The 112,817-nt window shown below is 39.6% G+C and overlaps 2 protein-coding genes across 5 annotated transcripts; both read left to right on the forward strand.

The window, feature by feature from the left end:
• Positions 1 to 40,535: 40,535 nt before the first annotated feature.
• Positions 40,536 to 109,171, forward strand: LOC130917509 (ATP-binding cassette sub-family G member 4-like). Of its 4 annotated transcripts, XM_057838984.1 has the most exons (16): positions 69,995 to 70,076; positions 75,732 to 75,851; positions 84,280 to 84,530; positions 86,066 to 86,183; positions 86,307 to 86,439; positions 86,521 to 86,571; positions 87,891 to 88,036; positions 88,502 to 88,625; positions 91,318 to 91,432; positions 94,651 to 94,790; positions 94,919 to 95,017; positions 101,102 to 101,270; positions 101,370 to 101,470; positions 106,295 to 106,453; positions 106,684 to 106,802; positions 108,135 to 109,171. In XM_057838984.1, exons 2-16 carry the CDS (start codon positions 75,781 to 75,783, stop codon positions 108,358 to 108,360), a joined length of 2,022 nt encoding a protein of 673 aa, XP_057694967.1. In that variant the 5' UTR covers positions 69,995 to 70,076; positions 75,732 to 75,780; the 3' UTR covers positions 108,361 to 109,171. The 4 variants fall into 4 exon arrangements, with proteins under 4 accessions (XP_057694968.1, XP_057694966.1, XP_057694967.1 ...); XM_057838985.1 differs by lacking the exons at positions 69,995 to 70,076; positions 75,732 to 75,851 and adding an exon at positions 40,536 to 40,598; XM_057838983.1 differs by lacking the exon at positions 75,732 to 75,851 and having other exon boundaries at positions 69,949 to 70,076.
• On the forward strand, positions 61,705 to 64,476 carry LOC130917510 (uncharacterized). The gene has a single exon (XM_057838987.1). The coding sequence runs from the start codon at positions 61,959 to 61,961 to the stop codon at positions 62,835 to 62,837; it is 879 nt and encodes a 292-aa protein (XP_057694970.1). The 5' UTR covers positions 61,705 to 61,958; the 3' UTR covers positions 62,838 to 64,476.
• Positions 109,172 to 112,817: the final 3,646 nt, after the last annotated feature.

Below are 112,817 nucleotides of genomic sequence, written 5' to 3' on the forward strand. Positions count from 1 at the left end.
TCACTCTGTGCAGCTTCTTGCTAACATTTTTCTGGTTCAATAGTTTCCAGTAGAGTTACATTTCTCACAGTTTAATTAACGTTAACAGTATAAAACACAACAGTACCACACTTCTCTCTAAGCAGCTTCCTACTCAAGTTTTGCAGGCTAGCAAGTTCACACAGTTTAATGTTATGCTATCTCTGATGCAGGTCGGACTTTCAGTAGCAAAATTAGTGGTGTTTCCCACCTCCACAGCATTGGTGTCTTTTTAAATTACTTACAGTGGTTGCTGCTGGCCAGAAAAAAACAAAAAACAAAACTAATGTCTCTCCTCTTCAAAGGGGGCGGAGGAGGCGGCATGTTGTCGACATGTATTTCTGTCGGGGCTGTGTGAGTTTGAGTGTGCGTGTGTGTGTCGGGGTGGGTCAAGTCATCAGCCAAACAAACGTGCGTTTGATAGGGGGAATAAATGGATTGGCAGATTCAGCAAGTGAAAAGGGGTGCATGTCAGTTTGAATATAATGAAAATAAATGATTAAATAATAATGGCAGGGTCAATTCTATCCTGACAACATATGGGAAGACAATCTAAATTACTTGTATAACTGGACTAATTATAAAATGCATATAAGATTGCTTTAAGGTTGGTGGGGACAATTTTGAGCATCCTGAAAAGTTGGTAGTGTTATGTCCCTACCGTCCCTATGCAAACCTACGCCCTTGATTCGCTCATTTAGCAGAGATAGTTTTACAATTAAAACATTATATTACAGCTCCGTGCATCATCTTATCTTTCTGTTTGACTCTCCCCTCACACAACCGTGCCCACCTTACGCCCGTAAAACGTGGCCCCAAGAGGCCTAGGTGAGACCCGGGTGAGGTCATACCCTGCTAAGCCCTGCACCTGTCCTGGGCCAACTAACTGGACGTTTAACCATCACAAATGGATATTTCAATTTAGTTGGATTTAAAGTCTTTATGAACGTGAGGGCGTGGAAAGTTAACGACACAATTTTTTCTTAAATTCAAATACAGTGGATTTTTGCAAGTAAAAAAAGAAAAAATATATATGGTTTTCTTATCTACACTGTAAAAAATTGCTGTAAATTTACGGCCAATTTTGAACACTAAAATACCGTTTTTGTGTTAAACCAGTGCTTCTCAATTATTTTCTGTCACGCCCCCCCAAGGAAGACGTAAATGTTTCGCGCCCCCCCCAAACTCTCTGCCACCACTGTAAATAGTATCATTCGTCTATAAAATTACTATTATAAATAAGCATCTGCCTAACATTGTGTCCTTTTCTTCTAATAAAGAAAAAAAGTAACATAGATCAACTTATAATAAAGTATAACCAGGCCCGGATCTAGGATTACCCACCAGAGTGGGCACTAAGAAATCTTGAGGGGGCACCCCAATGCAGGCTTTTTTTTACCTTCTGTATTTCTCCGGGCATGGGACTGGCACAAGTAGGACACTGGCTTGTGTCACATTGAGGCTGCATTAATTTTTGGGGGGTTTATTTGTTTTTTTTCATTCATCTATCTACTTATTCTCGCGGTCAGCTTAATGTCACAATGACGTCATCTCGCATAGCAAAGTGTCGCCATTTTGAGATGGGGGCACGCACAGGTAAACATCCGTAGACAAACGTCTGAAATTCATATATTTCAGCTGTGTTTTGCGTCTTTTTTTCATAAAGACGTCTTAAACATGACTTATTATTATCACGAGTCACTGCCGACAGACGCGAGGAGGCGATGCAACTTAAAATAAGCGTGTATTGGCCTGCAAATCTGCCCGTACAAAGTCGCAGCTGATAGCTGGATAAACAATCCAAAGGAATTGCCTGCAGTGGAGTTCGGAAACATCTACAACTACCTCATAAAGTCACCCAGTAAGTTGACCTTCATCAATTACGTGGAATATGTACTGTGTGGAACTAAGAAAACTGGTAGTATATACGGAGTGATTATTTCTGCCGTAACCGGTAATTCGCCTCCAAGCATTACTGTATTTATGCAAAATAACCAATTCCCACCAGGCCAATAATATACCGATTGACCGATCAGAGCAGCAGTTGGCTGCAAATGTAATTGTGCCTGGATTTAGGTTCCCACTGGCGAGAATGGTCCACGGAACAGTCTTCTTTTACTGTTCCTCGATTAATTGCTTTCATCCATTTGCTTGTCCTTTTTTTCTCACGAGGAAGAATGAAGAATTTCAAATGCGGCTCCAAACTCTTCCTTGTGTTACAACCCGCAACACGGCAACTTTTAGTCATTCTGACGGGAAAAAAAAGACCGCAAATAAGACAAAAGTTCAACGCGTTTGTACTACAATGCAGGACAGAGCAACTGCTTGTGACTCGTGTTTTTGCCCCCATATCAATATGGCGACGCTTTGTTGTGGCTGGTGACGTCATTAATGCCCGGATGTCCGACTGCGAGAATGTGTCTGGAGGAGTGAGAGGAAGCGCGCGGATAACAAACGAGGTTGGAAAAACAGCTTGTTTTGGTGAATGCTTGTTCGATGTGTGTGAGGATTTGGGGGTCGGTGAAAACATTGCCGGCTGAATATAATTGACCTAATCCTCCGGTCAGAGAAGATGCAGCAACTTCAGTTGGTTTGATGAAATTAAATTACAGTTTTTTCATTCCTTTGAGCCGTTTAAATGCATTTGGACATTAATTTGAAAGTGTGTGGTTTGTGTATCAAAAAGAAATAAAGAAAAACATCAATAAACGTATTATACTGGACTGTCTCAGAAAATTAGAATACACAATATTCTAATTTTCTGAGACAGTCCTGTACATTAATCCACCATTTAAAGCAGGGGTGTCCAAACTTTTTGCAAAGGGGACCAGATTTGGCGTGGTAAAAATGTGGGGGCCCAACCTTGGCTGACGTCCTTTACATAGAACAATATACAGGACTGTCTCAGAAAATTAGAATATTGTGTATTCTAATTTTCTGAGACAGTCCAGTAGTGAAATAACATGTACAATTCACAATAAAATGAATGAATGAATTCCAGCCTAAACCGAACTAGGCGTTATCCAAAAAATCACCACTAGATGTCCACATTGGACAAGCAATTAACCATCAATAATAAATGGCAATTCCCACAAACAAGAGGCCTGCTATAGCTGCAAGCTAAGCACTAGGTAGCTAAATGAATCAGAAAACTACCATCACAATGGACAGCGATCTCAAATCTGAACATTGAATGGGATTAATTTCGGGATGTACCCTTAGCGATCCAATACAGTGCAACTTGTACATATATTATCACGCTCTAGGCACTACGTTAGCAATAGAATGCTACGAGCGGAGCTAACGTGCTACGAACTACAAACAATAATAAAGAGTACTGATATAAGCACAAGCATCACATATATGATTGCAGTATACTGGACTGTCTCAGGAAATTAGAATATTGTGTATTGTAATTTTATGAGACAGTCCTGTATGTTGGTGCTATCGTCAACTGGATGTACAGTATATATATATATATATATATATATATATATATATATATATATATATATATATATATATATATATATATATATATATATATATATATATATATATATATATATATATATATATATGTACAGGACTGTCTCATAAAATTAGAATACACAATATTCTAATTTCCTGAGACAGTCCAGTATATGGAGAACATTATAACTTACTTATCGGCCGAGGACGAACTTTTTTTCCTCAACCGCGGTCTTTTTAGAATACTCTGCGCATGTGCAACAACGCAGTAGTGGTGTATCGGTCGCGAACGATTCGTTCTTTTTGAACGAATTGTTTGGGTGAACGAGACCGAACTAATCACCATCTGCACTGATTCGTTCTATGAAGTTGGTGGCGCTTGTTCGCTGCGTGGGAGGGCGTTGAGCAAGCGGCAGCGTCTTCTGACATCGCACACGACCAATCAGACGCCAGCCTCATCGCGGGCAGGGGAGGGAGCGGAAACAGAATCATGGCGTATGTCACTCATTTCCACGTGTGGCCAATAAGCAGCCAGCGTGCAGGCAGGGGGGAAAGACTGAGTTTTGTCACTTCCCGTTCAGTGATTCGGTCCTCCGGTTCCTGACCTAGCTTGCTGCTAACTTGACTTTCCAGTAATGACTATGCGGTGAACGAGTCATAAAATGAAAGGAAACGACTTTGTCACATATTTGTTAACGTGGAGCCTATCAAATGCTGCTCAAAAAGACAAAAACACCACACAAATCTAGCGAGCATGGTTTAGTGTTCTACTTTTCTCAACAGACTCGGGACTGTGCCTATGACGATATACTATCAAATTTACAGTAATTTAAAACACACGTAGCTACGAGGCAAGCAAAACCTGAGCTGCGGTCGCGTGACGGCAGTGAAGCGGGCAGAGAACTGTCACTATATGGAGGCTTCATGGCAGCGATATGTACCTCATATGTGCACAGAAAAAAAATAATATTTAGTATGATCACCATAATACTGATTTGCAATGAAACTGTATATACATGTCAATTTTTTCCGAGTGTTTTTTTTTTTTTTCGTGTCAGAGGGTGTCGGTTGGTTTGACAAATTATGTCAATCCGTCCATCATGTGCTACTCAAGCGCCCCAAAAACAAAGCGCGCGGACACGGGAGATGTCGCAATATGTCTACATTTTTCTTAACAGACTAATAAGAGTAGAAAGGCGAAATCATAAAGCAAACAATTATTTCTCGTCAGCATTTGACGATCTGAGATGCGGGGACGACAGGGGAGCTGACCGGATTATTTTATTTATTAATACCAGTGCAAAAATTCAAAACGATCATCTTAATAATAAAAAACAAAAATACAACAGAGCGAGAGGTTAATATGATGTGTTGGCCGTTCCATAATTAGAAATTAAACTTTCGATTTATTTTTATTTTCGTGACAGCAAGCATGCCGCGTTGGCTGTTAGCAGCAGCATTGTATATGTGAGCAAGATCATGCTAAAGAAAGTCCGTGCGCCCCCGACCCCAAACCCCGACTTCCCCCTCAAAAGGAAAATGTTTAACCGTGCCCCCTTATTCGAAATGCAAGCACGAGCCATGACTTTGAGCCCATAGAACTAGGACAGACGACGCGGAAGTCCTCCCTCGCTTTTGCAGCAGCGGGAGGGAGACGAGGCTGTCTCTGAGAGCAGAATGATATCGCCTGTCACTCATTTCTGAAACTACGACGAGTGGTCAATGTGCAAGAGAGGGAGGGACCAAGCAATGTCACTTCCCGTTCAGTTATACTGCGAAAAGCGGTCTTTGGTGATTCGTTCGGCAACGTCACTTCCCGTTCACTAACCGAACGATTCATTTGGGTGGGGAGGGAGATGAGGGGGGCGAACGATTCGTTGAACGATTCGTTTGAACGAATCTTTTTACTGAACGAACCGGAATGGATTCGTTTACTCAAGTGAACGACAGATCCCGTCACTACAACGCAGTTGTCCCAAAGCGAGGCAGTTCGCTGTCCAGCCCTCACAGCAGGGAATTCACAACAGCGTGGTTGCGGCCAACAGTAACCGTTAATTGTGCAATAAAAAAGTAGGTGAGACCAACTCTCCGTGCGTTCTCTATATCCAATGTGACGCTACAATAGATATTCCCGACATTTTTATTGGGTGGGCATGGGCACGACTCACGTCTGGGTGGGCTGTGCCCACCCTGGCCCACCCATACATCCGGCCCCGAGTATAACTTTATTAACATTGTTTTGTTTGTAACAGAGAAGACTTGACGTGCATCAATTTGCCTGAATTAAAAAAAAAAAAAATTCACATCCAAACTAAAAAATACACTCAAGGTACATTTTTGACCATTTGATACAGAAAAATAAAATGTAATAAAATCAGTAAATAATAACAAATTAAAATTGATTAGGAACATTCACTCATGAGGACAATGTACCAAAAAATTTGACCGAAAAAACAAATCTGAATAAAAGAAGAAAAAAAAAAGGGTCCTTGGACAGGACAGTTTTTATTTTTGCTGCTCACAGTATTTACCTCCTTTGCAATGGTGTGGAATTATTTTGCAATGAGCATGCTAACAATGCTCACTGGCTTACTGATATAACACTGACAAAGCAGGACGATTGTTGGCAATATTCGGCACGTTTTCACTGAAAAAAATCAAGCGGCTTAACAATGAGATTGGGGTCTAATGTCTTTAAGTGGTGTCTTAATTGATTTGGCTTCTGGCTGTCTGCTATAATTATTTTTAGACACAGTAAACAGTGGTCTTTCATCATCACCCACTGTATTAAAAGTCAAAGCTAAAAGGCAAACGGCACGAAAAAAGCGCATTCACGGCGGCAGAGGTACAACCGTTGGTGTGGGCGGTCGTCGTGACGATCCCAAGCCGAAAATGGCACTTCTCGGGCAGCGACGTGAGAACCGGACAAGACAGTGGGTCGCTGCGTGAGTGAGTTCGGTCGGAAAACGGCTTTCAAAAACAGCGGTGGCACACTGCTCTTCATATTATCTGTTGTCCGTGTGTGCTGAGTGCTCTTCCTTAGTTCAAAAATACTGCGTGCACTCTGAAAATGAGAGCGCCACTGCCACCTACTGAGTGGATGTGCAAGTACACTTTATTCCAGTACGGCAAAAAAAAAAAAAAAAAAAACATGTTCCCCGAGGTCGAGAGAGAGAGAGAGAGAGAGAGAGAGAGATTGGGAGAGGGAGAGAGGGAGAGTGGGGGAGAGGACATGAGGACAACAACTCCCGCCCTCCTCCTGCTACAGCATGACCGCAACTCATCATTTCCACACACGTGTATAGCTTCCAGAAATTCACTCACACATTGACACTTCAGGTAAAATAAAAATTATATTATATTTAATTATATTATATATATAATATATATGGCGGAAAACACTCAGGTGATTTGAAGTTCCGCTCTGAGACCCACAATTTGGCCAATTTTCAAAATTGTCCGATATGCATGTGTGATACATCATTGGAAAGTCAAAACCCCCAATTTTCTGCGGGAAGAAAAAATCTGAACAGGAGGGTACTTACAAAAAAAAAAAAAAAAAAAAATTAACTGTGAAATCCTATCTGGAGGTGAGAAAGAGCAAGATTAAAGACGCTATGACTTTAACGAGATGTTATCGCGTACTTACCTTGTTTCGATCCAAAAACTCCTTGTAGCATGTATCATTGAGTGTCAAGACACAGCTGTGAATGGCCACAGCTTTATTTTTTGGGGATTTTATGGGTGAAACATGGTAATATAACAAATGTCGCGATGCAGAAATTGCAGACATCAAGGAGTGGTCGAGATGCTCTTTTTCATTATATTTACCCTTTTAAACGTCTTTTTTTTTATCTCAATTTTTCTTTGTTTGGATCAATGATTTATCATCTTACATATCAGAGAAAATGCAACAGTAACAAAAAAATACAATTAAGCGATAGTTATGAGGTAGATATCTGTGACCATTTTACAGACACCATTTTTTTTATTGTGATGTAATTTGTTTAAGAGTTTAAAATATGCGTGTGAATCTTTTTTTTTTTTTTTAACTATTGTTAAAACTATTGTCCAAGGTGCAGTGGTGGACTTGGCAATTTTGGGGCCTAAGGCGAACATATCCAGGGGCCCTCTTCATGGGTCAGGGGTTAAAAAGGTGAGAAGGGTGTGGAGGAAATATGTTCTGGTGCCCTAAGGCTGTCCTAAAAGACAAATTTTCTCCTGATTATTCAGCCAACTAGTTTTACGATTAGTCGACTAAATTTTTGTTGACGCTTATTAATTCACAAAACCATTTTGGAACCCTTAAATTCTTTATTAAAGTACAAAACACACAACAATATTTAATCACAAATAAACAATGAGATTAAATGCTGATAGCATTTGCTAGTGCAAAAGAATAGAAAGTAAACGGATTCCGAACACTGATTTTGCCTTTCCAACATTATTCAAAACAGTTCTTTTTAAAAATTCTAGCACTATATTATCGTATATTACTATATATAATAGTAGTATAATAATTATAATAATTATTCATTGCCAATCATATTTGTCATAAAGAGTGTCATTTGAAAGCTATTCTTAGTGTAGAATCTGTAATCTGTAGTATTTAACATATTATAATATTAATTCTGAAGTATGTGGGATTAACTCCAGAAATCGTTTTTTGTATGACAAACATGACATGCTTTTTTAAAAATGTTCACCGGAGGTAAGCTTTACACTCCGTAAAAAACATATTCTTTGTCATTGCTTGTGGTTTTTTTCCGTTAGCAAATGCTGTTAACCAGCTGTTGAGTGTTTTTGTATGAATGATTGGAACTGTCCTGCATTGTTTCGCCACAGGGTGTGCTGTCGTGTATTTTATGTTCAGTGTGAAGCAGAAGAAGAAAGTTTAACGAGGCATTAGCGGCCTGTTCTCAACTTCTCCCTCACTGCACTTTGGCTTTCATGGAGAGCACTTTCGCTCATGTGTTCGAAATAAACGATAGCCGACGTGCAAAGCAGCAAGTGAGCTGTAAAAATAGCAAGCTTAGTGGCGTGAAAAATGTGGGAGAGCTAAGTGAAGCTAACGAACAGCTAAACGGAGCTAAGCGATGCTAAACGGAACTAAGCTAAAGGGCGCTATATGAAGCTAAGCGACTGATATTCAGTCGTCGTCGTGGAACAGTCCATTGTAGTGTGTGTGTGGGGGGGGGGAATATAATATAAATGCAGCATTCAAATGGCTTTCTTTTCTGTTTTGTTATTTGTTTGTTCAGTATGCTGACATAATTATATATGACGAATAGTTGGGGGTGCTGCTGGCTCTGGAGGCCCAAGCCCTTGCTCGTTGTGGCAAGGGCAAGTTGGGGGGCCCCCTTCTGGTTGGGGGCCTAAGGCGATTGCCCACTTAGCCTCGATAGTAGATCCGCCTATGCCAAGGTGACCCTGAACGTCCCATGAAATATGAGAGGGAAAGTGTTCAAGTTGAGAGGACAAACTTCTCCAAGGTTATTCTTTTAAAAAATGACTGTTTTTGTCACAGAGGAATGACAGCAAAAATCGCTAAGGAATAAAATAATTCCTTAAAATTGTGACGTGAGCAGTGAGGATGCTTTTCAGCAAGCTATATAGACCTTACTCACCAACGTCACAGAATGACGTGTCGCTGTATCCGGCCGCCATATTGTCCGTCAATGTTTACCCGTATTCTCAATGGTTTCAATTCGTCGTGCAATTTACAGTGCAATTCATGGAAGCCCCGGTGCTTTCAGACGCTGTAAACTCATTGGATGCGTTGCATAAAAGGCGTTATGTGGAAAAGCTTCAGTCTATCCATTCGCCAGATCCATATTTGATGGCTAAATCGATATTTTTTGACCCGCTGTCTTCGCCCTCTCTGCCTGACATCTGCTACCCTGATATCTACAACTATCTTGTCCACACAAAATCAGCCTATTCTCACGAAAGTTTGAAAAACTTTAAGAGCAGCACTCTAAGCAACATTACCCTGTGTGACCCTTTACTTCCAATTTTCTAAAATGGCGACAATCAATTAAAAAAAAGTTGACTGCGATGGCTGACGCTTCAAGGATAGGTGGATATTGAACTATTTCTACAATAAAACACGCAACAACTGTGTCTGCCTCATTTGCAAAGAGACAGTCGCTGTTTTCAAAGAGTTCGATGTGACACGATAATGATATTACCGAACAAGACACGCTGACATGTACGACAACATTACAGGGAAGATACGCAGCGAGAAATATAGCAACTTGAAGCTAGTTTAATTTCACAGCAGCAGTATTTCGCAAGAGCCCGAGTGTCGAAAGAGAACGCCACAAAGACGAGATTGTTGAAATTATTAATTAAAAAAATTATAAAGCAAATGTGACACACAGAAGGGCTTGCTAAAATTTGTTTAAATATATTGTTTAATGTAAATCAGCCAAGGTAGCTCCCCGCATGTTTACCACACCAAATCTGGCCCCCTTTGCAAAAGGTTTGGACACACCTGTATAACTTCTTTCACTTGGTACCAGCTAAATATTATTCAAAAAATAATGATGGTGGAAGAAATAAGCATCTTGAATTTGAAACTGTATGTTGTCGGCGATTAGCCTTGCAATGATCTTAATGGTGGTTGTCAGCCCAAAACCCTCTAAATATATATTAAATGCATCTTACCAGATATAAAATGACTACTACATAATCTGTAGTGATCGTTTGGTGCCCAGTTTTCTTGTCGAATTGCAGCAGTCCATCTCGCTCTCCTCTCAGGGCCTCTCGGAATACGGTAGAACTTCAAGTCTCTCCGTCTATCTTCTCTGTTATTGCAACCAACCACCACACACGCCTTCACCATTTTGATTATTAATGTTAAAGTGATCCTCTAGTTTTAAGACAAGTAATTCTTAAAAGATACATCTTAGTATGAGTTATAATAATTTGACATTAAATCCCTCTTAATGTTTTCGTTTTAATAAAATTTGTAAAATTATTTTAACTGATTGTTCGCCATGGTTGTTGACGTCGCAGTGCTGTGACGTCACAAATCCCGCTGCCGGACTTCAGCATGTCATTCATTGGCAACATCTCGTCAGTTCGTCCCTTCCAATTTGAACCAGAGCGGAAAAGTGAAGAGCAGGACAGCACTGTCGGTCGTTCACAAGACGAGCAGCAAAGGCGAAATGCAGAGCAAGAAATACCTGATGAGGCAAGAGTTGGGCTAAAATTCTGGTGTACTTGTGGCAAGTGCATCTCGATGACAACGGAGCGAGAGAGCGTATGTTGTCGAGAACTCAGGTTTTTGTCAGCAGATCTTCAAGGTGAGTTATTGCGTCATCAAACTCATTCCAATATAATTGTGTAGATTGTTAGCATCCAGAGCTGTCGTATGCTTTACATACAGTACAGGCCAAAACACATTGGCATTCGTGCCTTTTTATTTTCTTGACCATTGACATTATAAACTCTCACTGAAGGCAATAAAACTATGAATGTGTGGCGAGCTAGGGAAGGATGCGGAGTATCAAACCACGGAGCTAATCCGCGTTGTTTTATTGACATTTAGGCTGCAAGAAATAGCAATGTCTGTCTGGCATGCGACCCGCGGAAGGTAACAGTTATTTCCAGCTGTTCCCTTCACAAAGTACCCCCCCCCCCCCAACCACACAACGTGCCAACATAATTTCCGCCGGTGAATTCTGTTAGAACTTGCTACAAATGCACACGTGTGTATTGTGTACTTAGAAAAAAGGTGAAATAACTAAAAACGTGTGATATTCTAGTGTCTTCAAAGTAGCCACCCTTTTCTCTGATTATTGTTTGGCACTCTTGCCATTCTCGCGATGAGCTTTCAGAGGGAGTCCCCTAAAATGGATTTTGACTTCACATGTATGCCATTCCGGCGATGAGAATTTATTGCTTTATCAATGGGGTTGGGACATTTGTGTTGCATTGAATAAATTGCATTGGACGTGCTTTGATCAGTTTGAGTGGCAGCATCACTCATATTAGCTGAATACTGAACACACACTGCCTGATGAACTGACAGTAGAGGTGAATTATTAGCTTCCTCTGTGACTAGCGGTACGCCCGAAGGTTCGCCTCCCGCTGTAGCGACAGGAGCGGCTTGGGTGCTTAAGAGGGCGGCCAGTGTCTCGTCCGTCTCGCTTCATTGCGCGCATTTCACTCGATATCCGAGCAGGCTGAGGCTTCTTGTGCGGGAAAATAGTTGCAACAGCATTTGGTTTTAGTCTGCGCTTATATCTAGCCGCTCCGGTGAGATCTTTCATTAGTTGTCATCTACTAAAATCCTCAAACGCGGTAGGAGAAAAATGGCGACAACAAAGCCTTGGTTGTTTGGGAAGATTTGCTTGTCTACAGGCATTTTCCCAAACCTTTCTCCTCTTCTTGTCAACAGGAAATTTGTGGAGACTCGCATCACTCTCCTTGTTTCCATTTGACTCGAAATTGCATCCATAAGCAGCACATCGTGGCATTTTACTTCGCGAGTTAAGCCAGTAATACACAGTTGTTGTACACACGCTACACGATTGGAAAAATATCATCTACGTCATCACTCCGCGCCCGCAGAACATGGCGCCAACTATCGGTCAAAATATGCACTAAATATTATAAAATATTTCCATTGATTTAACATTTTATGTGTTTCTAACGACATATTTTAATACAAGAGAACAATTGTGATTTATTAGAGCCTACATGTCTTTAAAATCGAGGATCACTTTAACGAGCAGAAAAACACGCCATAATAGGAGGAATTTACGTAGCGGTAATGCTTAAACCCAACGAGCTGACGGACAATATGGCGCGGAGGCGTGGTTGTGACGTCATGCGAGTAGGGTATATTGGATACACGTGACTTTTGAGTGAACAGGTAAGGTACAGTATTTGGGCGTTTTTTGTTTGCTTTTTTTTTTACTTCGGGCCCCACTCGCATAACGTAGAACAATACAAATATGCTGACATAATTGATGCTTGATAAGAAATACTTGTGTCTACTTTGGTTCTTTCATGCATGCTATTTGTTAAGAGTGGGGAAAATATTCGTTTTATCGCCTAAAATCATAGTTCCAAAGTGATTTGCAGTTGCATGTGTAGTTTACCTCCACTGCGACGGTGGCACCATCGTAGCATAATACTTGCTAGTTGACAGACAAGCATGAAGTAGGAGGCGGGCTGGATGAGTTCACGAGTCTTTGGCAAAGGCAAACATCAGTCAAACAGTTCGACTGCATTTCCCCCACAAAATGATAAAAATGAAGCTAGTTTGTGCATCATAGACAAAATAGCTTGTCGTTTTCTGTGATTGTTCATGATTATTTTGTCACTGTGAGTCTATTAATACACAACTATTGAACCGAGGTGGATGTTTCTTTTACATTATTAGGGTGAAAAGGAGCACTCTTGCAATTGTTCAATAGAATTATGTAATGTGTGTGTATTAATGATAAAATATATCTGGTGGGTTAGTTTTGTTGTCAAGGAAGTTTTAAAATGGATAACTCGGTGATGATTATTGCTGCTTTCCTATTGGACCAGCGTAGATCACGTGACACACAAAACCTCGCAGGTCCCAAGCATTTATTATATTTACTGATGTATAAAAACAACTTAGTTTTTCCTGTTATCATACAGTAATTGGGGAGTTGTAGCTGATGGTGTATGTGTGTTGCTTTTGTTATTTTACATATGTTACCATTACTTTAGATCGTATTAGCTGGATTGAATTTGTTGATGTGGTAACTTAAGTAAAGCATACAACTCTCTCTCTCTCTCTCTCTCTCTCTCTCTCTCTCTCTCTCTCTCTCTCTCTCTCTCTCTCTCTCTCTCTCTCTCTCTCTCTCTCTCTCTCTCTCTCTCTCTCTCTCTCTCTCTCTATTAGTGACGGGAAAAGTCGTTCACTTGAGGAAACGAATCAATTCTGGTTCGTTCAGTTAAAAGATTCGTTCAAACAAATCGTTCAACGAATCGTTCGCCCTCCTCATCTCCACAACCGCCCAAATGAATCGTTCGGTCAGTGAATGGGAAGTGACGTTGCCAAACGAATCACCAAAAGACTGCTTATAACTGAACAGGAAAGCTTGGTTCCTCCCCCTCTTGCACAGTACACAGGCTTTTCATTGGCCGCTCTCTTCGTAGATTCAGAAGTGAGTGACAGACTGTGTTTTTCTTTCTTATTTTTTCACTGCCTCGTCTTTGCAGCCCAGCCGCTTCAGCAATGAGAATTTCCGCGTCTATCATATTTCTATGGGATCAAAGCCATGGCTTGTGCTTGCTTCACTTTGATATAGGAAACGGTTAAACATTTCCCCTTTTTTTAAGCACAAACTTTTTCAATCACGCTAAATTACGTGTACGCTCCCTTCCGTATTCGTAGTTTAAATGCGTGTTTACGTGAGCTGGCTGCTCGTGAAAGCCATTTGATATACCACCAAATCATTTCGGCTGAAGAACAAATAAATGTGGAATTTAAATAAACTGTCTTCGGCTATTTTTTCCGGTTGAGTGGGATTTATTGCACACAAATAAGAAAATATAAAAAATATTAATAAATAATCAATTTATTATGTATATTAATAAATATTAAATCAGCGTTATAAATAAAATGTATTATTATTATTATTATTATTATTATTATTATTATTTGGCTTCTCTGACACGAAAACAAATAAATAAAACAACACCCGAAAAAATATTACCTAAAAATCGTGTTGAAATGTCATTTTTGCACTGGTATTAATATATAAATAATCCCATCAACTCCACGCAGTCATCCCCTCCCGATCTCAGATCACCAAATGCTGACGAAAAGAGAATCGTTTGCTCTTTACAATGTAACCATTCCACTCTCATTGGTATGTTAAGAAAGTGGAGACATACATGTATATATACATCCTACGTCCCCGCGTTTAATTTTTGGACGCTTTAGTCGCACAGGATGGACTGATGGACTCAACGTTAATTAATTTGCGCCCCAACCCGACAAGCTGTGACACGGGGGGGAAAAAAGAAACTCGGAAAAATGTCATGAAACTACCGTTTCATAGCAAATCAGTATTATGGTGATCATACTAAATAGTCATTTTCCATGGGCACAGATTAGATAAATTTAGCTGCCATGAAGTCCAGCTTGTCTCTTGACAGCTTTCTCGCCCGCCCCCGCGACGTATCCATAGCTCAGCCTTATCGCCTTGTAGCTACTGGCGAAAGTTTTAACGTACTGTAAAGTGGATACAATGCCGTCATATGTAGTCTCGAGTCTGTCGAGAAAAGCACAGTAAACTTTGCTCACTGTGTTTATGTGGGGATTTTTGTGCATTTGAGTAGCATATGATAGGCTCAACATGAAAGAATATGTGATAAAGCCCTTTCCTTTCAGTCCTTGGCTCGTTCACTGCCGCAGCGCTGCTGCGTGACTGCCGGTGTAGGCTGACTATAAATTAGCGTAGCAGTCTAGCAGAACGAATCATCTAAGCATTCTCGGTAGGACGGAGAGTCAGTGAACGGGAAGTGACATAACTCAGTCTTGCCCCCTGCCTGCATGCTGGCTGCTTATTGGCCACACGTGGAAGTGAGTGACAGACCCCCTGATTCTGTTTCCGCTCCCTCCCCTGCCCGCGATGAGGCTGGCGTCTGATTGGTCGTGTGCTATGTCAGTAGACGCTGCCGCTTGCTCAACGCCCTCCCACGCAGATAACAAGGGACCCAACCACTGGACCCAACTTCATAGAACAAATCAGTGCAGAAGATGATTAGTTCGGTCTCGTTCACCCAAACAATTCGTTCAAAAAGAACGAATCGTTCACGACCGATACAACACTACTATATATATCTCTATCTCTCTCTCTATCTATATTTATCTATCTATATATATATATATGAGAAATTCATGCAATAAATATGCTTGGAGATAGAATGTAAATTATTGCAGCTAATATGTTTTCCAGTAAGAGAGTTAGAGTCAACCTTCATGTGCAGTTCTTATAGTTTTGGGAAGGAATGGGCGGTACCAGTGACTCTGGATTTGATCCGATACCAAATAATACCAAGGCCAAATATTGCGATCCCGATCCGATATGATGTTTATATTTTATACTTATAACCACCCTGCAGAGTTGTCAGCCATTCTGATGATATCTAAAGTACCACTACAGCAAGCACTCAAAAACTATTAAAAGTCTCTTTGTGTCAAATATGCATTGCAATGGAAAACTGCTGCTTTTAATAACTAACAAAGCAGTTTCCCTCAAACTCACAAACCAATCCATCAACAACAAAATCTGATTAATCAGTCTCACTGTTTAACCATGACCCTTAAACTCATATGCACAGAACATTTCTCTGCTACACGTTGTATTTGATCAAATTATAATCTACCTAAATTAAATATTTTTGATCTAATTAAAGAACGAATTAATAGTAGCATGGTACCGCCCTCTAATCGTAGATAATTTAAAAAGAAATCCAATAATTAATAATCGCTTGCCGTTTTTGAATTTTATTTTACTAACACAATTTTCAAGCAGATTTTGAACAAAAAAAAAATAAATTAAAAAATACATTTAAAAAAACATTGAAATAATTGAAACAGACCTTTAACAAAATAAAAATAAGTAGCAAGAAAACATAAGAAATCAAGCATTTAATTGTAACATAAAAAAATATGGAAAAACATATTTCATAGAAAAATAAATAAAATATTAAACAAAATAAATATTAAACATAAATGAATAAGAAATAATAATAAGGTTAAGTAAGAAATTAGGCGTGAGAGGGGCGGAGGAAAAGCATGCTGATCGACACGGGATGGGGACGTGAATGGGGGCGGGAGCACACTCTTGTGCACTGCTTATGTGTGTGTACTGCTTACGTGCGTGTAGAATGCCAAAGGGAAAAGTAGTACAAAAAATGTGCACAAAAATATACCCAAAAAATAGACAAAGAAAATATAATATATTAATTCCAAATATCGATACTTTTGCTTGGAGATCGATACCTAAAACTTAACGCGCTGGATCGAAATATCGATATTTTGGTATCGATTCGCCCATCCCTAATTTTGGGGTTTGATTTCAACAGTCTATCTGCTGATAAATCATGACCGTTGTTGACCAGGTCTTTAAGTTAACCTTCGCATAATTTCGAAGCATCTTGATCTTTCAGTAGCGCATGCGCATTGACACTGACTGGTGGACTACTGACCGAATTGAGTATTAAAATTGCGAAGACAATTGTTTAGGATTATGCTAAATGCACATATATTAGATTTGCTTCACCCGATGTCAGAACAATTAGTCAACTCAGTGGATCATTGCCTGGTACACCAGACTCACCGCTGTTCCAGCTATAGACCTTACTCACCAACGTCACAGAATGACGTATCGCTGTATCCGGCCGCCATATTGTCCGTCTGTGTTTATCCGTATTCTCAATGGTTTCAATTTGTCGTGCAATTTATAGTGCAATTCATGGAAGCCCCGGTGCTTTCAGACGCGGTAAACTCATTGGATGCGTTGCATAAAATGTGGAAAAGCTTCAGTCTATCCATTCGCCAGATCCATATTTGATGCCTAAATCGATATTTTTCGACCCGCTGTCTTCACCCTCTCTGCCTGACATCTGCTACCCTGATATCTACAACTATCTTGTCCACACAAAATCAGCCTATTCTCACGAAAGTTTGACAAACTTTAAAAGCAGCACTCTAAGCAACATTACCCTGCGTGACTTCCAATTTCTAAAGTGGCGACAATCAATAAAAAAAAAAGTTGACTGCGATGGCCGACGCTTCAAGGATAGGTAGATATTGGACTACTTCTTCAATAAAACACGCAACAACTGTGTCTGCCTCATTTGCAAAGAGACAGTCGCTGTTTTCAAAGAGTTCGATGTGACGCAATATTACTAAACAAGACACGCTGACAGGTCTGACAACATTACAGGGAAGATACGCAGCGAGAAATTATAGCAACTTGAAGCTAGTTTAATTTCACAGCAGCAGTATTTCGCAAGAGCCCGAGTGTCGAAAGAGAACGCCACAAAGACGAGATTGTTGAAATTATGAATAAAAAAAAATATAAAGCAAATGTGACACACAGAAGGGCTTGCTAAAATTTGTTTAAATATATTGTTCTATGTAAATCAGCCAAGGTAGCCCCCCGCATTTTTACCGCACCAAATCTGGCCCCCTTTGCAAAAGGTATGGACACACCTGTTTAACGTCACTTGGTACCAGCTAAATATTATTCAAAAAATAATGATGGTGGAAGAAATAAGCATCTTGAATTTGAAACTGTATGTTGTCGGCGATTAGCTTAGCAATGATCTTAATTGTGGTTGTCAGCCCAAAACCCTCTAAATATATATTAAATGCATCTTACCAGATATAAAATGACTACTACATAATCTGTGGTAATTGTTTGGAGCCCAGTTTTCTCGTCGAATTGCAGCAGTCCATCTCGCTCTCCTCTCCAGGTCTCTCGGAATACGGTAGAACTTCAAGTCTCTCCGTCTATCTTCTCTGTTATTGCAACCAACCGCCACACACGCCTTCACCATTTTGATTATTAATGTTAACGAGCAGAAAAACACGCCATAATAGGAGGAATTTACGTAGCGGTAATGCTAAAACCCGACGAGTAGACGGACAACATGGCGCGGAGGCGTGGTTGTGATGTCATGTGAGTAGGGTCTATTGAGTCTGGCCACCATTCAGCGGATACAATTTCCAGGGCGGAGCAAGCTACAGCAAACAGACAGTGGAGTGGACCAATCAGCGACAGGCAGACGTGACGTTAGTAAAACGACGAGGGCAGGACGAGGGACTTGCGCGTGGAAGTAAACATACGAGCAGAGCGGAGTTTATTCAACATGGCAAGCGCGAGACAGACTGTTGTCAATGACTCGTGTCGATGTGTTTTTGGTAATTTAAAACTGATTTTACCGCGGATTGGAACATATTCTCGGCTATCCCGTTCGCCATCCGTGTTGTTGTGGAGACGACTTTCGGCGCGCGAGAGTGACATTGCTCGTGAAGAACACGTCACGCAAATAAACGAATCTGATTTGTCGATTGATTTTGTACCTGCTCGAAAGGCCCTTAATGGGATGGTTCCCAGACTTTTCTCTCAGTGTTTGAACATTACAGGGAGAACAGTCAGGCCATGCCAGGCAAAGTGGATCATGCAAGGTGAGTGATCACTGTGTAAACAGTCTTCTAACCCGAAGGCATGGTACAGTGCTACTATGACATTAGCGATGTTTATGATCAACTGTAATTACTTACTAACATGACTAGAGACTTCAGAGGTCACACCACCTTGGATAGGTGTCTAGATACCGTCAGTAACATACTTGGTTACTAATTCTTTCATCTGACTAGGCGTTGATGATGTGTGGTAAGAGAACACAGATCTAATAACATTGACAACCACCACTTACAGTCGTGGTTGCCCCGACTCCCATAACGTAATTCGGCGGACCACATAAGAATCGCTACACTATATTCACACCACATAAATTGTAAATGATCTAATCAGTTCACAAACGGCAAATCAAGGGCTGAAGAAAGCGTGCAACCGTGGACTGCAGACATGTATTTACGGCGGAAAATCCGACGCGTCCGTTGGCCAAAATGTAGACTCCTCCTTCTTTCGGCCGCAGCCAATCGTCTCTCCTCGCTTAGAACTGTGGACTCTACGACGCGCCTGTGATTGGCCCAAAAGGCACAATCGGCGAAAAGACCCACGCTCTCTATCGACAAGCTGAAAAGGTGTCTAAAATTCGCCAAAAATGATGCAAACGAATTTCAATTACCGAAAGTTCCTGCGAGCAAACACTAGGCTAGTTAGTGTGTAGATACGCTGTCGTTGTGTGCGTTGCGCAGCGCTAATAATAACGTTACATGTGTGCCTGCACATAGGCAATTAACATTCAATGACTCCTTGTGCTATTATTTGACTTGTGTTCAATGCATTTTTGTTGTGATGTAATCCTCCCCAGCAGAGAGAGCTGTGTGGAACTTCAAGACACGCAGTCCTGAATCATTTCCACCACGCACTGACGAGAGGTTGCCACCACTATACGTAAACTTACAAACATTAGAAATATGATGCCCATACTGTAAATGCTCCCTTTTTGGAGTGCATACTGAAAAAAAAAAAAAAAAAAAACCTACTGCATAGACTTCATCATTTTGTCAACAGGCCAATTTTGCATTTTCCCCAATAACTTCATTTTTTTGGGGGGAGGGAATTAGTTGAACTCAAAATGTTGAGAGAGAGAGGTGTCTTAACATCTTTAAACATTTTTCTTTTCTAATTGCCAGCTAAGAATGAAGGCATCCTCTTCACAACCAACAAAAAAGCAATTTTATTATTACTATCATTTTTATAATTTTTACTCTGTGTTTTGCCCTGCTTTTGTGCTGACACTTGCCGTGGTGTTTCTCAGTGTACTTCAGAAGCGATGACCAGACGCCATGCTTTGCTGCCTAAACTGCACATCCTTGATGCCACTGAAAGGGAACAGCGCATCGTTGCATGATCGGACCTTCGTTCTAGGAAGGGTTCGAGGCAAAAAGAGGAGGAGGGCTCAAAGCCAAAGAGAGCCCGAGGAGTACATTACAAACAAGGTATTGTTCTGGATGCCTTTTTTTAAAAACATCATTTAAAAAATGAACTAAATGATTACTTCTTGTTTGATGTATTTTTACGCCTAACAGCTAGGAAAAACTGCCTTGCCGTCACCGCAGCTCCAACAGACCGGCAGTTCCACGGCCAGCTCACGGTGACCTTTGGGAAATACAAAGGCAAGACCTTCATGTGGCAGGGCCGCTTCCGGTCCTTCATGTTCGAGGAGATGTCACGATGATATGACCTCTCCAATCTCTTCGTAACGATCCCCAGGCCGGAAGCGTGGAAGAAGGCCCAGGAAGCCTTCTGATCTGTGCGTCAGTGGCTACTGATAAAGAGCAGGACATCAATGTCACGTCGCTTAAGCGATTTCGACTGTACATCCTCACAAAGGAGGAGGAGGAGGTCAGTTGGTCGATAAAAAAATAACATTGTTTTCTTTGCCAGCGTTTTAATGCGTTTTAGGGCTTACCCGTGATATTTATTTTTTGTTCTGTAGCAAACTAAAGGCAATGTTGCACCAGCTACGCCCTCCAGCGTGTGCATCAGCAGCATTATCAACATCACCTGCTGTAGCAAATACAGCATCACTAGCAACAGCAGCAGCACAACAACAAGCACCACAACCACAAGGTGATGATGAAGACTGACAGTGTAAAATACTTCGCCTGTGTAAAAAGTATTTAAAAAAAAAAAGACATACTGCGACACGGCCAAGGCTTCCACATCCAAAGGACTTTCTGACAGCTCTATTGAAAACTATGTAAATTTTAAAGAGGCGGTCGATGACCGTGTAAAATAAAACACATTGATATGTACTTCATGTCTCAGCTACTTCTTTTAACAAACACGCTCACAAATATGCAGTATGCTCCGTACAGCATATAGGCCTGTATACTGTGCACTTTCCCAATGAGTGCAGAAGGAAAATTTCAAACCTAGTCCATATTTCTCAATACTTCAATATCTACAAAACACTTGCTTATCATTAAACTTATTTAAGACTCAATACTTAACTCTAACTGCTTAACTCTTACTGTGTACTATATCTTCTTGATTTAAATCCTCTCTCCAGTTTCCATGTCACCTGTGCCTTTTATTGACCAGGGTCATTACTTTGTCCCGCCCCTGTCGGCCTCCCATTGGTTTAGTCCTCAGTCTATAGACCCTACCCACCGACGTCACAAAATCACGTGATCGCTGTATTGTTCCGCCCCCTTGTCCGTCATTTTGTGTCTGTATTATCAATGGTCTCAATTGATCGAGCAATTTATAATGCATTTCATGGAAGACCCGGTGCTTTCGGATGCCGTAAACTCACTGGATGCGTTGCATAAAAGGCGTTATGTGGAAAAGCTTCAGTTTATCCATTCGCCAGATCCATATTTGATGCCTAAATCGATGTTTTTCGACCCGCTGTCTCCGCCGTCTCTGCCTGACCTCTGCCCTGATATTTACAACTATCTTGTCCACACAAAATCAGCCTATTCTCACGAAAGTTTGAAAAACTTTAAGAGCTTGGAGGCTTATCAATACTTCGTTGCTGGTTGGGTGAAACAGGTCCTCGTCCACGAAAATTCGGCAGGAATCTATCTTGTGTTTGGAAAGGTGAGTTACGAAATTTTCAATTCAAAATCTTTTGTTCTTGCTAACATCCACTGTCAAGTCTAATGTATTTCATGTCATTTGTCAATGGAGCTAGGGCTTTTAATGTTTATATGGTTTAGCGATAGCACTCTCACTACATACATACGTGTATGTTGTCGGCGCTTGGCCTAGCAATGATCTTAATTGTGGTTGTCAGCCCAAAACCCTCTAATTATATATTAAATGCATCTTACCAGATATAAAATGACTACTACATAATCTGTGGTAATCGTTTGGAGCCTAGTTTTCTCGTCGAATTGCAGGAGCCCATCTCGCTCTCTCCTCTCCGGGTCTCTCGGAATCCGGTAGAACTTCAAGTCTCTCCGTCTATATTCTCTGTTATTGCAACCAACCGCCACACACGCCTTCACCATTTTGATTATTAATGTTAACGAGCAGAAAAACACGCCGTAAATAGGAGGAATGTACGTAGCCGTAACAGGTTAACACGATGTGTTGACGGACAATTGGGCGGCACCAGTCAGGAGGGCGGAGTTGTGACGTCACGTAGGTAGGGGATTTTCAGGTCTCTGATTGGGTTTCCATCCACTGCAATTAAAGGGCAGCTGAAGAGTTTTTCTGATGAGCGTTTTACTCGGTTAAATTGGCCTGAATGCATCATTTGCTGTCTCAACTCACATTACCCCATTTTTTTTTAATTGACTGCGTAGTTTTTGAGTTACTGCCATAGCAACACCTTAGCAACGAGGGACGTGCCTCGCTGCCAGCTGTTACCTGATGACATCATTTCCCCAAGACCTCGCCAGCACTTCATACGAATACCACGCTATCCCTGCCATATATTGCAATCATTTTCTGGGTTTTATTCGCAAGATTGGCCAAGCCATCTCGATGGGTAGCGATGAATTGCTCACACAAAGGCACGAGACTCTATGGCTACGTTCATACTACAGGTCTTAATGCACGAATCCGATTTTTTCGTGTTTTTCCGACTCGAGTGAGGCATTAACTTGACGGTCTGAACGTGACAAGTCGCATAGAACTGGACCATTTCAAATCCGATCTGGGTCACTTTCGTATGTGGTTCAAATCCGATCTGGGCCACATTTTTCCAGACTGTCGCAGCGGTCTGTACTGTCCACTCTCCCAAATCGGATTTAATGCAGCAATTACGTCATCAAATAGCGAGAGAGACGCTTACCGTAGCGGTGCCGCTGTGCGTTATTAGCGCCTAGCATGCAGTGAACGCGGCTTTTGGGGAAGGGCTGGGCTTGACAACAGTCATAAAAAATAAAAATGGGTTGAGGATAAGCCTGAGAATGCTCAGTTTTCTCTCTGCTCCAAGTGAGCAATATTTCAACATTGCCTACACGGCCGAGGTCGGGGCAAACTGCCCGTATGTGTGTGTGACGTGCACGGACCGTGCGTGCATGCTATCGATTCATATAAACTTTGAATATAAGCCTAAACGGGGAATATTTATGTCTGTTATTTGTGTCCTCCTTTTGAAAAGCAAAATATGATATCCCTGGAATGACGGATGACGTGTGTCATTTGTTTTGATGCTTTTGCGCATGCGGGTCGTCTTGCTCAGCGCGTGTCGGACTGCGAATTAGTGCGCATGCGTAATACTTGAATGGTCTCAATGGACAAAGGTAGTCTGAACTAGTGTTGTATCGGTCGTGAACGATTCGTTCTTTTTGAACGAATTGTTTGGGTGAACGAGACCGAACTAATCATCTTCTGCACTGATTCGTTCTATGAAGTTGGGTCCCTTGTTATCTGCGTGGGAGGGCGTTGAGCAAGCGGCAGCGTCTACTGACATAGCACACGACCAATCAGACGCCAGCCTCATCGCGGGCAGGGGATGGAGCGGAAATAGAATCAGGGGGTCTGTCACTCACTTCCACGTGTGGCCAATAAGCAGCCAGCATGCAGGCAGGGGGCAAGACTGAGTTATGTCACTTCCCGTTCACTGACTCCGTCCTACCGAGAATGCTTAGATGATTCGTTCTGCTAGACTGCTACGCTAATTTATAGTCAGCCTACACCGGCAGTCATGCAGCAGCGCTGCGGCAGTGAACGAGCCAAGGACTGAAAGGAAAGGGCTTTATCACATATTCTTTCATGTTGAGCCTATCATATGCTACACAAATGCACAAAAATCCCCACATAAACACAGTGAGCAAAGTTTACTGTGCTTTTCTCGACAGACTCGAGACTACATATGACGACATTGTATCCACTTTACAGTACGTTAAAACTTTCGCCAGTAGCTACAAGGCGATAAGGCTGAGCTATGGATACGTCGCGGGGGCGGGCGAGAAAGCTGTCAAGAGACTAGCTGGACTTCATGGCAGCTAAATTTATCTAATCTATGCCCATGGAAAATGACTATTTAGTATGATCACCATAATACTGATTTGCTATGAAACGGTAGTTTCATGACATTTTTCCGAGTTTCTTTTTTTCCCCCCGTGTCACAGCTTGTCGGGTTGGGGCGCAAATTAATTAACGTTGAGTCCATCAGTCCATCCTGTGCGACTAAAGCGTCCAAAAATTAAACGCGGGGACGTAGGATGTATAAATACATGTATGTCTCCACTTTCTTAACATACCAATGAGAGTGGAATGGTTACATTGTAAAGAGCAAACGATTCTCTTTTCGTCAGCATTTGGTGATCTGAGATCGGGAGGGGATGACTGCGTGGAGTTGATGGGATTATTTATATATTAATACCAGTGCAAAAATGACATTTCAACACGATTTTTAGGTAATATTTTTTCGAGTGTTGTTTTATTTATTTATTTTCGTGTCAGAGAAGCCAAATAATAATAATAATAATAATACATTTTATTTATAACGCTGATTTAATATTTATTAATATACATAATAAATTGATTATTTATTAATATTTTCATATTTTCTTATTTGTGTGCAATAAATCCCACTCAACCGGAAAAAATAGCCGAAGACAGTTTATTCAAATTCCACATTTATTTGTTCTTCAGCCGAAATGATTTGGTGGTATATCAAATGGCTTTCACGAGCAGCCAGCTCACGTAAACACGCATTTAAACTACGAATACGGAAGGGAGCGTACACGTAATTTAGCGTGATTGAAAAAGTTTGTGCTTAAAAAAAGGGGAAATGTTTAACCGTTTCCTATATCAAAGTGAAGCAAGCACAAGCCATGGCTTTGATCCCATAGAAATATGATGGACGCGGAAATTCTCATTGCTGAAGCGGCTGGGCTGCAAAGACGAGGCAGTGAAAAAAAAGAAAGAAAAACACAGTCTGTCACTCACTTCTGAATCTACGAAGAGAGCGGCCAATGAAAAGCCTGTGTACTGTGCAAGAGGGGGAGGAACCAAGCTTTCCTGTTCAGTTATAAGCAGTCTTTTGGTGATTCGTTTGGCAACGTCACTTCCCGTTCACTGACCGAACGATTCATTTGGGCGGTTGTGGGTGGGGGGGATGAGGAGGGCGAACGATTCGTTGAACGATTCGTTGAACGATTTGTTTGAACGAATCTTTTTACTGAACGAACCGGAACTGATTCGTTTCCTCAGGTGAACGACTTTTCCCGTCACTAGTCTGAACGGGCACGCCAAAAAAACAGATATGACAAAAAATCGGATTCGTGCATTAAGACCTGTAGTATGAACGTAGCCTATGAGTGGCCAAAAAAAACCCTTCTTCTGCATGGATTGTGACAATTTTTGTGAGAGTCAAGCGGAAGAACTACTCCCCGGATGCTCGATCGCGTCTTTGTTTACAACAATTCAGTGGCGGTGTTAGTGGGCGCTGGGAAGTGGACCTCAAAACAGACAAAGAGAATAACTGTGCTAGTATGCAACGTTTATTTAATTTCGCACGAGGCTCGGAGCAGCGCACGTGCACGCCGAATTGTAGCTGTCAAAAGTTGACAGGTGGTCAATCAGGTGAAGGTATAGTTTGGGATCAGGCACTGGGAATTCTGGGAAGGAAAAAGAAGTAAAATTAGCCAGGTGTGATACAATATGAGAAATACCTGAATGCTGGACGTGACTGACGAGTATGCAGAAAGTGTCTGGCGACAAGCAGCAATGACAATTTCTCCCAGAAAATAATTCCAATTACAAATAATTTGATAGTAATATCTTCATTGATTTTGCTTGCAATGACAAAACACAAAAGAGAATGTGAAAAAAAAATCATTTTACACAAAACTCAAAAAATGGGCCGGACAAAAGTATTGGCACCCTTTGAAAAATCATGTGATGCTTCTCTAATTTGTGTAATTAACAGCACCTGTTACTTACCAGTGGCACATAACAAGTGGTGGCAATAACTAAATCGTACTTGCAGCCAGTTAAAATGGATTAAAGTTGACTCAACCTCTGTCCTTGTGTGTACCACATTGTGCACGGAGAAAAGAAGACCAAAGAACTGTCTGAGGACTTGATAAGCAAAATTGTGAGGAAGCATAGGCAATCTCAAGGCTACAAGTCCATCTCCAAAGACCTGAATGTTCCTGTGTCTACTGTGCGTAGTGTCATCAATAAGTGTAAAGCCCATGGTACTGTGGCTAACCTCCCTAGATGTGGACAGAAAAGAAAAATTGACGAGAGAGTTCAATGAAAGATTGTGGGAATGGTGGATAAAGAACCTCGACAAACATCCAAACAAGTTCAAGCTGTCCTGCAGTCCGAGGTTACAACAGTGTCAACATGTACTATCCGTCGGTGTCTGAATGAAAAGGGACTCTATGGTAAGATGACCAGTAAGACCCCACTTCTGACCCAGAGACATAAAAAAGCTAGGCTGGGGCTTGCCAAAACTTACCTGAGAAGGTCAAAAACGTTCTGGAAGAATGTTCTCTGGTCAGATGATACAAAAGTAGACCTTTTTGGGAAAAGGCATCAACATAGAATTTACAGGGAAAAATATGTGGCCTTCAAAGAAAGCAACACGGTCCCCACAGTCAAACATGGCGTAGGTTCGCTCATGGGTTCATAGGGTTGCTTTCCTGCCTCTGGCACTGGACTGCTTGACCGTGTGCATGTCATTATGAAGTCTGAAGACTACCAATAAATGTTGCAGTATAATGTAGGGCCCAGTGTCAGAAAGCTGGGTCTCCCTCAGAGGTCATGGGTCTTCCAGCAGGACAATGACCCATAACACACTTCAAAAAGCACTAGAAAATGGCTTTAGAGAAAGCACTGGACATTTTTAAAGTGGCCAGCAATAGGTCCAGACCTGAATCCCATAGAAAACCTGTGGAGAGAACTGAAAATGGCAGTTTGGAGAAGGCACACTTCAAATCTCAGCGACCTGGAGCAGTTGGCCAAAAAAGAATGGTCTAAAATTCCAGCAGAGCATTGTAAGAAAATCATGGATACAGGAAGCGGTTGTTCAGTTATTATGTCTAAAGGTTGTGCTACCAAGTATTAGGCTGATGGCGCCAATACTTTTGTCCAGCCCATTTTTGGAGTTTTGTGTAAAATGATTATAATCTTTTTTTTCATTTCTTTTGTATTTTTTCTTTGCAAGCAAAATAAATGAAGATATTACTACCAAAGTATTTGTAATTGCAAGCATTTTCTGGGAGAAATTGAGCATTATTTGACAGAAATGCAGGGGTGCCAATACTTTTGGCCAGCAGTGTAGTAGACCCTTAATGACAATTTGATACGTTTATTACTTAATCGCGACCTGTTTTTTTATTGTTTTTGTTGCTGCTTGCCTGTCATAAGACAGCTGACAGGTTGTCCAATCATGTCAATTTGTAAGAATTATTACAAGATCTATATAACTACGTCTTTTTTTGCAGTTACTGATAATTATATCACACGATGACTGGGGAAAGAAAGGTACAGAGAGAAATCACGATGCTAGATGCCTACCACTCTTTCGTGATGAGTGTCAAGCTCCCAACCGGCGTCATCACCATCGTCTGATGTGCCAAATAAATCGTCATCATCCATACCTGTCAACCCGAGGCGGTTGGCAATCTTACAAATAGTGACGTATGCCCTTACAAACTGCTGACGAATCTTACGTTTTATATAGCGTGCAATATGAAACAAAAATAAAACTCATTTTTTAAAAATATGAATTTATTGGTGTGGCAACACGTGGCAGGGGTGTTCAAAATTTGTTTAAACATTTTGCTCAACAACGCCACCCTGGGTTTGCACCAGGGAATTAAGGTTAAAAACACGAGACAGGCTTCACGGTTCGTGCTACAAGGAGAGCAAGAGGCAGTCTGCAAAGTACAAATTCTTTATTTTGTAAATAAAATAAATAAACAAAAAAATATTTTAAAATAGCTGAATCCGCAGGGCTGGGACTTACCAGTGGGGGCGAACCCCCAAAACACTGCAAATGAACACAACCAAAACAAAAACTCACGGCACACGGGGGGCTGCCACCACACCCACTGAAAGCCCTCAGCCCTGAACAGAGAAACGGGACAAACAGTTATAGTCATGCACATTAAAAAGGGCAATAGGGAATGGGACGTACTACGTCATTGTTTGGACGCGCCTCCATGCTGGCAATATGATTCAGGCAGAGTCAATGCGGATTGTAACGTGTGGTAGTGCTAAGCTAACTCTTTCGGTGTTTTAGAAAGAAAATATGGGTGCTTATTGTTGCGTTACCGGGTGCAACAGCGTCTCCTACGACAAAAAAAGGGGTTAGGAAAAAAGGACTCACTTTTCACCGTTTTCCTGCATGGAGGACCAAATATCAGATCAGGAAGGTACGACGGATGGCTGGATTGCAGCGGTTCGTCGGAAAAGCATTTATGATCATATTTCTGCTGGAATGAGAGTGTGTTCCTGTCATCTCTACTCTTGTAAGTTGAACGCTTTATCCACTTTTGGTTTCAATACGTTTTTGTTTTTTTACACCGTTGTGTAAATCTGCCTCGGGTGCAATGCTCGCCTACTACGACTCACCTACCTGTTGTGTTCCTAGGTAAACCTGCTGACAACACATCCCGATTGGTCACCATCTCTCTTCTTGGATCATTTGACAAAGAAAATTTGTTCAATGGAGTGGTTACATTTGTCCTGTGTCGGACTCAAACAAGCCCCTGCAGCAGACGCCATATATTCTATTATTATTTTTAAATTATAATATTCTTATTTGCACTTACGTAGACTTTAGACTGTCAATTCAAATAGTGTTGGAAAAGTTGCAATACCTAAAATAGAAATGCAAGAACTGTAAAGTACATATTTATACACCTTTATTTACCTAAGGCCACTGGATGTTTTTTAACTGCTTTGAAAAATACAGGTTTTGTTGTGATCTTGTATTTATATATAGCTTTTTATAATGTATTATGTATTATAATATTTGCTGCCCCCTGCCAGAGTGTGGGCCATTTTGTACTAAAAGGATTTTAAACTGTCAGTTCAAATACTGTGTTGGAGACTAGTACTTGCAATACTTAAAATGGAAATGCAAGAACTTTAAAGCACATATTTATCCTGTCTGGCAATTTACCCAAGGCCAGTAAATAGTGTTTTAAACTGCTTTGACAAAGACACGTTTATTGTGATCTTGTATTTGTGTATTACTTATAATTATATAATATTTGCTGCCACCGTCAGAGGGTGGGCCTTGTTTGCACTAATTTAAAGATTTTAAACTGTCAATTAAAATATCGTATTGGAGAAATTGCATTACTTGAAATAAATCTATTGCAACTTATCAGTCCCAGTTCTTGTCTACAACACTGTCCAAAAATTGTCAATGCATATTCCAAATAGAATAACAAAATTAAGTCACCTGACTTTGTAATTATTACACCTGTTTATTATGAAGACCTGAAGTAAACAACAAGCAGTTACAGTTTGTCAAGAAGTTGTTCAAGTCATGTTTTGGTATTCAAATTTTATTGACTTTTCACAACAACACTTGGGATCGTGTTTGTAAGAGCAGAGCAAACTGAAGTTTCAGCGTGCACTCTTCGCCTTTCCAACCTCTCATAACGCTCCGATGTGGTGCGCTTGACCTCAGAATAACCCAAGAAGAGATATGGTGACCAATCGGGATGTGTTGTCAGCATTTCATATGCAGGTTTTCCTAGTAACACAACAGGTAGGTGAGGAGGAGTAGGTTAGCATTGCTACCGAGGCAGATTTACACAACAGTAAAAAAAAAAAAAAAAAAACGTATTGAAACCAAAACGGATAAATCGTTCAACTTACAAGAGTAGAGATGAGGGGAATACACTCTCATTCCAGCAGAAATATGATCAAGAGAAATGCTTTTCCAACGAACCGCTGCGCCCCAGCCATCCGTCGTGCCTTCGTGATCTGATATTTGGTCCTTCATGCAGGAAAACGGTGAAAAGTGAGTCCAGTTTTCCTCGCCGTTTTTTAAGTCGTAGGAGAAGCTGCTGCACCCGGAAACACAACAATACACACCCATAATTTCTTTCTAAAACACCGAAAGAGTTAGCTTAGCACGACCACACGTTACAATCCGCATTGAGTCTGCCGGCCCGGAAGTGAATCATATTGCCAGCATGGAGGCGCGTCCAAACAATGACGTAGTACGTCCCATTCCCTATAGTCTCGTTTAGGCTATAATGTCCCGAACTGGGAGCACAGGAACGCATACGCCCGTACTCAAGGCGCAGCCTGGAGATACCGTCCGTGAAATACCCGCTTTTCGGGGGCGGCAGAGCAGTGCACACCCGCAACCTGTCAGCTCAGCACGTCAATGACGTCCGCTCCACCAACCCGGAATAATTAGATGAAGGAAAATTAACGTTGAGCAAAGCAGCAGTGTCTCGTTATTAGCAGTCGCCACGTAACATGGCCAGCCTGCAATCACTCCATGCGATCCGAGTCAGTGATCCTGCATGACAAAGTTAGGAGGTGGATTCAACTTTGTCTCACGCTAAATAGCGCCAGATGTCACACATTTACACCACTGGCAGCAGGAGGAGATTCTCGCTGCTCGTCACAAAACTAAAGCGATCGGTGCATTTTATTCAACAATAAAAAGTTCACAGCCATGTGCGTTCTTACCTGGCTGACAGCTGAAGGAGCATAAGCGAGGCAATAGACCTTACCCACGTGACGTCACAACTCCTTCCTCCTGACTGGTGCCGCCCAATTGTCCGTCAACACATCATGTCTACCTGTTACGGCTACGTACATTCCTCCTATTTAGGACGTGTTTTTCTGCTCGTTAACATTAATAATCAAAATGGTAAAGGCGTGTGTGGCGGTCGGTTGCAAAAACAGAGAAGATAGACGGAGAAGACGGAGAGACTTGAAGTTCTACCGGATTCCGAGAGACCCGGAGAGAAGAGAGCGAGATGGGCTGCTGCAATTCGACGAGAAAACTGGGCTCCAAACGATTACCACAGATTATGTAGTAGTCATTTTATATCTGGTAAGATGCATTTAATATATATTTAGAGGGTTTTGGGCTGACAACCACAATTAAGATCATTGCTAGGCTAATCGCCGACAAAATACACGTATGTATATAGTGAGAGTGCTATCGCTAAACCATATAAACACTAAAAGCCCTAACTCCATTGACAAACGACATGAAATACATTAGACTTGAGAGTGGATGTTAGCAATAACAAAAGATTTTGAATTGAAAATTTCGTAACTCACCTTTCCAAGCACAAGATAGATTCCTGCCGAATTTTCGTGGACGAGGACCTGTTTCACTCAACCAGCAACGAAGTATTTATAAGCCTCCAAGCTCTTAAAGTTTTTCAAACTTTCGTGAGAATAGGCTGATTTTGTGTGGACAAGATAGATGTACATATCAGGGGAGCTAGCAGATGTCAGGCAAATACGGCGGAGACAGCGGGTCGAAAAACATCGATTCAGGCATCAAATATGGGTCTGGCGAATGGATAAACTGAAGCTTTTCCACATAACGCCTTTTATGCAACGCATCCAACCGACAACCCCGCCGCAATGTGAAATTTTGACATAATACAAAACACGATGTTTACTCACTTCCACGTAAGTCCAATGGTCCCACAGTAGTAGGGCTTGTTTTGGCCAATATCCACCGGTCAATGGGAAACTTTTGAAAACCCAAAAAGGTTCACACGCCTCTCCCTGGTGCAGCAACATTTTTCTGTAGCCGTTTGGCTGGTGTGATGCGAAAATAAACAAATTATTCCGCAAAATCAGCTGAATCAGCAGTCGTTCTGCATACTGTAGTATTGGCTGTATACTGAAGATGACTATACCGCTGACGTCACATTAGCAATCCTCGTCAAAACAAGAAGTTGCTTATTTTCATGGCACGGGATTCAAAAAACTAAATAAATATATCGACCGCTTCCACACTCATCCACATTCCACGTCCATTTCATTCAGGAGCATAAAATACCATGGAAAATATGAAATAAACATGCTTTTTGCTGTCATAGGCACTTTAAATCAATAAAATACAAAACTATTTTGGTTGTGGCGACTCTTTTAGCCATTTCTTCATGTTGTATTCATAGGCGGAGTTTGACTTTTGGGGCAGAGGAGGCACAACATGTTGATGACCCCAAAACGCAGTGTCAGCAATAAAATTAACTTACAAGAATATTTATAATAATAAGTTGAAAAGGAGCGGTTTTTGTTTCCCATCATTCTTGAGGGGAATTCTAAATCAGGCTGCTTAGGACAGCTACACTTTTTGTCAGGAACATCATCCATTGAATATGGTACGCCTGCCGGTGTCGTGCCAATGTAGTTACTCCTGTCAAAAAATGTATCCCCTGGGTGGAGCCATATGTAGGTAGATTTGCGTTTTCATTATTCGATCAAAAAAAAAAAGTTGCTTCAATCAAAAATAAAAAAAAATTGCTTCAATCAAAATATATATTTTAAATTAAAAAAAAAAAAAAGTCACTTCAATAAAAAAAAAAGTGTTTGAATGCAAAAATAAATTTGAAACTCAAAAAAATACATTTGAAAGCTACTTTTTTTTTATTTAAGTAAATTTTTTTTTTTGGGGTTGAAGCAATTTTTTGATCAAAGTAATGTTGATTTGCGTTTGAGCCACATTTTGGCTCGGACATTTGGGTCTTTATCATTCAATCGAAAAGTAAGTTGCTTCAAGCAAAAAATATATATTTTCAAAAGAAAAATCACTTCAGTCAAAAAAAGAAAAATTTCAATCAGAGAAAAAAGTTTGAATGCGAAAAAATATTTGAGACTCAAATATTTGCATTTGAACACTTTCTTTGATTTTAGCAATCCTTTTTTGTGTGACATTTGTGTCTAAATTATTCAATCCCCCCAAAAGTTGCTTCAATCAAAAAATATTTGCAAACAAAGAAAAAAATCATTTGAAAAATAAAATTGCCCTCCCCTAATTAAAAAAAAAAAAAAAATTAAATAATACGCAAAGCAAATGACTGTCTAAGGTGCTCGTCACATGATCTGTTCGAAAAATCATTTTGACCCATTATAAAAATCTTTTTTTGTTCATTTCATTCATTTTTGTTGTGTGTTTTATTGCTTTACAATTTTCATGTACACACTAGAGCTGTCCCAACTAGTCGACGTTGTCGACGTCATCGATGACATAAATGCGTCGACGGGTAAAACATACCGTTGACGGGTAATGACGGGTTTAAAAAAATTACATGCAGATAAAATTTAGAATGGCGGGCGCTCGCGATGCAAGCGGTTGTTACCGGCACCCCCAAGGAGGCAGCTGTTATTATCAATGTAACCGGCATTGTCAGATTGAGTGGAGAGAAAGAAAGTGGGCGAGCGAGAGAGAGGGAGGGAACGAGATCGGTGAAAGTTAAGTGGCTGTTTTTGTTTTAGTCAATAAAAGTATCCATAAAAAGCCATCCGACTTCTCTCGGTGTTTTTATGCACGCCGCCGCCTTCCTGAGGAGGAAATTGGACGAACCGACGACAACGAGTCAAGTGAATCTCCTCACTACGGCGAGCAGTTGAAAACGCCAGTTACTAAGAAGGGCAGACTTGGTAACACGGTGAAAGCGGCATAAAGCCAAAAAAGAGGACCAGACTAGCCAGAGACTGAAATTATTTCAAGGAAAATATGGAGTGTGCTACTGTGTGTACTCTATGCTAAGCTTAGCTGCATACCACGGTAGCACGTCGGCTATGAACAAACACTTGAGGCGCCGTCACCCAGGTGTATATCGGAAGACAACAAGAAACAACAAGCTAGCGGATTGTAAGTCCATATAACTTTCTAACGATTTTTTTTTTTTTAATTGAAGTTGCCTTTATGTGCGTCGTATCAGCGTGCATTTTTATTTAATAAAATAATGATAATAATAATAATAATAATAATATATATATATAATGTAATTATATATTTTATTATTATTAAATGTATTAGGATCATGAAAGGTCCCACTTGGGGGAAAATATATATATATATATATCCTGTATATACATAATATAATTAAAAATATATATGGAAACACAACACTGGCCTGCTTACTGTAATCCATGACTGCACTAATGTTAGTTACTTTATATTATATAGTATTATTGTATTATTGTGTATATAGTAGTATGCTGTAAAATTAATACTATATATTTAATTTTTGTTACTGTGACAATGTGTGCCTTTCATTCAAAATAATTGTGGTAATATTTCAGTGTGCCCTCGGCTTTATCTATTTTCAGGTTAAAACAAAAAAAGGTTTAACAGTTTTTCCCCCTCCCCCAAAAATGCGGAATGCACACCAGAAAGAGCGTCTGAACTCACACAATGTATTCTGAAAATGATTGTCTGGGACATCGCGATTAACTTTAACATTTATAACAATATAGACAATGACATACCGCAAAAAGAGTAAGAATTGTTCTGCCTCCTGTTAAAAAGGTAACGTCACAGTGTTTACATTAATTTTTTTGCAACAGTTAATGCCAGCAGCATTTGACCTCATTGTTTGTGATTTATTATTGATATTTATGTTTTTTATTTATACGTTAATAAAGAATGTAGGTGTTCCAAAAATTTTTTTGTGAATTAATAAGCTTTACCAAAAATTTCATTATTAAATTAGTTTAAAAAAAAAAAAATATATATATTTTTTAGATTAGTCGACTAATCGTAAAAATAGTCGGCTGACTAATCGGGAGGAAATTAGTCGTTTGGGACAGCCCTAGTACACACACACACACCCCCACACGCACACACACACACACACACATATATATTATAAATATATATATATATATAAATAAGAAAGTCAATTACATGCAATGGGCCCCCCCTTAAACTTCGCTTCTGTGTGTCTTCCCATGTCGTGATGACGGCAGATGGATGCAGCATTTCCAAATTGTCTTTTTTGAGGGATTTTGATGAATGCCACTGTTGTTTTGGTTGGAGAAAGTGTAAACCGGAAGTCGGAGCAGAAATCCGTAAGTAAAGAGGAAGTACCTCGGAAAGTTTTCTATACATTTTTTGTAATTGTAAAAGTTTGAACAAATTGAGCACCATTAAATCTTCGGTCCTTTGCTGCAGGTCATTAAGAAAAATGATTTAGTTTCCCAATGCGATAGGCTGACAATGTGTTGAGCAGAGAGTGTTTCTCCTTTGGCAAGTGGAAGCAACACTGATATAGCGGAGAGAAATGTGAAGCAAAGATAAGACAAAGCGGGAAAAAAAATGTCTCAATACACATTGTTTAGAATTTTCAAGTCTAAACGGGTACGTTTAGTTGTACGCTCAGTCTTTGAGATATGTGACTCTCATGGACAAGTTGTGTCTTGTTTTCTTTTTGCCACATTCCCAACTTAGGAATTTGACTGTGTCAGAGCAGCCTCAGTTAAAACATAGCTCAAGGCATATAAACTCCCCTGAATGGAGACATCAAACGTACTGATGGCTCTATGAAATCGGAAGTTCCTATTGAGAGTCAAATTAGACTAATAAACTGGAGCCAATCCATCTAACTGGTTGCATAAACTACCAGTATATGTATGGTATCGTAAACAAAGGCCTTAGTAAAAAAAATGTTTCATGGCTATTTTGGAATTACTTTTAGTTTCCTTACAATACTGGGCACTGCTATTTTATTAATGCTGGGTTTTTTTTTTTTTTTTTGGTTTATGTACGCATGTACTGTATATAAAATTTTGTTGTGAAACAAATTGCCCTAGAAGTGAAATAAAACCATTAACGGAGTTCGGTTCGGTAGAGTAGCCAAAAACTCATTCAAGTAAGAGTAAGGTTACTTCCAATTAATATTACTCAAGTAAAAGTACCAGCAGGCATCCAAAACATTTACTCAAGTATGAGGTCCATGGTAGATGCAAGTACATGGTAGATAAGTACAGTGGTATGAAAAACTGTCTGAACCTTTTGGAATTTCTTACGTTTCTGCATTAAATCACCATCAAATGTGATTTGTCAAAATCACACAGATGAAAAAAAGAATGTCTGTTCTCACTAAAACCACTCAAACATTTATAGGTTTTTATATTCTAATAAAGATAGTATGCAAACAATGACAGAAGGGGGGAAATTAAGTAAGTGAACCATCACATTTAATATTTTGTGCCCCCTCCTTTGGCAGCAATAACTTCAGCCAGATGCTTTCTGTAGCTGCAGATCAGTCTAGCACATCGATTAGGATGAATTTTGGCCCATTCTTCTCTACAAAACTGCTGTAGTTCAGTCTGATTCCTGGGTTGTCTGGCATGAATCGCTGTCTTCAGGTCATGCCACAGCATCTTAATGGGGCTCAAGTCTGGACTTTACCTTAGCCACTCCAGTACGTGTATTTTTGTTCTTCTGAAACCATTCTGAAGTTGATTTACCTCTGTGTTTTGGATCATTGTCTTGTTGCAGCATTCATCCTCTTTTTAGGTTCAACTGTCTGACAGACAACAGTTTTCTGCAAAACATCCTGATAAACCTTTGAATTTATTCTTACATTAATTAATGCAAGTTGTCCAGGCCCTGAGGTAGCAAAACAGCCCCAAATCATGGTGCTCCCTCCACCATGATTCACAGTGGGGATGAGGTGTTGATGTTGGTGAGCTGTTCAATTTTTCCTCCACACATGACGTTGTGTGTTACTCCCAAACAATTCAACTTTGGTTTCATCAGTCCACAAAATGTTTTGCCAAAACTTCTGTGGAGTGTCCAAGTGCCTTTTTTTGCGAACATTAAATGAGCAACAATGTTTTTTTTAGACAGCAGTGGCTTCCTCCGTGGAGTCCTCCCATGAACACCATTCTTGGCCATAGATTTACATATAGTTAATGTGTGCACAGAGATACTGGACTCTGCCAGTGATTTCTGTAAGTCTTTAGCGGACACTCTATGGTTCTTTTTTTACCTCTCTGAGTATTCCACGCTGAACTCTTGGCGTCATCTTTGGTGGACGGCCACTCCTTGGGAGGGAAGCAAAAGTGCTACACTCTCTCCATTTGTAAACAACTTCTCTGACTGTTGATTGATGAACATCCAGACTTTTAGAGATGATTTTGTATTCTTTCCCAGCTTTATAGAAATCAACAATCCTTGATTGCAGGTCAGCAGCTCTTTTGACCGGGCCATGATGCACATCAGAGAATGCTTCTCATAAAGACAATTCTTACCTGGTGTGTTTTTTATAGTGGGCACGTCAGCTTTAAACCACTCATCAGTGATTGGGCACACACGTGACTTAAATTGTTTGGTAAAAATTGGTTTCAATTGCTCTTTAAGTCTCCTTAGGCAGAGGGTTCACTTACTTATTTTTTTCCCCTTCTGTCATTGTTTGCATGCTATCCTCATTAAAATATGAAAAGCTATAAATGTTTGGGTGGTTTTAGTTAAAGCGGGCAGTGTTTTGTCATCTGTGTGATTTTGAAAAAGATCAGATCAGGTTTGATGGTGATTTTATGCAGAAACGCTGTTGTTTCAACCCAGCCATAAAACGAAGGTAATTAATTTATGTCTAATATTTTGCAAAAAAAAAAAAAAAAATTAAAAAAAATTATTCACTCGCATATTTTAAACATGTAACCAAATTACGTCACAATGAAAAAAATGGTGTCTGTAAAAAAGTCACGGATATCTACCTCATAACTATCGCTTAATTGTATTTTTTTGTTACTGTCTCATTTTCACCGATATGTTAGATGATAAATAATCGACCTAAAAAAAAAAAAGAAAAAAAAAAAAGAAAAGTTTAAAAGGGAAAATATATTAAAAAGAAAATCTCGACTACTCCTTGATGTCTGCAATTTCTGTAACACGACCCTTCTTATATTACCATGTTTTACCCATAAAATCCCCCCAAAATCCAGTTGTGGCCATTCACAGCTGTGTCTTGACACCCAGTGATGCATGTTACATGGAATTTTTGGATTGAAACAAGGTACAGTTGTGGTCAAAAGTTTACATACACTTGTGAAGAACATAATGTCATGGCTCTCTTGAGTTTCCAGTTATTTCTACAACTCAGATTTTTCTCTGATAGAGTGATTGGAACAGATACTTCTTTGTCACAAAAAACATTCATGAAGTTTGGTTCTTTTATGACTTTATTATGGGTTAACAGAAAAAGTGATCAAATCTGCTGGGTCAAAAATATACATACAGCAACACGAATTAGCAATTTTGATGACTGAGAAAGTTGTGTCAGTGAAATGAGCTTCATAGCATGGCCTCTTAACTTCTTGTGAGTGATTATGAGTGGTGCGCTGGTGACTTCTCTGAGGCCATTTAAATAGGGCTCATTGGATGCAAACGCCCACAAACGCTACAATGGGAAAGTCAAAGGAGCTCAGAATGGATCTGAAAAAGTGAATCATTGACTTGAACAGGTCAGGAAAGTCACTTGGAGCCATTTCAAAGCAGCTGCAGGTCCCAAGAGCAACAGTGCAAACAATTGTTTGTAAGTATAAAGTGCATGGCACTGTTTTGTCACTGCCACGATCAAGAAGAAAACACAAGCTATCACCTGCTGCTGAGAGAGAATTGGTCAGGAGGGTGAAGATTCAACCGAGAATCACCAAAAAGCAGATATGCCAAGAATTAGAAGCTGCTGGAACACAGGTGTCAGTGTCCACAGTCAAGCGTGTTTTGCATCTCCATGGACTGAGAGGCTGCCGTGCAAGAAGGAAGCCCGTGCTCCAAGAGCGGCACCTTAAGGCTCGACTGAAGTTTGCTGCTGATCACATGGACAAAGATAAGACCTTCTGGAGGAAAGTTCTGTGGTCGGACGAAACAAAAATCGAGCTGTTTGGCCACAATGCCCAGCAATATGTTTGGAGGAGAAAAGGTGAGGCCTTTAACCCCAAGTACACCATGCCTACAGTCAAGCACGGTGGTGGTAGTATTATGCTGTGGGGCTGTTTTGCTGCCAATGGAACTGGTGCTTTACAGAGAGTAAATGGGATAATGAAGAAGGAGGATTACCTTCAAATTCTTCAAGATAACCTAACGTCATCAGCCCGAAGATTGGGTCTTGGGCGCAGTTGGGTGTTCCAACAGGACAATGACCCCAAACACACATCAAAAGTGGTAAAGGAATGGCTAAATCAGGCTAGAATTAAGGTTTTCGAATGACCTTCCCAAAGTCTTGACTTAATCACCAATGAAAACTTGTGGACAATGCTGAAGAAACAATTCCATGTCAGAAAGCCATCAAATTTAACTGAACTGCACCAATTCTGTCAAGAGGAGTGGTCAAAGATTCAACCAGAAGCTTGTGGATGGCTACCAAAAGCGCCTAATTGAAGTGAAAATGGCCAAGGGACATGTTACCAAATATTAGCGCTGCTGTATGTATATTTTTGACCCAGCAGATTTGATCACTTTTTTCTGTTCACCCATAATAAAGTCATAAAAGAACCAAACTTCATGAATGTTTTTTGTGACAAAGAAGTATCTGTTCCAATCACTCTATCAGAGAAAAATCTGAGTTGTAGAAATAACTGGAAACTCAAGAGAGCCATGACATTATGTTCTTCACAAGTGTATGTAAACTTTTGACCACAACGGTACCTTGTTTCAATCAAAAAACTCCATGTAGCATGCATCACTGAGTGTCAAGACACAGCTATGAGTAAAAATCTGCGATAGACTGTGGGTGCGAAGTTTAAAGCGAGGGATCTACTTGGTGAAACTGGTTCAGCCACTGTGGGCATCTCTGGTGAAAATAAATAAAGTAAAATCTAATATGTTGAATAAAGAAGAACAACATAATGACGAGTGTGTAGCCCAAAATAGGGGAGTAAGAGTAATGTTCCTTCACAATTCTACTCAAGTAAATGTAAGAAGTATGTTGTGGTAAAACTACTCTTAGAAGGGCATTTTTCTCAAAAAGTTAACCAAGTAAATGCAACGGAATAAATGTACCCCTTACTACCTGCCTCCTTCTGTTAAGTTAGTGTAAAAGAGAAAGTTGTACAAACAGCTCCACCACCGTATTGTTATGATATTCTGCCATTTGGAATAAGCGTACACTGTACATATTATTGACCTAATTATGAGAATTTCCACATCAGGATAAGGTCATACTTTTGTGTAAACTTTTCATTGAAGTACCAGGAAGTGAAACTATGGGTATGTATTTACAGTAAATGGATGCCAAGACCTGCCACTAATGATAAAGTTAAGAATGGAATAAAATGACATTTTCAAGAGGTGCTATTCAATCCATCATGTGACTCAGGTATGCCAGCGCAACCCCTCCCTCAATCTATCCATCCACCTATTAAGTCAACTTCTGGCCGATCCCCCGCCCATGTTCCCTCCTGTGCTGATGCGCCTTGTCAACTGGGGCCCGGCTAGCAGAGATTGTGTAGAACACTCTTGGCTGGATACCGACCACCAAAGCCAACAGCCCTCACGACACTCGGACTTCATTCTTGAAGACAAGTCCCGTAAGCGCACCTATATTTGTGTGACATGTTTCATTCCAGTAATTTTTAAAGTAATTTGTTATTAATAGGAATAGAAAAATGTTATTAATAAATAGGAATAGAAAAATGTCTCGTCATTAGAAAGTGAGTCAAACTCGGTTGATTACTGGCACAAAAAAAATCATCCAAGCCTGTTATTATCTGTATACACAGTTTTTTCAATATACTTTAAATACAGTGCAGTTGAAAGCACTATTTAAGCCTCCTCAGCATTTGAATTCTCAGTCTTAGAGTCATGGGAGACCTGTACTGTTAACCTACTTTGCTTGGTCTGATCTTAATATACTTATCTTCAACCTACTCACATTATGTAAGACCAGAATCCTTCAGTATTGCTTCAATACCATGAATTGCTCTGCCAACAAGGTAGAAGTATCAACAATACTTAGAAAAGCTTTATATTCATTGTTCTGTTTAGCAGCAGTATGAATTGTTCTATTAATCACAGCAGGTGGTCAAGTTCTTGTCTTGTGTCTTAAAGATTTTTGGCTCTGAGAACAGCTTTTGTGTTCTTACTAAGGCTTGATATAACATCCCCTTTGTATATAGTACCATACATATATGCACTATCTCTGTGAGGCAACCAGTTAGATGGGTGGGCTCCAGTTTATTATTCTCATTTGACTCTCGATAGGAACTTTCGATTTCATAGATGTCTAGATTTTGTGAGAGAGCAGCTTTCGTGTTCTTTTTTTCCCTTCTATTGTTATCCCAACTACCTTTGTGAACTCTTAGCTGAGTCTTGACACTTTTGGATAGTTTCACTTGACTAACCATTTAGTGTTTTCTTTTTTTCTTTTTTTTCTTTTTAAAGAGGAAGAGGAGAGTGTAGCAACGTTAAAAAAGGCTCTACTTCTGTCAGCAAGAATGTGCACTGAAAGCTTTTAACTTCATAATCAGATTATTTTTCTTAAATCTAGTCAAATAATTTTCTCCGTCTTGATAGAATTCTTAAAGACTAGTTAAGAGATTAATGCGTCAGATTATTCCACTTACTTTGAGTAAATGTTACTTTTTGTTCTTATTGAGCCCGTACATCTATGGTAAATGTTGGTAATTTTTCACCTGAATCAAGAAAAATTTGCTTTCCAATAATGTTTTGAACAATATCTATTTTTTGAAATAAGAACATTTCGACATTTCAAAGCTTTTTTTTTTTTAGGGCTGTCAAAATTATCGCGTTAACGGGCGTTAATTAATTTTTTAAATTAATCACGTTAAAATATTTGACGCAATTAACGCACCCGCTGGCATATTGCCTCAAACATTACAATGAGGTCGTTTATGGACATTAAGAGTGAAGAGAATGCCACCGGCCGCTTGGGGGCAGCGCCGTTCCATACTCATGTTATGTCTTCCAAATGTGGGAGAATTAGTAGTTGTGAGACGTTTATGCTGTATTCACAATGCAATGCAAATTGCTATTTGTGCTCCACACATATTTCTTTTAGTGGCAATTATGTGTCTCCTGTTTTATTTTGGGTAAGATATGTACAGATACAGTGGGGAGAACAAGTATTTGATACACTGCCAATGGGTTTTGGCAGTGTATCAAATACTTGTTCTCCCCACTGTATATGTTATACAGTAAAGGGAGTGGACACAGGCGCGCCGTTTATTGGCATAAGCTTCTCCTTCACAACAAACATAAGTATCGTTTAGTGAAAGCACAACAAAAATAATACTCCTATCTCTCTCAAAAAAAAAAAAATGTTCTCAAAAAGAAAAGCACTTCAGTCTATAGTAACGAGGCCCTATTCTGACACACAGTTAAACAACAGTGCTAAATATACTGGCATTCCATATCAATTTAGCTATGCAAAATACACGTAAAACTTTTCACTCTATTTTTATTATTGTTATTTTTATTCTTCTTCTTATTATATTAACTCTACTTTTGATTGAAAATTTTACAAATTTTATTAAAACGAAAACATGAAAATGGGTTTTAATATAAAATTACTATAACTTGTAACTATAACATTTATAGTTTAAGAACTACAAGTCTTTCTATCCGTGGATCACTTTAACAGAAGGAATGTTAATAATGCCATTTGTGGATTTATTGTTACAATAAACAAATACAGTACTGATGTACAGTATGTTGTATGTATATATCCGTCGTGTGTCTTATCTTTCCATTCCAACAATAATTTACATAAAAATTTGGCATATTTTAGAGATGGTTTGAATTGCGATTAATTGCGATTAATTACGATTAATTAATTTTTAAGCTGTAATTAACTCGATTAAAAAATTTAATCGTTTGACAGCCCTATTTTTTTTTTCTTCTGTTTTTTTTTTTACGGACAAGACTGAAAAAGCAGTTTCTTTTTAAAAGAAACTGCTGTATTTTAAGCCAGAACAACTGTTGTGTTTGATAGAGCAATATGTCTATATGCTGCCATAGCAGATTCATGGCGCATTAAGTCCCCAACTACAGTATATTAAATTTGTCCATTTTACTCTGGAAACCCCCGTTTACAGACGTCGCGCAACCGCTTTTGTTGCAACCCAGCCATACAACGAAGGTAATTAATTATATTTATTATTCAAAATGTTTGTCATTTTTAGCTTAGAATCATTAATTGATGTCCAATATTTCATTAAAAAAAAACAATTATTCACTCGCATATTCTAAACTTTTAAACAAATGACGTCAGAATGAAAAAAATGGTGTCTGTAAAAAGTCACTGATATCTACCTCATAACTATCACTTAATTGTTTTTTTTTTTTGTTACTGTCACATTTTCTCTGATGTTAGATGATGAATAATCGATCCAAACAAAGAAAAATTGGGGGGGAAAAAACGTTTAAAAGGGTAAATATAGGAAAAAGAAAATCTCGACCACTCCTTGATGTCTGCGATTTCTGCATCGCGACCCTTGTTATATTACCATGTTTCACCCATAAAATCCCCCCAAATTCCAGCTGTGGCCATTTACAGCTGTGTCTTGACACTCGGTGATACATGCTACATGGAGTTTTTGGATCAAAAATTGAGATTTTAAGCTTTCCAATGATGTATCACACGTGCATATTGGACAATTTTGAAAGTTGGCCAAATTGGGGGTCTCAGAGCAGAACTTCAAGTCACCTGAGTGTTTTCCGCCATATACTCATTTATAGCTTAAAATATGTCTGTTAAGCTTATTTTCAGCTAGTTATTTTTCTTATTTCAAGAAATCTAAGTGAGTCAAATCTATTTGAAGCACTTGCAGATAATTTCACTCATTTCTAGTAGATTTACACTGAAAACAAGGGAATTTAGCTAGTTTTAAGGGGGTGTGTTTTTGCAGTGTGGGGAGTTTCATGTTGGTCATGAAGTACAATTCACAGTGGACCAGCTGACAGTGGTGGATGAAGTACTCACTTTTTTTTTTTTAAAGTAAAAGTACATATACAGGTGTAAAAATTACTGTAAGTACAAGTGTCCAAGAAAAAAAAAACATTCAAGTACAAAAGTACTTGCTTTAAAATTTACTTTATAAGTAAAAAATAAAAGTATTTTATCCCGATACAAAAATGTAATATACGTATATATTACAGAGCTGAAACGAATACTCGAGGGACTTGAGTAACTCGAGTTTAAAAGCTGATCCGAGTAATTTTAGTCACCTCTAAGAATCATTTAATTTTGTCAGCTCTAAGCATCATGTTTTGCCCGAATTACTTTTAATGCGGGACAACACGCTGATGTCACGTGCGTTGAGGAAGAAGCAATAAAAAAAAATTAAAAAAAACCTTTCTGCAGCCGACAGCCACTACAAACTACGCCAACATTGCTAAAAACTAGCCCGCATGATGCTACGGTGGTAGCAGGTAGCATCTGATGCCTCTCATAGATATCACATGTATGTTGAACTAGATGCAAAATGACAGAGTCAGCGGTGTTAGTAATAGAGGTGTGCATCGGCACTGCCCTCACGATTCGATTCGATTACGATTCTGAGGGCCACGAGTGGATTCGATTCAAATCAGAGGGTCATGATTCGATTCGGCAATGCATCGCGATGCATTAAAGCCTGGGATGCAATAAAATTCTAAAGCAAAGCATATTTTTCGTGAATCATGAGGCAACACAAGCGGTCAGACATTAAACAACTTTTTATTGGCTTTTGTGTCACTCCTGGTTGAAGTCAAATGAAAATAGTATACTTTCAGATACATATACTAAAAAAAAAAAAAAAAAAAAGATCACAGCATTTAATTAGTGCTTTGAATGAGACCAGGGCTTTCTATTTTTTTTTTACACACAGTAGCAGACTTTCACACAGTGCAACATCTGAACTCCTGTGCAAAATCAGTAATAACAGTCATTGTGTTTTAGTCACAACGACCCATCAATAAAAATATTCAAGTAAATATTAAAGAAAACGACAAAGAAAATATTGTAGTGCAGCAGCATCTTTATCGCAATATCAATCCAGAGATCAGTTCAGTTGCAAACAAAACATCAACTAAATTGCAATGTAGAACAAAAGTAAAATGTAGGCCTAGCCTACTATATATGTGCAATCAACTTAGAAATGCAATCAGTAACTACCACATAACAATAAAAAATAATGAATTAAAATAAAGTGCAGCAGTATTTTAGCAGTCATAACAATCTGTTTCAACATGAGGAAATATATGACAAGTCGGAATATATATCAGAACTTCAGCATTTGGGCATTTCCATATTCTTGTGCAAGAACACAAGCTGATCAACATGTTCTGGTTTGAGAACACTTCCTTTGGCTGTGATTACATCCCCTGCCGTGGAGAATACTCTCTTTGCTGACTGACACACTAGTGCCTGGGATACACAAGTATCTCTTTGCCAACCTAGAGAGGAGAGGAAATGTGCCCTCATGATGCTGCCACCATTGCAAGGGATCGTCAGAGAGAGGTACAGATGGGGATCTACAGTAAATGTCCATTTCCTCCTTAGCAATGACATCCACAGACTTAATCTGTTCTGCAGGTTGACTTGAGAAAGCAGCTCCCAGCAAACTCACAAGCAGTGATGATGGCCTTCTTTTGGGATTGGGGGGGACTTGTGAGTCAGACACATTGTCGTCCATGGATGACAACTCTTCCTGGTCTCCTGAACTTCCTGTATCTCCTGGCACATCATTTGCTTCTGACATGCGTCTCCTTTCAAACTGTTTGAACAAAATAGATACAGTAAATATAAAAACATAGCTGTTACCTGAACATTCTTAGACAATGATGGTTTCAGGGTGGTACAACCACAGAGATAATGCGACTGTTGCCGGAATTAAATTATTTAGGTTTTTTTTTCCTAATCGATTAACAAGTCTATTCATTGCATGTACATTATTACCAATTGTGAAATAATTAATGGGCTAGAGTCCAGTGCTTCTCAATTATTTTCTGTTACGCCCCCCCAAGGAAGACGAAAATGTTTTGCGCCCCCCCAAACTCTGCTGCCACTGTATATAGTATCATTTGTCTATAATATTACTATTATAAGTACGCCTCTGCCTCACATTGTATTCTTTTTTTCGATTAGAGAATATAACAGAGATCAACTTATAAAGTATAACTTTATTAACATTGTTTGACTTAACGCGCATCAATTTGCCTGAATTAAAAAAAAAACAAAACTCACATCCAAACTGTAAAAATACACTCAAGGTACATTTTTGACCATTGATACTGAAAAATAAAATCAGTAAATAATAACAAATTCAAATTCAATAGAAACATTAACTCATGAGGACAATATGCCAAAAAAATTTGACCGAAAAAACAAAACTGAATAGAAGGAAAAAAAAAGACTGTCTTTGGACAGAAGGACAGTTTTTATTTTCACTGCTCCCAGTATCACCTCCAGTTTGCAATGATGTGGGGTTATATTGCACTGAGCATGCTAACAGTGCTCACTGGTTTACTGATATAACACTGACAAAGCGGGACGATTGTTGGCAATATTCGGCACGTTTTCGCTGAAAAACAACCAAGCGGCTTATCAATGAGATTGGGGTCTAATGTCTTTAAGTGGCGTCTTAATTGATTTGGCTTCCGGCTGTCCGCTATAATCATTTTTAGAGACAGTAAACTGTGGTCTTTCCTCGTCTACCACTGTATTAAATGTCAAAGCCAAAAGGCAAACGGCCCGAAAAAAGTGCATTCTCAGAGGCCGAGGGAGAACCGTAGGTGAGGGCGGTCGTCGTGACGATCCCAAGCCGAAAATGGCACTTCTCTGGCGGACGCGTGAGAACCAGAGAAGATAGTGGGTCGCTGCGTGTGTCCGGCCGGAAAACGGCTTTCGAAAACGGCGCACAGCTCTCCAGCTCTTAATGAGTCTCTTCCGTGTGCTCTTGCTTACGTCCAAAATACTGCGCGCACTTTGAAAATGAGAGCGCCAGTGCCACCACTGAGTGGATGTGCAAGTACACTTTATTCTAATACGGCAAAAAAAAAAAAAAAAAAAAAAGCATGTTCCGCGAGGTCACACGCGCCACCCCTGGCATCTCTCAGCGCCCTCCTGGGGGGGGGCGCCCCACTATTTGAGAAGTACTGGGCTAGACTGTGGTTGTACTACCAGGATTTTTTTCTCAGTCTTAACATTTTGTATACCATTTATTTATTTATCATGACATATATTTAGATTTATTGTATTTCACAACACGGTAGGCTAATTAATTACCTCCAGAGATGCAGCCTCAGAAGTCACTCGGGCGTAGACATGCAGCCTCTCCTCCCCTGCCAGGAAAAGTAATCCTTTAAACCGAGGATCCAAGGCAGATGATGTGTGGAGGATCTTCTTCTCTACCTCACTGCTGTACCTTTTGAGGAGATCTGATTTGATTGCATTCTTCACATCACGGATCAGTGGTGTGTCTCCAATGGTGTCTGACATGCTCTGGAGGAGTTGGCCATGTATTAGTGCAATAAGGCTGACTGTAGGAGTGTTCTCCCCGGACATGCAGAAAGTAGCATCCTTCATCGGTTTTAATGTCTTCAGTGCGTCCTCCATGTTAGCCAGATCTGCTCTGCCGAGGGTGACGATGTCACTTTCGTCTACATTTAGATCAGGTGACAACAGGGTGGCGTGCACGGCAACTTGCAGTTGCAAAAACCTCTCCATCATGTCATGAGCACTATTCCACCTTGTGGAGACGTCAGTGATCAGCTTGAGCAGAGAGGTTAATTTGAGAATGGCTCTCTGGTTTTCTTGAAACAGGTGCTTAGCTTTCGAGCAGCGGTGGAAGTACGCGGAGATGCGTCGTATTCTGCTCAGTAGCCTGGAGACTGTCGGTAGCTGAAGCGCTCGCTGTGCTGCCAAATTCAAAGTATGCGCGAAGCACTTAACGTGGGGGAACCTGCCAATTGCTGCCGCACTAGCCATGTTAGCGGCGTTATCCGTAACAAGCACAACGCTTTTCTCCGTTAGCTCCCATTCATTCACCACTTCCAACAGTAGCGTCGCCATATGAGCCTCTGTGTGGCTCTCATGAACGGATCTGGTTTTGCAGCACATGCGACAGCATCCGCCAGTTTTTGTTGATGTAATGTGCCGTTATTGTAATGTAAGACTTGGTGGCGACAGACGTCCATGTATCACTGGTGATTGCTACACGACTAGCTTCTTGCAATGACATGGTAACATCTTCTCTCACATCTCTGTACAGTGAAGGAACAGCAGAGTCTGCGAATGTTGCTCTGGCTGGCAACTTGTACCGGAGCTCAAGTATTTTCAACAGGTGACGAAACTAGGGTTGCCACCTTTCAGAAATAGGAATAAGGGACACCCCCCCCTCGCGCCCAAAGCCTTACGGGCGAAAAAAAAGGGGCATCCCCCAAACTCCTAAAATGCATAGAAATGTATGTATTTTTAGATGAGAAAACTGTATTGTGCACTTTGTGGGCATGGCAGTTTCCTTGCAGCAGATTGATTTTTTTTCTTTTTCTGCAGGTTAGTGAAAACGAAGTTGTGAATATCGTGATTAACATTTGTGTTGTCGGCACTGAATCCGGTCACATGATGCATTGACAAGCCAAATTTCTTGAGGGAATGTTTCAGGATAGCTAAAATTCCAGCAGCTGACCCGTCTGCATTCTCTGTGAAGTCCAGCATTTTGTAGGTGAGCCCAGACTCTGGACTGAAGTCCTGGACAGCAAGGGGAACATCTTCCTGCTCAATTTATTCGAGGCATCGGTCTGTATGGAGAATGGGATGGGTGACGTTAAGATCTTAAGCACATCACCCACTGCCTTTGGACCCAGGACTTATTTCAACAGTGCCTCTTGCTCGTTCTCCCCAAAGTTTCCCCAAATTTTCTTCACCATTTTGGAATCACATAAAAATCTTCTGATTGAGCCTGTGTCCACAGTCAGCACTATTGTAGCTCTGGCTGGCTACGTTTTACTGTGTGGTATACCTGTGGCACCTCAGCTGCAGTAATTTAGAGGGTAGGACTGGGATGATGTCAAATTCAGTATTAATCAATCAATAGATTTATTTATTCAGTGTTTATTTGCTGTTAATCTATTAAGAATAATTTCAAAAGAGAAGCATTAGTTAGCGTAACAAAATAACATGTTCTTTATGGGTACATAAACTTATCCCATATTGATTGATAATAAATGCATGTTTCAAAAAAAAAAAAAAAAAAAAAAAATCAACATTCCTAAAAATAATCAACCATAGTAGCAACTGAAGTCGCCTAGCTATGCTCCTATCAATGCAAGATGTATGAAGGTAAATATAAATATAGCCTGTATGTTATACATATACAAGAGCATAATAACATACCAAATCAAGCTCAGGGGATGTTTCAGGTACAAAAAATTGTGACGAAGGCTCTTCTGGGATCTTATATTCTGTTTGCGGAGGTCCCCTGCAGCATGCTTTTTACACTTCCGTGAGACACTGCAAAAACTTTCCTGCCTGCCTTGCAGTTCGCATTATAATCATCATCAGTGACTCTATCGAGCCACTCCAGTCTATTTTTTGGAGACGTTTCCCCTTTTGAGGATGACGTGGGGTGTCCTGAACTTCTAATGTTGAAGAGACAAGTTAGTTTTGAAAACGCACGGGGCAGTGCACTGAGCAGAGAGAGCGAGGTAAGTAGGCAACGAACCCGGAAGTGGAGCGCAGTGCAGGGCAGACAGCAGCGGGCATGCAGATAACTATCCTGCTGCCTTTAATATCTCCTGCCCTTTTTGTTCATTATTGTTGGCTCAGTGGTCACTCATGAGCGCAGGTGTGTGTTTGTGTGTGAAAGACGTGCATGGGCTGGGCGCACCGCTGCCCGCCACGCAGGAGCCGCGGGTCGCGCGGGGTCGACCCATGGGACAATTGTGAAATACGGAATAAACTGCGTTCCATATATGTTCAACACAGAACGCGACTTTTAATTCCCAATTACGGAACGATTCCGTATTTCAAGGGACGGGTGGCAAGCCTAGGCGAAACCCCACATTTTCGACCACAGAAATGGCCTTAGGTCTTTGGCAATGAAAGACGCCACAGAACGTGTGATTTTCTTAGCCCTCTCGGAGTTTTGTGGAAGTGCTGACATGATGGACTGTTGAATACTTGGCTAATTTTTTTCTGACTGTGGTGTTTTGGAATTGGTAGCCAATTCAGGGTGCCAGCGGGTTAAGTCGTTGGTGAAATTTGTCGTATTTCCGACATTTTTGATTCTGGTGCGACATTTTTTACACACCGCATAACTCTGGTCAAGTTTCCCACCAACCTCGTAGAAGCCAAAATGTCTCCAGATGTCTGCTTTCAATGTCTTAGGTCCATCAATAATCTTTCTTGCTCCCTATTTCTCCGCTTCAGCCATTGTTATGTTATGTCCTATCTCTCTGCTCTCTCGATTGCAACTGTGCATGTCTGTGACGTTACTCCGGTGAGGAAGCGGATTTGGGTTTCTCGTTCCCCCTGCATTGCTTTGAATGTAAAGTAGCTCCCTCTACAGGTAAACATGAGAATAATAATACACATGGGGAAACCAAATCCGTTGCATCACCGGAATTACGCAGGGAAGATTTTTGAACGTACTTATATATTTTAAAATGCGCTGAATCGATTCGGCTTGTTGCCCACATCGAATCGAATCGTCCATGCCTCGCATCGGGATGCATCGCCGCATCGATTATTGTTGACACCAGTAGTTAGTAAACAGACGCCATCTTAAAGCAGTACACTTCTCAGCGCTAATAAATAAGATTAACGTTAATGTCGCTCGCTCACGTAATGTTAGCCCTGCGGAGGACTAGGTTTCTATTAAGACCACTATCGATGCGTGGCTAACGTGTTTTACATACAGGCTATATTTAATCTGTGAAAACATAGTGCTGTAGAGTGATGAGGGTGTAAAATGAAAATATGATAAAGCTAACTGTCAATTTTAGCGCAGTAGTCATTGCTGGATAAAACACCAAGTAGCACTGGTCCCTAATGTGCTCCAATACAGCAGGTATCATATTGTAACGTTGACAAAGAGTCACCCGCTTCGTTAGGTTGCAATTATTTTTTTTTTGGGAACTTGTGGAACGACAACAACAACAGGAAGGCATGTCTCTCACTCTCCCGTACCTCCCTCACCCCCCGCACGTCAAGCGGTGCATTCAGGAACGCATGCAAATATCCCTGCCATATTATAACCTGATATGTTACAAAACATTTATTTTGAACACTGCAAAAACTTAAAATCCTATAAGGACTTACAGTTTAGACTAACTTAAAACTTAACTAGAATTTAAAAATGGCTTGACACCAATGGATATTCAATTGAAACACGTGGGAAAAACACAACTTTTAAGTGATGTGTGTTATCAAGCGTAATGGCATTTTTAGGTAAGAAATATATATATATATATATATATATATATATATATATATATATATATATACATATATATATATATATAATATATATACAGTGGGGAGAACAAGTATTTGATACACTGCCAATGGGAAAACCCATTGGCAGTGTATCAAACCACAGAACAAACCATGTCTAGATGCCTAAATGCACTGAGCTGCTGCCATGTGATTGGCTGATTAGAAATTAAGTGTTAACGAGCAGTTGGACAGGTGTACCTAATAAAGTGGCCGGTGAATGTGTATGTATATATATATATATATATATATATATATATATTAGGGCTGTCAAACGATTAAATTTTTTTAATCGAGTTAATTACAGCTTAAAAATTAATTAATCGTACTTAATCGCAATTAATCGCAATTCAAACCATCTCTAAAATATGCCAAATTTTTATGTAAATTATTGTTGGAATGGAAAGATAAGACACACGACGGATATATACATACAACATACTGTGCATCAGTACTGTATTTGTTTATTGTAACAATAAATCCACAAATGGCATTATTAACATTCCTTCTGTTAAAGTGATCCACGGATAGAAAGACTTGTAGTTCTTAAACTATAAATGTTATAGTTACAAGTTATAGTAATTTTATATTAAAACCCATCTTCATGTTTTCGTTTTAATAAAATTTGTAAAATTTTCAATCAAAAGTAGAGTTAATATAATAATAAGAATAAAAATAACAATAATAAAAATAGAGTGAAAAGTTTTACGTGTATTTTGCATAGCTAAATTGATATGGAATGCCAGTTTATTTAGCACTGTTGTTTAACTGTGTGTCAGAATAGGGCCTCGTTACTATAGACCAGGGGTCCCCAAACTTTTTCCTGTGAGGGCCACATAACCCTTCTCTTCTCTGATGAGGGGCCGGGGTCAGTTTGTAACAGAAAAAGTGTGACGATTGCAGGAGTGCCTAAATGTAAAAATGTATTGTTTTTCAGAAAGCCACAATCAAATAACCCTTTCTGGATTCTTCACGGAACCAAAGTAAATAAAATAAAAATGATATAATATAATATAGTATAATATAATATAATATAATTAGGGCTGTCAAACGATTAAAATTTTTAAGCGAGTTAATCACAGCTTAAAAATTAATCGTAATTAATCGCAATTCAAACATCTCTAAAATATGCCTTATTTTTCTGTAAATTATTGTTGGAATGGAAAGATAAGACAAAGACGGATATATACATTCAACATACTGTACATAAGTACTGTATTTGTTTATTATAACAATAAATCAACAAGATGGCATTAACATTAATATTCTGTCAAAGCAATCCCTGGATAGAAAGACTTGTAGTTCTTAAAAGATAGATTTTAGTACAAATTATAGAAATTTTATGTTAAAACCCCTCTTAATGTTTTCGTTTTAATAAAATTGGTAAAATTTTCAATCAAAAAAATTAACTAGTAGCTCACCATTGTTGATGTCAAGAATTACACAATGCTCATGGTGCATAAAATCAGTCGCACCCAAGCGCCAGCAGAGGGAGACAAAAAACACAAGTAACAAGTGGACATGACACTGCTGTCATTTTAATCTGTTTGAGCGGGGCATATGCGTTAATTGCGTCAAATATTTTAACGTGATTAATGAAAAAAATTAATTACCGCCCGTTAACGCGATAACTTTGACAGCCCTTAATATAATATAATATAATATAATATAATATAATATAATATAATATAATATAATATAATATAATATAATATAATATAATATAATATAATATAATATAATATAATATAATATAATCAGGGGTGCACATAATTTTTTTGCCCAGGTTCTCAGAGGAGGACCTGGAGATGTGACTTGGTCCTCATTGAACTTGAGAGCCGACCCACCTCATGCGATAAATTTATGACAAGCTTTACTTAGAGCCAATTAACTTTGATTAATTATATTAACAGTTAATGCTTGATTAACATCAACTGGCACAACAAAATTGCCATTACTTTGAAGTGAAATGTAAAGAAATAAACATAAAAGCACCAATTCAAAATAAAGGGCATTATGCGGCTCCCACATTAACTCCAAGCCTTTTTAAAAGTGGGATGTCCTCCTCATAAGACCTCATTGAACGTGCATGTTTAGCTTTGTAAAATGCGAGCAAAAACACATTTGTCAGTGCATGTCGCTGTTCATTACCTTTATTCCACCCTATTCCGCCACATGTCCATAGGGCAAGTGGGGTCCTGTTTGACATCGATAGTTTGCTTAATTGCCACATGCTCTCTGTTTTTTTCGTGCTTTTCAAAGTTTGGATGGCTGAAATTCTTTGACCCTACATAAAATGCGTTGCTCTAATCGGCGACATTGGGATTCTCACGGCACATTTTGTACCGCATTTCCGTGCGAGCATCATTCGCTTCTAGCCATGGTACCTCCTGTAGCCACTTTTCAGCAAAAGTCCTTTTTTTCGGTAGCTCCGGTGACGTCTCTGTCATCTGTCTGTCTTTTGACGGGGGTGGGGGAACACGGAAGTAATTACTCAGTGTGGCCTGCCTCATCGACATTTTGAGAAGTTATTTTCTCGTGTCCGCCGCAAATAGAGTGGTCAGCCATCGGTACGCAAAAGCGTATGGAAGCCGTTGAGGGCCAGCGCGTTTGTCTACGTCCAGTACGCATGTGCGGACCACTTATGTGCACCCCTGAATATAATATAATATAATATAATATCATGTAATATAATATAATATAATAATACTGTATTAATTAAATAGATAATAACCAAATAACCATTGCTCAGTTCTTCACAGAAAAAAGCCAGGACATGAATAACTCTATTGAAAAAAAAAAAAAAAAAAAAATTTTTTTTTTTTTTTTTTTTTTTTTTTTTACAATTTTTTTTGTTTTGTTCAGGGGGCCGGACCAAATGTGGCTGCGGGCCGTATCCGGCCCGCGGGCCGTAGTTTGGGGACCCCTGCTATAGACTGAAGTGCTTTTCTTTTTGAGAGCTTTTTTTTTTTTTTTTTTGAGAGATAGGAGTATTATTTTTGTTGTGCTTTCACTAAACGATACTTATGTTTGTTGTGAAGGAGAAGCTTATGCCAATAAACGGCGCGCCTGTGTCCACTCCCTTTACTGTATAACATATACAGTGGGGAGAACAAGTATTTGATACACTGCCAAAACCCATTGGCAGTGTATCAAATACTTGTTCTCCCCACTGTATCTGTACATATCTTACCCAAAATAAAACAGGAGACACATAATTGCCACTAAAAGAAATATGTGTGGAGCACAAATAGCAATTTGCATTGCATTGTGAATACAGAATAAACGTCTCACAACTACTAATTCTCACACGTTTGGAAGACATAACATGAGTATGGAACGGCGCTGCCCCCAAGCGGCCGGTGGCATTCTCTTCACTTTTAATGTCCATAAACGACCTCATTGTAATGTTTGAGGCAATATGCCAGCGGGTGCGTTAATTGCGTCAAATATTTTAACGTGATTAATTTAAAAAATTAATTAACGCCGGTTAACGCGATAATTTTGACAACCCTAATATATATATATATATATATATATATATATATATATATATATATATTAATATATGTGGCGGAAAACACTCAGGTGACGTGAAGTTCTGCTCTGAGACCCCCAATTTAGCCAACTTTCAAAATTGTCCGATACGCATGTGTGATACATCATTGGAAAGCTTAAAATCTCAATTTTCTAGGGGAAGAAAAAATTTGAGCAGAAGGGCATTTTTAAAAAAAATATATTTTTTAAACAGCAAAACCCTTATCTTGAGGAGAGAGCACGCGAGAACAGAATTACAGACGCCAACGAGATATTATCGCGTACTTACTTTGTTTAGATCCAAAAACTCCATGTAGCATGTATCACTGAGTGTCAAGACACAACTGTGAATGGATTTTTGGGGGATTTTATGGGTGAAACACGGTGATATAACAAGGGTCGCAATGCAGAAATCGCAGACATCAGGGAGTGGTCGAGATGTTCTTTTTCATATATTTGCCCTTTTAAACGTTTTTTTTTCAACTTTTTTTTGTTTGGATCAATTATCTATCATCTAACATATCAGAGAAAATGCGACAGTAACAAAAAAATACAATTGAGCGATAGTTATGAGGTAGATATCAGTGACTTTTTTACAGACGCCATTTTTTTCATTGTGACATAATTTGTTTAAAAGTTTAAAATATGTGAGTGAATAATTTTTTTAAGTGTTTTTTTTTTTTACCGAAATATGAGACATCAATGAATGATTCCAAGCTAAAAACGACAGACATTTTGAATAATAAATATAATTAATTACCTTCGTTTCATGGCTGGGTTGAAACAACAGCGGTTGCACGACGTCTGTAAACAGGGTCAGGGTAAAACGGACAAATTAAAAATAGTTTGGGGGCTTCATGTGCCATGAATCTGCTCCGGCAGCATATAAACATATTGTTCTATCAAACACAACAGTTGTTTTATCTTAAAATACAGCAGTTTCTTTTCAAGAGAGGCAAGAGCAGAAACTGCTTTTTCAGTCTTGTCTGTTTTCCACCATATATATATATATATATATATATATATATATATATATATATATATATATATATATATATATATATATATATATATATATATATATATATATATATATATATATATACATACACACACACACATATATATGTATATATTTATATATTTATTTATATATATATATACACAGTATATATATATACAGTATATATATACATATATATATATATATATATAAGGGCTGTCAAAATTATCGCGTTAACGGCCGTTAATTAATTTTTAAAAATAATTACGTTAAAATATTTGACGCAATTAACGCAGATGCCCCGTTCAGACATATTTAAATGACAGTACAGTGAAACGCTCACTTGTTGTGTTTCATGGAGTTTTGCCGCCCTCTGCTGGCGCTTGGGTGCGACTGATTTTATAGGCTTCAGCACCCATGAGCATTGTGTAAGTAATTATTGACATCAACAGCTACTAGTTTATTTTTTGTTTGAAAATATTAAAAATGTTATTAAAACGAAAACATTAAGATTTAAGAACTACAAGTCTTTCTATCCATGGACCGCTTTAACAGAATGTTAATAATGTTTATGCCATCTTGTTGATTTATTGTTATAATAAACAAATACAGTCCTTATGCACCGTATGTTGAATGTATATATCCATCTTGTGTCTTATCTCTCCATTCCAACAATAATTTACTGAAAAATATGGCATATTTCATAGATGGTTTGAATTGCGATTAATTGCGATTAATTATGATTAATTAATTTTTAAGCTGTAATTAACTCGATTAAAAATTTTAATCGTTTGACAGCCCTATATATATATATATACATATATATATATTATAAGATCTAAAAGTTTTGGGAGTGAAAGCAGTGAATTGGTCTTTTTTTCTATTCTAGTCACATCTGAGAGGCAATTGTTGGCTGTTTTCAACAATGTACATCAAAAATAAAGACACTGATTGACTGAAAATGGTTCAATATTAGATTAAATGTCTTAATTTCTCATGTATATTTATAATTGCTCTTTACCTAAAAATGTTTTATCCAATTACTCGATAGGATTTTCAGTCGATTACTAAAATATTCGATAGCTTCAGCCCTAATATATTATATATAATAATTACAGTATATATTCGTACACATACATACATATACATATATACAGAGATCTGAGTCAATATTTAAAAGAAAGAACCAGAAAATCAATTGATTTCTCAGTTTTATTTAAAACTGCAGAATATACAGTGGTGCCTCGACATACGATCACTTTGACACACGATCTTTCCGACATCCGACATAAAATTTGACTCGCTACTTGTTTCTACATCTGACCACATGCTCGAAATATGACGACATGTGAGCGCCGCAGATGGATGCACGCTGGATTTTCTTGAGAGAAAAATCAACACTGGTTTCAAAAAGGTTGGTACAGGTGGAGAAACAAGGAAAAAGTGACGCTTGCTATTAAAACAAAGACGCAAATGATAAAAAAATATGAGCGTGGGGTGCGCATCCGTGAACTAGCTCAACAATACAGCCGTAGAATGTCTACGATTTCCACGGTCCTCCTCCGAGCTCCGTTCGCCAGTCTTTATAAATAAAGGTGACAATTTTTATTGTGGTAACATCGCCAAAGAAATCGCCAGCTTCATTAGGTTTTTATCATTTATTTCAGAACAACACAACACGCCTACTGTGTGTAAATTGATTGCACTGGAAAAAGTAATTTAACAAGCTCTATTGCAATCTATTGCAAGCAACTATCAGGTTCATACTGCCACCTATTGTACAAGAGTGTAGTTGGTTTTATGGGTCACTATCTTGTTCACCTTCCTATCTTGCTTGTACTCGTGTTGCTGCTTCTAGTGCTCAGTTACAGTATAAGTGCATGGGGCTTATCGATTATGCCGGAGGCATGAATGATGAAAATGAAACTATCAATACATAATGAGAAAAAAAGAAAACAAACAAAAGTAACGTGTAACGCAGTCGACAATTTGAGAAGTAGTGGAGTAAAAAGTACAGATACCTACTGTAAAATGTAGTGAAGTAAAACTAAAAAGTACCACTTCATATCTGTACTCTTGTAAAGCACTTAAGTACTTCGTTACATTCTACCACCGCCAGTTGAAGTAATTTTTCATTCTTTTCAAAAATAGAACCCATGGCCTGATTCTCTATGCAGTTATTTGCTGTATTGTTTGCGCTTCTGTTTACAATTACTCCATATTTTTCCATTTGTGTCATTTATTTATTCTCACTTTAAAGAGGAAGAGGAAGAGGAGAGTATTGCAGCCGTAAAAAAGGCTCTACTAGATTCAGCAAAAACGGAGGAAGTTTCATGTTGTTCACGAACTACATTTCACAGTACAGGTGAAGTGACTTTTCAATTTTTTCAAAAACAGAACCAATGGCCTAATTCTCTATACAGGTCGACAAGTGATTTTCTGTAATTGTTGTGTTTCTGTGTCCAATGACAACCTTCTCAAAATGGGTCTGAACATGATAAAATCACAGTTCCAAAATGTTTTGGGATTTTTCTTAAAAGAAGCTGAAGCTAAGATTTGCAAGTCGTCAATGCTGTTTTGAGCTACCTTGTCTTCCTGAGATGAGTGGGCGTGTATCAAGCATGAAATGGGCAGGCACTTGTATAATAATGTGGCAATGACAAATCTGCAGAGAGGGTTGATATGCATAAGTAATTACCATCAAATGACAAACAGCACAGGTGACAACCTTAAAGCAAGCCACACACTCTGTCATGCATGAAACAGTGGAGGGAAAAATTTTCTAGAAAAGTCCTACTTATTTACTCACACGTTTTACCTTTTGACTTGTTTGACTTATTCCTCCACTACTTTTCAAATTGTCACCTACTTCACAGGGTTACTTTTGTTTGTTTTCTTTTTTTTCTCATTGTGAATTGATAGTTTTGTTTTAATGCCTCCGCTGCAACGATATGCCCCCTGCAATTACACCGTAATTGAGCACAAGAGGTAGCAACACGAGTACAAGCAAGATTAGGCAGGTGAACATGATATTGACCCAAAAGAACCCACCACACTTGTACAGTAGGTGGCGGTATCCACATGATTGTTGCTCACAATCTGCTGTTAAGCTAAGTTTTGGAGTTTTTTAGCTTCTTAAAGCTTCTGTTTACAGTGCAGTCAATTTTATTGCTTGTTTTATTCCAATTTTGAAAGGTTTTAAATAAAACTGAGTAGTGAATTAATTTTCTGCACCGCAAATACACACCTCCTTAAAACTAGTTAAATTTTCTTGTTCTCTGTGTCATTCCACAAGAAATAAATGAAATTGTGTGTCAGTGCTTCAAGTAAATTTTACTCACTTAATTTCTTGCAATAAGAAAAATACCTAGCTAGAAATAAGCTTAATAGGCTTGTTTTAAGAAATAAATTAATATATTTATTCTAAAACAAAGTATACATATGGCAGAAAACACTCAGGTGACTTTAAGTTCCGTTCTGAGACCCCCAATCTGGCCAAATTTAAAAATTGCCCCATATGCATGTGTGATACATCATTGGAAAGCTTAAAATCTCAATTTTCTGGAGGAAGAAACATTTTGAACAGGAGGGCATAACATTTTTTTTTTTAAATAAACAGCAAAACCCTAACTGGAGGTGAGAGCACGCGAGAGCAGAATTAAAGACGCCATGATTTTAACGAAATATTATTGCGTACTTACCTCTTTTTGATCCATAAACTCCATGTAGCATGTATCATTGAGTGTCAAGACACAGCTATGAATGGCCACAGCTGGATTTTTTGGGGATTTTATGGGTGAAACATGGTAATATAACATGGGTTGCGATGCAGAAATCGCAGACATCAAGGAGTGGTCAAGATTTTCTTTTTCATATATTTACCCTTTTGAAAGTTTTTTTTTTTTCAATTTTTCTTGTTTGGATCGATTATTTATCATCTAACATGTCAAATAAAATGCGACAGTATCAAAAACAATACAATTAAGCGATAGTTATGAGGTAGATATCCGTGACCTTTTTACAGACACCACTTTTTGGCATTAACATTATAAACATTTTTTCTGTGAAACGTATCCACGGATAGAAAGTACTTACATTTATCTTTTAAGAATTACAAGTTATAATAATTTTGATAGTTTATATATTGTGACTAAATTTTGCCATCTAGTGTATTTGTTGAGCTAATGAAATGTTTAAATAGAGTTTGACCAAACAGAGTATTATTTTGCATAGCTATTTGGAATGCCAGTTCTCTTTGCATAGAGCGCTTTTCTTTTTGTGAACATTATTTTTTTTTTGAGAGTTAGGAATATCATTTTTGTTGTGCTTTCACCAAATGATACTGTAGCGACTTAACTGTTCTTAACTGCCCAAATGCATGATGGGAAGTTGACCATGCAACCATGACTGTCATTGGTGGCAGTAAATGGTATATCTTCTCTGCGTTGTGATCAAAAGAGAAAGCATTTCTCAACGCTGCTTGCCACAACATTTATGCTTGTTGTGGAAAGGATGCCAAAGCTTATATCTCTAAGAGCGTGGCTCCAATGAATGCCTGTGTCCACTCCACTTGCTTTACTCTGCCTCTTAGCTCTCAATATCCATAATACGGTACTATTGTAGCCTATTCGCGGCAATGCGTGAGTGGGTTTCGTCCATGCATGCATTAATTGCATTAAATATTTTACCGTGATTAATTAAATAAATTAATTACCGCCCGTTAACGTGATAACTTTGACAGCCCTAATATATATAAATACATATATATACAGTATATATACGTAGAGGGAGGCCGAGGACTAGTGAGCATCAGAGCCACTATCCAGGAGGAAGCTACATCTCTCCAATAGTACATCATGAAAATGGCCCCCAGTGATGACCTGCTCGGTGAATGCCTCAGGCAACAGAAGCTCAGTAAGGAGGAGGACCCTGAGGAGATATCATGGAAGGACAAGCCCCTGCATGGTGTGTAGCACCGACAAATTGAGGAGGTAGCTGACATGGGGAAAACATACCAGTGGCTGGAAAAGGCCAGACTGAAGGACAGCACGGAGGCACTGATCATGGCAGCACAAGAACAGGCCCTAAACAGAGGATCAATAGAGGCCGGGGTCTATTGCACCAGACAGGACCCCAGGTGCAGGCTATGCAAAGAGGCCCCTGAGACAGTCCAGCACATCACAGCAGGGTGGAAGATGCTGGCAGGCAAGGCATACATGGAACAACATAACCAGGTAGCAGGCATAGTGTACAGGAAAATCTGTGCCAAGTACGGAGTGGAGACCCCGGAGTCAAGGTGGGCGACACCCCCAAAGGTGGTCAAGAACAACCGAGCCAAGATCCTGTAGGTCTTCCAGATCCAGCCAGACAAACTGGTGATGGCCAACCAGCCTGACATAGTGGTGGTGGATAAACATCAGAAGACAGCAGTAGTGATAGATGTAGCAATCCCGAGCGATAGCAACATCAGGAAAAAAGAACACGAAAAGCTGAAGAAATATCAAGGGTTGAGGGAAGAGTTGGAGAAAATGTGGGGAGTGAAGGCAACAGTGGTGCCAGTAGTGATCGGGACACTATGGGCAGTAACCTCCAAGCTGGGTGCATGGCTCCAACAGATACCAGGAACAACGACCGACATCTCCGTTCAGAAGAGAGCAATCTGAAGGAGTTGTTTCCTGTGACGTCACATCCGGTGAGTGTATCGTTTGTTTGTTAGCGCTGCTACTAGTCGCTAATCTCCTAGTGCTCCTCAATTTGTTTTATCCAACGGACACATCGGAGAATCGATCCTAGGCTAGTTCGGCTCTCCTAGTGCTCCTTATTTTGTTTTATCCCACGATCGGACAGATCGTGGATTAAAACTACTCTCCTCTCCTCTTTAGCTCTATCTTGCTAGCCTAGCTTATCCGAGCTATGGCTAGCCCTCTGCCTTCGTCCTCCCGTCTTTTCTGCTCAGTGTGCTGTATGTATAGCGAGCACCCTGGCTCCTTCGTCGAGGACAGTAGTAGCTGTAGGAAGTGTAGCTTAGTCTCAGGGTTGGAGACCAGGGTTTCTGAGCTAGAAGCACGGCTCTGCACTCTAGAGACGAAAGCTAGTCCTAGCTATAGCCAGGTAGTGGCAGGTCGTGCTTGCAGTAGTAGGATTGCTAGCGCAGTTAGCCCCCCAGCGAGCCCCGTGCAGCCGGGGGAAATTAAGGAGGGATTTGTGACTGTACGGGGGAAGCGCAGTGGTAAACGCACAACCTTAGTGCACCAGCAGCTTCACGTCAGCAATAGGTTTGCCCCCCTCAGCGACACACCGGCTGAACCAGACACTCTCGTAATTGGAAGCTCCATAGTTAGAGACGTGAAGCACCCGGCGGTGTCTGTCAGGTGTTACCCAGGGGCCAGAGTCGGTGACATCGAAGGAAACCTCAGACTCTTAAAGCAGAGTAGGAAGAGGTTCCGCCGTATCGTGATTCACGCAGGCGGTAACGACGCCCGGCGGAGACAGTCTGAGGTGCTTAAATTAAACGTAGCCTCGGTGTGTGAACTTGCTAAGTCGATGGCGGACACCGTAGTTTTCTCTGGTCCTCTGCCTAATTTCGTCAATGATGAGATGTACTCTAGATTCTCATCATTTAACCGCTGGTTGTCTAGATGGTGCCCAGAAAACGATATAGTCTTTGTTGATAACTGGCACGCGTTTTGGGGCAAGCCCGGGCTCATGCGCCGAGACGGCATTCATCCGACTTGGGACGGTGCTGCTCTCTTAACTCGAAATTTGGCCGCCAAACTAAGTCTCCCAAAGTGACACTTGAGAGTGGGGGCCCGGGCGCAGTGTTGTAGTGTAAAACATAACACTGTTAGTAGTGACCACTCGCCTCTTTCCGAGCTGTCACAAATCCAAAATTCAGGACAGAAGATAGAGACTGTGTCCGTGCCTCGTATAGTGAACAGGGGAAAACCGAGTACTATAGGAACGAGACCAAAGAATTTAATACATATAGCCCCTGATAGCAGTGAAAATAAATTAGCTCTTAATAAATATATAAGATGCGGATTATTAAACATCAGGTCAATCTCGCCCAAATCTCTGTTAGTTAATGACTTAATTGGGGATTACAATATTCATATTTTGGCCCTGACTGAAACTTGGCTTCAGCAGGATGACTTTGTTAGACTTAATGAATCCACACCCCCAAGTCACGTGAATTTTCACACAGCTAGAAGCACGGGCCGTGGAGGGGGGGTGGCAGTAATATCACACTCTTGTTTAGGTATGAGCCCAAAAAGTAAAGCTAATTACATTTATAACTCCTTTGAAAGTCTAGCACTATCAATTATAGACGCTAACTGGAAGAACCAAAAACCAGTTCTGTTCATAGTGGTTTACCGTCCCCCTGGTCCCTACTCACAGTTTTTGTTAGATTTCTCTGACTTTTTATCTAGTATTTTGCTAAGCTGGGATAGAATTATAATTGTAGGGGATTTTAATATACATGTTGACGATGAAGGTGACTCCCTTGGTAAGGCCTTTAATGACCTACTAGATGGGACTGGCTTCATTCAAAATGTAAATAAACCAACTCATAGTCACAAGCACACCCTGGACTTGATTTTAACCTACGGTACTGAGATTAGTGATCTTAGTGTCCATCCCCACAACCCTGTACTGTCTGATCATTTTCTAATTACCTTTCGGTTTGTGCTTCAAGATAATCCACCACCAGTGATTAGAACTCAGATGAAAAGGACATTAGGTGATCACTCTGTTTCAGAGTATAAACAGATAATTCAGCCTATATTTGCCTCCATGTCATCTAATTATGAAGGAGTGATGTCCGGCCTTGCTGTTAATGACGAGTTTGTTGATCGTGTTCTGTTTACGTTTCGTACCACCCTAGATGTCGTCGCTCCCTCCAAATTAAAGTTTGTCAAGCCGAGACGAGCATCTCCCTGGTATAATGCTGAAACACGCTCTCTTAAACAATCGACACGTAAATTAGAAAGACTTTGGCGCCGTTCCAACACAGAGCACACCCTCTCTGGAAACACAGCTTAGTGACATATAAGCAGGCCTTGCGCACGGCTAAAACCAGATATTACTCATCCTTAATAGAGGAAAACAAAAATAATCCTAGGTTTCTGTTCAGCACTGTAGCAAGGCTGACAAACAGTCACACCTCAATAGAACCTTATATCCCAACCACCCTTAGCTGTGATGACTTCCTAAAATTTTTTAACAATAAAATCGCAACTATTAGAAATAAAATAAATGAATCACTTCCAATTATTAGGTCTGATAAAGTGCAGACAAAGAATTCGGAATCTCCTATAAACCCCTCTAAAATATTAAATAACTTTACCACTGTAGACCAAATTGATGTAACTTCAATTATAATGTCCTCCAAACCATCAACGTGCCTCCTTGACCCAATCCCAACCAAACTTTTTAAAGAGACCCTGCCTCTAACTATTGACACTATCTTAAATATAATAAATATCTCATTAGTTACTGGCTACGTGCCGCAGTCCTTTAAATATGCAGTTATTAAACCGCTCTTGAAAAAACCTACTCTTGATCCTGATATTCTGGCCAATTATAGACCTATTTCTAACTTACCATTTCTCTCCAAAGTCCTTGAAAGAGTGGTAATTAAACAGCTCTGTCAGCACCTACAGGACAATAGTTTATTTGAACAGTTCCAGTCTGGCTTTCGAGCTCATCATAGCACTGAAACCGCATTAGTTAAAGTAACTAATGACTTGTTACTTGCCGCTGACGTTGGATTAGTCTCGATCCTGGTTCTGCTGGACCTGAGCGCAGCCTTTGACACAATCGACCATAATATCTTATTGCAGAGATTAGAATGTGACATAGGCATTAGAGGAGCAGCCCTCTGCTGGTTTAAATCATATTTATCTAATAGGTACCAGTTTGTCAATGTAAACCAGCAATCATCATCGTACTCTAGAGTTAGTTATGGTGTGCCGCAAGGATCTGTCCTCGGGCCCATCTTGTTTACGCTGTATATGCTTCCTCTAGGTAACATCATCAGAAAACATAGCATTAACTTTCATTGTTACGCTGACGACACACAACTGTATTTATCAATTAAACCTGAGCAGGTCAGGCAAGTAGAAAAACTAAGCGCCTGCGTCCGAGATATAAATACCTGGATGAGCACTAACTATCTTCTACTTAACCCTGAAAAGACAGAAGTCCTTATAATAGGCTCGAAAAGTGTTAGAGACTCTTTATCTGCCCAGATAGTCACTCTGGACAATGTAAGTGTAGCCTCCAGCGCCACAGTTAAAAACCTAGGAATTTTATTTGACCCTGACTTATCGTTTAAAGCACACATTAAACAAACCTGTAGAACGGCTTTCTTTCACCTGCGCAACATCGCCAAAATTAGAAATATTTTATCTAAAAGCGATGCAGAAAAATTAATTCACGCGTTCGTTACATCGAGATTGGATTACTGTAACTCCCTACTTGCAGCTTGTCCTAAAAGCTCTCTAAAAGGTCTTCAGCTAGTCCAAAACGCAGCAGCAAGACTTTTAACAGGAACCAATAGAAGAGAGCACATCACCCCTGTGCTCCAGGCACTTCACTGGCTTCCAGTCGAGTTTAGAATTAAATTTAAAATCCTCCTTCTTACATTTAAGACCAATAATGGGTTGGGGCCATCTTATCTCACCGATGCTCTGGTTCCATACCGCCCCAACAGAACACTCCGATCTCAGAATGCAGGTCTACTGGTAGTTCCCAGGGTTCATAAAAGTACTGTCGGAGCTAGAGCCTTTAGCCACCAAGCCCCTGTTTTATGGAATCAGCTTCCAGCTAGTATTAAAGAAGCCGAGACAGTTTGCACATTTAAGATTAGATTAAAAACGTTCCTATTCGACAAAGCTTATAGTTAGGCTAGTTGAAGTCGGAATAGACTCACAGTTTAAGTTGCACTAGAAGCTATAATGCTGGGGGGCAGTACAGCCGCTGAGTTCTATCTCCTTTTCTTACTCTACCTACCACTTGTCTTACTTTATTTCTATTTTCCAATGTTAATATCTAGTTGTCTAGTCTCTTCATCACTAGTCACCCGGTGTCCCCTTTCCCCCCTCCCCTCTGGGGAGGGGCTATTTTTCAGCTGCAGCCTCCTGACTGTCCGGACCCCTGGCTGGATAGACGTCCTCCCTGCTACCCCCGTCTCATCTGACTAGAGGGACCTCTTCTTGCTCCTTTACTCCACTGGATTTTTACGGACTATAATTTCGCTTGCTAATTTCCATTAGCCGTTCTGGGGTTCCTGTCTATCCGTCCTGGGAGTGGATCTCTCCTGACTGTGGTACTCCCCAAGGTTTCTCATTTTTCTCCCAATTGACTCTGGAGTTTTTGGAGTTTTTCCTTGCCGGCATGGAGGGTCTTAAGGATAGGGGATACCCAGGACTTGAACTGTATCTATTCATCTTTGTTGCTTCATTTCTAATTGTGTATCATATTGCCTCTGTAAAGTCCTTTGAGACCTCTGTTGTGATTGAGGGCTATACAAATAAAATTGAATTGAATTGAATTGAATTGAATCCTAGGGACAGTGAAGATCCTGTGCAGAACCCTCAAGCTCCCAGGCCTCTGGTAGAGGACCCGAGCTTGAGAGGAGAGACCATACCACCCGGGCGGGCGAGACAACGATTTTTTTTTTTTTTTTTACGGGTATATTACATTTTTGCATTTAAAGAAAACACTTTTACTTTTTACTTGTAATGTAAATTTTAATGCAAGTACTTTTGTACTTTTACTTGAGTATTTTCTTTCTTTGAAACTTGTAGGTTTAATTAAGGAATTTGTTGCACCTATATCTGTACTGTACTGTACTAAAAAAAGAGCGTGTACATCATCCACCAATGAATACCACTGCCAACGGGAAATGACGCAAAGAAAGATTCCTTCAATGTTTTAGCAACAACAATGATTAAATTTTAAATCCTATTAAAATGGGATTACATTTTTGGTCCTAGTTTGCAACTAGAAATGTATGGTATGAATTTGATGGCGAATATTTGTCTGGTGTACTCTTGCACTTGCTGTCTGGATGGATGAATTTCTTCTCCCTGGATAGCACATGTGATTAGCCTACCCTATGGTTAGAAAAGCCTTTTAACCTCATTCAACCTCCCTGTACATGGAAGAATTAGGCTAGTTCACATCAGGTCAGCTTTAATTCAAGAAATTTACGAATTTTAAGTTTTGCATTCCGTTGTTGGGATATGCAATATTTTTGTCTTAGCCCAGTAGCATGTTTCCTTGATGTTAATATGGTACGTCAAATTTACTTTGAAAAGTGGAATAATAACGTTAAACATTACTCTTTGAAGTCATTACAGCTCCAGTGGAGCTTTATGTTACAATCACTACCAAAGTCGTATCATGAATGTGCTCGTATGGTGAATCTATTTTCTCCATCAGAAATAAATGAATTCCACTTAATGCGTGCAACATTTCCCATGACCACCCGTGTTACCCTAAAATAATAACTAATGGCATCATTTTTAAATATTAATAATCTGAAAAAGAAATTAAAGTGTCAACAATATTATTTATATAATATGCATTACCAGCCATTAAACTAAGTTTTGGAGTTTTTGAGCTTGGTAAGCTTCTGTTTACTGTGCAATCAATTTTATTGCTTGTTTTTTTTTCTATTCTGCAGTTTAAAAAAAACTGAGCAGTGAATGAATTTTCTGTTTTTTTCTTTCAATATTGACTCAGATCTTTGTATGCATGCATGATATACACTCACCGGCCACTTTATTAGGTACACGATGCTAGTAATGGGTTGGACCTCCTTTTGCCTTCAGAACTGCCTCAATTCTTCGTGGCATAGATTCAACAAGGTGCTGGAAGCATTCCTCAGAGAGTTTGGTCCATATTGACATGATGGCATCACACAGTTGGTGCAGATTTGTCGGCTGCACATCCATGATGCGAATCTCCCGTTCCACCACATCCCAAAGATGCTCTATTGGATTGAGATCTGGTGACTGTGGAGGCCATTTGAGTACAGTGAACTCATTGTCATGTTCAAGTAACCAGTCTGAGATGATTCCAGCTTTGTGACATGGCGCATTATCCTGCTGAAAGTAGCCATCAGAGGTTGGGTACATTGTGGTCATAAAGGGATGGACATGGTCAGCAACAATACTCAGGTAGGCTGTGGCGTTCCAACGATGCTCATTTGATACCAAGGGGCCGAAAGAGTGCCAAGAAAATATTCCCCACACCATTACACCACCACCACCAGCCTGAACCGTTGATACAAGGAAGGATGGATCCATGGTTTCATGTTGTTGACACCGAATTCTGACCCTACCATCCGAATGTCGCAGCAGAAATCGAGACTCATCAGACCAGGCAACGTTTTTCCAATCTTCTATTGTCCAATTTCGATGAGCTTGTGCAAATTGTAGCCTCAGTTTCCTGTTCTTAGCTGAAAGGGGTGGCACCCGGCGTGGTCTTCTGCTGCTGTAGCCCATCTGCCTCAAAGTTCGACGTACTGTGCGTTCAGAGATGCTCTTCTGCCGACCTTGGTTGTAACGGGTGGTTATTTGAGTCACTGTTGCCTTTCTATCAGCTCGAACCAGTCTGGCCATTTTCCTCTGACCTCTGGCATCAACAAGGCATTCCCGCCCACAGAACTGCCGCTCACTGGATATTTTTTCTTTTTCGGACCATTCTCTGTAAACCCTAGAGGTGGTTGTGCGTGAAAATCCCAGTAGATCAGCAGTTTCTGAAATACTCAGACCAGCCCTTCTGGCACCAACAACCATGCCACGTTCAAAGTCACTCAAATCACCTTTCTTCCCCATACTGATGCTTGGTTTGAACTGCAGGAGATTCTCTTAAACAATTTATACATGCTTAAATGCACTGAGTTGCTGATTAGAAATTAAGTGTTAACGAGCAGTTGGACAGGTGTACCTAATAAAGTGGCCGGTGAGTGTATATGTTATTATATTTTTGCATCTGGAGAAAATACTTTTACTTTTTACTTGTAAAGTAAATCAAGTCAATCAAAGCAAGAAATTTGTACCAGTGTTGTTTTTGGCAGCCCTTTTCATTTTCATCTTCGTCTTTTGGACAATAATACTTATTAGTCTTAGTCCCGTGTTAGTCGTTTCGAAATTTGTTTGTCTTTGTATAGTTTTGTTAATGAAAACACAGACTAATCTCGTTTAGTTTCACTCCAAAATAAAATAAATAAAAAAAGGTTTCCAACTATTTCAAATGAATTTTGACATTTTTGACAAAAAAACATTGCATATTCTCTCTTGCCAATATTAGAAGACAAATCCTACTGCGTGTGTCTGAAAACAAGCTAGTGGATGCGGGGGTGCAGCATGTCACATGAGTGACACAACCAGACACTGCTACGATGCAGACTAACTACACATAAATGTCACACGAAAGAAACAAGGGCGCATTTTTGTTTCGTTGGTGTCTCGTCAGACGAAAACTGGCATTCGTGTCGTTATGTTTAATCTCTCGAGACACGATTTTAGCTCCTTCTCGTTTCTTCATTGTCATGAAAAAAATGTTTGTCGACAAAATATTTTCGTTATAGTCATTGTCGACGAAAACAACACTGCTTTGTACTTGAGTATTTTTTTTTTCTTAGAGACTTGCACTTTTACTTAAGTAATTTTTTGCACCTGTATCTTTACTTTTACATAAATAAAAAAAAAAAAATTAACTATCGACCAAATCTACGCCCTTGCCTCTAATAAATCGCTGGGACCGTGACCTTTTATTAAGCGGGAGAGTTTAAGAGCGCTAGGACCTCGGGGAAAAGTACGCAAACGTCAGGGCCACAGCGAAAAGGTTAAAAAAAAAAAAAAAGCAACCAGTAGGGGGTGCGCACTCTCTTTCCGATAGAAAGCCCATGATCATTATCAGGCGCAGTTCGGGACAAGCGCGCGGCAGTGGAGGACGCAAGAGATACCTGTTGTGTTGCGGTCGGCTGGCTTTCGTCGCCACATTCAGCGATAAACGGTGAATGTTAATATTTTTCTTGTATTTGAATTGATATTAGAAGTTATTTATCCCCGTGGTGCTGTTACATTAACTCGGTCATTAAATTTTTGCGTCCCGATCCTCCAACCTCCGTGTTGACTGCATGCTCCGTACGACATATTGCTTGGTCAGGAAAGCAGGCAACTTCAAAGTCAATCACTAAGGCATGCTGTTAGAGCAATGTACTTTAATAGTTTGTACATGGAATAATGTATTTTGTATTTTTTTATTGAACTTTTACCTCGTGGTATGTCACTGTTTCCCCCCTTAGATTAAGTTTCATGGGTCTACTGTTTTTAATCATTTTCAACGGGATTGTGCAGTAATCATTAAAGTGCAATAAGTGGGGTTTGTGAAGCTAGCGGTTGAGTTTTAACCGGGGTGGCTTTTAGCTGTGCGTTTGGAGTGTTATTTTTGAGAATTGGCCACTTATGATTAAAATTGTTTGTGCTTTTAATCATACCAACCTCACGCTGAAATCTCTTGCACTTTAAAGTTGAAGCAGTCTCGTACTTCAAAGTCCTCAAGGTTTCCTCTAGGATTTTTTGAAGCTGTGGTGGTGGGCTGCATCGGAATCGGACAATCTCACTATGTCGTGCCATGGCGAATTTTGTTTTTTCACGCCCCCCCCAAGAAGAACCATAAAAAAGATATATTTGAAATATTTCATTAGCCAGGATAATGTCGGAGCTAGGCATGTGCCAGTATGAGATTTTTTTTTTTTTTTTTTTTTTTTTTTTTTTTTTAAACCTGTCCTGTTCAGCTGTTTGACACAGAGAATGGAAGTCTAAGTGCCCAGATTCTGAACAGTTTTAATGTTTCACATTGAGAGTCTGACATACTCCAATTGTGATCATTCAAAATACCTTTTTATTATGACAAAGCAGCGAACAGGAAGGGATTATGGGGGGACAGAAGAAAAGAAATACAAGAGAAGAAGGAAAAGAAACACATACACAAACAACAACTAGATATACATTGAACATCTAAACTAGTTACTAATATGCTGGTGCTATCGTCAGCGAGATGTATTTCCGGTTTACACCATGTGGGGGCCTATTGGCCAGTGAAAGAGGAGAATGGGGGTGGGGGTGTCTATAAGCCTATAAGCTAAGTGATTGAAAGGGGTAGAGTGTGCACAAATCAGTTCTGTGATCTAGAACCCAGTAATCGTGTGAATCTCTTACGAGTAAGCCCGTTGGCGACCAACCCTACGCCGCCGCATCGCCAATCCCGGCACCGGGACCCCCGACCCGAGAATGCCCTACCACATCCAGCAGCACGCAGGCCCCACCGGGCGCGCGACAGCCACGCAGATGGGCGGAGAAGCCGCGCGGGCGCCAACCCAGGGCCACAGCCCCCACCCAGCCAACCCGGGGAGGGAGGGAGGGCGGGCGCGGGGGCGGGGGGCCATGCGCAGCCCATCCCTCCTCCCGCAGCCCAGCAAAGGAGCCATCGTCCCCCCCCCGGGACCCAGGGTGGTCCCCCGGGCCACCCGCGCACCCATCAACCGGCCTTCAGGGATGGCAGGAGGGGACGCACCACCAACCCCACGCCTACACCCACTCCCGCCCGCCCACCCGGGCCACGAGCCACAGCCCCCCAACCGGCACGGCACGCCACGGGACCCCCAGCGGCCCACCAAGCCCCAGGCAAGGCAGGGTCCCCCGCCGGTGCAGGCGACACCCCGCTGATACACCGGCGCCCAGTCAGCGACCCGCGACGGAGCGCAGGGCGGATGCCCAGCCAGAGAAGAGAGGGGAAGGCGGAGGCAGGAGAACGCCCAGGAACTGCCACGGGGCGATGCAAGATCGGGGACCCGACCCCCCAACCTACTCCCGCGGCCGGCAGCCAAGGCAGAGGGGAGGCCACACCCCAGGAGCCACGCCATATAAAAAAGTGTGGGACCCACCTACCACCCTATTACTGTGGCTGCCAGGTTCCCGACTGGCAGCCATCACCCAGCACCGTGATGGGGGTGTGAGGGGAGGGTAGTGCAATGTATGCATTAAAATAGGAGAGCTTGGCTTGGGGCAGTGGGACCGCAGCATGGAGCTTCTGCCCAGCCGCCCGTCCCACCGCCCTTTGCCAGAGCTCTCCTGTGGAGTATGATGTGTGGTGCATTTAAAAAAGGTGCAGAGATGGCGGGGCCTGTGGTGAGGAGGCAGCCGTGAGGTACCCCCACCCCCAACAGGTCCCAACCATCCCACAACCTTGGTGTGTGGTGCATTAAAAACAGGGGGGAGCCGGGCCGGGACTGTAAAGCCCCGTCCCAACTCTCCCCGGAGAAATGTATGAGCATGTAAGTGCCAAGGTGAAAAATATTTACAGTGCCGAAGTGAGAAGTGCGTGAGTTAAGAGGCAGGCTCCCGCGGGCGTGGCCCCGTCCACCAGAACCACCGGCCGCAGGGCAGAAGAGGCGTCAGGGCCCCGATCAATCCCCGCCCCAGACCACCCACGGCGCCTCCGCGACCGCCCCCCCCCCCCCCACCACCGAGCACCCACCCCGCACCCCGAGCAGGCGCCACACCAAGCGCCGGCGACCAGGGGACGTCCACCCCACCGGCAAGGGACAGCAAGCCTCACCCAAGGCCCCGCGGGCCCCAAGAGGCCCCGCCAACGACTCCGCCGGCCGGGGGGCAGCAGCGGCCGCCGCGGCCCAGGGAGGCGGACAGGGCCGGAAGCAGACCAAGGGGACGGAAGCGCGCCCCCCACAACCCACCCCCGGGCCAGGAGGGGCGCGCGGCATGACACCAGAGGGCACCTCCCCGGCACCCGGTACAGGGAGACGCGGCTCCGGCCGGGCGGACCTGGGAGGGAACCATGGCTGCCGCATGTACCCCCCGGCCCCCACCCCAACTCCACCCCACCCCACCCCGGCCGGCCGGGGAAGGGCCGCGGCCCCGGACCGGCACCCGCGCGGCCCCCCCACCCGCCCACGACACCAGCGCGCGCCCAACGGGACCCCCGCACAGCCAGACGCAACCAGACAAGCCCCGGCCGAAAATCCCGGGGGCCAAGACCGGCGACGGGACGGACCAGGGCAGGACGCCAACAAACTCCACCTGCAAAGCTGACAGAAGAAGAGGTTTATCAAACACCATTAGATGTATGCCAAGGACCGGTGAAGTGTATTATTTACGCATAGTTCCTTAATTGTTCCAAGTCTGATAATATATAGGGTGTTCCAAAAAAAAGTTGCATATGTTCCCCAGCAGCTGGAAACCAAATTGTCTATGAGTATCCTTGTAAAATAAGCCCATTGACCGACTAAACTGTGAAGGAAGAAAGTGTATTTATTACATGCTGTTGGGAGTGTACAAAACAGTTTGGATTTAAACATGTCCTGTTTCCAGCTGCAGAATGATGCATACAACTTCCCTGGACACCCCGCATACATCAATTTATGTGTACATTTTTATTATTTTTGTGGCATTCCTTCGCAGGTGAGAGAGAATCCTTATTCTATGTTCATCATTCTTGCGACCGTTTCCCACTGTTGTTCGTATTTGTCCATTTTATTTGTCTGTTTGGCAGATATTTTCTCTAATGTTATATATTCAATGATTAGATTTAGCCATTGGTTAATGTTAATGTTTTGTTTGTTTTTCCAATTCAACAATATTGTTTTTTTGGCTATCGTTAGACTTGCTAGTAGTGGACGGGTTTGATGGATAGAGATATTCACTGTATTCAGATCGCCAAGCAGACAAAGAGTTGGAGACAATGGAATCCTGCAGTTCAATAGGAAAGAGAGTTTCTTCGTTACCTGTGCCCAGAAATCTTGTATTGGTTTACATTGCCAAAGAGCATGAATGTATGTATCTGAAGTATCTTCGTTGCAGTTTGTACATTTATCGGATTGGGAGAACCCCATTTTGTGCATTTTAGATTGAGTAATATGCCATCTGTGCAGTATTTTAAACTGTATAAGCTGAAGGTTCTTATTCTTTGTCATTATAAATGTATTTTTACAGATGTTGGACCAATAGTTATTATCTAATGTTACCGAAAGTTCGTTATTCCATTTTTCGATTGGTAGGCAAGTAGAGTTGTTACATGAGAGGGCTTTATATACTTTTGAAAGTATTTTTTTTTGTTGAGGATGTATATTTATTATTTTATTTACGAAAGGTGGTGGGTCTAACGTACCCGTTAGTGATGGAAATTTGCTTCTGATGGCTGCCCTGATTTTATTGTATTGCAGGAAATTGACCCCTTTGATCTGGAAATCTTGCATTATTTTTTCATATGACATGAATGTATTATCTTTAAACAAATGCTGTAACTGGTTTATTCCCGTATCATCCCATGCGCTGAAATAAATAGGAATTTTATTAACTCCAAAGTCTGGGTTGTGCCAGATTGGTGAGAATTTACACGGGGCTTGTTGTGATTGCGTAATTTCCATACCTCTCCACCAGGCTTTCAAGGTACATGCTATCATTGGGTTTTTGAAGCAGCTATGGTGCTTAATACTAGAGCTAATAAAGGGGAGGTTTGCCAATTGTATTTGGTTGCAGTCTGTTTGCTCTAATTCTAGCCATGACTGTTGTTCAGTGTTAAGATATAACCACCTAATAAGATATTGTATTTGATTTGCTATATAATAGTGTTGGAAATTAGGGGCCTCTAGACCCCCCTCTGGTTTATTTCTTTGCAATTTGGCAAGGCTAATTCTGTTTTTCTTGTTTTTAAAGTAGAATTTTGTGACGGCTGAGTCTAGGTCTTGAAACCATTTTTGAGTGGGTTTAAAGGGGATCATTGAGAACAAATAGTTTATTTGTGGTAATACTTTCATTTTGACTGTTGCTATCCGGCCCAAAAGTGAGATGGGTAGATTATTCCAGTGTGTCAAATCTTCACATATTTTTGCTAAGAGAGGTGTATGGTTTAGTTTAGTTAATTCTGTAAGTTTTGGTGAAATGTTGATTCCAAGATACTTTATATTCCCTATTGGAATATTGTGATTTTGATTTGCAGGATTCCATGAGTTTGTTGATAAGGGCATTATAATTGATTTCGACCAATTTATAGCATAATCTGATATTTGTGAAAATGTCTTTATTAGTTCAAAAGTCTCATGTAGGGAGGATTCTGGTTTTTCTAGATATAATAGTATATCGTCTGCGTATAAGTTAATTTTGTGTTCTGATGTGCGCGAGCAAATCCCTTTGATATTAGCGTTTTGTCTTATTGCAATTGCTAATGGTTCAATAAATAGAGCGAATAATAGGGGTGAGAGTGTATGAGATTTTGACGGTACGATAACCGTGAGCAAAAATACTGCGGTTTCACGGTTTCACGGTATTGCAATTATATACCATACCCACCGACGTCACAAAACCACGTGCTCGCTGTATGGTTCCGCCCACTTGTCCGTCATTTTGTCTCTGTATTAGCATTGGTTTCAATTGATCGAGGAATTTAAAATGCATTTCATGGAAGACCCGGTGCTTTCTGATGCCGTAAACTCACTGGATGTGTTGCATAAAAGGCGTTATGTGGAAAAGCTTCGTTCTATACAGTCGCCAGATCCATATTTGATGCCTAAATCGATGATTTTTGACCGGCTGCCTTCGCCGTCTCTGCCTGACCCTGATATTTACAACTATCTTGTCCACACAAAATCAGCCTATTCTCACGAAAGTTTGAAAAACTTTAAGAGCTTGGAGGCTTATAAATGCTACGTTGCTGGTTGGGTGAAACAGGTCCTCGTACACGAAAATTCGGCAGGAATCTTGTGCTCGGAAGGTGAGTTACGAAATTTTCAATTCAAAATCTTTTGTTCTTGCTAACATCCACTGTCAAGTCTAATGTATTTCATGTCATTTGTCAATGGAGCTAGGGCTTTTAATGTTTATATGGATTAGCGATAGCACTCTCACTACATACATACGTGTATGTTGTCGGCGATTAGCCTAGCAATGATCTTAATTGTGGTTGTCAGCCCAAAACCCTCTAAATATATATTATATGCATCTTACCAGATATAAAATGACTACTATATAATCTGTGGTAATCGTTTGGAGCCCAGTTTTCTCGTCGAATTGCAGCAGCCCATCTCGCTCTCTCCTCTCCGTGTCTCTCGGAATCCGGTAGAACTTCAAGTCTCTCCGTCTATCTTCTCTGTTATTGCAACCGACCGCCACACACGCCTTCACCATTTTGATTATTAATGTTAACGAGCAGAAAAACACGCCGTAAATAGGAGGAATGTACGTAGCCGTAACAGGTCAACACGATGTGTTGACGGACAAGTGGGCGGCACCAGTCAGGAGAGCGGAGTTGTGACGTCACGTGGGTAGGGTCTATAGCTCCAAAATTTTGAGATATATGGGTTTTAAAAAAAAAAAAAAAAATCCATTGAACAGGATTTTTTCAAAACATATTTGCAAATTGGAACATGAATATAATGTGAAAATAAATAAATTAACAAAAAATAACAAATATTATATAAAATTAAAATAAATAGAACCTAGACTATACCCACAGCCACAGCTCAAGTTGCTCAATATTAGAGTAAGAACAAAATAATTGCTATAAAAAGTAAAAACACTTCTAAATAAAATTAAAAATATATACTGTTTGACTTTTTTTTGAGGGGGGAAGGCTCAAGTGAAGTTTCGCCATTTTCAGCCACTGTGTCAACTCTAGTCTACATGATGCCATGCCTTTGTATTAAAAAGAACAAAGAATTCATAAGTTAATAAGTTAGTTAAAAATGTATAAGTTAGTTTTATAAATTAGTTAAAATGTAAATATTGTTGAGGTTTCAAGGTTTCATCAAAAAAAAAAAAAAAAAAAAAGTGAGGAGTGAGACCTCCTCTCTCAATTCGCGATCTTTGACGCGATTCTTTTTCTTTCCCCCCTTCATTCAAGCTTTTCTCTCACTCAGCGGCTGTGAGACATAAAAGAAGCTGCTCTCCCAGTTTAGCCTAGGCTAACATTCGTCTTTGTAAGTTTTAGTTAGTTTGTATATTGAATTTGAAAGGAAAATGTGTGTTTTGTTTTTGGCGAACTTTTTAATGGTGCTACTGCTATCCTGTTGAACCTAATCACGCGTGGAAAAATACAATTGTACAACGTTTTAAATGTATTTATTTGTATATTTCACCACGATTTGAGAGCTCAATAAATTGAAGAAAACTACGCCTTGTGTTTGGAGGATTTTTTTTGGGGTTTGCTGGCTGTTTAGTGACACTCACGGTAACAAACGGGAAGGGGTGAGCGGTGCCGCACCAAGCCACTTCGGCTGCATTTTGGCACATGAAAAATAGCGAATACCGTACTAAGGTATGACGGAAAATTTTAGTGGTTTTGAAACTGCGACGTTTTCACACCACGGTAAACCGTGAAACCGGTAACCGGCACATGTCTAGTCGGAGCTCTCAGCTATGGTACATGTACGTAAAATGCATAGTTGAATACAGCTATATACGTTACCCTACATAATAATATGCCTTTTTTTATGTAGGGGAATCCCTGGTCCTTGTTTTGTCTTTGATTTAAACTCAATACCCTGTTTTTATTCAGTCCTATAACCTCTAGTTCCGTTTATTCAGCCGCATTTCATAGTTGGTCCACGTCCCGCCACTGCCGGCTGCTTTTATGTCTTTGATCAGCGGCCTATTGTTGCGAGTTAGCCGTTTATGCTAACCGTGCACCTCTTTCTTGGCTTTGATTTGTTGATTTTTATTGTGTTTTAACCAATATGCTAACAATGCATTGCTGGGTTATATTAATGCTAACCAAAACTATGTCTTTGAAGATGTTAGGGATAAAGTCATGAAAACCTGAAATAGTTCAGTTTTAGCTGAAAGATGGTTGTATCTGTTCTGTGGCCCAGTCCACGATTTGTGACCAAAACCGTCCATTCTGTTCTTAAATGATTTTGAAGCCATAGATTCATTTCTGAATTATGTCCACGAAAAGCTTTGATGTTTTACTTCAATACAATCAATTTCATAAATGTACAGTGGTATGAAAAAGTATCTGAACGTTTTGGAATTTCTCACATTTCTGCATAAAATCACCATCAAATGTACTGCTTTAACTAAAACCACCCAAACATTGATAGAATTTCGTATTTTAATGAAGATAGCATGCAAACAATGACAAAAGGGGGAAATAAGTCAGTAAACAGTCTGCCCAAGGAGACTTATAGAGCAATTGAAACCAATTTTTACCAGCTATTTTAAGTCAGGTGTGTGCCCTATCACTGATGAGCGATTTAAAGCTGCCCTGCCCACTCTAAAACACACACCTGATAAGAAATGTTTTGATGAGAAGCATTGTCTAATGTGCATCATGGATCGGTCAAAAGAGCTGTCCGTAGACCTGCAATCAAGGATTGTAGATTTGTATAAAGCTTGGAAAGGATACAAAACCATCTCTAAAAGTCTGGATGTTGATCAATCTGCAGTCAAAGACGTTGTTTACAAATGGAGAGTTTTGCACTGTTGCTTCTCTCCCGAGGAGTGGCCGTCCACCAAAGGTGACTTCAAGAGTTCAGCGCAGAATACTCAGATGAGGTAAGAAAAAGGAAACCTAGAGTGTCTGCTAAAGACTTACAGAAATCACTGGCACAGTCCAATATCTCTGTGCACACATCAACTACTAGTATATGTAAAACTGTGGCCAAGAATGGTGTTCAGGGGAGGACTCCACGGAGGAAGCCACCGCTGTCTATAAAAACCCAATGTTGCTCGTTTAATGTTCGCAAAAAGGCACATGGACACTCCACAGAAGTTTTGCTAAAATATTTTGTGGACTGATGAAACCAAATTTTTTGGGAGTAACTCACAACGTCATGTGTGGAGGAAAAATGGAACAGCTCACCAACATCAACACTTCCCACCGTGAAGCATGGTGGAGGGAGCATCATGATTTGGGGCTCTTTTGCTGCCTCAGGGCCTGGACAACTTGCAATCATTAATGGAAGAATGAATTCAAAAGTTTATCAAATGTTTTGCTGGAAAACCTGAGGCCGTCTGTCAGACAGTTTAAAGAGATGGATGCTGCAACTAGACAATGATGCAAAACACAGAAGTAATTCAACTTCAGAATAGTTTCAGAAAAACAAAATACACGTTCTGGAATGGCCAAGTCAAAGTCCAGACTTGACCCATTGAGATGCTGTGGCATCTTAACGTAGTTGTCTTGATTTGCACTGAATGACACATGGATTGAGATTCCAGACTTCATTAATACATCTGCAAATGCGCTAGAGCATATTGTTTATCAATGCATGCAGTATTCATTTAATTATTTTTTTATTTCCAAATCAAAACATGTACTTTCAATTTCCCCCCCATGTTAGCATCAGATTAAAAGATTGAAAATAAAACAATTGTTATTTTAATTCATAGCATGAACACAGATTATTGTCCAGTCAAACAAAACATCTCTTTGAGAAGTAAGCGATGTGGGTACTCGGTATACAGTATTTGTCTGGAATTGTACAGTATTTAATCCAGCCTTACTTAACTGGACACGTTCGTTTCAATGTGATTGAAGCGTAACAGTGCACCTGAGGTGGTGTGATCCTGGGCCATTGAGTTCTTCCCCTCGTTGACCGAGCCTCTCGTCTAGAGGACTATGCAAGTTGACTCGTGACACGTTGGCATGTCTATTCCCTGGCCTCTTTTCATTCAAATCTTTTGTTCTCTAATAGAGAAAGTTCAGACTTCCCAGTCCATGCTGTCAGTGAAATGAATACACCAAAGTGTGAAGTGGAAGTCAAATGAGAGAGTACTTATTTCCCATACGTTAGCTTGACCCAAAGTCGTACATGAGTCTGCAAAGTTTTCCCAAGGAAGTAACTGCAGCCCCTCCCTACAGATTCCCTACAGATCAAGGCTGGAAAAGATTTGATTTTAATCCTTGACAGGATTAAGAACCCCCACGATAGATTAATTGAGACCTCTGCCGCAAAGAGGACAAATTACTGTACCACCTTAGACTTGGGAACCGTTTACACAGTTCTCTGTATAAAGTCGATTATGTCCAGAGGTGGGTAATAAATTGCAAAATCTCACAACGATTCGGTGGTTTAGCAACAATAGTCACATGACTCCATTATACCTATCAATCGTAACAATCAGTGGTGGATGAAATACTCACTTTTTTTTTACTTAATCAGGCATGAAAATCTCTCACCTTTTGGCGAAATTCGCCGTTTTGAAGTAAAAAAGGATGACCTACGTGAATCGTTTAGATCCGAGAAGAAAATTTTTAAGAGGGGTGGGGGGGTCGGGTGTAGGCATGTGCCAGTTACCTTCACGGTTTACCATGCTATGAAAACGTCGCGGTTACAAAACCACAAAAATTTTCCGTCAGACAGTAGTACGTATTCGTTATTTTTCATGTGTCAAAAATGCAGCTAGAAGTGATTTGGCGCGGCAGCGCTTATCCCTTCCCCTTTTGATGCTGCGTGTGTCAGTGACGCTATTCCAGCAAACCCAAAATCAAACACTCCAAACACAAGGCGTACTTTTCTTCAATTTATTGATCTCTCAAATCGTGGTAACTAAAATATACCAAATGAATACATTTAAAACATTGTGCAATCGTATTTTTCCACGTGAGTAGCTTCAACAGTTTAGCTTTATGAAAAAGTTCGCCAAAAACAAAACACACATTTTCATTTCAAATTCAATACACAAAGTTACTAAAAACTTACAAAGACGAATGATAGGCAAGGCTTAGCTAGGAGAGCAACTACACTGAGGTTAATCACAGCTGCTGAGAGAGAAACAAGTTTGAATGCAGGGGGAGAAAAAGAGCGCGTCAAAGATCGCTAATAGCGACAGATGATCTTGTCCTAAGCACAAATTCACTTTCGATGGACGAGGGGAGGTCTCACTCCCAATTTTTTTTTTAGATGAATGCATTTGCCAGCATATTGAATATGGTGAGTAATGCTTTCATTCGTTTTCATATTTTGCGCTAGACAAAGTTACTGCCGTTCATTGCAGCTTGCTTTGAACACTGCCAGAGCTAGCCAAATCTCCGGTGAAAAAATAGCTCCCGTTAAGTTGGCGTCAAGCTTGTGTATTTAACGGTAATATAAAAGCAGTGTTGTCAGTTACGCGTTATGTGAGTAATGCGTAACTGTAATCTGATTACTTTCTTTCAGTAAAGAGCAATCTAACGCGTTCATTTTTCTAAATCCGTAATCTGATTAAAGTTACTTTCCTTGATGCCTGTGCGTTACTATTTTGTTATTGCCCCATAATGTATGTAGAATGAAGAATACTATAGTCATGGGAGTGACATCACATGTCACAGTTTCTAATCGGGGATGGAAAAAAAACAGGTTACATGTATTACTATGATGCGTGAGCCGTGAGCGCTGGGAGTTTGCGGCCAAAAGAACATTGCCTTGCTACCTCTCCAGGATGCAATGAAATAGGCAGGAGATATACTACAAACGGCTGCATTTGCACACTGGAAACACAGACATTACTTCACATTTTTGTCCAGTAAAGAGGACAAAAATTTCTCCGTGCGCTGCGAACTTTGCGCTGGCTCAAAAAGACTGTCGACCGCTTAAAGCATCCAATTCAAGCACCACTTGGAATTACAGCACAACAGGTGGCAAGACAGCCAGGACTTTTTGATACTGCTCGTGCTCAATCCTTGGTTCAAGCTCAGTTGTTGTTGAAGGTTTTGAAAGCTTAGGTTTAAGGAAATTCTAAATATCCATTTTGCCTCCTCAGCTGTAGTTTTGGCTAAGCAAAGCAAACGGCTGTCTCTAAGGTGCTATAGTCACATGATCTGTTGGAAAAATAATTTGGACCCATTATGAAATACTTCGAAGGATTTTTGTTCATTTAATTCATTTTTGTTGTTTGTTTTATTGCTCTAAAACTTTTATAGACAACATTTTAGTGGCCATATTCAGTGGTCATTATTTTAAAGGGGAAGTTCAAAAGTTTTTACATTAGGCTTAATCGTTGAGTTAGCCGTGGTTTAATTAGTCGTTGGAGTTGATTTGAACAAATTCTGTGCAGTTTGCCAGTTATTTGTTAGTTTCAGGGCTCCGGAGTGGCTAAGCTAGCGCGAGTCAATGGTGGTTGAAATCAACTCCTTCAACTAATTAAACCCCCGCTAACTCTAATATTAAGCCTTATGTGAAAAATTAAAATTGTCAAATTCGCCTTTCTAATTTCTTTCTAAATTCACCTTTTTAACCCCTGACCCATTTTCATGCCTGCTTAATAGAAGTGCAAAAAATACTGAAGAAAAAGTACAGGTATCTTAGAAAAAAATACTCAAGTAGAAAAGTACTTGCTTTAGAATTTACAAGTACAGTGTATCACAAAAGTGAGTACACCCTTGGCATTTCTGCAGATATTTAAGTATACCTTTTCATGGGACAACACTGACAAAATGACACTTTGACACAATGAAAAGTAGTCTGTGTGCAGCTTATATAATAGTTTATTTATTTCGCCCTCAAAATAACTCAAAATGTAGCCATTAATATCTAAAATTATAATCTAGACCCCTGGCGAAGTTAGTACACCGCACCAAAATGTCATGTGACTCGTTACAGGAGTACTGTCAGCATTGCTGCAGAGATTGAAGAGGTGTGTGTGTGTGTGTGGGGGGGGTTAATTCCCACCACCATGCTTCACTGTAGCCATGACACACTTGTCTTTGTACTTCTCAGCTGGCCGCCGCCACACATGCTTGAGACCATCAGAACCAAACAAATTAATCTTCGTCTCATCAGACCATAGGACATGATTCCAGTAATCCATGTGCTTTGTTGACATGTCTTCAGCAAACTGTTTGCGGGCTTTCTAGTGTACCGTCTTCAGAGAGTAATGTCAAGCCGATAATTCTATTGAAAGATTGTAAAATTACAAATTATACGTAAGAGCAAATATTACTGTGCAAAAATATAATTTATTGCTCTTTTTTCAATATCAAATGTGAACAAGTAGTAAATACCAGCATCTAAATAGTGACAGATTGTCTGACATTGTATAATGCTAAACATTTTTTGCAACAATTACTTACAGAGTAAATACCTAGGTTGTACAAAAATGCCTTTAAAAGTAAGCCATTCCTAACATATATAACATTACTACACCGCAAAAACACCTTTAAACAAGTCAAATTCCCTTGTTTTCAGTGTAAATGCAGTGTAAATGTATTGGAAATAAGTGAAATTATCTGCCAGCACTTCAAGTAAATTTGACTAACTTAAGAGTTCTTGAAATAAACATAGCCCGCTGAAAATAAGATGAACAGCCTTATTTTAAGCAATAAATTATTATATTTAATCCTAAAAAAAAAAACTTGTCAGAAATGTTCTTTACTCAAGAATAGGTAAACAAAACATTAATTGAAAGCATTTTTTCTTAATTTAAGTGAAAAATTACCAATTTTGTAGATGTATAGGCTTAAGAACAAATGGTAATATTTACTTCAAGTAAGTGGAATAATCTGGCGCATTCATCTGTCTTTAACACTCAAACAAGATGGATAAAATTATTTAACTAGATTTAAGAAAAATAACCTGATTAGGACGTTAGAAATTTGCAACATACTGAATGCATTACTGACTGAATGACTTGAAATTACCATCTATGGTGAAACTGATATGATCAGCATGTTTTTCACAAAGAATGGTGGTATATGTGTACATACATATATATACATAGATTTGAGTGTTGTGAAAGGAGGGTGTTAAACCGAGGCTTATTTGACCTTATAATTTTCAAATGTGTTCGTCTGTCATTGCGCCGTCTAGGTGCGGGGATTTGCATTATAATACATGGGCTCTTTTATTTCCAATACAAAAACGCCAACACACTGTCGGTGAAATAGAACGCTGTCTTTATACTAGCCTATTAGTAGTACTATGTAATCTATCCAGCATGTGTGTGTATTGCCATTGTGCATACCTTGTATGGAGAAAATGCACGAGCATGACAAATTTGGTCTGAAACTGCTGTTTTTGGATGGGAAAACTAAAAAAGATCCTCAGCACCCCCTGCTGTGACTGTTGACTTCCAGCGGCCCTGTTGGATTCCAACTATTTTATCCCTAGCATTATCACCACATTTTACCGCATGATGCGATAGAACAATGAGTAAATATCTTTGATTTGTAAATCATACTGCTTATAATTGGGTAACACTTAAAACCTTTCTCCTTTTTACAGATCCTCACAGAGGACAGTCATGGATAACAAAGCACTGGAACCTGACTGTGTTAGTATTTCCATGGAGGACAGTATAATTTGTAATGGAGGTGCTCAGAAACAAGAGGCTTCCATGTTGAAGCTGAAGAAGGTTCAGAACCAGATCACAGAAGCACAGCGTTTCACCCATTTACCCAAGCGCTCACCTGTGGATCTTGAGTTCAATGATATCTCTTACACCATTCAGGAGGGATCCTGCTGGAGGAGGAGAGGTAACGTACATTAAACCCATTTGTCATTTCTAAAACATGTTGTTTATGTGCATGTAGTCTTTTAACCCCAATCATATCATTTTAATAATAATTGTAGGGGTGTAACATCAATTTGGATCAATATATGAATTGATTAAGCAACTATCGAATTGATCAAAACATGAAAAAAAGTCGATCGTTGTCATATCTTAGATATGCTGTTTTGTTAAAAAGAGTGATTTTCATTGGAATGTATCAGCAACATAATTGTCAAAAGTCAAATGCCATTCATTTAGGAGGGTGTCGATTTTATGATCTATTTAGCAGAGATGTGACTGAAAACTTTCGGCCGAAAACAGGTGAAATTATGTTTTCGGTTTTCGGTTACAAGGTCGAAAGTTTACCATCGAAAAGTGTGAATAACCATAGTCCTCTTGTGTAAGCAGTCACAGGAGTGCAAAAATTATTTGGAAATACAAAGACAACCAATAAAAGAGAATATTTACAAAATTTACAAATGTAGTCATATAACAAGACAATCAATTAAAGATGACATTTACAAACGCAGTTATATAAAGACAATAAAAGACAACATTTACAAATGCTTTCCCAATCGTGCTTTTGTTTATTCTGTTTTGTTATTGAGCATGCTTGACGGCTGACGCTGTCTGGGAAAAACAAATTGTCTTTGTATTTCCAAATGATTTTGGCACTCCTGTGATTCCATACAGTTGGTAGCTCGAGTTGTCCTGGGACCCCAACAGTGAGCGGTTCGATTCCCGGCTACGACCGTCCACTGTCGAAGTGCCCTTGAGCAAGGCACTGAACCATAATTTGCCCCCAATGGGTTGTCAGCGTCTTGAATGGCAGCAGAACTATTGGTGTGTGAATGTGTGCGGGAAAGGGTAAATGTGTGCTAATGTAAAGCGCTTTGGTATGGACAGTGGACAGTCGTAGCCAGGAATCGAACCGCTGACTGTTGGGGTCCCAGGACAACTCGAGCTACCAACTGCACCACGGCTGCCCCAACAACTTAAACCTTTTTTAAATACTTCTAAATACTCATCTGAAATCAACTAGTGACATCAGCAACGAACAAATGCTATGCTACGACATGACGATTCAGATCAAACACGCCATGAAGAACTTAAACGTTATGTCTATGTCAATATTGAGGTAGTTTTCAGAGGCTTAAACCAGAATTACATTCATTAACTCGAAACAACTCTGTGGAGTTTTTCTATCGATTTCCAACGTAGTCAGGCACAAGCTTGCAACAGGAGAACTGATGGGATTTTCAAAATAAAGCAAGTCAAGGAACAATTTTTATTTGGTGTGCTATTTCAGACGACTTCTGGCAAATAGTGCGTAAATAATGAGCTATACACTGTATATTCATTTAGACCTATTTTTATTATACAAATTCTAAATTAGAATTTATCTTTCTTAAAATATCTCATTTACAACGCGTGGCACCTTTTTTTTTGTTGTAAGTAGAGGTACCACTTTACATCCATAAGTGATCAATGCCTGCTTATCTTCAATGTTGTTATTAGGATTCAAAGCTTTATTGAAATGCCTCTCTGGAAAATTCTACAGCCGGGAGCTAGTAGGAATAATGGGGCCCTCAGGTGCTGGAAAGTCAACCTTGATGAACATATTGGCAGGATACAGGTGAAATAACCTTTCTCTAAGTAAAACCAACCCTTTGGAATTGTAAAGTACTTTGTATGAGTTCCTGTTTCTGTACTTGAGTCTTTTTCATCCAAAATAATTGTCATCTTTCATGATGATTAGGCAAACAGGAATGAAGGGTGAGATTCTTGTCAATGGGACACCCAGAGACCTGAGATCATTCAGGAAAATGTCATGTTACATCATGCAGAAAGACATGCTGCTGCCAAATCTTACCACACGAGAAGCCATGATGGTAAATGCTAAGAAATTATTTGTACTTTTGTTCTTGCTTATAATTTCTTTTTAATGTATATTGTGTCATTATTTGTTACAGGTGTCCGCCAACTTGAAGCTCAATGAGTCTATGGATGTAAAGAAAACACTGGTAAACTAGACAAACAATATTATAGAGTATTGTAAATTCTGATCGATCGAGCACACCTGACTATACACACACACCTTTCGAGCTAGCTGTTTTTATTTCCTCTGAAAGATTTTGTTGTTTGATATTATCATTGCGCTATCTCCATCATCTCTCCAAAGATTCAATGATGGCAAGCTTACAGGCAGCCGTTCAATTTCTTTTTTGAACACCCAAATGGATCACCATTAATTTAAAAATTGCATTATGAGCATTTCTTCATTTAACAATGACGTTTAACCATGGTTGAGTACTTGAAGCGCGATAAGGATGATTATGCAGCATTTTTATAGTAATAATAGTTGACAAGATCGCTGATTTTTAATAGTTTTGAGTAAGCATGATGATGATGAGTGTGATCAAGAAATCCAACCATATGTATGATCCGTACCGCTCGTTTGTGCAATATCACTAATGATTTAATGGTAGGTTTATAACTGTTACTCCACACTTTAATACAATATGTGAAATATTGGAGCACCAGGGAACAGTATAAAGTGTAGAGTTCACTACCGTCAAGGTATGATTTCATTTTAAAAAACAAACGCCTTCCTTGTGCGCTCTCTGATAGCGGCTCACTCCTGATTTACAGAGGACCAGGACTCCAGGAGTGCAAAAAATTAATGCTAAATTTCAATGTAAAAAGATTAATGTAAAAAATAACTTTTCAAATAAATAAATAATGAAATAAATCCAAATGGAAATAGTTACCTAATAATTGGAAATAATAAAGAAATGTTATAATGAATAAATGCTGAAATAAATACATTAAAAAAATACTGAAATGATTAAATAAAAACTGAAATAAACATTGAAATAACTGAATAACAATTGAAATAAATTTTGAAAAATTAAACAAAAATTTTAATAATGTTGAAATAAAAATTAAAATAAATACTGAAACAAAAATGGAAATAAATAAGTATTGAAATAGAAGCCGTTAATGACCAATTAAATAATTTATTCAATTGTGTAGTTATTTATGTATGTCTGTATTTATTTATTGCACTCCTGACCCTCCAGAATAAACATCCATTCTGATTCAGAAAACTACATCCCAGTGGGGCGATTGAGGAAATCCGTAAATGAAATGCATGATTTGATGAGAAAAAAAAGTGAGGGGAAAAAAAGCAACAGTTCGAGCAAAATGTACCCTGAGGCAATTGATCAGTTTTTGGCATTGTTTTGCATGAGTCTGGAAGGATTTTGAGTTATGTCCCTTATACCAATAGTGTTTCCACAAATTAATTTTCATTTTTCTGCTGTCCATCTCTGTCTGAAAGGTGAATGAGATTCTGATTGCATTGGGTCTTCTTGATTGTGCTCAGACCCGAACTTGCTCACTATCAGGTGGTCAGTGTAAAAGGCTCGCAATTGCCCTTGAGTTGGTCAACAATCCACCAGTTATGTTTTTTGATGAGCCTACCAGGTGAGACAGAATTCAAATAATGTTTCTGTGAATGTTTAAATTGTCATATATTTAGATAACAAATAAATCTGTCGTGATAGACAGTAAGTCCATTTATCGCACGGTAAATAAAAATGAGAACGGCAATTTTACCGGCTGCGATTTATCGCCGTGTGTGTGCGTGTGTTGCTTGCACTCGGCAGACGCGCTTGTTGATTGCATATGAGACTCCAGTTCCTTTCACATACAGTATGTTTATTGGTCATAAACAAGCATTATCTGACACAACTGCAGGGGTGCCAATACTTTTGGCCTGCACTGTATACAGGGATGCTTTTTAAGATAAAGCTAAATTGTAACAAAATACTAAAGTCAGATGTTAAAATGTTAGCTCATTGACTGCCATTGACGTTAATAGCTGTCCAGTTTAAATAATTCCGGCGCTACTGCAGTATGTGTTCATTAAATGAGTGTTTGTGTCCCCAGTGGCTTGGACAGCGCATCTTGTTATCAAGTGGTGTCCCTGCTGCGTTCTCTAGCACTAGGAGGAAGAACAATCATCTGTACGATCCACCAACCAAGTGCTAAGCTCTTTGAGCTGTTCGACAAGGTATACGTCATTGTACAAAAAGCACACAATCAATCAGCATTTGGAAAATACTCGTTATAGAGATGGCATGGTATAAACTCTGTGGTTTTGGAAAAATATTAGTTGATTTATTCATGTTTGACCTCTTTAGTTACCGGGAATGTACAGTGGGACAAATAAGTATTTAGTCAACCACCAATTGTGCAAGTTCTCCTACTTGAAAAGATGAGAGGCCTGTAATTGTCAACATGGGTAAACCTCAACCATGAGGGACAGAATGTGGGAAAAAAAAAACAGAAAATCACATTGTTTGATTAAAAAAAAAAAAAAAAATCCAAATTAGAGTGGAAAATAAGTATTTGGTCACCTACAAACAAGCAAGATTTCTGGCTGTCAAAGAGGTCTAACTTCTTCTAACGAGGTCTAACGAGGCTCCACTCGTTACCAGTATTAATGGCACTTGTTTTAACTCATTATCGGTATAAAAGACACCTGTCCACAATTCAGTCAGTCACACTCCAAAGTCCAAGACCAAAGAGCTGTCGAAGGACACCAGAGACAAAATTGTAGACTGGGAAGGCTGGGAAGACTGAATCTGCAATAGGTAAAACGCTTGTTGTAAAGAAATCAAACAAGACCACTGATAATCTCCCTCGATCTGGGGCTCCATGCAAGATCTCACCCCATGGCGTCAAAATGATAACAAGAACGGTACATGTACAGGCCCGTCTGTGGTTCGCTAGAGAGAATTTGGATGATCCAGAAGAGGACTGGGAGAATGTGTTATGGTCAGATGAAACCAAAATGGAACTTTTTGGTAGAAACACAGGTTCTCATGTTTGGAGGAGAAAGAATACTGAAATTCATCTATAGAACACCATACCCACTGTGTAGCATGAGGGTGGAAACATCATGCTTTGGGGCTGTTTTTCTGCAAAGGGACCAGGACGACTCATCTGTGTAAAGGAAAGAATGAATGGGGCCATGTATCGAGAGATTTTGAGTGAAAATACCCTTCCATCAGCAAGGGCATTGAAGATGAGCATGACAATGATCCCAAACACACAGCCTGGGCAACACAGGAGTGGCTTCGTAAGAAGCATTTCAAGGTCTTGGAGTTGCCTAGCCAGTCTCCAGATCTCAACCCCATAGAAATCTGTGGAGGGAGTTGAAAGTCTGTGTTGCCCAACGACAGCTCCAAAACATGGGGTAAAGGAGATTTGCATGGAGGAATGGGGCCAAAATACCAGCAACAGTGTGTGAAAAGCTTGTGAAGAGGTACAGAAAACGTTTGGTCTCCGTTATTTCCAACAAAGGGTACATAACAAAGTATTGGGATGAACTTTTGGTATTGACCAAATACTTATTTTCCACCATGATTTGCAAATAAATTCTTTAAAAATCAAACAATGTAATTTTCTGGGTTTTTTTCCACATTCTGTCTCCCATGGGTGAGGTTTAACCATGTTGACAATTACAGGCCTCTCTAATATTTTCAAGTTGGAGAACTTGCACAGTTAGTGGTTGACTAAATACTTATTTGCCCCGCTATATTTTTCCGTTTTTGTTTTCATTCCAGTCATGACTCATGCTTTATTTGCCCTTCCCTGTTGCTTTTACTAGATGCGTCATTCATTTAGCTGCCTGCCATTCTTCATTTGGTGAAACCGTTTTGATGGCCAGATTGTTTGTATTTTAGATCATGTTTTCCTTCAGTCTTTGTGAAAGTCTTGTTGAAACTCCCTTTTGATTTATAAGTACAGAGGTACCTCTACATAAGAACTTAATTCGTTCTAGGAATGGTCGTATGCAGAGCGGTATTTTTCCATAACAATACATTATAATTTGAGGAATTGAGGAAAAACCTAAGCTGACTCCTTAATAAATACTGCTGGTACGATTACAAATAACAATTACACATAGCAAAATGTAAAATAATAAATACAAATCGTAGTAATAATATTATGGTAATATTGTAACGAATCGGATACAAATCGTAGTAATAATATTATAATACTAATGTAACGAATCGGATATTGTAACGAATCAGGTTCTAATGTGGCAGTTGTGTTTTGCATGTTGTTCCTTAATGCACCGTGTAACAGACGACATAGTGATAGAGGTGCGGAAGAGTTTTTACTTTCACTTCTCATGTTCTGATGTTGTTGGTGTCGGTTACAGCAGACAGTAGCTGTGTTGTGTTGCACAAGTTTTGAAATAAATGATTAAAAACTTGACGAAGCTGACGGCTTCGTTGACGATGTTACATTAACAACAGTTGTTAACTGGCGAATGGAGGTCAGAAGAGGACTGTCGAGATTGTAGACACATTCCATTATTTCCGTCTTACTTTCAATGGTAAGCGTTACCTTTTTTTTACCACCTGCACCAACCGTCCTGGGACACGTGTTGATTTCTCTCACAAGAAAATCCACCGCGCTGCCGTTTTACGGGAAAACAATGAAATTACGACGCCATTGTAAATCGTCGTATTTCGAGCATGTCGCAGATGTCAAGTCAAATTTTACGTCGGATGTGGAAAGGATCGTATGTCGAGGTGTTTATATGTCGAGGTACCACTGTTTACTGTATATTCATATAAATGCTTTTATTTGCCAATTTGCCATAAAAACACAGATCTTTTGGTTTTTGTACCGACTTATTCTTCATATTACTAGTCCAAAAAGTAATCAATCAACCTTTCCTCTTACAGCTATACATTCTTGGTCAGGGTCAGTGTATCTACAAAGGCACAGTACCCTACCTCATCCCTTATTTGAAGGGACTGGGACTTAACTGTCCTACCTATCACAATCCTGCAGATTTCAGTAGGTGTACCTTTACTCTTTAAAGCAAATGTTTCGTTTATATATATTTTTTTTTATAGAGTGCCATTAGGACTAAACAGACTAGACACTAACAGAAGGGACATTTTGTGCTAAAGTTATTCCTTAGGCTCTGTTTGCTAGCATAATAGCTATAATGACTGTGGATACTTGATGAGAAATCTATAATTTTACAAATAAACCTTTTGAAATGATTCAATTAATTTCTTTAATACAGTGAGGAAAATAAGTATTTGAACACCCTGTAATTTTGCAAGTTCTCACACTTGATTTGATTTGGGTTTGAAATTTTCATGGTAGGTGCTTGTCCACTGTGATAGAGAAATCACAGTTAATGATTTTTTAACAATTTACTTCAACGATACTGCTGCAAATAGTAATTTGAACACCCGAGAAACTTCATGTTAATATTTGGTACAGTACCCTTTGATTACAATTACAGAGGTCAAATGTTTCCTGTAACTTTTCACCAGGTTTGCACGGACTGCAGCAGGGATTTTGCACCACTTCGCCACACAGATAGAATCTAGATCAATTAGGTTTCTGGCCTGTCACTGAGAAACATGGAGTTTGAGCTTCCTCCAAAGATTTTCTATTGGGTTTATGTCTGGAGACTGCCTAGTCTCCTCCAGAACCCTGATGTGCTTTCTAAAAAGCTACTTCTTTGTTATTCAGGCTGCCTGCTTCGGGCCACTGTCGTGTTGGAAGGAAGTTATTCCCCAAAATCTCACAATGCATCGCCCTGGTCATCCTTTCCTTAATACAGTGGAGTCGTCTAGTCCCATATGCAGCAAAAGACCCCCAAATATGATTTTACCACCCTCATGCTTCACAGTAGGGATGGTGTCCTTGTGGGGGGGGGGGGGGGGGGGGTACTCATCATTATTCTTCCTCCAAACACTATGAGTGGAATTTAGACTAAAAAGTTCAATTTTGATCTCTAATGACCACATGGCTTACTTCCATGACTCCTCTGGATCATCCAAATGGTCATTGGCAAACTTAAAACAGGTCTGGACATGTGCTGTTCTAAGCAGGGGAACCACGTGTGCCATGCATGGTTTTAAACCATTACGTCTTTAGTGTATTACCAACAGTAACCTTGGAAATGGTGGTCCCAGCTCCTTGCAGGTCATTGACCAGCTCCTCCTGTTATTCTTTATAGATATAAATTCAAATTTTTTAAAGAAATTCCTTATATGTAATTTTTTATACATATTGACGCAAAACAGTAAATATGTCGAAGGATGATGCTAGTCTGTCAGACAATGTGGCGGTAGCCTAACAACAAAGAGCTTTTTACGTTGAATATTCTTGTGAAAAAACGAAAAATATAATAATTACCTTGAATCCTCGAACAAATCACTCCTGAGACAATCCTTCCTGTTTGTATGCAGTACAGCTTTTGTACTTTTTCAAAATAAATCCGGCGTTGGATAGCTGCATAAGTCGCTGCGACCTACTGCGAATAACTGAAGCAGATTGCGGAATGGGCCCCTTTTTGAAGGCATGGCTTTGTGAGTGTCAAATGTGACCCGTCAATATCATTATGAAGTCCATGGTTCAACCTCGTAATGGTCTACAATTCTGTCTCTGGTGTCTTTGGACAGGCCTTGCCCATGTTAAGAATTTGTGTTCCTGGTTGTATGTTGCCTGGCACGGCCAGACTGTTCTCCCTGTGTTTTTCAAACACTGAGAGAAAAGTCTGGGAACCAGCCCATTAACGGCCTCTCGAGCAGGTACAAAATCAATCGACAAATAAGATATGTTTATTTGCGTGACGTGTTCTTAACGAGCAACGTCACTCTTGCGCGTTGAAAGTCGTCTCCACAACAACACAGATGGTGAACAGGAGAGCCGAGAATATGTTCCAATCCACGGGAAAATCAGTTTTAAATTACCAAAAACACATCGACTTCGCACTAGCCATGTTGAAAAAACGCCGCTCTCCTCGTATGTTTACTTCCGCGCGCAAGTCCCTCGTCCTGCCCTCGTCGTTTTACTAACGTCACGTCTGCCCGTCGCTGATTGGTCCACTCCGCTGTCTGTTTGCTGTGGCTTGCTTCGCCCTGGAAATATTATCCGCTGAATGGTGGCCAGACTCAATCGCTGGAACAGCGGTGAGTCTGGTGTACCAGGCAAGGTTGTATGGGGTGGACAAATGTTTATATGCAGCTAACTGCCTTAAACAGGTCAAAAAGTCCTACTCAAAAAGTCCACCTCCACTCCACTTATTCGTTGGGCTTTTTAAAGGTGACTAACGGGTCTTTGAGGCTCACAATTCTAGCTAATAGACAGGTGTTCAAATACTTATTTGCAGCAGTATAATACAAATAAAATGTTAAAATCGCACACTGTGATTTCTGGATTTTTTATTTAGATTGTCTCTCACAGTGGAGAAGCACCTACCATGAAAATTTCAAACCCGCCCATCATTTCTAAGTAGGAGAACTTGCAAAATTGTTGGTGTTCAAATACTTATTTTCCTCACTCTAGGTATGACTGAGTGGACACGTTTTGATCAACCACACTGAACTTACTTCATAAAACTGCAAAATCAGATTCCTAATTTAAAATTTCTTACCACAGTTGAATTTCCTGTCAATGGTGTGATGTTATCGCAGAAGAGTGACGTTATTAATAAATGGGAAATTTTCTTAAAGGGACACAAGTGACGTTATTAATAAATGGGAAATTTTCTTAAAGGGACACTAACACAACTTAACAGAGTGGACAGTGACACTGGGGACATACAGAAATGATGTTATAATTTAACAATTTTTCATGAAATAATATACCTGTATTTTAATTTAAACACAACACGTAATTAAAGCTAGTTTATCCAGGTCAATAAAATCATAATTATTTTGGATTTTTTTTCGTCTTATATCAGTTATTTTTTTTAGACTGAATTTGAACAAAACATACAGGGGACATAGAAAAATTCCATAACAACCTTCTACTAAAAGTACATTTTCAAAAAAGAATTTAGGAGCATATACCCTTAAATTCATCATAGGCTGCAATTGATAATACACACAAAAAAAAGTTGACTATTTGTCCAACTAGTAAAAATACAGCCTTATTTATATTGGGGACACAAACGGCACCCTGTAAAAAAAAAAAAAAAGACCCATTAAACTTTTTCATTTGGGCTCCTTAAATTAACATGACATACTGTATTTCTTATCCTTATTCAGTTATTGAAGTGGCATCAGGAGAATATGGAGACTTGAACCCGATTTTGTTCGAAGCAGTCCAAGGAGGAATGTGTGCAATAGAAAAGAAGAACCAGACTGATAACAATAGTTCACTGGTCTGTACTACAAAACCCTCCAAGGTAAACTCAAATTGTGGTCAGAAAGCTTTAGATTCAAGTGTTTCTCAATTTGAATTGTGAGCGAATTTGTGTTTATTTTTTAAAATGTATACTATAAAAGAAACTTTTAATGTTGCTCTTTTGCTCAGGATGCTGGAAACATGGAGAAACATACTTTTGCCACAAGCACATTGACACAGTTCTGCATCCTCTTCAAGAGATCCTTCATAACAATTTGTCGAGACCAGGTAAGTAACACTCAAAATACTCAGATAAGACATTCAGAACATGTCACATAACCAGAGGTGAGGAGAGTAGCCAAAAATTTTACTCAAGTAAGATGGGTAGTAGCAAGTTACATTTACTTGAGTAACGTTTGGAAAAAAAATGTACAGTAGTTTTACCATACCATACTTTTTACTTTTACTTTAGGCTGCAACTATCGATTTTTAGTAATCGATTAATCTATCAACTAGTTAGTTTAAATTATTGTGTAATCGCATTAGGAACAAATTTTAGGAGATGTAAAACAAAGGCTTGCTGAGATTGCACTTTCAATAGAACATTAAATGCGAAGGCAAAATTAAATTCCTGAGTGTTTCTTCAAACTTTGTAGGATTGCGCTTTCATTTAAAAGTAAATTAGAGTTCCTTTACTTGGCTTCAAATTGTATAAAGAAATGAATAAATGAGGATCTAAGTACAACAAAAGAACAGTTTGCTAACTTGCATAGCAAAAGTCCGCTTAAATGTTTTAAAATTCAAACTTTTTTAATTTTTATTCAAAAAAAATTTTTTTTTTTTTACAATGCTTTAACAAATCGTTCAAACACACATATTCCCACAAAAACTGCTATACATACTTAGGAACGATACATAGACTTCATAAAGATATTGACAGGACACGTTCCCCAGACACTGCACCACACTTTCAAGAAGGGGGCCGTCCCACACTCCGCTTCCGTCGGTCGCAGTTATTGGATGCAGCAATCCAATGCCGGATTTAGGTTGAAAAAGTACGAAAGCTTCACCGCATACAAACAGGAAGGATTGTCACAGGAGTGATTTGTTCGAGGATTTAAGGTAATTATTATATTTTTCGTACCATGAATGCATTTTGAAACGTTATGAAAAAAATCAATGGGAGAAATTAACCGCGACGGCATTGGCATCATAATTCGCAATATTTTTTAAAAATAAATGCTGTTTTTTGCTTTTAACCAAGAATCGCGACTGTTTAACGTTCATATCTATAAAGAATTCAGGGATTTAAGCATTTATTCAAAAGAATTTTCAACATTAAAAGCTCTTTGTGGTGATAAGGCGGTGTCACAGTGGCTTAAAGACTAGCAGCACATTCGACATATTTATGTAAAATAAATGCTCACTGCCTGGCTCTTTGCTCTTTTAAATAGGAATCAAGACTGTTTTACGTCCATAACTATAAAGAATTCAGGGATGTACGCATTTATTCACAAGAAATTTCAACGTAAAAAGCTCTGTGTTTCTACTCTGTCAGCTTTGATGGAGATAGGCCCCCTATTAGTTGGTCCCGTGCCATGTCAATACATTTTGAAGTCTATGAACTAAGTGTATTACAAATGCATAAAAAACATATTAGCTCAAACAAAACTTACCTCATGTTGGTCTTAACAGGGAGCAGTTTGTTTCATTTTCATACTCACTGTTGCCACTAGAGGGCAGTGTATCCACCCAAATCAATAAAACAAAATGTGAACACTTTGAAAACAAACTATTACAACGCCACTCTAATTAAAACAAATCCTCGAAGCAGCAAAAATTGATTCAAAGCTATTTTGTAATCGAATTACTCGAGTTAATAGATTAATCGTTGCAGCACTGGACGTAACAAGACATGACCACACACAAGCTTGCAGTCGGAAGTCCTCTAAGTACAGCGGCATGTTCAATCATATGGAGTCTTTAAAGCGCCGTAGGAATAAAACTATTTGACATGGAGTTAAAACAGTCTTCAAAAACAAAGATTTCAACCTCTTTCCCAGTTTTTATTTTGCCCCGATAGACCACAGAAAACTGGAGATATGTACGTTTTAATTTCATGGTTGGATACGTTTGTTTTTCCACTAGAGGGCACGAAGAGCCGTGGAAGAGTAGCGTTTGATCTTTATAAATCTAATTAAGTAAAAGTAAAAAGTATGGCGTGGTAAAACTACTCTTAGAAGTACATTTTTCTCGAAAGGTTACTGAAATTAACAAAGTCACTGTCATGACACCTGCAATGAGTCAATTAATCGCACGGTAAATAAAAATAAGGGCGGTAATTTTCCCGGCTGCGATTTATCGCCGCAAGCCTGCATGCATTCATTTGTGCTTGTGTGTGCTGCGTGCACCTGGGACACGTGCATTTTGACTGCATATGACACTCCAATTCCTTTCACAGATGTTTATTGGTCATTAACATGCAGTCGATTTAAAGTTTAGACATACAAAATAAGGAAACACATCTATATTAAGCATTGTAAAACATTAGAATTGCTACAATGAGGCTAATGGAAAAATGACAATGTACCAACCACTCTAGCCTGATATTAAACATTGGCAGTCTTCTCCAAAACACAAACTTGTGGTTAAAGGTGACACTTCAAACATGCAATGTTTACAGTATTTGAAAACGATGTGAAAAAAAGTAGAGATAATCCCCTGGTTACAAACGAGTTCCGTTCCTACTCTTGTGACGTAAGCTGAATTCCCGCTTACGTCGGAATTAGCACTTTATAATTTCAAAATAACTATCCAAAAAGTCCAAAAGTATTGTATTTTTTTAATGGTGGAGGATACACTGCCCTCTGGTGGCAGCGTTGGGTCTGGCTGGACTGTCAATAATGCTTCCATACAGGGGCACTCAGACGTCTCACATGGATAAAGGATAGCTGCGCTCTGGTTTGGCCTACATAAGGCTGTAAGTTGCTTCAGCTAATATATGTTTTTTGTATTTGTACTTAAGTTTAGAGCTGCAGTTTGTGGAGTTACATGTGAGCGATTTGCTATGAGAATTGTACAGTGGGGCAAATAAGTATATAGTCAATCACTAATTGTGCAAGTTCTCCCACTTGAAAATATTAGAGAGGCCTGTAATTGTCAACATGGGTAAATCTCAACCATGAGAGACAGAATGTGGGGAAGAAAACCAGAAAATCACATTGTTTTGATTAAAAAAAAATAAATTATTTGCAAATCATGGTGGAAAATAAGTATTTGGTCATTACCAAAAGTTACTTCTTAATACTTTGTTATGTACCATTTGTTGGCAATAACGGAGGCCAAACGTTTTCTGTAACTCTTCACAAGTTTTTCATACTCTGTTGCTGGTATTTTGGCCCATTCCTTCATGCGGATCTCCTCTAGAGCAGTAATGTTTTGGGGCTGTCGTTGGGCAACACAGATTTTCAACTCCCTCCACAGATTTTCTACAGGGTTGAGATCTGGAGACTGGCTAGGCCACTCCAGGTCCTTAAAATGCTTCTTACAAAGCCACTCCTTTGTTGCCCTGGCTGTGTGTTTGGGATCATTGTCATACTGAAAGACCCAGCCACATCTCATCTTCAATGCCCTTGCTGATGGAAGGAGATTTTCACTCAAAATCTCTCGATACATGGCCCCATTCATTCTTTCCTTTACACAGATCAGTCGTCCTGGTCACTTTGCAGAAAAACAGCTCCAAAGCATGATGTTTCCACCCCCATGCTTCACAGTGGGTATGGTGCAATTCAGTATTCTTTCTCCTCCAAACATGAGAACCTGTGTTTCTACCAAAAAGTTGTATTTTGGTTTCATCTGACCATAACACATTCTCCCAGTCCTCTTCTGTGTCATCCAAATGCTCTCTACCGAACCGCAGACGGGCCTGGACGTGTACTTTCTTCAGCAGGGGGACACGTCTGGCATTGCAGGATTTGAGTCCCTGGCGGCGCATTGTCTTACTGATAGTAGCCTTTGTTACTGTGGTCCCAGCTCTCTGTAAGTCATTTACTAGGTCCCCCCGTGTGGTTCTGGGATTTTTGCTCCCCTTTATTGTTATCATTTTGACGCCATGGGGTGAGGAGCGAGTTGAAAGTTCGTGTTGCCCAACGACAGCCCCAAAACATCACTGCTCTAGAGGAGATCTGCGTGGAGGAATGGGCCAAAATACCAGTAACAGTTTGTGAAAAGCTTGTGAAGAGTTACAGAAAACGTTTGGCCTCCGTTATTGCCAACAAAGGGTACATAACAAAGTATTGAGATGAATTTTTGGCATTGATGAAATACTTATTTTCCACCATGATTTGCAAATAAATTCTTTAAAAATCAAACAATGTGATTTTTTTTTTTTTCCCACATTCTCTCTCATGGTTGAGGTTTACCCATGTTGACAATTACAGGCCTCTCTAATATTTTCAAGTTGGAGAAATTGCACAATTAGTGGTCGACTAAATACTTATTTGCCCCACTGTAAATACGTGTCGAGTTTTGTATTGTTAAAATGTGTGTCGTTTTGAACAGACGTGTACATATGTGTGTTACAGCTTTACAAATTTTAAAAAAGTGAAGGAAGTAATAAGCTTCAAAAAGCACAATGTCTTCGTTTGCTATGTGTAAAGATGAACAACTTCACGTTTAGTGAGGACAGAACAAGTCATGTTAATAAAGTAAAGTAAAAAATAAGATACTGTGAGGTACAATTAGGCTAGGTTCATACTACAGGTCTTAATGCACAAATCTGATTTTTTGCCATATCTGTTTTTTTGGCGTGCCCGTTCAGACTGCCTTTGTCCATTGAGACAGTTCAAGTATCACGCATGTGCACTGATTCGCAGTCCGAGATGCGCTCGGCAAAGAGACCCGCATATGCAGAAGCATCGAAACAAATTACACATGCTAGCTATGTGTCATTCCAGAGTGATCATATTTTGATTTCCAAAACGAGGACACAAATAACAGACATTAATAATCCCAGTATAGTCTTATATTCAAAGTTGATATGGACTGATAGAATGTATACACGCACACACATGAGCCTCGACGTGTGTGAGTGAAATGACGTGGGTGCGTCAGTTTGCCCCGATTCGGCCATGTGTACAATAATGAAATATTACTCATTCGCCACACTGAATGAAAGTCGAAAATTGTAAGGCTTATTCATTTCTTCATTTTATTTTTTTTTTATGACTGTGGTCAAGCCCGCTTCGTGCTCGAAAGCAGAGCTCGAATGCTAGCTAGAGTGTAAATGCCTTCATGGCTGCCGTCCTCAGTGCCTCTTGCTCTTTGCTGACGTAATTGCTGCATGAATCCCGATTTGGGAGTTTTGACAGTTCAGACCGCCAGTCACGTTCTGAAAAAATGTGGCCCAGATCGGATTGGAACCACATGCGAAAGTGACTCAGATCGGATTTGAAATGGTTCACTTCGACTTGTCCCGTTCAGACCGTCAAGTTAATGCCTGACTCGAGTCGGAAAAACACGAAAAAATCGAATTCGTGCATTAAGACCTGTATTGTGAATCTAGCCTTAGGTACTGTTTGGGTGACTTAAAAAAAAGAAATACTAGAGACAAAATGACCGAGACTCATAAAGTCAAAATTGTGTAAATTGAGTACGTTATAACCCGGGGACTACCTGTAATCTATTACTGACACCACATGGATAATGAAAATAGAACGCGAGTGGACTTTTTTTTTTAACTGAGAGTAAAGCTTACGGTTAGCGGCTGAACATTTCAAAATAAAAGCATGTCATGTTCAACATGTAAATAAAGAAAGTTAATAAAGTTAATCCCACATTCTTCACATTTAACACTTAGAATTGCTTTAAAATGATACCAATTATGAAAAATCTGATTGGCAATAAATAATTTGGCCTCAAATTTGCTAACGTGCACTTTGCAGGACAAGACGACAGTCATTTTGGATCAAATCAATACTTTTGATTGGCTCTAATTGGCAGAGAACAAAAAAGTTGTTTGGTTTCTCACCTATTTCATATTCTGCAGTTAACTTGCTTTCAAATAACACGTTATGCATTGTGTATTTTTTTATTTAAATATTTTTTTAATATAGTTTGTGTTTTATTTAAGAATAACAATTAATTGCAGTTGAATGGATAAGAATGAATTGTCACTACATTCGTGGTTGAATTGGTTTAAAAAAAAATTGGCAACAATATCGCATATCGGCAATAATGTATGGGACAATATATAATATATATGTTAGCGCAACAGGCCTAATTACCACCCACCTCTGAACATAGCCATCACAATGTAGACACTAAAATGTATTATATTGTTGTTGTCTCCCTACCCCAAACCCCTGTTTTTAGGTTTTGACACACCTTCGACTTATGTCCCACATAGCCATTGGTGTACTGATAGGCTTGCTGTATCTTAACATTGGCAATGATGCCAGCAAGGTGCTTAACAACACTGGATTTCTCTTCTTCTCAATGCTTTTCCTCATGTTTGGAGCTCTCATGCCAACTGTGTTAACCTGTAAGTATGACAAAAAAAAAAAAAAAAAAAAGAAAAGCAGAGTGGCAACATCAGCATTTGTTTTTGTGTCAATCACTATACATGTTTCTGACCTTTCAGTTCCCTTGGAGATGTCAGTGTTTCTGAGGGAACATTTGAACTACTGGTACAGCCTGAAAGCCTATTATCTGGCCAAGACCATGGCGGATATTCCATTTCAAGTGGGTTGGTTGTAACAAAGTCTTAGACCTTGTCCATATCTAGGAGGGCTTGTTTTTTTAACAAACAAATATCATGCCCCCTGTATCTGTGGTCATAAAATCATTCACATATAACCACATGAGCATTTTTGAGCACAATCATAATAATGACAGATGTTTACAATGTCGCACACATTAAGCAGAATACAGAGTGTGGTAGCTCAGTGTGTAAGTACGGTGGTATGAAAAAGTATCTCAACCTTTTGGAATTTCTCACATTTCTGCATAAAATCACCATCAAATGTGATTTGATCTTTATCAAAGTCACACAGATGAAAAAAAACAGTGTCTGCTCCAGGGGTCGCGTTAACCGGATATTTTCCGTCGTTGACCAGTTTTTTAAAACGGTGACGGAAAAAACTGACGTCCGTCCGTCATTTTGACAGGTTGCAATTCACACCCCAGACCACAGGGTGGCGAGTTAGCATATTAATTAGCTATTGTCTCTCTTAATGCATGACGTCGTTGGCTCTTCTGTCAGAATATTGTAGCGTCACCGGGGTCTGGCGGCGGCACCGTGATTGACACATCAACGCGAGGTTCTTATTGGTGCACCCGGTGTGCCAGCGCGTCATCCAATTGATGGACAAGATTGCCGCCCAATCACATGACGTCACAACTCCGCCCCCCTGACTGGAGCCGCCATATTGTGTGTCAGCTGTTCATGTTTACACATTACCGCTACGTACATGCCTCCTATTACGGCGTGTTTTACTGCTCGTTAATATTAATAATCAAAATGGTGAAGGCGTGTGTGGCGGTTGGTTGCTGTAACAGAAAAGATAGACCGAGAGACTTGAAGTTCTACCGTATTCTGAGAGACCCGAGGATGAGAGCGAGATGGACTGCTGTAATTCGACAAGAAATCTGGGCACCAAACGATCACCACAGACTATGTAGTAGTCATTTTATATCTGGTAAGATGCATTTAATATATATTTAGAAGATTTTGAGCTGACAACCACAGTTAAGATCATTGTGTGACGTTGGTGATTGGGGTCTATATCGTTGCCTCTTTTTCTTTGGGGGCGGAGTTGTTGGCGGTAAGCAGAGTAAAAAGGGAGAAAAATACCACGACTCCCGTGTCTAATTTTTCGCCGCCAAGCAAGCGTTACAATATTAATTAAAAATGAATGAAAACTAAATACTTTTGAATATGTCATCATTATCATTTTAAAAATTTAAGTGACCGGTAAAAATAGACTATGACCGGATTTTTATGACCCTGTCAGTCAAAATGACAGACAACGAAAATGTCTAGCGCAACCTCTGGTCTGCTCTTACTAAAACATTTATACGTTTCCTCATTTTAATGAGGATAGTATGCAAACAATGACAGAAGAGGGAAAAATAAGTAAATGAACCATAGGGTTGTGCCAGTGTTTTCTGTAAGTCTTAAGTAAGTAAGTAAGCAGACACTCTAGGGTTCTTTTTTTACCTCTCTGAGTATTCTGCGCTGGACTCTTGGCGTCATCTTTGGTGGATGGCCACTTCTTGGGAGAGAAGCAACAGTGCCAAACTCCCTCAATTTGTAGACAACTTCTCTGACTGTCGATTGATAACATCCATACTTTTAGAGATGGTTTTGTATCCTTTCCCAGCTTTATACAAATCAACAATCCTTGATCGCAGGTCTTCAGACAGCTCTTTTGACCGAGCCATGATGCACATCAGACAATGCTTCTCATCAAGACAATTCTTACCTGGTGTGTGTTTTATAGTGGGCTGGGCAGCTTTAAACCACTCATCATGATTGGGCACACACTTAAAATGTTTTGTAAAAATTGGTTTCAATTGCTCTTTAATTCTCCTTTGGCAGAGGGTTCACTTACTTATTTTTCCCCCTTCTGTCATTGTTTGCATGCTATTCTAAACCTATTAATGTTTGGGTGCTTTTAGATAAAGCAGACACTGTTTTTTCTACTGTGTGATTTAGACAAAGATCAGATCACATTCGATGGTGATTTTATGTAGAAATGTGAGAAATTCCAAAAGGTTCAAATACTTTTTCATACCACTGTATCTGTACAAGAGCAGTAGCAATATATGTATCTTTGCATTATGAGTTTAAGTCCTGCTGTTTACACTTTATTTATTTAAAATAATAAACAAATAGTCTAAATTCAGTTTATCTGTGGTCAAGGGCAAGTCATAGGAAAATATCTTGCTTGAATTAGTTACCCTGCTACGTGTGGACAAGGCCTTCTTAGATGAAATGAATCATGTCTACATTACACTATACAGCATCTGATTTTATCAGTGCAATGTTTTTTATGTTTATCTGGAATTAATATCTATTTAGAATGTGTCAACTCCAAACTTCATTGTATTAGCCCCTTCATTTTTCGATTATCAGTATGTGTTGGTCTCTCTTTGAAAGATCAGATTTCATTTTGTCTTTGCAAATGGATGGAATAAATCAAGCAGAAATGTTAATACGAGCAAAGGCAAAAGATCACGGATATTTAAAGCATCTTCAAGACTTTTTGTGTGATATGTTGGGGTTATTCTCGATCTCCAACTATTTTATAGACCATAAACAAGAACTCAACATTTAATCACATTTATTGTAGTTTTAAAGAATATCTGCAAATATAATGCATTTCATTTTCAATTTCTGAGCGAATGAGCTGTTCCCAGAGTGCTGTATCAAGGCACCTCATTTGGAAGTCTGTGGTAAGGAAAAAATGTGGCAGGAAATGCTGCACAACCAGAAGAGGTGACCGCACCCTGAGACAGATTGTGGAAAAGGGCCGATTCCAGACCTTGGGGGACCTGCAGAAACAGTGGACAGAGTCTGGAGTAGAAACATCCAGAGCCACCGTGCACAGGCGTGTGCTGGAAATGGGCTACAGGTGCCGCATTCCCCTGGTCAAGCCACTTTTGAACCTGAAACTGCGGCAGAAGCGCCTGACCTGGACCACAGAGAAGCAGCACTGGACTGTTGCTCAGTGGTCCAAAGCAGTGGTCCCCAACCTATTCCACAAAGGCCCACTGTGGGTGCAGGATTTCATTCCTACCAAACAAGATGACAACACTTTTTCCCCAATCTGGTGTTTTACAAGTGCAATCAGTTGACTGCAGTCAGGTGTGGCTTGTTTTAACAGAAGCCTCATTGGTTCAACTGTCTCTGCTGGATCAGCTGGAACAAAAACCAGGACCCACAGTGGGCCTTGAGGACTGGGTTGGAGACCCCTGGTCCAAAGTACTTTTTTCAGATGAAAGCAAATTTTGCATGTCATTCGGAAATCAAGGTGCCAGAGTTTGGAGGAAGACTGGGGAAAAGGAAATGCCCAAATGCCTGAAGTCCCGTGTCAAGTACCCATAGTCAGTGATGGTCTGGGGTGCCATGTCAGCTGCTGGTGTTGGTCTACTGTGTTTTGTAAAGGGCAGGGTCAATGCAGCTAGCTATCAGGAGATTTTGGAGCACTTCATGCTTCTATCTGCTGAAAAGCTTTATGAAGATGAAGATTTGATTTTTCAGCACAACCTGGCACCTGCTCACAGTGCCAAAACCACTGGTAAATGGTTTACTAACCATGGAATTACTGTGTTAATTGGCCTGCCAACTCTCCAGACCTGAACCCCTTAGAGAATCTGGGGGATATTGTGAAGAGGAAGTTGAGAGACACCAGACCCAACACTGTGGATGAGCTTAAGGCCGCTATTGAAGCATCCTGGGCATCCTTAACACTTCAGCAGTGCCACAGGCTGATTGCCTCCATGCCACGCCGCATTGAAACAGTCATTTCTGCAAAAGGATTCCCGACCAAGTATTGAGTGCATAACTGATATAATTAATTGAAGGTTGACTTTTTTTGGATTAAAAAGCCCTTTTTTGTATTGGTCGGATGAAATATGCATTTTTTTTTAGATAGGGATGTTTGGTTTTCCTTGACTTTGTTGCCAAAATAATCAATATTAAAACAATAATAGGCTTGAACTACTTCAGTCGTGTGTAATGAATCTAAAAAATATGAAAGTCTAATGTTTATCAGCACATTACAGAAAATAATGAACTTTATCACAATATGCTAATTTTATGAGAAGGACTAGTACAGTGCTGGGCAAAAGTATTGGCAACCCTGCAAATCTGTCAGATAATGCTCAATTTCTCCCAGAAAATGATTGCAATTACAAATGCTTTGGTAGTAATATCTTCATTTATTTTACTTGCGTTGAAAAAACACAGAATGGGGAAAAAATTAAATCATTATCATTTTACACAAATCTCCAACTCTGGGAGAAATTGAGCATTATTTGACGGAATTGCAGAGGTGCCAATACTTTTGGCCAGCACTGTATATCACAATTTTTTCTAATATTGTTTAAGCCTAATTTATATATTTTATTTCCTTATTAAGGGCTAAAAAGTAACAAAATAATCCAGGAATATAATAGCATTGCCAAAAGATACAAAACATATATATGTTTTATACTCCACAACACAACACAACACAACACAACACACAACAACAGAAGAGGAAGTACGTACTGTAAAAAGTACAGTACTGTAACATGTTTGGAACTTTTGTTTAGATTAAAAAAAAAAAAAAAAAAAAAAAGGTATCTGGTCAGTATTCTGGAATGGCACATTCTCAAAATCAGTTGACTGATAGATTTCTGAACAAAAGAATAGAAAACCTAATTTTACAAATAAACCTTTTGAAATTATTCTGTTTGTTTGATATATCGCTTTAAGAGAGTGGACATGTTTTGATCAACTACACTGAACGTAAAACTGCAAAATCTGATTTTTAAAATTTTGTTTTTAAAAAATTTCAGGTGATCTGTCCCATCGTGTACTGCAGCATTGTGTACTGGATGACAGAGCAGCCTCCTGAAGTCAGCCGCTACCTGCTCTTCATAGCACTGTCCATTTGCACGTCTTTAGTGGCGCAGTCTCTTGGCATTCTTGTTGGCGCCGCCTCCACCTCGCCGCAGGTACTTCACATGTTAACTGAGTGCCAGTTACTGTGATAGACATTCAATCCGTTTTAACTTGGGGGGTTGGCAGTGATCATTTGGATTGGACTTCTATTGCTGCTCATTCACTCTGAGTTTAAATGGATTGGATGTCTATCGCTGTCAATGGTAGTCAAGAATTATTCTTATTATTTTTTCTCAGTTCAGCTGTGTACTTTTTGTGACCATGTCTCTATACCTTTATACAGGTGGCCACATTTGTTGGACCGGTCACAGCCGTCCCAGTGCTGCTTTTTTCTGGATTCTTTGTGAACTTTGACACAATCCCAAAGTACCTGCGGTGGATCTCTTATGCGTCATATGTTAGGTATGTGTGTGTCAGAGGACAAGGCATTATGTCAACGTGAAGGTTGCGCAATCAGCAGCTGAAAGACTATTTGCTAATATCAGTTTACATTCATCCGTCATTTGCCAGTTAATTTATTTCACCTTCGTGTAAGGCTCATTGTTATGGAAGCGCTGAGCTACCAGTGTTTCTACCAGGGCTTTCTCGTTTTGACGTATTGCCAGCTAGTCTTAACGTATTGACAACTCATTTCAACCTATTGCTAAGCTCGTTTTAATGTATTTGAGGGGAAGTTCAGATTTTTTGACATCAGGCTTAATCTTCGAGTTAGTGGAGATTTAATTAGTTTGTGGAGTTGATTTCAACAAATTCCGTACAGTTTGTTAGTTATTTGTTAGTTTCAGGGTTTCGGAGTGGTTAAGCTAGCATGAGTCAACAATTACATACAGTACAATGTACAGTGCTGGCCAAAAGTATTGGCACCCCTGCAATTCTGTCAGATAATGCTAAATTTCTCCCAGAAAATGATTGCAATTACAAATGCTTTGGTAGTAATACCTTCATTTATTTTGCTTGCAATGAAAAAACATGAAAGAGGATTAAAAAAAAAATAATAATAAATCATTATTATTTTACACAAAACTCCAAAGATGAGCTGGACAAAAGTATTGGCACCCTCAGCCTAATACTTGGTAGCACAACCTTTAGACAAAATTACTGAATAACCGCTTCCGGTATCCATCAATTAGTTTCTTACAATGCTCTGCTGGAATTTTAGACCATTTTTCTATTCAATTATACTGAAAGCTTGCATTGCTCCACAGTTATGTCAGCAGCCATGTTTTTGCTCACCCATGCTTCTTTGGTCTCATCAGCATAAGGGAAGTGTTCTGCATACTTCACGTCACCCTGAATGTCCTCTGCTGTAGCAGCTTCTATTCCTATTAATCCCCCAACCCCTTTTTTTTTTTTTTAAAACATTAGTCTACCAATTAATTTTTTGTTGACACTTATTAATTCCAAAAAAACATTTTGGAACACTTAAATTCTTTATTAAAGTAAAAATATACACATAAATAACAATAATAAATTGCGCTCCGCCATTCTCAACTTTCTATGCTTATATTTTTTAACCATTTATTAACCGTCGACGGGATGATGTGCTCGTCGACGCATTTACGTCATCAATGATGTCGACTACATCGACTAGTCGGGACAGCTCTAGACAAGACAATTTAGAGTTTGTCATTCTTAGGAAGATGCAAAATCAGGACAAGTCTATATTTGTAAAAGCTCAATAGACAGTGCATCTTATTATTGGTGTTTGATTGTGTTTACTCTCATCTCTCACAGGTATGGCTTCGAAGGAGTGATTCTGTCCATTTACGGAATGAATCGTTCAGAGCTGGAGTGTCCGGGTGGGGTGTGTCGCTTCCAGCAGCCTGAAGAAGTTCTTCAGCTGCTGGATGTACAAGATGCCAAACTCTACATTGACTTTGCTGTCCTGGGTGTGTTCTTCCTCGTGCTGCGTCTAGCCACCTACCTTGTACTCCGTTATAAGATGATGGCTGAGCGCTAGCTTGTCTTTCACAAGTTTTGCACTGTTGCCGTTCCAGACCACATCATCTTTCTCATAATATAACTGCCTTTTTGTTTTCTAAACCGCAAACATGACTTAAAATACATCCTGAGGGTGTTTACTGAACTCACATTACCTCAACACACCAGGCTAATTCCTGAGTTTTCAAACACATCTGCAGGGGACCTCAAAAGCACATGAACATTAAGCTGGGCGTGCACAGAAACATTTCAAGGCCTCCTTGGAAAAATACAGTGCACACAATTTTATTGAAGTTGGTTCTCAAATGACTAGAAATCACAAAACTGCGCTAGATAGTTTTGTTTTATTTTATATTTAGTTGTAAATTATTATTACCATTGTGGTCTCTAATTGTATTATTCACTGTATGTGATCTATTGTCTGTAGAATCTGAATCAAGTCCAATGCTCACTCAACCTTAATGTTTTTTATACGATTATCTGTATTTTGTTTATGCACTAACATTTTTTAAGATAGAAGTACATGAGGGTTTTTGTTTTTTAATTTTTTGTGCTTCCACAACCTCCAGTTATGATACCAGGACACAACATGCCATCATATTTGGTGCTAACTTTGATGATCAATGCAGAAAACTCGATGCATCTGGACTGCATGCTAAAAGGAACATGTGGAATGAGAACAAAAACTGAAAGCAGCCTTGCATTGTACTTGACGTGAAGTTATTATATTTCAAACTACTGTTTTGTTTATGTGTTATGTTTTTTATTTTTTTTTTTAGCTTTGCCTGACTGCAAAATTACAATTGAGAGCAATAATAAACAGTGATTTGACCTACAATGGAATGTTTTGAATGACTTACGCCTGGCATATAATAATGTTGAATACCTCTACCTACGAAATTAATTGGTTCTGGAAGTAGTTTCGTAACTTGAAAATTCTGTAAGTAGTGATGCTTTTTCCATGCAAATGCCCTAATCTGTTCCGAGCCCTGCAAAATTGAGACATAAATCTTTTATAATGCATAAAGATGTATCAAAACATGTAACAAATACATGTTACAATTACATTATTGCACAATAATCAAAATCAAAGTTGTGCATTATGTAATAAAAACAATAATATAAGTTATTACACTCACGCTAAGTTTTCAGAACACGAAGGGCAAATGAAGGAGACGCTGGGATATGCCTACACACAGTAGAGGGCCCTCTAAGCATATTTGATGCTAGGAATGCTAGGCAATAGCCAATGGCAGAGCGGCTATGAGTATGTTACGTTCGATAAACTCTGGGAGCTGCGAGTACCAGCCATATTGTATTTTTGCCTTTCGTATCCTGAAATTTCTTAGATAACTGGAAATATTTTCCCATTGAGGCGTGTCTTAACCTGAAAATTCTGCATGTAGAGACATTCGTAAGTAAAGGTACCACTGTATTTTTGTTTTACTGTATGTCAAAACCCTTGTTGAGGGTTTTTCATATCCAGTACATCAACCCCCTACAACAGGGGCACTCATTGTTTTTTGCTCCAAGATCTGCTTTCCAAGGAGACAACCTCCCACGATACATTAACAGCGAGGGGGGAGAGGGGGTGTACATACAAGGCAAGGCAAATTTATTTATATAGCACAATACAGCACAAGGCAATTCAAAGTGCTTTACATCACATGATGATTATAAAAACCACATTAAATCAATACAACGTAAAAACAAAGACAATCGAAACAGGAAATAAAATTATACATAAAAAACATTTAATGACAAATAAAAAACAAAAAGTACTACTACTAGTAATAATAATTGAAATCAGCAATGGAGATAAAGCACAAAAGGAACAGAAAGCAAATAGATTGAAATATATAGGGCGGAAACCCTATCTGGAGGTGAGAGCACGAGAGAGCAGAATTACAGACGCCATGACTTTAACGACATAACATACTTACCTTGTTTCGATCCAAAAACGCCATGTAGCATGTATCACTGAGTGCCAAGACACAGCTGTGAATGGCCTTAGCTGGATTTTGGGGGGATTTTATGAGTGAAACATGTTAATATTACAAGGGTCGCGATGCAGAAATCGCAGACATCAAGGAGTGGTCGAGATGTTCTTTTTCATATATTCAACCTTTTAAACTTTTTTTTTTTTCAAAATCTTTTTGGTTTGAATTGATTATTTATCATCTAACATATCGGAGAAAATGTGACAGTAACAAAAAAAAATACAATTAAGTGATAGTTATGAGGTAGATATCCGTGACTTTTTTACAGACACAATTTTTTTTCATTGTGACATAATTTGTTTAAAAGTTTAAAATATGTGAGTGAATAATTCTTTAAAGTCGTGTTTAAAATAAATAAATAAATAAATAAATATGAGACATCAATTAATGATTCTAAGCTAAAAACGACAGGCATTTTGAATAATAAATATAATTAATTACCTTCGTTTTGTGGCTGGGTTGAAACAAAAGCGGTTGCGCGGCGTCTGTAAATGGGGGTTTTCAGGGTAAAACGGACAAATTAAAAATAGTTCGGGAGCTTCATGCGCCATGAATTTGCTATGGCAGCATATAGACATGTTGTTCTATCAAACACAACAGTTGTTTTGGCTTGAAATACAGCAGTTTCTTTTAAATGGTGTTATGGTGTTATACTTATATAGCGCTTTTCCACCTTTCAAGGTGCTCAAAGCGCTTTACACTATCTCACCATTCACCTACTGGTGACGCAGCACCAGGAGCAACGTGGGGTTCAGTATCTTGCTCAGGGATACTTAGACGAGTTCACCAGGGCGAAGAATCGAACCCACAACCTCTGGGTTGGGGGACAACTACTCTACCACTGAGCCACGCCACCCCAAAAGAGGAGTGCAAGATCAGAAACTGCTTTTTCAGTCTTGTCTGTGTTTTCCACCATAGACAGTTATGGATATGCTGTGCTAAACAAAAGCGTTTTTAGCTCTGATTTAAAGGACCTAACAGTTTGAGCATACTTCAGACCTTCAGGTAACTTGTTCCAGAGGTGAGGAGCATAATAACTAAATGCTACCTCACCCTGCATGATTCTTGTTCTGGAACATACAGGAGACCGGTTCCAGACGACCTTAGGGGTCTAGATGTTTCATAGGAATCTAACAAATCAAGCATGTATTTTGGTCCAAGGCCATTGAGTGTTTTGTAGACCAGCAGTAGTATTTTAGAATCCACCATGAATTCTATCGTGTATCGGAGGATGCTTGAGGAAAAAAATTAAAGCGAAACTGGACCCTGCAACATGACAATGACCCAAAACATACCAGTAAATCATTTCTTTAGTAAAGAAAGAAATTGAGAGTCCGATTCACAGCCCGGATCTTAATCCCATTGAGATGCTGTGGGGTGACTTGAAACGCGCTGTACATCAAGAAACCCCTCAAACATCTCACTGTCGAAAGTATTTGTGTTGAGGAGTGGGGCAAACTTTCTTCCGACCAATGTCAAAGACTGGTAAAATGCTACAAAAAGCGTCGGACTGAAGTTATTTCAGCCAAAGGGGCTAACACTAGCTATTAAGTGGTAGGGTGTTTCCCTCAGAATATGCATGTTTTTTTTTAATATATATATATTTGGTTTAGTAAGAAAAACAATGTTAATTTTTTGTTGTTTACCTGCAATTAAATCACTTTCTTTTCCAGAGATAAAGAAAAACAAGATCAGACAATGATATGTGAACATTTCTTTATAAATAACTGAATATTTAATGGGGTTTCCTAAATTTTTCTTGAATGTATATTCAATACAATTCAGTTCAATTCAATACACTTTATTAATCCCTTGGGAGGGTTCCCTCAGGGAAATTAGCTTTCCACCCCCCACAACACCACAACAGCAAAGCTATATGAGATGAGATGTATAAAGTTCAAGTTAATTAAAAAAAGTGGTAAAGTAAAAGGATTAAAAGAAACATATTTTAAAAATGGAATAAAATACAATTCCAATTCGATATTGCGATAATGCTATATTACGTTATGCCAGGTTGGCAAAAGGATGCTGAATTTCTATATGCCAGGCAGGTCTAGAGGACGACCAAAGAAGAGGTTTATGCATGTACTAGTAGTTAAAGAGGACATGAAGGTAGTTGAGAGTGTGAGAACAGAGGATGCAGAGGACAGGGTTTGATGGAGATAACTGATTCGCTGTGGCGACCCCTGAAGGGAAAAGCCGTAAGCAGAGGTGAAAGTGGGCGGGAACGATCAGGAACACAGTTCCGGTATAAGATTTAGGGCTGGAACGCAGTTCCGGTATAAGATTCAGGGCCGGAACGCTGTTCCGGTATACGGTGCTTTGATTCCGAAAATATGACAGCAACTGTCAAAACGCTATGTAAAAAAAAAAAAAAAAAAAAAATACAAAGCTGCCACACATGCATTTCATCTCCAAGAAGAAAACAATCTACCAACATCAGATTTACATACACAAGTGTTAAAATCAAGCATAA

The sequence above is a fragment of the Corythoichthys intestinalis genome, chromosome 6, assembly GCF_030265065.1.
Source record: "Corythoichthys intestinalis isolate RoL2023-P3 chromosome 6, ASM3026506v1, whole genome shotgun sequence".
In the NCBI taxonomy this organism is placed as follows: Eukaryota; Metazoa; Chordata; class Actinopteri; order Syngnathiformes; family Syngnathidae; genus Corythoichthys; species Corythoichthys intestinalis.

Excerpts from the sequence above, each read along its gene's own strand:
- LOC130917510 (XM_057838987.1), top strand. The coding sequence starts at position 61,959 with ATGGCTAGCCCTCTGCCTTCGTCCTCCCGTCTTTTCTGCTCAGTGTGC.
- LOC130917509 (XM_057838983.1), top strand. The coding sequence starts at position 69,967 with ATGATCATTATCAGGCGCAGTTCGGGACAAGCGCGCGGCAGTGGAGGA. Across the intron at positions 88,037-88,501 it reads TTTTTTGATGAGCCTACCAG|TGGCTTGGACAGCGCATCTT; the intron begins GTGAGACAGAAT and ends TTGTGTCCCCAG. Across the intron at positions 94,791-94,918 it reads GTACTACAAAACCCTCCAAG|GATGCTGGAAACATGGAGAA; the intron begins GTAAACTCAAAT and ends TCTTTTGCTCAG.